This window comes from Jatropha curcas, chromosome 2, assembly GCF_041381405.1.
Source record: "Jatropha curcas cultivar XTBG-Jc1 chromosome 2, XTBG_Jcur_1.0, whole genome shotgun sequence".
Lineage (NCBI taxonomy): Eukaryota > Viridiplantae > Streptophyta > Magnoliopsida > Malpighiales > Euphorbiaceae > Jatropha > Jatropha curcas.
Window position 1 is genome coordinate 21637343 of NC_143152.1, and position 144179 is coordinate 21781521.

Consider the following 144179-nt stretch of genomic DNA (forward strand, 5'->3'; position numbering starts at 1 on the left):
TGGAGCAACACCACCTTTCTTCTCAGCAAGAGAGGCAATATCATTAAAATCACCAAAAAAAAGGAAAAGCCATATCAACAACAATATCATACATACAATTCCAAAAAGCATCCCTCCTACTACGAACCGGACTAGTATAAACTGTCTTAAAAACCAATCCCTCACTACTGAACCCGAAATAGAGCAGTGAATAAACTGAGAATCAAGTTTCAGTATCTAGATGTGACAAGCATCCTTATGCCACAAAATCCAAACACCACTAGCAAAACCCAAAGAATCAGATAATTGAAAGCCCGAAAATCCCAATTTACTAGCCACAGTAATCACAGCATCACCAGAAAGTCGAGGCTTAACAATAATCAATAAATCAGAATTATATATATGTTTCAATTCTTTAACATGAGTGCACAAAGCCCTTTTAGCAGCACCATCACAATTCCACATAATAATTTTCAAATCCATTGAAAAAAAATTAAAAGGAAAAGGGTTAATCAAATCACAGTTGCCGTCTGGGACTTCGACTACGACAATGCACCTCGCTACCTGCAATAAACATCGACAAACTCCTAGCCTCCCCCTCAACCGATTATTGTAGGCCCATATCACCACCACACACAGCCACAAGCAGTAAGTGCTACCACCTGACACCATCCAGACCTACTAAACCAGCACCATTATCAAGATTAGGAGCCATCAAAACAAAAAATACAATCGTCGGAGCACCCGAACTAGACTAACCAACACATCGAAGGGACTTATCGGCGATAACCAAAGTCGACGTTGTCAATTTAGAAGAAATTAAACTTGTTCCCGAAGAAGCCAAAGTTGGGCCAACTAATTCAGACACAGGAACCGGCATCGTCCCACAAGCACTCAACAGGCCAACAATAAGGGCTTGAGTCGTCTGGCCGAGCTTAGCATGGGCCTTAAGAGCAGACTGACCCACAGCAATTGGAGGAGGGAGCCTCATTACCTCTACCCTTTGTAGCAATTTTAGAAGCAACCCGGCCCACGGCCTGAGTAGGTCGAGCCACTCCTTTCCCCTTATCACACTTCTTAGAAGGCCCACCTTCTTTATTACCCCCCAGAACCAACGTCCACCTGCATGTGCATGGAATCAAACACTGACGCCGAATCAACTATTGGGAAAATCGCTATTTTCCCGCCCTTCGAACTGACTTCAAATAGGAACAAATGAAAAAATAAAATAATGACTGAGAAATTAAAGAGAATAAATAACACGATAATTTAACGTGGAAAACTCCCCAAGTGGAGAAAAAACCACGGCCGTTGCCAAACGACAACCAAGAAAAATATTCACTATGCGGCAAATTGTTACAACCACAATTACAAAATATTTTCTAACCGACACCCTCAAAACACCGCAAATATTTTATACTCCAAGGAATTCCAAAAGACTTGCTCTAAATCTCTAATATAAAACACATTCAAGTGTTTTTCGTGTGTTTAGAAACCTAAACCTTGGCTTCTTTTTATAGCCAATCCACCACCCTCACATGCTCTTCTCCCCGATGTGGGATTGAGCAAAACTAAATTTTATATATATATATATATATATATATATATATCAACAAAGGAGGCTAACAATCTCCACATTGAAAATAAAATTAAAAAAAAACACAACATTGTTTGCTACCGACAATCATAATTTCTATCATCAAGAATTATCATACTCCACCATAAAAGAGTATCGCTACTTGGAACCACTTTACCGACTCCAAGAATTTTCCATCGGCCATGTCGAATCCCGCTAATAGTTTATGGTGCAACCCTCCTGTTGACTTTTCCGAGAGTTCATTAGCCGTCGACATATTTTTTCCACCACACACTTTGCATCAACTGTCAACCAATGCCGTGCGCATTTCCGTGGACCAGCTACCAATAATCCGTCCTCTTCCATGGCATCTCAACGGGTAGCAATCATGCCATAAGGACACACATCTCTCAATTACAGAGAGAACACATCATCTCCTTCGCCACAGGAGATCACATTGGCAGCAACAACGTTAGAGCCTCTAGCCGAATCAGCTCCACCATTCGGGCAATCCTTCCTCACGTGTCCAGTTTGACCACAACCCCAGCAGACAACCTTCCTCTTTTCGGAGCTTTTATTCTTTTTCCTGGTACCGACAAATAAAGTTGAATCCTCATATGATTTATTTTTTATTTCATTCAGTCTTCTCTCCTCAGTAATGAGCTTACTAACCACATCCGCATACACCACTTCCTTACTACCATATTTCAGAACAGGTGTCATGTGCTCATATGTCGAAGGAAGTGACAGGATGAGTCGGAGAGCTTTATCTTCATCTTCGGTCTGCACTCCAAGAGTTTCCAATTCAGAGACGATGCTGTTAAGAACACTCAGGTGATCTGACAGCTTTGTACCTTCCGCCATTTTCAACGTATGAAATTGCTCCTTCAAATATAACCTGTTGGATATATTTTTTCCCTGGTACAATTCTTCCAGTTTCTCCCACAACTCCTTTGTCGTGGACAATCCAACCACATTAACAAGAACATTTTTTGCTAGACACATGTGAATTTGACTTGCCGCTTTGATATCCAGCTCCTCCCATTCTTCATCGCTAATCTTGGATTTTTTTTGAGTCTCCACTACCACTGTCTTTTCCTGAATTCTTTCTGCTGACTAGTTTACCCTGCAAAACCTTATTCAGTCCAGACTGAATCAACAAGTCTTTGACTTGCACTTGCCACAGTGCAAAATTCATTCTCTCGTCAAATTTCTAAATCTCACATCTCATAGCCGACATGCTTACTTGTGCTTATAACAGTGAACCCAATAATTAGTGAAGTAAACCGATTCGGCAATACCCAGGAAAGACCACAATGATCTCTTAGACAGTATTACAATTTCACGTAAACTCCCAGTTGGGCGGAGGGGTCACAAATGGTCCCACTTAAAATCCAGCCTTCTAGACAGAAGTTACGTGCACGGTATATTATCAGAACTTTCGTACTAAAATAACTTCAATAATTATCGTCAGGATCTTCACCACCAGTACTCAAGCACACCAAAGCAAAGCTCCACCTGCTTAACAACAGTATTTTTGATGTGGAAGATCAGACTAAGCCGCAACCACAGTGCATACTTATAATTTAAATTACAAGAAATTATTTTAACACTAAAAGCTCCGCCTAACAACTAGGCTCTGATACCACTTGTTGGGAAAATTAATATTTTCCCGCCCTTCGGACATGAACAAATGAGAAAATAAAATAATGATTGAGAAATTAAAGAGAATAAATAACACGATAATTTAACGTGGAAAACTCCCCAAGTGGAGAAAAAACCACGGTCGTTGCCAAACGACAACCAAAAAAAATATTCACTATGCGGCAAATTGTTACAACCACAATTACAAAATATTTTTCTACCCAACACCCTCAAAACACCCCAAATATTTTATACTCCAAGGGATTCCAAAAGACTTGCTCTAAATCCCTAATATAAAACACATTGAAGTGTTTTTAGTGTTTAGAAACCTAAACCTTGGCTTCTTTTTATAGCCAATCCACCACCCTCACATGCTCTTCTCAACGATGTGGGATTGAGCAAAACTAAATTTTATATATATATTTTTTTTTTTGTTTTCAACAAAGGAGGCTAACATCAACCTCCATACCCAACAAAGCAAATCGATTATTACTCCCTTTGCCCAATTTTAATTTACTCAAACCACCTCTAGTATATTTGAATTTTGGATGTTCGTGAGACTTGCGCTGTGCAACCATCTAAGGGCCAAAAATCTCAACATCCTCCACAGAATCCGAGCCTACGACATGCAAATCCACCCGAGAATAAGATTCCATCTAAAAATCAACCACCGCTCTAACAGCCTCCGAGCAAGCCTCCGAGCGATGGCCAACATGACCACAAGCAGAACACAACCCAACAATATCCTCATACTCCACTCGCCGCCATGCTACACAAATAAAAACCTTCAAGACTAACGGTTGTTCAAGATTCAACTCCACACTTACTTAGGCAAACCTCCACATGAAGCCATGGCAGTTTGTAGATCAATTTTGATAGTAGAATAATAGCACTTGTCGCAGCAAAAAGAACTTCGTCATAATAAAACTCCATAGGGAATTCAATTAAACGGACCCATATAATCATGGAGGAAATCCTGGATGCAGATGGCTAAAAACCTGCTTCCACTTCTAAATAGAGAGATGTTGTCCACCAACCATGTAAGGCCCCTCAGAGATTTATGCAACATATCCTCCTTATCTTCAAACTTCGCTAGATAAAAAACATAACCTAGGTCAATCACTTCCAATTCCTTTGAATGCTTCCGAAGCAAGTGTAAACGATTGACCAAAAAGGAGTTGCCAACTGACTTGCCATAGACTTTAATAATCAACGAATCTGACATTAGGCTCACTCAATTCTTGAACAACATCTTTGTTCACCACAACCCGTGGCTTCAAACAACGAACCTTCCTCGCCTAAGCCTCAAACAATGAAAAACTCAAACTTTGGAAAACACTAGGCTGCATTAGTGTTCGAGTAGACTGCGAAAGCAGACAATCACGAAAAGAACATGCAGGAGACGACATCGTGGTTGGACCTCCACCTGGTGGTTGCCCCATCAGCACAGAGACATCAACTGGCTGAACAGAGGAACCTAGTAAAGAGGAAACCTATTTTTTTTAAGGGTGTAGTACTTTAAATAGGAGTAAGATTATATTAATACCCTTAAAGTAATGAGTGTGCTATTACCTTTTTATGCTTAGTTTATGGAGAGAAGAGAATCAATGATGAACTTGAATTTCAAAAACATCATTATATCTCTTACATTGTTTGACTGAAAAATCCAAGGAACTATTAATATTTTTAGCTTATCCAAACACATTCATTGGTTAAAAAACTGAACATGTATGCTACATTTATAAATGTACCTCTGAGCGAAATAAGTTCATCTTTTATGTTGATTGTAGCATACTCATATTCAATGCCATAAAAAAAAATAGAAAATCAAGCCCCATATCAGCCCTAAGTACAAAATAATGATGAACTAACTTTTAAATTACCAGTTGAATTTCCACTTCAATATAGCAGGATAGAAAAGTGTGAACATAATTTGGGTTCATCATGAGCTTGGCTTTTTTGGAGTAAGATTATTTTAATACCCTTAAAGCAATGAGTGTGCTATTACCTTTTTACACTTAGTTTATGGAGATGAGAGAATAAGATGATGAACTCCAATTTTAAAAACATCATTATATCTCTTGCATTGTTTCACTTAAAATTCAAGGAACCATTAATATTTTTAGCTTATCTGGCCACATTCATTGGTCAAAAAACTGAATATGTAAGCTACATTTATAAATGTATCTCTGAGTAAAAAAGTTCATATTTTATGTTGATTATAGCAGACACACATTTAATGCCATAAAAAAATTTAGAAGATTAGCCCATATCAATCCTCAAAAACTACTAATGGTGAACTAACTATCAAATTACCACTTCAATTTCCACTTCAATATGGTAGGATAGGAAAAAATTTGAAACATAATTTTGGTTCATTGTGAGCCGGCTTTTTAGGAGTAAGATTACTTCAATACCCTTAAAGCCATGAGTGTGCTATTTCAAAAGTATCATTATATCTCTTGCATTATTTGACTAAAAATCGAAGGAACCATTAATATTTTTAGCTTATCTAGCCACATTCATTGGTAAAAAAACTGAACATGTAGACTAAATTTATAAATATACCTCTGAGTGAAAAAAGTTCATCTTTCATGTTGATTATAGCAGACTCACATTCGATTCCATTAAAAACTTAGAAATCGGACCCCATATCAACCCTCAAGTACTAAATAACGGGAAAATTATTATTGCATCCCTGAGGTTTTACATAATTATTTAGGTAGTCCTCGACATTTATACATATATTTATAACGTCCCTGAGGTTTGCCACCGTCATATTAATTGGTCCTTCCGTCAAAAAAAATACACTTTTTCTGTTAATTTTGAGAAGAAAAGACGAAATTATCCTTTAGAAAAATAATTATTTCGTCCCTGAGGTTTGCCATAATTATTAAGTAGTCCCCTACATTTATACAAATATTTATAATGTCCCTGGGATTTACTTCCATCATATTAATTGGTCCTTCCATAAAAAAAATACACTTTTTTCTGTTAATTTTGAGTGGAAAAGACGAAATTATCCTTTATAAGTTTTCATTGACATTATTATTAATCCCTTTCCTCTAAAATACCTAAAACTCACATTTTCATCATCTTCTTCAACCCAACGCGGTCTTCATTGCCACCACCGTGTCAATGAAAACTATCATCTCCATAACCAGATCACCACCAAAACTAAAACCCAACATCCAAACTCAATCAAGCCATCATCACCCTTCATCTATTTATCTCTCTCTCCTTGATTAGAGGATTTAGGTTAGTTTGGTCATTCTATTAAAAATTAACAGCAAAAAGTGTGTTTTTTGGACAGAAAGACCAAGTAATATGACGGAAGTAACCTCAGGAACGTTATAAATATTTGTATAAATGGCGGGGACTACTCAAATAATTATGGCAAACCTTAGCGACGAAATAATTATTTTCCCTTTTAGTTTTGTTGGTGATCTGGTTATGGAGATGATACTTGACAGAGACATGGTGGTGGCAATGAAGACCGCGTTGGATTGAGGAAGATGGTGAAAATTTGAGTTTCAGGTATTTTAGAGGAAAGGGATTGACAATAATGTCAATGAAAACTTATAAAGGATAATTTCATCTTTTCCGCTCAAAATTAACGGAAAAAGTGTATTTTTTTTTATGGAAGGACCAATTAATATGACGGAAATAAACCTCAGGGACGTTATAAATATTTGTATAAATGTCGAGGACTACTTAATAATTATGGCAAACCTCAGGGACGAAATAATTATTTTTCCAAAGGATAATTTCGTCTTTTCCTCTCAAAATTAACGGAAAAAATGTATTTTTTTGATGGAAGGACCAATTAATATGACGGTAGCAAACCTCAAGGACGTTATAAATATATTTATAAATGTCGAGGACTACCTAAATAATTATGTAAAATCTCAAGGACGAAATAATAATTTTCCCGCTAAATAATTATGAACTAACTTTTAAATTACCACTTCAATTTCCACTTCAATATGGCAAGATAGAAAAAACTGAAAACATAATTTTGGTCCATCATGAGCCTGGCTTATTAGGAGTAAGATCACTTTAATACCCCTAAAGCAATGAGTGTGCTATTACCTTTTTACACTTAGTTTATGGAGAGAAGAGAATGACATGATGAACTTGAATTTCAAAAACATCATTATATCTCTTGCATTGTTTGACTAAAAATCCAAGGAACCATTAATATTTTTAACTTATCCAAACACATTCATTGATTAAAAAACTGAACATGTGTGCTACATTTATAAATGTACCTCTGAGAGAAACAAGTTCATCTTTTATGTTGATTGTAGCATACTTAAATTCAATGCCATAAAAAAGTTTAGAAAATCAAGCCCCATATCAGCCCTAAGTACAAAATGATGATGAACTAACTTTTAAATTACCACTTGAATTTCCACTTCTATATGGCTGGATAGAAAAAATTGGGAACATGAATTTGGTTCATCAAGCATGGCCTTTTAGGAATAAGATTACTTTAATAAACTTAAAGCAATGAGTGTGCTATTACCTTTTTACATTTAATTTATAGAGAGAAGAGAATGAGATGATGAACTTGAATTTCAAAAACATCATTATATCTCTTGTATTTTTTGACTAAGAATCCAAGGAACCATTAATAGTTTTAGCTTATCTAGCCACATTCATTGGTTAAAAAACTAAACATGTAGGCTATATTTATAAATGTACCTTTGAGTGAAAAAAGTTCATCTTTTATATTGATTATAGCAAACTCACATTTAATGCCATAAAAAAAACTTTGAAAATCGAGCCCCATATCAGCCCTAAATACTAAATAGTGATGAACTCACTTTTAAATTATCACTTCAATTTCCACCTCATTATGGCAGGATAGAAAAAGTTGAGAATATAATTTTGTTCATCATGAGCCTGGCTTTTTAGGAGTAAGATTACTTTAATACCCTTAAACTAATGGATGTGTTATTACGTTTTTACACTTAATTTATGTAGAGAAGAGAATGAGATGATGAACTTAAATTTCAAAAACATCATTATATCCCTTACATTGTTTGACTAAAAATCCAAGGAACCATTAATATTTTTAACTCATCTAGCCACATCCATTGGTCAAAAACTGAACATGTAAGCTAAATTTATAAATGTACCTCTGAGTGAAAAAAGTTCATAGTTTATCACCCAAGTTTGGGCTCCCTTTTAATTAGTGTGGGCCCTATTATCCAATTGGGTAGTAAAATGTTAATTGATGAGTGCTAACTTATCAGAAATTGAGTGAAAGAGAGAATTGTGAATCTAGAATTAGCCCTTCTCTGGAATTAATTTGGGATATATATACTAGAATAAGGATAATTATATTAGGATAAGGATTAGAGGTCATATATTATCTATTAGTTAGAGTTTATTTAGAAATTTAATATCTTTTTATATTATCCTTTTATATATTTTATTATTGTATATTATCAATGAGACAGAACCCATAACATCATTCATATAACTAAGACGCTCTATCAGTAAGCTGCTTTAAACATTTGTTCTTAAAAAGCTATATTTAAAGCTAATCAATTTGTAAATTATAAATAAATGAAATAAAAATATTGTTAGATAGAAATATAAAATTATACTCATAAATAAAAATTATGGTAAATAAGTGTATTGGAGTGAATAATTTAATAATTATTATTTTGAAATAGTTAATTGTCACGACCCATTTCCGTGGGCCGGACCGGCACTAGGACCTGGGTGGGCTTAAGGCCCCCGAAGCCCGTAGTAAGCCTAACTTATTTAAATCTCACATTCTATTCATAATTATGGATTCAGGCCCATTTACTTATTATACATATGCATCTAAAATACAGTTCATATGTTTAATATGGACTTTTATTATTTATTTACAATCCAACTGGAATATAATTGCGGAACTCTACCTTTATATTTACATCGTTATTTCTATCATTAACCGTCTTCTACAATAAGTGTCTCAACTTCATAGGGCTTTCCTTTCTTTCTATTACCTGAAAAAAAATAGTAGGCAGGGGTGAGCGCCAAACTCAATGAGTAGGGTTAGATAACCCTCTCACCCCACACAATCACACAGATGCTAAAATATTTTTATCCGATTACCGTTTAATTATATGATCATGCAATTTGTCACACAAATGGCAATACAACAGCAATCACAAGTATTATCACCTTCATATAATCACATCACGTGGAAATTAGTCAGTGGAGTCACCAAACCCCGATGAGCCGTCCTCCCACATGGCTCATCCTCTCACGTGTGCACCAGGGAGCCAATCCCCCATTCTAGCCGACCGGTTCAATCCTCACACAACCAGTCCTCTCATTATTTTTCCAGTCTTTCTCTCTTTTTTATTTATTTTTATTTATTTATTTTTTTATCAACAGGAGGCAACCCGGTCGTCTCCATCAAATCTAGATCATCAGGCGCTCACAACAGGAGGCCACCCTGCGGGCCACCCTGCGGGCTGCGATCAAATCTAGATTATCAGGTGCGCCCAAATAAAGAAGCCAACCTGTGATTTCAGTATAATCTCTTCTTTTCTCTTCTTTTTTTTTTATACCAACAGGAGGCAACCCGGTCGTCTCCATCAAATCTAGATCTTCAAGCGCTCACAACAGGAGGCCACCCTGCAGGCTGCGATCAGATCTAGATTATCAGGTGCGCCCAAAGAGACCAACCCGTGGTTTTCCATATCATACAGATCAGAACAGTAGGTGCACACGGGGGCGCCGATCTCCCATTTACCCGGCTAACAGAAATCAGAATCAGGATCCATATAACAGAATCAGAATCATAATCAGGATCCATATAACAGAAACAGTCTCACAAACCCATGGTGACCCACTTCATCCCAATTCCACACAACCAAGGCACAGTAATATCACATCACAGCTAATCAAGCAATACAAATAGGGCAGCACGATATGGCAATTCAACAAAATAATGCATGATAACATTTAGCCGTGAATGCATGAATGCAGGTGGATGATACTAGTTATCTAACACTACTCACAGTTCTTTATTGTCCTTTAAAAGGACTGCCTTTTTAGCCACATGCTTCCAGCTTTTGTCCTCGCATTTTGTATTTTATAAACCTTTAAAATAAACAAGAAAATTCTAAATAAGAATTTTAATTCAAAAACTTATATTTCACATTCGTTTATTTATTTTGGCTACTGGTCATTTAATTCACTTGTTATATATGCATATATATCTAGGTTCTCTCATTTATATAAATAATTATTCTAATTTATAACCTTTAGATAAAATCTCTAATTATTCAGTGAGGAATATTGTATAATGATAATTATAATATTGTATAATATTTCTTAATACCTAAAATTTTAGTCGTCACTACTTATTAAGAATATAACTAATTTAATTCTTCATTAAGTGTTCTATAAAAATTTCAGCAACATTTCCTCTATAAACTGGACTATCCAAATTTTTACATAAACCATATGTCAACACACAGCCCATCCATCGGGCAATTCACATTAACTCATCTCGTCCGCCAAAACCATCATTCATTCTTTCATTCAATTCAGAGTCTATTCATCGGGCATATTCTTAATCAAATTAAATTCTCATTATAATTAATTATGCTATAACTATTTACTTACTAATAAAATTTCCAAATTTTACTTACATTATTATTAGCTAGAAATTTATATTTCAACACCGATTTTATAGTTATAATTAATATTCATGGAATATATTTAACAATATCAAATTTAATTTATTTAACTACTTAATTAAATTCATTAATTAATTATCTCGGGATTTATTCAAAAATTACAAATTAAGCTTTAGAGTGTACCGATCGAAAATCGGATTTGATTTCCGTGATCCGCGCAAAGAGGAGAACATTCTGCCTTTGAAGTCCTCGCCGGACCGCCGCCGTGCACGGTGGCCGAAAAAGTCAAATCTTCACCAAAATTAACAAACAATATATCATTTTATTCGTTTCGATGAGAGGATCACTAATATGTATTCAAATCAAGGTGGGTATGAACTATTTGGCCGGAAATTGACCGGAAAGGTTTGGTGAAACCCATTTTGGGTTTTCCGATTCCGGTTATTACAGTCGACGAGGAGGCCATCAAATGAAAGAGGAAGAAGAGAGGAGTCATTTGGTACTCACCTTGCGCTCTAGGCTTGCCTGAAACGCCGTGAATCGCCGGAAAAAAGTGTAACCACGGTGGCCGAAACTTCAAGCTCTTCCCCTTCAAAATAGACGCAATTTCAGTTCAAATCTAAGCTATAATCTTCTTCCTTGCGTTGAGTAGATGTTTTTAGAGTGTTCATTTGCCGAATTTGGTGGCCGGAGGACGGAGATCGAAGGAGAGGGAGGAGGAGGAGGAGGAGGTGACGCAACTGGAGAAGGAGAAGGAATAAACGAAGAGAAAGAGAAAGAAAAAGAAAAAGAAAAGAAAAGAAATGGGCCGGTCCGGTTCGATTCAAACCGGTTCGGTCCAATTCAGTGATTTGGTCTCATTTCGTTTGGTTTTTGAGTTTTCCAATCGATTTTCGGTTCGGTTTATCACAGTATTCGAACTAAAATATTAATATAATTTCCAAGCTGTCGTTTCATTAAATTTAATTGGAAAATTTTTGAAAATAAAAATTCAGGGTATTACATTAATTATGCAATTTTTTACATATAAATAATTTAATTCTTTATCATATAATGTTTATGTAGATAATAATTTTTATATACATTAAGTAGATAGACATTATATTTTGAATTTATATGCAACATATATTATAAAATGATAATTATTTATAAATAATTTAAATAACTATTACAATATTTATAGTTAAATATTTTATAATTATCATACTTAGTATTATAATAAATCATGAATTATAATTAGTGCTAATAAGAATTAAATATAAATAATAAATAATGATAATTAATTTGACCAACATCTGTAGCTCGCTTGTATTTTATTTTTTAAATTAACGACCAATCTAACTGAAAGAAGAAATGGCAAAGAAAACATTTTCATTTACATCAATATACAAATATGAAATTTCAAATAAATCTCATAAAAATTGTTTAGTAACCATTTAAGCAATTTATGATCAACCCTCAAGGACTAAATAATGATGAACTCACTTTTAAATTCTCACTTCAATTTCCATCTCAACATGGCAGGATAAAAAAAATCGAAAAATTAAGTTTGGCTCATCACGAGCCTGGCTCATTAGGAGTAAGATTACTTTAATACCATAGAGCAATAATCATGGTATTATCTTTCTACCTTTATTTTATAGAGGAGAGAGAATGAGACGATGGACTTAGAATTTCAAAAACTTCATTGTATCTATTGCATTGTTTGACTAAAATCCCAAGGAATCATTAATATCTTTAGCTTTTATAGCCACATTGGTCAAAAAAATTGAACATTTATTATTTGATTTTTTCAAGAGGAATGCCATGATTTTCAAACGGTAGAGAATACATTTACAAAAAAACTGAGCCATTTTAAACATTTATTCTTAAAAAGACATAGATAACTAAATCAATTTGTAAATTATAAATAAATGAAATAAAAATATTGTTTGATAGATATAAAACCATACTCATAAATAAAAATTATAATAAACAAATATTTTGGAGAAATATTTCAATAATTATTCTTTTAACATAGTTTTTCCGTAATTTTATATATATATATATATATATATAGATATATATAATTTAATTATTATCATCTAATGTATGCAGAATAATAATTTTTATATACATTAAATAGATGACATTATATTATGAATTTATGTGATATATATATATATATAATTAAAATAACTATTAAAATATCTATAATTAATTATTCTATAATTATAATGCTTAATATTATAATAAAATATAAATCATACTAGTACCATATATCATTATATTATTATTTCTAAAAATGAAACTCTAGCCACCGTCTAATTCCTTTCTTTTCTCCCTAACACCTAAGAGAAAAAGAGATGAAGGAGAGAAGATTGAAGGTAGGCATGGCCGGTTCATTGAACGCCGGTTCCAGTTTACGGAATCGACGATTTCGATTTCGGTACGGTTCCGATGAATTGACGGTTCCGTTCACGGTTTCAGGCAATATATGTTTTTTTTTTAAAATCAGTTTTAATGCTACATCTTTCTTTCGTACATATTAATATGAGTTTAAAAAATATTGATAAATTTTATTTTAAATAAATTTTAGAATACTTATACTCATATAGGAATAAAATTAATTAATTTTACAAAATAATCAAATAAATTATCACTTTATTTTGTTTAAATGTTATTAATTAAATAAATTATAAGAAAAATTTGAAAAATGCTTCAAAAGAATGTAATTTTAAACTGAGCAAACAATTTAAAAGGGTAAAAAAAAAAGTAAAAATAATATAAGTTTAGACTAAATATTTATCTCTTTTTTTACCATTTTACTTTTTAGATTTTTAACTTTTAAAGTAAAGTGTATTTTTAAAAAAAAATTCTTAAGTAAAGTATATCATGTAGTATAATATTATTGAGACTTTTAGAGATGTATAAAATAGGCCGAGTGATTATCATTTTGAAAATAAAAATAGAAAATTTTCGGTTCGAACCGGACCGGAACCGCCGGTTAACCGCCGGTTTCGGGCTAATTTCGATTCATATTTTAACATTCACATGAACCACCGGTTCCAGTTCGTCTACAGTGCGATTCGATTCCGGTTCGAACTGAACCGGTGGCCATGCCTAGTTGAAGAAGGGTGGTACTGCATTATATATATTAGGTCAGAGAAATGTATAATTATTGTGTTTATGTAGAGTTAATTTATATTATTAGACTCTAATTATAATTAGGATTATTATATTTATAAAGTACTATATATTAGAATAGTAACTCTAACATATAATAATTTTATTTATCATAATTTACGAATTGATTTTTTTTTTTTAAGCATTTTACATATTGATTTAGCTAAGCATATATATATATATATATATATATATATAGTGCCTTTCAAAGAATAAATATCAAAATTGATTTCACAGAGTCCACACATTAATTAATAATTATGTTTATTGATCATAACAAACTTAAATTTAAGCCCGTAAAAAAAAAATAGCAAATCAGGCCCAAATTGCAAATATACCAATATGAAATTTCAAATAAATCTCATAAATATTTATTAAAAATTATTTAAGCAACCTTATGATCAACCCTCAAGGACCAACTCACTTTTAAATTTCCACTTCAATTTCCATCCATCTCAATATGGCAGGAAAGGAAATTATTCAGCTGAACTAAATAAGATTCCGAAAATTGAAGAATAGACAACCTTTTCTCTTGCTTTGCTTCAACAAATAAATCTGGTTTCTCATCATAAGAACAGTTCTAATGTTATTAAATGAAAATAACGGGAGGGAAGGTCGATTTCAAATTATGGGGGAGAAAATCAACATATTTTATCATTAATTTCCATATATAGTTCAAAGCACCTTCCCCATCTTCCCTGCCCCAGAAGAATAAAAAAGACTAGCATTAGAATGAAGCTACTCGTACAACATAAGCAGTATGAAATTCAAATTGCATTTTTAAAAATCTGGAATTCAGCTGCCAAAATCTTGGGGTGTAATGAAAATTGCTAAGACAAACAATCAATCCCCTCCCCATTTTCTCAAAACTCTTTCTTTAGCAGAAGCCTGAATATGCACTTCCTTCTTCGACATATCAACCGGACCTTCTGGAGATGTCTTTTTCAAGATTCTTGACGATAAGAAAGTGAGTCCATTTCTCGTTCCTCGCAAAGCATGAAGCCAGGGATTGATGGTGACTGCAAGTATTACTTCACCTTTTGCAATCACAAGATACTACAATGGCAAAGTAAATATTATGGATTAAGAAAGGGTCTAATCTCATAACAATATTCTGTAAATATAAGAATCTCAAGGGAAAAATGCTTACCATGGCCACAATACCTAGGACGGCAAGACCCGTTTGTTGTGCTTCAGGCCAGAAATTGTCACCATTGGACCAGCCAAATCGTCCACCCCATCCAAACCAACCCCCTCCACCGGAACTTCCACCACCACCTGCTTCCTCTCGTTTCTTAATTTCCTTATTCCATTTCTCAAATTCATTTTTCTTTCCTCCAAGCGCACTTTCTAAAGCTTTCCTAGCTTGTTCCTGCAACACAGCTACGAAAAGGATAAATATCTAGAAATGCATCAAGATTAATACATAAATGTCAGGCTACTGTGACCAGAACTAAAACAGACTTGAAAAAGGCATAAAGCTCAATCAAAGAACTGGGAAACTCAAACAAACCTATGAGATTATTATTCTTTAATGGAACTTGGAGAGTTCATCGTTGACAAAACTACCTCAACTAACTAGATTTCAAACAAAGTTTTATTTATGATCTATATTCAAGTGTAACACCCCCCTAATTTTGACAGCACCTGAGGATCATATCACAGGTCATAGCCATAAGCAGATCCCCCCTATGGTATTCTCAATAATACGCACAAGCAGCATTCAATGAGCTTGGGGTTAAATTCATTCATGAGTCATGACTAAATTTATTACCATGTTTTAGAATGGTCAAGGAATTTCATTCATTTTGTTTGAGCAAAAGCACTCCACTCTGATTTTTGTTTCGATACGGTTATTATTGCTTAGATTCTATAAAGATTCAGCCAAATTCACTATCAGCCAAATTATTTATGAGTAACTGTGACAGCCTGTAGCCTCTAGAACTATATTAGAAAAATTTTACTTGACAATCATCTAAAATTATGGGTAACATTCCATGAAAATGTAGCAATAATGCATTTGATAAAGAAAAATCAGTTGATTTAGGCCTAACTAACAGGTCCATCTACCCGATTAAATTTTTGGCTACTCGACCCCAATTTAGAAACTCAATTACAATTATAACCCACCATCAAAAATGAAATAAAATAATAATAATAAATTTTTTAATTGATCTAAATTTGAAGAAAATAATCACTATTTTGGCTCTGATTTCCCAAAACAAAAAGGCTTTCTATTGACAATAGCAGGACAACTACAATCCTCCAATAACAAACAGAAGAGTTGATAAAGCAATCTAAATCCACAATCAAAAGCCATTATTCACTATGATGAAGATCCTAAAAACTCACAACCAAAAAAATCAAGTTGTTTATAGTGCTTTGAGGAGAATCCAAGATGTTCACGGTACTTTGAGGTCTAATCAAGTGGTTTATTCAATTGGGAGATGAGAAAATTGAGATTTAAAGAGATGATGTGAGCTCTTGGATGAAGCAAGGATAGGTAGGAATTAAAAGAGAAGCTCAGAATTGAGAGCCAATACGGTACTTGTCAAGGTAGGTCCAAAATATAGCAAATTCTGCATGTATAATATGTGTGTGTGTGTGTGTGTGTGTGTGTGTGTGTGTACATATTAATTTAGATTCAAGGCTTTCAAGAATACAGAGAAAGAAAGTAAAGGTGAGGGCAACGTGTGGAATGGGTTGGAAAAAGAGGGGTAAAAAGAAAATATTTTTATTAGATTAATAATAAAATGTTATTATTTTATTTCAATTTTGATTTATGGTTATAATTGCAATCAAGTTCCCAAATTGGGAATGTAATTGAAGTTCTAAAACGGGATACAATTTGAAAAACATGCAAAGTTTAGAGTAGATGAACCCATTATGCTTGATTTTATGGAAACAAATTGAATCTTAGTGACTGTCAAAAAAAATCAAAAAAAAAAAAAAAAAGACAATAAGATAAAATGACACAGGTGAAATTAAGGCTGAGCTTTCTGACAGCATCACCATTGCAATTAAGTTAAATATAACAAATAGGTTTAAAGGAAGAAATTTGAAGCAAGAGAAAAACTGGCAAGCTACAACACTGAACTGATGGCGGATAAAAGTTTTCACAATAATAAATGCAAAGTTAATTCTAGTACCTGAAGTTGATAAAAAAAGTTAGTCTCCAAAGTTTCAAAAGGTTAATTAAGTCCACAACTTCTCCATTTATTTTTAACTTTCCCCACCCATTAGTTTCTATCAATGACGAGTAGGAAAACAGAAAAAAGGGGGAGGGGGAGATGGCCCCCAACAGATGGCCTGCATAGATTCACAACTTTTAGTTCCCACCGTAAAAGCAAATTCAAGGAGTGTCTCAAGTGAAAAAATTCAAAAAAAAGATAAAATGGAAGAAAGAATTCTGCAGTCCCATAAATAGAGCATTAAAATAGATTATCACAATTAAAGACATACAACAAATTATACTATCTCGCCTAGATTCCAAAACTTGACCAAAGGCAATAAAATAAGAAACAAAGAGTTTTGCAAAACCAACTATAAAAAGTTAAAAACCTAAAATTTTAGGGATATACATATATATATAAATGAACTTTATGAACCACAAAATGTGTTTAGTTCTACATGCTCAAATATGTCCCATGTCAAAATGTTAAAACATAAAAATAGTATTCCTTTACAACGTAATCACTGATCGCAATACTTAATTGTAAGTTACGGAAATTTTTGACTTGATAATGCTTCCTTCTTTTCTGTATAACAATCATTAAGAAAGAGAGTGGTATAAATTGGGTTTGAATTCCTAAACCCCATGCTGCACTACAAAGCAAGCACACTAGTCTTCTAGCTGAATACAGTTAATTATCCATTTTAAACAAAAGTAGTAAACTAACTTTGAACATGGCCATGCTGTTAGCATGATTTGATTTCATGCATCAGCCCCAGAATAATAAGTTGAAATAAAGGGAAAAAGTATATAAAACAAGCGAGTTGCAAAAATTATGGTTCCAAAAAGATGTTTGACATATTAATTTGGGTGATTAAATCTACAAAAATATATGAATGGGCTTTTTAATGATCAAGGAATATAAAACATTTTTGGATGAGATATTGTGAGAAAAAGAAGAAGTGGTGAATTAGTTGAGTGTTGTGAACATTACCAAGGTATTACAGCACAAAATCATTTGTGGCTAGCACCTAGTGGGAAAAAGTTTAAAACCAAACCGAACATTAGCATATTTATTACCAACAACATTGGAAATAACTAAGTCAAAGAATCAAATACAAAGTATCAAATATTCAATCTCCTGTTGCCATTAATAATTGTTAACAAAATGGATCATACAGTTCAAATAGAAAGAAGAGGAAATTAATATGGGAATGAAAGAATAATCCCACTCCCTTTTTCCTCGAGAAAGAATGGGATTACTTTTCTGGAGTAACCACTCATTCTCCATTTTCCCCAATTAATAATGTCTTCATTCCCACTATAGAAATTCACAAAAACTACATCTCACATGGCAATCAAAATTTTGAAACATATATGAACAAATTCGAAAAAAAGAAAAAAGCAGTGAAATTCTATTATCTGGATTTAGGACAGCATATGAATTGAATGGAACTAAAAAAGAAGAAGAGATTTGATAATCAATGATTGGAGGATTCGTATGTCATCCACCCTAGTTTGATCTATGTACTGTACAAGTTATTCAGCAGTAAGCAAAATGGAAAGAAAAAAAAATTCTACCATAAATTAAATAGAAAATATTACAAAGGATTGTAACAACAACAACTTCTAATAATCAATCCTAACAAAATAGGCCGTGATGATAAAAAATTAGAAGCAGAGGAAGTATTTCACAAATATCAAAAACAAGAAATGCTTGATTAGTGTTTATATTACATTTTTTTATAAAAAATTCTGACCGAAAGGATATACAAATTATCATTCTTTTGAACATTAATATTCTGATAATCAAACCTTCTTTTGAATCAACAAAAATAAAATTATTAGTAGAAACAGTTAATGAAGGTGTCCAAACCTTTCAAAAGGATTTGCAGCATTTTATATAAGCAAAAAAAAAGTTAAAAGTACTTAAGAAAATATATCTAAAACATTTTTCGTCACCATTGTCATCTTACCAGTGCAGAAGACAATTAACTGTTAAAAAAATAAATAAATCACAAAAGATATATAATTAAAGATGAGTGCAAATACAATCAATTAAAATTAAAAAATAAATATAAATGTACAAAAATTTTAATAAAAATTAACTAAATTTGTAAAAAATCATACTGAAATATACAAAAGAATTTCCATCAATGACAGTTCAACATGATTCATGTAACTTTTCTTTTTTAATATACTACAGAAATAAAATGAAAATGTTAAAAATGTAAAAGCAGTTTTGTTATTTTCTTCGCAATTGTACACATTTCATGTAATCTAATCTTACACAAAACAACCGCAAAAGCAATCTGATTTCAATCGCATGTCAATCCATATACATTCAGGAACGGCCATTTCATTTCCTATTTTGCCACTTTCAAAGTTCATTCATATCCAATGGAGAAAATTAGATAACTCGTAAACAAATGACATCAAAATTGCGAAAAGAGATTTCCATATCCATTTCCAAACAAAATAATCAAATTAGAACTTCCAATTGGATCCAGGTAAGTAAAATCCACAGCAAGCAAGAAGTGCAAAGATAGATAGAAACAAGAAGCGAAAGGTTTTAGTACCTCTCTGCCGCTGCTGCCGCCTGAAAAAAGGCAAGTGAACTTGGCCTTGCACTTCAGCTCCTTCTGCAGAGAAATCCAACTTCGTTTCTCGTTAAACCGGAGGCAATCTGATTCGGGTCGGGTCCACGAACTGGAAGGGTTTAGGTTAATATTAAGAACCTGCGCCATAGCTATTCTCATCTTCCTTTCCCTGGACTCTACTTTTCTTTTTTCTCCCCTTCTCTCCCTACAGTCGGACACAATTTCAATTTTCAGTGGTAAATCAACATAACCTTATCAAACCTGCTATGCTAATGTGCACAAATAAATATATTAACTTTTTAATATTATTTAAATTATGTCTCAATTTTTATGGAAAATATTTTTTAATTCTGACTAAAAAAATTTTTAAAAAGCTCCTTTGAGCATTTTCTTTTTCCTTTTTTTAGAAATTCATTACATTTTTTAATAATTTTTGAGCATTGATTTTACATGTATATATATAAAATCTAAAAATTTGAACAATTAAAACTTTAAAACTTTTTGATCGTTGAATTTAAAATTAAAACTTTAAAGCTTTTTCAATCGTTGAATTTAAAATTTTAAAACTTTTAAATTTTTTTCTTATCTACATCTATAAACATATATCTATATATGCCTGTCAATTTTAATGATCTTCTTTACAACGGTTTCTTCTTCTTTGTTTTTTTTTTTTTTTGGATTATTTTACTTTCAATTTTTTAGATTTTGATTGTGCTCTCAAATTTTTATTTTTTTTTCTTTTGATATATTATTATTATTGTTGTTGTTTTTCATATTTTTAATTGCAAAAGAACGATAAAGCAACTTCAAATTTTCTTCTTCAACTGAGGTAATACAATGTCGACGTAATGTCAATTCTTGAGTCTTACTTTTCTTTCTTTCTCTTTTTCAATTCTTTTAACTTTTTCAAAAAGAAATAAAGAATTATATAATATGACAAACTATTTATGATTCTTATTATATTTGATATTATTATAATATGAAATAAATGATACTTGTGCAGGAAAAATGTTGAGATAGAGGCAAAAGAGCAAAGAAAATGAAGAGATAAATAGGATTAATATTAATCGAAACTCATTATTTTCATAAATTATTAGATTTTTTTTAGAAAAATAATTTTTTTATTTTTGACCTATGTAGAATTAATTATATAATATTGAATATTTGTTGTAGTAATTTTTTCAATTTATTGTGTAGTTATTATTATTATTATTTGTCACGACCCGTATCCGTGGGCCGGACCAGCACTAGGGCCCAGGTAAGCTTAAGGCCCCCGAGGCCCGTAGTAAGCCTGAAACACTAAAAATTTACCAGCTCAATATAATATTAAACATTTAGCCCACATAATTATATTGTCTATGTTAATACACGACTAATTGTATACAATTTCTACAACTGCGGAGTCACTAACTAATAGATATACATAGATTTTTATACATCTAGATACATAGCAAAATATTTATTGGTCTAAGAAAATTTTTCTTTCTAACTCTGCGATGAAGGAATATAACTTAATCGAATTAAAGAGAAACTTACTTCCTGAAAAAAAAAGATTAAACAAGATATGTGAGCTTTCTAAGGATTAACTATTATTGCACAACACACACATTCACACAAATGTATAAATATATATATCAATCTAGTCATCCGACTAGTTATATGCTCACGCAGCTAGTCACACAAATGGCATGTCACCAGCACTCACAAACAATATCACCTTCAAATAATCACATCACGTGGAAATTAGTCAGTGGAGTCACCGAACCCCCGATGAGCCGTCCTCCCACATGGCTCATCCTCTCACGTGTGCACCAGGGAGCCGATCCCCCATACTGGCCGACCGGTCTAATCCTCACTTGACCAGCCCTCTCATTGTTTTTCCATTCTCTCTTTTCTTTTCCATACCAACAGGAGGTAACCCGGTCGTCTCCATCAAATCTAGATCATCAGGCGCTCACAACAGGAGGCCACCCTGCGGGCTGCGATCAAATTTAGATTATCAGGTGCGCCCAATAAAGAAACCAACCTGTGGTTTTCCATATCACACAGATCATAGCAGTAGGTGCACACGGGGGCGCCGATCTCCCATTTACCCAGCCAAATTTCATATCATATTCAGGATCCATATCACATATACCATTCTCACAAACCCATGGTGACCCACTTCATCCCAATTCCACACAAGCAAAGCACGACAATATTACAACATAATTAATCAAACATTGCAATTAAATGCAAACATATTGATCAGTTGAACATCATAATGAAAGGCACAATTAAACATTCATGCTCAAATGCAATTAAATAATTAAATAAATAATACTATCAATAAACAATAACGATAAAATAAACACTAATAATAATAATAATAATAATAATAATAAACAATGATAATGAAAATAAATACATAATTACATAATAAGAATAATGATAAAGTAATTATGTGAACCCCTTCCCCAAATGTCATAGGCATGTGATGCATATGATGAATGAGAAGAAATACACGTGATGTGTGTGAGTCGCCACCTTGTTTAATTATTTTAGGGTAAACTAGGAAAAAACCCTAAGTGACTCCATTTTTAATTAACCTAGTTACTAGATTAATTATCCCAATTATTAAGGCACAATCTACGAACCCGAGATGGATCCCGAGACTATGTCATGCCGATAAACTAACCGATGAATGAATGCTTTGCAAGGTAAATGATGGATTAATAAAATGTTTGAGTGATTTTGACTTGCCACCCGGGGTGAAATCCTGAACGTGCCTACGTACTTCCGTTTGAATGGAAGATCAAAGTCAACGTAGTTCGATAGGCCTCTTTTAGAGGGCTTTGAATGATATGCTTAATGCATGGGTGTGTGTATGCTTAGTGCATGATTTTGTGTATGCTTTGTGCATTTTGTGTGTATGCTTTGTGCATTTTGTTTAGGCATTTTGCCAAAGATTGATTGATTTTTAGGCATGTTGCCAAAAATGTTGATTTTAATGGCTTTTAGCCAAAATGATTTGATTTAGGCAATTGTTGCCAAAATGTGCGAATTAGGCGATTGTCGCCAAAATGGTTGATTTTACGGTTTTAGGCCGAAAATGTTGATTTTAAGGCATTTTGCCAAAAGATTGATTTTAAGCGATTTGTTGCTGAAAATGGTTGATTTTAGGGCTTTAGCCAAAAGGTGTTGTTTTAGGCAATTAGTTTGCCAAAATGTGCGATTTAGGCTTTAATGCCACGATTATCGATTAATTGGGCGTTCGAGCTTAATCACAATTTATTGTCGAGACGTGATTGATTAAGGCTTTTAGCCACAATTATTGATTAATTGGACTTAAGCCGGATTTGTTCGAAATAAGGCAATTGAACCGTAGTTATTGATTAACTAGGCTCTTTTAGCCAATATTGTCGGATTTAAACTTTAATACCACGATTATTGATTAACCGGGCATTTAAGCTTAATCAAATTAATTAAGGCAGTTTATTTACCAAAAATAATGACGTGGATGCATTTATGCAATTGTAGAATTATTAAGAGTAGAAGAGAAATATGCATGAAGTGCTAAAATTAAATAGGCAGAGTTTTGTTTACATACCTGATTTAATCGACGACCGCTTCTTAACTCCCGATTAAGCTCATCGCTTAGGAAATATTAATTAATTTTAATTTGTTTAATTTTAATGTCCAAATATCACAATAAAAATGCAATAAAAATTAAATTAAATGCAAAAAGCGGTAAAGAAAACGCAAGGAGCGTGAGAGGGAGAAGGATTCGTCCGTCAACACAGACAGGGGTGCCAAAATTGGACTGAAAATGGCCTATTTATAGGCCATTTTCGGGTCCAGGGCGGCAGGTGCCGCCTGGCTCGGCGGCACCTGCCGCCCATGCTGGGCGGCAGGTGCCGCCTGGGAGGGCGGCAGGTGCCGCCCAGTCGGTGGGGCGGCAGGTGTCGCCCATGCTGGGCGGCTGCTGCCGCCCAGGCGGTGGGGCGGTAGGTGCCGCCCATGCTGGGCGGCAGGAGCCGCCGTGTCCGGCGGCCGGCGCCGCCGTAGCTAGTGGTGGCCACCATGTCTCGCTCCGGGAGCTTTTTTGGGAGTTTCCGACCTCCAAAAATCATTCCGGGACCGGTTCTGCGATCCTCGTGAAATTCCGGACGTTTCAAGTACCATATTGACATATTTCCAGTAAATGTCCAAAATGGCCTCCGGTCCGGCCGGACTGTTTGCACAGTTGCTGCAACAAAGTCAAAGTTACTGTAGAAAAGTCAAATTTACTGTAGCAAAGTCAAACTAATTGGCATGGCACTGTAGCAGCGTGTTTTCCTCCATTTAAAGAGTTTCACATGCCACCAACAACATGAGAAGCCTCAAAATTTGAGTATTCACAAATTAATGCACTATATTTATTTTGCATCATATTATAGAAATTATCTAAATAAACTTATTTATTATGTTATTTATTAAAACTAGTCTAGGTTCTACCGAAATTTCGGCAGCACCTCCCCTAAAAATTGGACTATCTACCTGCTCAAATATCACAATATTATCATATATATATCAATCAATGCACATAGCCCATCCGTCGGGCAATCAGTCAGCTATATTCCCATCCTCCTTTCAAAACAACCATATCAACATTCACCAATTAATTTACAATTTATAATAACCTCCAGACATATTCCAACAATATTATTAACTGTTCTTTAACTAATTATCAAATAAATGTACAGTATCAATAAGTTAAATCCAACCATTAATTTTTACAAGCTTACAGTGATCTTTAGTCATATTCCAAAGATATCATTAATTAGTCTTTGCTTCGCATATACATAATTAGCCTCTCTAGCTTATTTTCACAAAATGAAATATTTTATACATATGCATATAAACAAAGCTCACATCACTAAATGATTTCAATTACTTTCATTTAATAGGTTCTTAGCCTCTAACTACAAATAAGCTCCTTATCAAACCTTTGTCTCATCATCTTTGGTCGAGGTATAAACCCCATATTTACAACTTTATTAAAATTCCATACTTGCTACTAAGAACCAACAGTTAAATTTGAACTTAATGACTAAATCTATTAAGCAAATCAATCCACAACCTAAGCAAGTTTCAACTAAAACTCATAAATTCTTACCCTATTCGAGTACAAAAAAAATAAAGAATAATCCAAAAAAAAATGAACTCAATCATATTTGCCCAAAACTCATGTCTCCCTCCCTCCTCAACAACACAAAACTAAAAGTTCCATAATTTAGCTTATTATTCCTTAAATTACTATCAATATTAAGCAATAATATAATTAATGACCTCACTTTAACTTGTTGAGAATTCAAATACATTCATGACCAATATTAATTAATCCGAAACTCAGTTTACAACATAATAAACTTCTTATCAAGATAACAGCTCATATCAACAATTAAAGTAATTGCTGCCATACCAAAATGTCTTTATCTTTCTTTATTAAGATCCATGATAAATTAAATAATCTATTTGTTTTTTTTTTTTTTTTTTGTATGGTGTTCCAATTATACTTAAATTAATAATTCAATCCAAGGATTCCTTCCAGTTCTTCATAAAAATGGTACCTGATATCTAGCTAGCTGTTGTCATGCAAGAGAAATCCAGGTTTTCTTGTTTAAACTCATACACTATATACCAATTACCTCACTTCCCAATATAAACTAGATTATTCACAAGAAAACTAAAATATCCTAAGATTTTCGATTAATTGCAAAATAAGCAAACAAATGATTTATAAAGGAATTAGAAGGGATAGTCAGCCGACCTCGTTGGTGTCAGTCACCGGAATCGTTCGAGTGGCCGGAGTTGATTATCGCAAGCTCTCTGTCTCCTTTCCTCTTTCTGTCGTGCGAGAAGTAGGTCAAGAGCATGGAATGGGTCGGATAGTTGTAACGGTAGGGACTAGAGGCGAGATTCAGGTGGCGCGGAGGGCGTTCCTTGCCGTTGATCGGTCTGAAAATGCGGGAGGAGGGGCTGAGGGTGCTGCGATCGAAGCTTCCTGCGATAGCCGCACTAGCTACGCTAGCCTGAGACAACAGAGGTGATGGCGATGGAGAGCGGCATGGGAACGGCAGCGGGAGGCGAGAGAAACGACACTGGCTTCAGGTGACCGGAAAGGCAAAAGGGAAAAGGGGGAGGGGGTGGAGGTCGCGCACATGGCGCTGGCGCAAGGAAGGAGAAGGGAAAAGAAAAAAGAAAAAAAAAAAGAAAAGAAAGAAAAATCTTGGCTTCTAGACCATTCCGGTTCGATTCGAACCGGTTTGGTCTAATTTAATGATTTGGCTCAATTTGCTTGGTTTTCGAGTTTTTCGCTTGGTTTTCGAAAAATCGAATTGGTTTACGGGTCCAGTTTAGCAATAATAAAATACTAGCAGGTATAATTTCATTGGTTGAAATAAAAAATTTAGTTTTTAAATGAAAATTCTACGAAATTAAATTTTCGGGTCGTTTCATTATTATTGTTATTATTATTTTCTAATTTATTTTGTTTGCTAGGATAGGAAATTAGAGAAATCTTTTACTAACATTTACACAATTGATTTAATTAAAGGAAAAATGTTAAATTTGATAAATACATTTAAAATAATAAAGAAAATCTATAAGATAACATCTAATGAATTAAAAATAAATTTAGCATTTATATTTAAAATGATATTTGTCATTTAAATTTAAATTTTATATCTAATATGCAGAGGGTTGATCGTACTACTGATGATGCAGAGGGTGATCAAGATGAGGGCCATGAGTAGTAGTCATCCTATAAAACTAGTATAATTTCTGTTTAAACATTTAAAACATAGAACTAAATGCTGATGCCTTTTTTTCCTTCGGCTTTGTAATTTTAATACAGTATCTAATATGTTTATTGAATTAAATACTAGATATTATGAACATATTAGAAGTGTACTATGATATGTGATGTTGAATTGGTATTGTTGATAAATTCAGGTTTTGATGTCATATTAAAGCAGTTAATTATGCAATTCTAGGCAGAGTTTTTATATTTCTCAAGGAATAAGCGACTAAATAGCAATAAATTAGCGACAAAATTAATTTTTTTATTAAAATATATATTAAATTTAACGATAAAACGACAATTTACAAAAAAAATTAATTTCCTTTTTAAAATTTATATTAAATTTAACAAAAAATAACGATAATTTACCGATAAAATAGTGATAAAATAACGACAAAATAGTGATAGAATTAGCGACAAAATAGCAAGAAAATACCGACAAAATTTGTCTAATTGTTTACAATGAAATTATCGACAAATAAAGCTAATTTACAGACAAACTTTTTTTGTCACTAAAAAAATAGCGGCAAGTGTTTCACCAAAAAATGTTTTTGTCGCTAATTCTAAAATAGCGATAAAATTTTTTGTCGCTAATTTTTTTTTTCTTGTAGTGTATAGCTGATGATCTGGCTATGCTTGACAGATTATATATCTCATTTACCTTCCTAAGGAAGGATTTTTTAGCTGGATGCATGAGGGTCAATTTGTTTTCTTAGAGGGGGGGGGGGGGGATAAAGGGTGAATTACTTACAGCTATGGGTAGAGATGGGAACAATCAAATATTCCCAATTTGTTGAGCTGTAATTAATGTGGAAAACACCAATACATGGAACTTGTTCATTGAATTGATGAGAAAAGACTTGGGTATTAATTTTGGAGATGGCTGGACTTTTATCTTAGACCAACAAAAAGTAAGTCATTCAATTCAAATTTTCAATTTGTTATGATATTGACTTTGCAAAATACATTCCCATGCATTATGTTTGAGTTTTATATATTGTATATATATGTTGTGATATAATATGGATTACTCAATGCAATAAGAGAAAAAATGCCTACGTGTGAGCAAAGATGTTGTGCAAGACACTTGTATGCAAACTGGAGTACGAAACATAAGGGTGGGTTCAGAATTACATAGGTTATTTTGGGCATATGTGAAGTCATATAACATGCCTGATTGAGTGTGATATGAAAGATTTGAAAAAGTTATAAAAAGAAGGTTTTAAGGCTATGCTTAACACTCACCCTTCGCATTGGTTTAGGGCATATTTCAACACTCAAGTTAAGTGTGATATAGTGGACAACAACCTCTTTGAAACTTTTAATGGAAAAATTATTGAGCCTGGATGTAAAAATATCATTTCTATGCTAGAGGATATAAGGAAATTTTTCATGACAAGGCTGAAGCAAAATAGAGATTATGCAAGCAAATGGGTTAGTTACTTTGGTACAAGAATTAGAAGGAAGTTGTTTTTCAATACCAAAGAAAGCAGACGATGTCACCTTGTATCAAATGGTGAGGCTGGTTATGAAATATTTTACAAGGGTGATACATATGCTATGGACTTAAAGAGACAGACTTTAATAAGATCCTAGCTAATTAAACAAGTACTCTTGCAATCAACAAGGAGAATTCAGCTGAGAACATGCAATCATAGAAGTACCCTTTAATCCTTAAACCCCCAAGTACTCTTGAAGAGAGAAAGAAAGGAATTTAATTTAACAAAACAGAAACTTACCTTCAAGTACTCTTGAAAACAAATATGAAATTCTTGGTGCAATTAATCTTGTAGAACTGACAATCTTAATTACTAAGGAAAATTGGTTGCATTCATTCAATGAAAAATATGGTTTTCTTTGAAGGAAAAACGTTCATAATAATCTGCCAAAAGAAAGAGCATCATAAAGTATTTACATTCCTAAAACTAAACCTAATTAACCTCTAAAAAGCTAGCATAGGCCGAACCCTATATGGATTAGAAGGTCATGGACTAATTCGGCTATACAAGATCAAAGACTATAAATGTGGGCTTAATTAAATACAAAAGCCCAAACTAACTAAATGAAACAAGCCTACCTTAATATTGACTAACTTAGGGCCGGCCAACCTATGAGATATAAGTTCAACCAGCCTTACATTAAATAACTAAGTCCACTGTAAAACAACCTAAACGAATAGGATTGATGGCCACAGGGCCCTACACGCCCTATACTTAAGGTCACAATGAAAGAACATTCTTCTAAATTTGCCTAAGTATAGAACATGTATAATGCATCAATGGACAGCCTCTTTACACACATCAAGCACCATAATAAGCTTAGATGCTTCTTAAAGTTCAATCCCACATCTTACATAGTTATGATCTTGAAGCTCCAATGTGACTTGTTCTTGAACAAATGCATTCAAGGCTGCTTGTAGCTTAGTTGCACGAGCTCTTGTGATTGGCCCGATAAGTGGAGCCAAAGGATCCTTCACCTTGCTCCTTTGATCCGTATCATTCCCTGCCTCCTCAAAAAGATTTATCCTTAAATCTGAATCATAATCAAATGGAGAATGGTCAGAGACACTAAAGCTAGCAGACATGCGATACTCACCTGGTAGATCAATCTTGTAGGCATTGCATTGATCCTCTCCAAACACTTGAAAAGGCCCATCACCTCAGGCAACAAGCTTTCCCTTCCTTTGGTTTGGGAATTTATCTTGCCTCATGTGTACCTGAACCCAATCTCCAGGTTTAAACACCACACGCCTCCTTCCCTTGTTGGCATGGTCAGCATAGCTTTTGTTCTTCATGTCTAAATGAGCCCTAGCCTTAACATTCATCTCCCTGACTAATTCGGCCTTCTTCTCACCATCTAAGTTGGCAATTTAACTTAAAGGCAAGGGTGAGGAATCAAGCACAGTCAAAGGAGTAAAGCCATACACAAGCTCAAATGGACTATAACCAGTAGAAGAATGTATACATCTGTTATAAGCAAATTCAATAAAAGTTAAACAATCCTCCCAGGTTTTTAGATTCTTACCAACCACCGCTCGAAGCAAAGTACCTAGAATTCTGTTGACTACCTTAATCTGGTCATTTGTCTGGGGATGACAGGTAGTAGAGTATAGCAACTTTGTACCAAGCTTACTCCATAGAACAAGCCAAAAATGAGAAAGGAACTTCGCATCACGGTCTGAGACTATGGTGCGTGGCACCCCATGCAATCTTACAACCTCCTTTAAAAACAACTCAACAACATGGACATCATCATCGCTCTTATGACATGCCATGAAATGTGCCATCTTACTAAACCTATCCACAACAACAAAAATACTATCCCCACCACGCTTTGTCCTAGGCAATCCAAGCACAAAATCCATAAAAACATCAGTCCAAGGTAAAGTAGGTACAGGTAAAGGCATATAAAGACCATGAGGCATAGACTTAGACTTAGCCTACTTACATGCAATACACATAGCACACAATTTCTCTAAAGCTCTACGCATATGTGGCCAAAAGAAATGTTCCAAGCATATCATATGTCTTATGAACCCCAAAATGCCCCATAGATCCCCCACAATGTGATTCTAACACAAGCAAATCATGCATAGAACATTTAGGTATACAAAGTTTGTTTCCCCTAAATAAATACCCCTCATGCGTAAAGAACTTATTAAAAGCCCCATGTTCACATGCACTCCAAATAAGGCCGAAGTCATCATTATCAACATACAAAGATTTTATATGCTCAAATCCTAACAATTTAGCACTAAGAGTAATTAAAGCATACCTCCTAGAAAGTGCATCAACCATAATATTCTATTTCTGTTGCTTGTATTTAATCACAAAAGGAAACTGCTCAATAAATTCAACCCACTTACCATGTCTCTTGTTCAACTTACCTTGTCCCTTGAGGTGCTTGAGAGACTCATGGTCAGTGTGTATGACAAATTCTTTGGGAAGAAGGTATACCTCCAACGCCCTCACCAGAGCATATAGCCCCTTGTCATAGGTTGAACAGTTGAGTTGCGCTCTATTGAGTTTCTCACTGAAATAAGCAATTGGCTTCCTCTCCTGCATCAACACTGCATCAACACTGCGCCAATACCTACACCAGAAGCATCACACTCAATCTCAAATGTCTTATCAAAGTTAGGTAAAATAAAATAGAAGTAGAACAAAGAATATATTTTAAAGTGTCAAATGCCCTTTGTTGTGCCTCCCCCCATTTGAACCCAACTTCCTTCTTCACCACCTCTGTGAGTGGGGCTGGTATAGTAGAGAAGTCCTTCACAAACCTCCTATAGAAACTCACCAAGCCATGAAAACTCCTCACCTCGGAGATAGATTTAAGGGTTGGCCATTCTCAAATTGCTTTGACCTTCTCTTCATCAACTTCAGTCCCCTGTGCACTCACAACAAAACCAAGACAAGCCTATTTTATTCAAAAAGTGTATTTCTGTAGTTTACAATATAACTTTTCAGCTCTCAAAGTTTTCAATACTAACCTAACATGCTTAATATCCTCATCAATAGACTTGCTATAGATTAATACATCATCAAAATAGACTACAAAAAACTTGCCTAAAAAAGCACACAAAACATGGTTCATTAATCTCATGAAAGTGCTAGGTGCTTTACTTAATCCAAATGGCATAACCATCCACTTATATAAACCATATTAGTCTTAAAGGCAGTTTTCCATTCATCACCTAATTTCATCCGAATTTGATGATATCCACTAATTAAATCAATTTTAGAAAAGTATTTACTACCATGCAATTCATCTAAGATATCATCTAGCCTAGGAATTGGATGGCGATACTTAATTGTGATTTTGTTGACAGCTCGGCAGTCAACACACATTGTCCAAGAACTGTCCTTCTTAGGCAGAAGTAGTGCAGGAACTGCACAAGGGCTCATACTCTCCCTCATAAAACCCTTAGACAATAGGTCATCAACTTGGTGCTGCAACTCCTTAGTCTCCATGGGTTTGCTCCTATAGGCTAGTCTATTCGGAATTGTGGCTCTAAGCACGGAGTCTATTTGGTGCTCAATGCCTCTTAGGGGTGGCAATCCACTAGGCATTTCATCAGGAAACACATCAGAGAACTCCTGCAACAAAGAAACAAAACTTCAAATCTGAATCATAATCAAATGGAGAAAGGTCAAAGACATTAAAGGTAGCAGACATGCCATACTCACCTGGTAGATCAATCTTGTATGCGTTGTCACTGATTCTCTCCAACACTTGAAAAGGCCCATCACCTCGGGCAACAAGCTTTCCCTTCATTTGTGTTTGGGAATCTCTCCTGCCTCATGTGTACCCGAACCCAATCTCCAGGTTAAAACACCACAAGCCTCCGTCCTTTGATGGCATGGTCAGCATAGCTTTTGTTCTTCATGTCTATATGAGCCCTAGCCTTAGCATGCATCTCCCTGACTAATTCAACCTTCTGCTCACCATCTAAGTTAGCAATTTCACTCAAAGGCAAAGGTGATAAATCAAGCACAGTCAAAGGATTAAAGCCATACACAAGCTCAAATGGATTATAACCAGTAGAAGAATGTATAGATGTATTATAAGCAAATTCAGTAGAAGGCAAACAATCCTCCCTGGTTTTTAGATTCTTACCGACCATCGCTCTAAGCAAATCACCTAGAGTTCTATTGACTACCTCAGTCTGGCCATCTATCTTGGGATGACAAGTAGTAGAGTACAGCAACTTTGTACCAAGCTTACTCCATAGAACACGCCAAAAATGAGAAAGGAACTTGGCATCACAGTCTGAGACTATGTTGCGTGGCACCCCATGCACTCTCACAACCTCCCTGAAAAATACTCAGCAACATGGATAGCATCATCGCTCTTATGGCATGCAATAAAATGTGCCATCTTACTAAACCTATCCACAACAACAAAAACACTATCCCTACCACGCTTTGTCCTAGGCAATCCAAGCACAAAATCTATAGAAACATTAGTCCAAGGCAAAGTAGGTACAAGTAAAGGCATATAAAAACCATGAGGCATAGACTTAGACTTAGCCTGCTTACATGCAATACACACAGCACACAATTTCTCTAAAGCTCTACACATATGTGGCCAAAAGAAATATTCAGCAAGCATATCATATGTCTTATGAACCCCAAAATGCCCTATAAGTCCGCCACAATGTGATTCTAACATAAGCAAATCATGCATAGAACATTTAGGTATACAAAGTTTGTTTCCCCTAAATAAATACCCCTCATGCCTAAAGAACTTGTTAAAAGCCCCATGTTCATATGGACTCCAAATAAGGTCGAAGTCGTCATCATCAACATATAAAGATTTTATATGCTCAAATCCTAACAATTTAGCACTAAGAGTAGTAATTAAAGCATACCTCCTAGAAAGTGCATCAGCCTCAATATTCTCTTTCCGTTGCTTGTATTTAATCACAAAAGGAAACTGCTCAGTAAATTCAACCCACTTACCATGTCTCTTGTTCAACTTACCTTGTCCCTTGAGGTGCTTGAGAGACTCATGGTCAGTGTGTATGACAAATTCTTTGGGAAGAAGGTAATGCTGTCATACCTCCGACGCCCTCACCTACAGAGCGTACAACTCCTTGTCATAGGTTGAACAGTTGAGTTGTGCTACATTGAGTTTCTCACTAAAATAAGCAATTGGCTTCCTCTCTTGCATCAACACTGTGCCAATACCTACACCAGAAGCATCACACTCAACCTCAAATGTCTTATCAAAGTCATGTAAAACTAAAATAGGAGCAGAGTAAAGAATAGATTTTAAAGTGTCAAACGCCCTGTGTTGTGCCTCCCCCCACTCTTGCAATCAACAAGCAGAATTCGACTGAGAACATGCAATCATGGAAGTACCCTTCAATCCTTAAACCCCCAAGTACTCTTGAAAAGAGAAAGAAAAGAATTTAATTCAATGAAACAGAAACTTACCTTCAAGTACTCTTGAGAATAAATCTGAAATTCTTGGGGCAATTAATCTTATAGAACTCACAATCTTAATTACTAAGGAAAATTGGTTTGCATTCATTCAATGAAGAATATGGTTTTATTTGAAGGAAAAACATTCATAATAATCTGCCAAAAGAAAGAGCATCATAAAGTATTTATATTCCTAAAACTAAACCTAATTAGCCTCTAAAAAGCTAGCCTAGGTCGAACCCTATACGGATTAGAAGGTCAGGACTAATTCGGCCATACAAGCTCAAAGACTATAAATGTGGTCTTAATTAAATACGAAAGCCCAAACTAACTAAATGAAACAAGCCTAGCTTAATATTGACTAACCTAGGGCCGGCCAACCTGTGAGATATAAGTTAAACCAGCCTTACATTAAATAACTAAGTCCACTGTAAAATAACCTAAACAAATAGGATTGATGGGCCACAAGGCCCTACACGCCCCATACTTAAGCTCATAATGCAAGAACATTCTTCTAAATTTGCCTAAGTATAAAACATGTATAATGCATCAATGGGCAACCTCTTTACACGCATCAAGCACCATAATAAGCTTAGAGCTTCTTCAAGTTCAATCCCACATCTTGCATAGTTATGATCTTAAAGCTCTAATGTGACTTGTTCTTGAACAAATGCATTCAAGGTTGCTTGTAGCTTAGTTGCACGAGCTCTTGTGACTGGCCATGATAGGTAGAGCCAAAGGATCCTTCACCTTGCTCCCTTGATCCGTATCAGACTTGTGCATGTAGAGCTTGGGAGGTTTATGGCATTCCATGTCATCATGTTGTTTGTGCAATAATGTATTTTGGGGGGAATCTTAGTGATTATAGTAGTGGTTGGTTCAATAAAGGAAAATATTTATAAGCTTATTCACAGATGATGGAGCCAATGAATGGTGAGAAATTTTTGCAAAGGACTGGAATTGAGGGTCCCCTCCCTCCCAAGAATGAGAGAAAGCCTGGTAGGCTAAAAAAGAAATTGGCAAAAGGAGGAGGGTGCATTTCTAATCAGAGGAAATAAACTGTCTAGGAAGGGTACGATTATGACTTGCTAAGTATGTTTCCAGAAAGGCCATAATAAGAAGTCTTGCAAACAATTGAAAGGAAGTGTGTAAAAGGAGACTAACTCGACTCAACAATAGGAAGAGATTGTGTAAACGCTTAATTTTGCCCAAAAAAAGGTTCAATGATGACACACCATTTTTCCAACATAAGGATTCCCGATCGCCCTGGTTTGTGAACCAACGGTTGTGTCTAAGATTACTGATGTGTTTAACAACTTTTACCTTTTCAGGTTACCAGGTGTTTCGCGACAAAATTAGGCCAGGGAAGTGGGTCGAGCTCGCCCAACACACTTTTTGGCTCACTGCCTCATTTTGCATGCCACCGATCCAATTTTGTAGCAGTGGACCAGATCTCGTTGCGGACCCAACAGTAGTTTTTTGCCACGTTAGCCCTAAAATGGGGCCAGCAGCCCTCATTTGCCTATAAATAGGCATTGAGAGGTGTGTAAAAGGGGACTCTTTCTAAAAAGCAAGGGAAAACTCTTGCATTTTAAAAACTCAACCAAGAAATCTAAAGGTAACTTGTGTTAACCTTGGATTTGTGTTGAGAATTCATTGTTAATCAATCAAAAACCCTTTGTAGACAATCTAGAATCCTAAAAACATAAACTCTAATCTTGAATCTCGAATTTTTTGGATCAAGGATCAAGTATTGGGCTTCCCTTTATCCATTTTTGAGTAAATCACTAAAGAAATTATAAAAGGTAATTTTTGAGAACTTTTAAACGCTTTCTTCATCTTTTTCTTTGCTTTTTCGGTGTTCAAAACACCATTTCTGGGTCTGGTTGTGAGGGAAACCAATGATCAACCAAACAAGGGTTTCTACACCTCTGTGGTGCGAGACCAACAGTAGTGGTGTGTGCAACTTCCTTGTGGCTCACGCTGCAAATGATCAAAAACTCCTGTTCTTACCCAATAAATGTCTCGATTCAGTGATCTGATGGCCAAGCTCTGACCTTAAAAGGTTCGTGATGCGTATTAGGTCATATACGGATCAAATAAACAAATAAAGCATGATTAAGAGCAATGATTGGTGGATTTGTTCATCTGTTTTAGGATAAACATCAAGATCATGAGCTTAAATCATGTTAAATCATTTAAATTTCCATCATTTAATTATTGTCTTTTACTTTACTAGCATTTTATTATTCCTGTACTTTATTATTTTTGTCCTTTAAATTCTTGTCATCTCATTTAATGTTCATTATTATTGTGCTAACCCTTTATTTATTAATCTTGTATCATTTACATTCATCATAATCATTATTGTTGGATGATTGATTGTGTTATGATCTTGTAATTAATATGCAATTCTGGGGTTACTTGTTATCCATTATGATTGTTGCTTGTGGTTTGGAATTTATTTTTTATTTAATCTTCTTATTGCAAAATATAAAATGGTCCTTAATGGGATTCCTATTATTGCTTAATGTTATTATTATTTGGGTTTAGGAAATTTGGAGGGTTTGAGGGTAGATTGTAATGTTGAGGGTGGTTTGTAACTCTTTTCTCCCCACCTCCCCTTCTTTGATTGATTGATTTGATGTTGTTTGGATGAGATTAAATGTATGCTTGACATGTTTTCCAAAAAAGTGCATAGAAGGTTTTACATCTCAATTTTAGTTAATTGTATTATTAAATTATTGTGAATTAATGGACAACTAAGACGCCGGCTTAGCCGTGTGAAATCATGCCTAACACCCTCCCATTTCATACCTAACTCCGGATCCCTATCTCTTGTTTAAAACCAAATTAGTTGATTCCAAAGAATCGGCTGATTCGAGAATTTTCCCTAATAAGGGTGGCGACTCCAAAATAAAACTCTTACCAAAATAGAACTTTTTTTCGAGAATTAAATGGGTTTAATATAAAGAAAACCATTTTATTAAATAAAATAAATCAAGTCCGTTTGATTTGATTCTTTTCAATCTTTTGAGAAAAATCAAGCGTCCTCAGATTGTTAGACCTCAAAAATCGCAGGTGATTTTATTACATTTTGCTTTTTCCTTTATGTATTTATATATTTTCAAGCTATGTGTTAATGTGTATTTATTATGCAGCAAAAGGGTATGAAAGGTATGCAAAGGAGGACCTTAGAAATTGCAAGAAATAACATATAATAGGGGTGTGCATGGGATGGGTTAGAACAGGGATTATAGAACTTCCAGTCCCGTCCGAAAATTTCGTGACTAGAATAATAGAGTCGCAGTCCCGTCCCAATAATCAATTGGTCCCATCCCATTATTTAGGATGGGACGGGACAGGAATTCGGGTTAATGGGATGGTACGAGATAGGTTGGGTCGAAAATTTATCGGGACTTGCCATATATTCAAAGCATTTAATAATTATATAATTACTTTTATAAAATATTTTTCATATTTTATAATACATTTCCCATTGCAAGAATATATTTTGTTTCTTAATAATACTAAGACAGAGTAACAATAATTATATAATAATTAACTTTTTCTATATTTAAAAGCAAACTTACTATTCTAGTAATAATATGACCAAAAAAATTAGCTATCAAAATAATAAATAAATAGTAAAAAATGATAAATAATAATTTTCTAGTATTCACTATCTAGTATCTATCTAAATATTAAAATAAAAAAAATTAATATTTAAATAAAACCTGTAAATAATAATTTTATAGTCCAAAAATCCAAATAATAAACAAATAAAATAAATAATAAATTAACTATGTGACATCCTACCGAGTCGAGTCTTAGCATAGAGTTGAGTAGTCGAGTTGAGTCGAGTTGAACCAAACCCGGTTGGGGTAGAATGGGGTCATAAGTGGACTTACTTGATTGAGAGAAAAGATTAAAGCACATGGGTGAGGATTGATTTGCATTAAAAGAGTGAGCTTGGGTATTAAGTTGTAGCCTGTTTACAATTGAGGTACCATTTAGAACTTTTACACACCAAGTCATGGATCTTTTAGAGCCTACCCGTGCATACCCATTTCACTTTCCCATTTTCATGTTTATCTTCATCTTCTTCCTTTCCTCTTCCACCTTACTTTCAATTTTAATGGTAGTCAAGCTTTAACTTCAACTTCTCTTTTGTCTAAGTAAGTAAACCTTCTTGAAGTTCATAATTGAAACATTTGGTGCTATTATTTTAGAATTCATAAGAATTCTTATTTATAGGTGAAGGGAGTTCTAAGAGTGTAGAGAAAAGAAGCTAAAGAGGAACTCAAGCTTTTGGAGTAAAGGTTTGATATCTCTTGTTATTTTTCATTTTCTTTGCATGAGAATTGTGTGGTGTGTTGCTATTGAGACAATATTGCTTCATGTTGAGTGGGAGGACTGGTAATGGTGAGAAAACAGGGGAAAACAGGGGAAGTATTGAATAAATGAAGTAAATAGTGAGTTTATGTTGAAACAGGGCTTGCTGGAAATTTTACCAGTAACTTCATCTTGGATTTGACCCCATTTACTGATGAAATTAGGAAGTGTCATAGAAGAGTTATTTGTTCCTCTATGTGTTAGCTTTAGACCATCAGAAGAAGGATTGTCCGAAGAGGGCAAAAGTTCCTACACAGTTCATAGCAGGCAGAGGTAGAGGTGAGAGCTCCGGAGGGCAGAGACAGCAGTCAGAGACTGTGGACAGACCTGATACAAGAGGTCCAGCCAGGGTTTATGCTATGCGAGCCAGAGAAGATGAGGAAGCTCCAGATGTAATAGTTGGTGAGTTTTCCTTATGTGATCATACAGTTTATGCTTTAATTGATCCTGGCTCATCTCATTCATACATTAGTGTACCCAAACCTTGGGTTAAAGGGTTAGAAGTTGCATATGTGAGTTAGGGTATGGTAGTTACTAATCCATTAGGAGATGTAGTACAGACTCATACAGTGGTCGAGGGATGTCCAATTGTTATTCATGGAAAAGAGTTTCCAGGAGATCTTATGGAGTTGCCATTTAGAGAATTTGATGTTATTCTGGGTATGGATTGGCTATCCAGACATCAGGCTATAGTTGATTGTGCAAAGAAAAGGGTGACATTATATACAACAGCAGGGGAAGAGATTACAGTAGTCGGGAAGCGGCGAGATTTTCTGGGTAATGTGATATCAGCCATGGCAGCAAAGAGATTAATTCAGAAGGGTTGTGAAGCATACTTGGTATGTGCATTACAAGCAGAGAAAGAACAGTCAGAAGTGCAAGATATACCAACAGTGTGTGATTATCCAGATGTATTTCCAGAAGAGTTACCAGGGTTACCACCAAGGAGGGAAGTAGAGTTTACCATAGATGTCTATCCTGGAGCAGCACCAGTATCAATTGCACCTTACAGAATGGCACCAGCAGAGCTAAAAGAGTTAAAGATTCAGCTACAGGAGTTATTGGATAAAGGCTTTATCAGACCCAGTGTATCACATTGGGGAGCACCGGTATTATTTGTAAAGAAGAAAGATGGATCATTCAGATTGTGCATTGACTACAGACAACTGAACAAAATGACAATCAAGAATAAGTATCCATTGCCTCGAATCGATGATTTGTTTGATCAGCTAAAAGGTGCAGGTATGTTTTCTAAGATCGACCTTAGGTCGGGATACCATCAGTTGCGGATAAAGGAAGAAGATATCGCTAAGACTGCATTCAGGACCCGATATGGTCACTATGAATTTTTAGTCATGCCATTCGGTCTCACAAATGCACCAGCGGTTTTCATGGATCTCATGAACCGCGTGTTTCATTCATATCTGGATCAGTTTGTGGTGGTGTTTATAGATGACATTCTGGTCTACTCCAAAGATAAGGTCGAACATGATAAACATTTGCGGATTGTACTTCAGACACTGAGGGATAAACAGCTGTATGCTAAGCTCAGTAAGTGTGAGTTTTGGCTGGAAGAAGTTTCTTTCTTAGGACATGTGGTGTCATCGGAGGGTATCAGAGTGGACCCTAAGAAGATTGAAGCTATTGTTGATTGGAGACCACCCAGAAACGTCACAGAAGTTCGAAGTTTTCTGGGTTTAGCCGGCTATTACAGACGGTTTGTAAAGGGATTCTCCATCATTGCATCACCTTTAACAAGATTATTGAAAAAAGAGGTTGTATTTCAATGGGATGACAGATGTCAGCAGAGTTTTGACACTTTGAAGAAAAAGTTGACTGAAGCACCAGTGTTGACTCAGCCAGTGTCAGGTAAAGACTTTGAGATTTACAGTGATGCCTCTCATATTGGGTTAGGATGTGTACTTATGCAAGACAGAAAAGTGGTAGCTTATGTCTCCAGACAATTGAAGCCACATGAATTGAATTATCCAACCCATGATTTAGAACTGGCAGCCATTGTTCTAGCATTCAAAGTATGGCGGCATTATCTGTATGGTGAAAAGTGTTATATTTACACAGATCATCAGAGTTTAAAGTATTTACCGACACAAAAAGATTTGAATTCAAGACAACGGAAGTGGATGCAGATTCTGGCTAATTATGATTATGTCATTAATTACCATCCAGGCAAAGCTAACGTGGTAGCTGATGCCCTTAGCCGAAAATCATTATTTGCTTTGAAAGCAATGAGAATTAGCATGGCGTTGCAACAGCAGGGAGTTATTCTAGCACAGATGCAAGTACAGCCATCTTGGGTTCAGGAAGTTGCAGAGGCACAGAAGAAAGATGCACAAACAGCACTATGGGTAAAGCAAGTACAAGAAGATCATAGTGGGAAATTCAGATTGGATAACAGTGGAGTCTTATTCTATGAAGACAGAGTTGTTGTACCTCAGATAGGGGAGCTTAGACAAAAGATTCTGCATGAAGCTCATAACAGTCCATATACAATGCATCCAGGCAGTACCAAGATGTATCAGGATTTGAAGAAAGGCTATTGGTGCCCGGGCATGAAGAAAGATATCGGAAATGTTGTAACAAGATGTTTAACATGTCAACAAGTAAAAGCAGAACATCAACTGCCAGCTGGGTTGCTTCATCCAATAACAGTGCCAACATGGAAGTGGGATCAGATCACGATGGATTTTGTTACTGGATTACCTCAGACGCAGCGAAAGCATGATGCAGTATGGGTGATCGTGGCCAGATTAACTAAGTCCGCACACTTTCTACCAGTTCGGATGGACTATTCTCTGGACAAGTTAGCAGACCTGTATGTTAGCGAAATAGTTCGACTACATGGCGTTCCATCATCCATTATATCGGATCGTGATCCAAGGTTTACATCGAAATTTTGGGGTAAACTGCAGGAAGCATTAGGGACGAAATTGCATTTCAGCACTGCATTTCATCCTCAAACAGATGGCCAATCAGAGAGAGTCATTCAAATTCTAGAAGACATGATGAGATCATGTGTCATAGAATTTGAAGGCAGTTGGGACAGATATGTACCTCTCATGGAGTTTGCCTACAACAACAGCTACCAATCGAGCATTAAGATGGCACCATATGAAGCATTGTATGGTAGACCATGTAGAACACCTGTGTGTTGGACAGAACTGAGTGAGAAGAAGATTTTGGGTCCAGATTTGGTTAGAGAAACAGAAGAGAAAGTGGAAATCATCAGAAAACGGCTGAAAGAAGCAAGTGATCGACAGAAGTCTTATGCTGATTTAAAGAGAAAGGATATTGAGTACTCGGTGGGTGATAAGGTATTTCTGAAAGTTTCACCATGGAAAAAGATCCTAAGGTTTGGACGAAAGGGTAAGCTTAGCCCTAGGTTCATTGGTCCATACGAGATTGTTGAACGTGTAGGACCATTAGCCTATCGCCTAGCGTTACCTTCAACCTTAGATCGAATTCATAATGTCTTTCACGTATCAATGTTAAGGAGGTATCGATCAGACCCAGCACATGTGTTATCAGCAGAAGAGATTGAAATTCAGCCGGATCTCACTTATGAAGAAGAACCAGTTCAGATCTTAGCCAGAGAAACTAAAGAATTGCGGAACAAGAAAATAGCATTGGTAAAAAATCTTTGGAGGAATCATAAGACAGAAGAAGCAACTTGGGAATCTGAAGACACCATGCGACAACAGTATCCGCAGTTGTTTACAACAGGTAAACTTCGGGACGAAGTTTTTATTTAGGAGGGGAGAATTGTGACATCCTACCGAGTCGAGTCTTAGCATAGAGTTGAGTAGTCGAGTTGAGTCGAGTTGAACCAAACCCGGTTGGGGTAGAATGGGGTCATAAGTGGACTTACTTGATTGAGAGAAAAGATTAAAGCACATGGGTGAGGATTGATTTGCATTAAAAGAGTGAGCTTGGGTATTAAGTTGTAGCCTGTTTACAATTGAGGTACCATTTAGAACTTTTACACACCAAGTCATGGATCTTTTAGAGCCTACCCGTGCATACCCATTTCACTTTCCCATTTTCATGTTTATCTTCATCTTCTTCCTTTCCTCTTCCACCTTACTTTCAATTTTAATGGTAGTCAAGCCTTAACTTCAACTTCTCTTTTATCCAAGTAAGTAAACCTTCTTGAAGTTCATAATTGAAACATATGGTGCTATTATTTTAGAATTTATAAGAATTCTTATTTATAGGTGAAGGGAGTTCTAAGAGTGTAGAGAAAAGAAGCTAAAGAGGAACTCAAGCTTTTGGAGTAAAGGTTTGATATCTCTTGTTATTTTTCATTTTCTTTGCATGAGAATTGTGTGGTGTGTTGCTATTGAGACAATATTGCTTCATGTGGAGTGGGAGGACTGGTAATGGTGAGAAAACGGGGGAAAACAGGGGAAGTATTGAATAAATGAAGTAAATAGTGAGTTTATGTTGAAACAGGGCTTGCTGGAAATTTTACCAGTAACTTCATCTTGATTTTGACCCCATTTACTGATGGAATTAGGAAGTGTCATAGAAGAGTTATTTGTTCCTCTATGTGTTAGCTTTACATGGGTTTTTGAATCATTCAAATCGGAGTTGTATATTGAGCGATATGACCAAAATAGTACAGACAGTGCAGGCTGGAAGCGCGCGCGCGAATTGCATGACGAGTTCGCATTGCCTTCTCGCGCTCGCGAATTTGAACTACGCGCTCGCGAATTTCACTTGAAACTCTCTGACTCTCATTTGGCACATCTCGCGCTCGTGACTTTCAAGTGCGCGCTCGCGACTTGTGCCCGCAAACTCTCTGTCTCTCATTTGGCACATCTCGCGCTCGCGACTGTGAAGTGCGCGCTCGCGACCTTCATCGCGCGCTCGCGAATTTAGCCTGAGAACTCACTGTCTCTCATTTGGCACTTCTCGCGCTCGCGACTTTCAAGTACGCGCTCGCGACTTGTGCCCGATAACTCACTGTCTCTCATTTTGCATTCTGCGCGCTCGCGACTTTGAAGTACGCGCTCGCGACTTGTGTTTTCATGCACTTTTGGACTTCTTTTTCAATGCAATTGTATTCCTTTGCTTCACTTATATGCCTCCAATCATTTTAACATCAAATACAACATTAGAACATGTATCAAAACAACATTCAAGCATGCAAATGATGTGAAATCAAATATACATTATGAATTATGAAGTTATGAACTATGAATATGATGTTGTGTTATATTATTAACATATCAACATTATGCTCCATTGAGGTTAGGTAAAAACCATGTAGATAAGGCTATGTCGCGACATAGGATAGTAGATCTGCACCTCATACAGTTTGATACTCCGGCTACAGGCCGTTGAGTGGATGTGATTATATGGGCCATAGCAGCCAAGCATACAGTATTCATCCAGTTTCATACAGTTTTTCTTATCACTTCGGTTTCACTATAAACTTATGGAGCCATACAAATATCTTGACATAACATTTCATGAATTACACAGTATTATAAATAGTACAAAAGATAATCAAGGTATCATGAAAGTCTCATGATGTGTGTGCTTATATGTGCCATATGTGTTTACATGGTTCTTTCTATACATGTATGTGTTTAATTGTTTCTTTATATGTTGAGATATCCACTGAGTTTTATTTGCTCAGCGAGTTACCTATTTAACTCGCAGGTTTTGAGTTTGGACAGTAGAGAGTCGGCTTACAACTGCTGCAGTTCATCTGTAGAAGACTCAGTCTTCAGGGTAGCTACTCATACGGATGTGTATTTTTGTTTACCCTTTTTATGGCATGTACAGGGCACTCAGTTGGGCCCATTTCATTTTGACACTAGTATCATGTTTTGTAAATATAAATTACATTATTATTGTAAACACCATCAACATGCTATTATATTCAATATACATTATGACTTCAGCATGTCAGACCATGCAGTCAACCAGTTTGTAGCGTCTCGACTCGGTTTATTCGGGTTTACGGGTGGACCGGGAAGGGATGTTACAAACTAAATTATAAATATCTCTTCAACTATCCAAGTTTACTCTTTGGAGAAGGATGTGAGAAAGATTTGGATTTTGAATAATTTCTGAAAATCATAAAAAAGACAAATAAAAATAAAATCAGTTGCAAGTTCTAATATTTAAATTAGTTTAATAATAGTTTAAAGAAAATAAATTAACTAAAATTATACATATCTCTTCAACTATCCAAGTTTGCTCATTGGAGAAGGATGTGAGAAAGATTTGGATCTTGAATAATTTCTGAAAATCATAAAAAAGACAAATAAAAATAAAATCAGTTGAAAATTCTAATATTTATTTCAGTTTAATAATAGTTTAAAGAAAATAAAAGTCAATTAACCTTTTTCAAATTTTACAAGCTCTTCAATTTGCTCTTCAATTCTAATAGTAGATGTAGGATTTCTCCACCAATCTTGGCAACAAATGAGGACCTCAGCTATTTTAGGCGTCAAAGAATTCCTAAATAAATCTAAGGTTCTTCCACCAGTGCTAAAAGCAAACTCAGATGCTACGGTGGAGCATTAGATAGCCAAAACATCTCTAGCTACCTTGGCTAGAGTAGATACCGCATTGCATTTCCTTTCCACCATAATAACAAATCGAAAGTTATTGTATACCTCTCAGGGTAGTCCTTCAAGTAGTTATCCAACTTTGACTTAATACTCAAACTATTTTCCTTCTCCAATTCTAAAAAATAATCATCAATCTCCACATCATTTGCATTAAACTCCTTATTCTTACCTTGGCGTTCCATATCAAAATTTTCACAAACATTTTGTTCTTTCTCATACTCAGAGATCAACAATTTTAAATTTTAAGCACCCCTTCAACTAACTTATCTGCTGCACCCTCACCAAAAAATTAATCCATGATACTTCACCTTCAACTACCTCAACTTATGTCAAGGGTCCAATACAGTAGGTATAAATAACAGTATATTCATTTTATCCAATTGACCCCAATATTTCTCAAAATTTTCTTTCATTTGTTTTGCCATATTTATAAGTCCTGCCTCATCACTAGCCAAAGAATTCTAAAATTCTTTTAATATAGTGCAAATTTTAGGGAAAAACATATTTGCAGTAGACTATAATGACCCAGACAATTTCAATGTCACATCATCAAATCTTTTCAAAAATCTAGTCAAGTTTTGAACATTATCCCAATCACTCTCCAAAGGTAAAGAATCATCCAATTCATTTCTATAGGTAGAATATAATAATTCAAGTCTTTCAAACACTTTCCTAAAATGCAGAGAAATCTCTAACATTAAATAAGTTGAGTTCCACCTTGTTTCACAATCCAAAATTACACAACCTTTATACTCTACTTGGACACCTTCTTGACACTTTTTGAAGCTATCTAATCTTTATGGGCTACTCCTCACGTATTTACAGGCAGCTCTTACTTTATTAACTAAAGGCATAACAATTTTCATACCATTTTTAACTACCAGGTGTAAAATATGTGCAACACATCTCATATGAAAAGCCTCACCATCTAACACAAAAGATTTTTTTTATTTAAGGGTTCTTTTCAATTGTGCAACACATGTGCTATTACTAATTGCATTATCTACAATTGCACATAACCTCATTAAACCCTCATTCATTCATGCAAAAGTCTATAACATTACCTAAATTCACACCTTTTATGACTTTTTATTGAACAAAAGTTTTAAATTCTCTTTTGTATTCTCCAATTATTGTCAATAAAGTAACATGTCAAACACAAATAAGTGATATTTTGATAACTAGTTCAAGTATCAGTAGTAAATGATGGCCTTTGACATTCAAAATCTAAAAGTGCAAGTAATTTCTTTTTCTCTTCATACAAAATTTGATAAATATCTCTAGCTACTGTCCATCTAGAAGGTATTTGAAATTCAGGTTGCATTTCTCTGCAGAACTCTTCAAACCCTTCCCTCTCTGCAAACTTAAATGGCAACTCATCTTTTATTATCATTCTAACCATAGCTCTCCTTACAACTACTTGGTCAAACTTCCAATAATTTAATTTGGTTTTCATCCTCCTCACCCTTACTCATTAAGTGCGATTTTGTTTGCCCCTTATCCATATGGTCACGTCTAGTCTTTTCTAACAACTGTTGTTTATATTTAAAATTCTTGCAAGTGCACTCAAGATGCTTCCATAACCCAGTTGTACTATGTTTTGATGAGGCACAATAACTCTTTTCACACCATAAACATATTGCTTTACCCGTTTCAACCCCAAAGTCATCATAAAATTTTTTGAAATGACTCCAAACTCTAAACTTCAACTTATTACCTACACTAGCAGGATGATAAGGAATATCAATTGCACCTTCATCAGGAGATCCAATATCAAGAGATGTTGGTGCAGTTTGTTGGCTTTTTAGTGGTGAGCTCATATTCTCGTGTGGTGTTGTCATATTTCCTGAATTGAAGGAAACTTTTGGAGCTTTAAATGTATTACCAGGAAGAGGAGCATCATTACAGTGCTTTCTTTTTGACATTTTTCAATTTCGATATCAAGATCATAAATACTAGTTTAATATTAAAAAATAAACCATAAAATAAAATTAATTAATTAATAAAACTGAGAATATATAAAGGCATGAGCATTAAATATAAAAATATAAAAAACAATACTATTAATATTATCCTACTTTTTTCAGCCAGCCTAAAAAAACAAATTAATGAAAATTGTTGTTAATTTACAAATAAATTAATAAGCTAAAAGAAGGTAAAAAAAAACCCATAATGAAATATTGTCAATGCAAAAAAGAATTTAATTAATCACATAATATATAGACAATGGACCGGCTTCACTCTTTATACTTAACTGTTAAAATCAATTTTAGTTTTCTCTTCCGAATGAAGTTCACAATTGAAAAAAAAAAAAGACAGAGAATCGCCACAAGCTATTAGAGAAGATAAAAAAGAATGTGTAAGTGTAATTTTCAATTTCACTATGGTTTTTATATTTTTTTCAACTGGAAAAGTTGACTACTATTTTTTACTAGACCAAACAATTTTACCAAAATATTCATAAGCAAAGCAAAAAAATATTTCTACATAATTCATTCTGTATAAAAGATACTAAACGTTATAAACTTTTAATATTTTGGAAATAGTATTTTCATATATACCAAACATGAAAAATTGAGATTTTATCTTATTGAATTCTAAAAATTATATGGTTTTGAGAACATGAGAAATAACTAAATAGAATAAAATTGAATTGAATTCTTGTATTTTTCTTTGAGTTTCCAAATACTTTCTTAAAGATAATGGTGACCATATATATATATATATATATATATATATATATATATATATATATATATATATATATATATATATATATTAATCCAAAAATATAATTGAAAATAAGGATAAAAAAATGAAATAAAGATATATAGTAAAAGTTGCAAAACGAATTTACAGGTGCAGGAGATGGTCAATGAGCTAGTTCACAAGAATCCACTATGAAAGAAAGAACTAAGATAATGAATAAGAAGACCATTGTTTTGTTGTGGATTTTGATCTTTCTTCCATTTTTGCAAGATTTTAGAACTGTGTTACCTCTTTTTAATTGCGTAAGTACATCAATTAATTTATATATGATGATTTGATTGCAATTGAAATGGTCTTGTTAAAAGAACAAGCAAAGAATGCATGAGAGATTTAAGATTTAATAACCAGCAAAGAGTGCAAAGAATTGGTCTTGTTTTAGCTCTTTTTTATGCGGTTAAGATTATAAATGATCAAGATTCCTTTGTAGCTTGGTAATTATTGTTGTACAAACCCAAGTTATAACAAATGATTTGCAGCAGATAAGTAATACATCTATGTTGGTTGTTGAGTACATTGGTGAATTCCCATATGAGCAAATCTTGTCAACTAAGAGATTTTGTAATACTATCATAGTTAGATGGTGAATATCATATGTTGGCTCAAAGGTTAATTTTATCTTGAGATTTTGATGATTATACGAGACAAATAAATTTAATATTCTTGTATATGCTAATATTATTTTATACAAATTTTTTTTAAATATGGAAATTATTGAAGAAATGAAGTTCTTACAACCCAAGATTTTTATTTAAGACCATGAAGTTTAATGAAGATATTTTCTATTGGTTAGTATTATAATAAGTCTTAGGAAATTATTGCAGGATAGAGAGTAAATAATTTTATAAGCAAAAATCTATTTTATCTCTCTCAAAATTGTTTTAAAGTATTTTTGAATAAATTTATTAAAAGCATATAGCCAAAAATCTTTACTCTTCACATTTTCCCATCTAAAATATCTTTGGAGTAAATATCCTTGGTGGCTATTAAATGAAATTCTGCAAAAAGTTGTTTCTGATCTAAAAAGTATTTTTCTGATTTATCACAGCTGTCTGTTTCTAATACAGCTGGCTGTTTCTGCTGTAAAAGTTACACTGTTTTCTAAACTAAACCTTTCACCTCCAAACCTTGCATGTGTGAGTACTAAAATTGGTCTGATAACCCTTTTAATTGTAACCCATGCATTGTCTCTTTTAGTTTAAAAATGTTAGAAATTTCATTGCTCATTAAAGCAAAAAAATCTCAACGTTAACTTCTAAGAGATTATCATCTTTTCATATAAAAAACCTTTTCTCTTTTAAAAAGAAGGGGTTTTGGCAAAGAGTATGAGTCCATTGTTCAAAGTTTAAATCTCTCAAAACTCTCTCTTCAATCCTCCTATTTCTTTTCATCTTTTTGCTTCAAGAAAAATTTTTAAGAGAAAAGAAAATTTTATAACAACATTTTTTGAAGAACAGTTCTGATTTTTAAATCTATTTTCTAAATCCGTTTTCTGTTCTTCCTGTGCTTATATTTGCATTTCTCTCTGTCTATATAGATTCTGTAATCTGTTGTAGACAGGCTCTTTGATTGAAAAACTTTTGTGTAATAGCTTAGGTGAAAAGCTATGGTATAATAGGTTATCAAGCGACCTTCTCCTTGTGTGAGATTCTAATGTCATGATTTGAGTTTCTGTTCTCTACAAAAACAGAAAGGGTTGAGGTTGATTAGAACCTTTAGAAAATTTAATGGGACAAAGGTTACATCTAGGTGTTGATCTATTTCCTTGTATTGTTGGTTTGTCTCTTACCCTTGAAAAGAGATAACATAGTGGAGGATCTTTGGGGAGTGGATGTAGGCGAGTTAGTGCGAACCACTATAAATCTCTGTTTTTATCTTCTTTTATTTTTTGAAGTTCTGCTTGATTATGTTTGATTTACACAACTATTAATCTGTTCTAAAATGCAAAGTTTTTGATGAGTTTCTGATTCTAAACGTGAATAAGCTTCATCTCTATGGAACATTAGAACTCTAGATTTATGTATTGTGAATATACCAAGTTCCAATCTGCCTTTCGATATTCAGTGTAAATCACAATATATGTAATAATTAGTTTTTCTAATCTTGCTACAAGCTTTGTGAACCAGTTCTAAAATGCAATAACTGTTTTTCACAGAATCTTTTTAAAATAGCAATAAGCTTTGTGAAGCTGTTATAATCGCAATAGTTGTTCTTCACAGAGTCTTTATAAACTTGCTTAAGATTTGTGAAGTAGTTCTAAATGCAATAACTATTTTTCACAGAGTTATTCTAAAATTGCTTAAGCTTTGTGAAGCTGTTTTAATCGCAATAGTTGTTCTTCACAGAGTCTTTCTAAACTTGCTTAAGCTTTGTGAAGCAGTTCTAAATGCAATAACTATCCTTCACAGAGTTATTCTTTGTGAAGCAGTTCCAAATGCAATAATTGTTCTTCACAGAGTCTTTCTAATCTTGTAATAAGCTTTGTGAGGAAGTTATAAACTTGATAACTAACTCTCACAAATGCTTTCTAATTCCGCTGTAATAGAATTCTGATTTTTATTTTTGAAAGTTAAATTTTTAGAAAATCCAATTCACCCCCCCCCCTCTTGGGTTGTGCCATACATAATCGGGACCCACATCATATATAGTTAAAGTAAAAGAAATATTCCTACATGTTTCACTCTAGTGTTTGTTTTCTTTTTCAGTTAAATCTCTTAGATTTACACTGCACTTGCATTTAAAATATTTGATTAAATATCTAAATCCAAGTTTACTCTATAAATGTCATGTCTAAAATTCTCTTCATAATTCATATTCTTTTCTTCATATACAAAAACTTCCAAATATCATATCATAAAAAACAAACAAACTAAAATTAATGATGCAAATACCAACAAACTGAATTGTTGGAATTTCAACCGCCCAATTAACCAAAACAAATAAATAAATATAAAATAGAAATAAAGGAAAAAAATGGAACCTTCAATAAATTGTTGCTTCCCTTTTTTTTTTCCTATTTGCTATCTTTTTCCTTTAGTGTCTGTGTTTAGTTTTTACTCTCTGCGATCTATCTTTTCCCTTTTAGCGTCTATTTTAGTTTACTCTCTGCTCCCTATCTTTTTCCTTTTAGCGTCTGTTTTAGTTTTACTCTCTGACTTTCAACTTTGAAAATCTATCAAAAGGATAGGAAGTTGTTTAGATCCAAACAACTTCTTTTTTAAAATAATTTTCTGGATTTATTTTATGTGATATACAAAAAAATCAAACTTTGTAATTTTGATTATAATTTTATAACAACGAATGGGTTGGGAATTCCCGTTTTCAGGATGGAACGGGACGAGACAAAATTTCAGGTCGGTACAAAACAGTTCTAGTCAAAGAACCAGTCCCACCCCAAAATTACATTTGGGACAGGACTATTAAATTTATGTCGAGTTTTTTTCGGGACAGGAAATTCGGGATGATTTTTCAGGGACGGGTTGGGATTCCTGCAGTCCCGTGCACACCCCTAACATACAAAGGGTGGAGTCAACAGATGATAGCTTCTCTTTGAATTCACCTAATGTTTATTATTACAAAAGGAAGACACGAAAAAAACCCCTCTTAAATCACCTACTTGTAAAGGAGTTTGGACTAACTTTGCCACAAGGAGGGTTATACTCAATGTATGCAAACTGAATTCGATTATATAACTCTTGCTAGAATTATTGAGAATTGGTTATAATATGTTTGATTTCATCTATATTGCAGCCTGGTACTACAGTTGAGCATACATTTGATACTGGATCAAGAAAGGGGAGCAAAAGGGTGGGTAATATGCCTGAACCTAGTTTCATCACATATAAGGTTAATGGTTTCACTAAGATCTCAGCTACATGTGGCATTTTATGATTCATTACTTTGAGAACTTCTCTTTGATCATCATTATGCACTAAATTTGTGGGATTGATTCATTTATGGTTCATTACTAGGCTCAAAAAAATAAAAAACAACAAGCATAAAAATGAAATGCAAAGAGTAAAGCAAAGAAAGTAAAAAGTGTAGACATGTTGGAGATAGCACCTTCATAACCAAATAAGACACGTAGGTCAGTCCAATGCAATTAAGCTTCCATGGATGATGCAATGCCAATGCAACAATCTGGAACAACAAAGATTTAAGGAGATGATGCACATGATATTTATTAGAAGTTGAAAGGGTAGAGGTGAACTAGGTGAGAGGTTAGAACCCATGAGGTGAAAATATATGATATGGGCTTACTTAGGCTTGGGCCAACCAATGCTAAAAGATTAGTACTAACCCATTAGTTAGTTAGCTTGCCACCCTTATATGCCCTTTGCGGGTTTGCTATTTAGTCAATGTGGGTTTCTTAACACTCCCCCTCAATTGCAACTAGGAGGTCCGATTGACACTTGACACTTGAATCCTCCCTTTGAAATTGAACTGGGCTTTTTACCCTTTGAAATTGAATGGGACTCGCTGGGGACTGGACATATAGACGGGAGCCCGAATTGAAACGTAGCGACAACACTAGTGAACTGAGGAATAACTGAACTGGGCCAAACCTGCTCTAATACCATATTAGAAGTTGAAAGGTGTGAGCCCCCTTCCAAGTGCCATGGGAAAGATCTGAAGGATGGAGTCAATCAAGACGAGCCCATTGGTCGGTTCGTCAAGGAAACTGGAGGAACTCCTTACGGTTCTTTTTTTGTTTTGTTTAGATTGATTGTGGCTCGGTTTAGCGCTTTGACAAGTGTGTGATGTGATAGAGCTGCCACCTTAGTTTGTTTTTGTTTTTGGGGAAAAGATTAAGAAAAAAACTCTGTGTTGGACTCCATTTTCAGTTTGACTTAAGGATAAAATGCACTAGCCTCGAATCATTAGGTTCGGGGACTAGGTTTTCAGCTTCTTTTGAAATGAATCAACAGTTTGGATCATAATTGAAAAATCAAAATCAGAGTTTTGCATGAATATCAGTATTATCAATGCATGATCATACTAATAATGCATGGCAATATTGGAAATATAGTGCATTAAAAGTAAATAAAAGTGTGTAATTTGGAGGGGAGCCCGACTCTAGCCTCGTTTATCAAGGATTCTAGGTCGTGCAACACATTTCCCTAAGTCCTGACCAGTCAGTTCAGTCGGGGGCCCGCTAGCTAGCCTAAAATTCATAGGTATGCCTTCGTACCTCATTTGTATGAGGATTGGGGCGCACGAAGTTCTACCTTTGTATTAGGATGGTAGGGTCTCAAAGCTGCCACTCAGTGAGTGGGCTTATAAGGTGTCGGACAGACCAAGCTTGATAGTTTATAAGGTGCCAGACGGACCAGTCTTAATTGACAAACTCTAAGTTTAGTGATATACCCTAATGCTAGTAATTCGACTGGATCAGAGCTACGTGATTGTAACGACCAAGGAGGTCGAATCCTTCTCCAAGTAAAGCTTAGATAGGGCACGAGGACCCGATTTATAGTCTTATATTATACTAATATTAATTAATGAATTATTAATTAATTCTTAAATTAATTAATAATATATTAATTAACTAATAGCTTTGGTCTAAGGAAGACCAAAGTGTAAGTGAAAGTCGAAAGGATCGACTTTTGAGTGCCAAGTCGGGCGTTAAACTCAACTAAAGAAGAAGAGTAAGGTCAGATTATATTGCCTTAGAATCGTAAAAGGGAGAATGAGAATCGTTGAAGCGTGAGAAGCGCTCAATTAAACAACAAGAGGTGCTTAAAATGATGCGGGAAGTGCCATATTTATAGGCCGAGGGGTGCTGAGTCAGGGGCACGTTGGTACCGAAGTCCCCTTTTCCAGTATCGAAGGGCACCTTTTAGGTACCGATTAGGGCCTTCCGTGCATGCCATTTCGGTAATGAATTAGGGGTGATTGGCTCTGGTAAGGAGTTTTTTTGGCGCCGATGGAGGCAAATTACCGTCCCCTGCCCTTTTATTTTAGGGTTTTCAAGATTTCAGAGGTCCGTTCGAGGTCCAAACGACGTCCAATCGAGCTGATTCTTCGGCCGTTGGAACCGTAGCAAAATTTCTTAAAGCCTGGTGTTGAAATCACTGTCAAAAAAAGGGTAGAGGTGAACTAGGTGAGAGTTTAAATCCTATGAGGTGAAAATATATGTTGTGGGCTTACTTTGGCTTAGGCCAACCAATGCTAAAATATTAGTACTAACCCATTAGCTAACTAGCTTGCCACCCTTATATGCCCTTCATAGGTTTGCTATTTAGTCGATGTGGGTTTCTTAATAATATTGAACCGATTTTGGTGCTATTTTTGTAATCCAATACACTTTAATTGGGAAGATTTGTCTTAGGCAATATGAATTCTATTTCTGTGTATGTTACTTTGGCCATATGAGTCATAATAGAAATATTCCCAATTGCTAAGTATTAGATTATCCTCTTTTATCATTGTGTTATTTGTCTTATTAGAATGTAGTAGCAAGGAAAAATTGTTTATCCTTTAATTTCAATTTAAATGAATTCTTACATCTTAAGTGCAAATTCATTTCAAGTTATGTGGTATTTCTTAATCTTACTATTTTATGTTCCAATTCCAATCATAAAAATGAACAGCCATATTACACCAACTTACAGAATTAAAGTAACAATCATCATTTAGGACTTTCATTAAGGATGTAGAATGCAATTGGAAAAGACATTATCTATTAAAGTGTAATAAGTCATACATTAGCATACAATACATAAAATCCACAAATCCTACAAACTGCATATTCCGTGGATTCCCTTTCCATCACCCACTTTCCTACGTTATAAAAAAGAAAAACCAATATAATGCATTCAAGACAGAGTCACTAGCTTCCAAACAAGGTTGTTGCAGCCAAATTGCTTCTCATCTTCATATTAACCTAAAAATAATAGCCAAAGATGCCACAAGCCATAACCACAATAACTTCTCCCTTCGCCAACTCCTCTCCAACTCAATCTCAAGATCATTCCCCTTCTTCAAAAGCCTAGGAATGATTCTCTTTGCTCTATTACAAATTAACGGATCGACCCACTCAAAGTAAGAACGTCCTTGGTTACAATTAACCTAAAAAAGCTATCAATTTCACATCTTTAAAAAGCAAAAACCCATTAACATAAAAAATTTCAAACCCATACTCACCAGACATAGCTCACAAGCAATAAATCTTCAACCTGGATTCCACTCAGTCCATGAGGTTCGCTCCCAACATTGGTAGCCACATTTGCAAAATTGAAGTTCCATTATGCTGCTATTCCTTCTCCTATTTACTCATTGTTGTCGATGGTGGTTTTCATATTACAATGAAATTAGCCAAAACGTTTATTGTTTAGTGAGGGAATTGAATAAGGATATTTAAGTCTTTTGCCTTCATTTGCCACATCATCTAGGGTTTTTTCCTAAGTCAGCAATTAGTTGTAAGACATGAAGGATGTTAATCGTACATTTGTGGACCACACTGCTTGTTGAGTAATGATTCTGACTACTAGATCATCACATGCACTTAATTCGCTTTTCTAAAAAGTTCAAACACCTAATTGCAAAGATTTTCTGTTCATACATCATATTGCGAAAAAAATTGAAAGTTCATGTACCAAAAATATCATTTATCCTTTTTTTATTCATATTCATTTTTTTTCAAGTCAAGTATTGTTATTACTTAATTAACATATATAAGTATAGTTAATAAGTTTCTTGTGAAACCTTTTTATATTGAAATTTCATGCACCAAAAATATCATTTATCCTTTTTTTATTCATATTCATTTTTTCAAGTCAAGTATTATTATTACTTAATTAATGAATATAGGTATAGTTATTGATTTTTTCTTTTTCCCTTATGCTTCAAAATGTTATTGTTTGAGAGACAAGTCCAATAATCAAATATCTAGTTTATTGATGTTATAATAACATCTCTATATTATTTCTTTCTTTTTATATATGTTTCATATATATATATATATATATATATATATATATATATATATACACACACACTTTATTTATATTTTATTTGTAGGTCAAATGGCTTCTACGAATAAGGGTGCTGGAAGGATTGTTTAGACTAATGAACAATTTAATTTATTTGTTGATATTTATTCTTAAGGCACTACAATCGGTAAAAGAAATGGTGGTGGATAGGGTGACAAAGGATGGTTATAGGTAGAAAAATAAAATGAAAGATGCTATATTACAATTTACTAAAGAAGAGTTAAAACACAAATGGGATTGGATGAAAGGTTAATGGAAGTTATGGAAAGATTTAAGAGGAAAGGAAACTGGATTAGGTTGGAATTCAAGTAAAGGTACAATTGCAGCTTCTAATGAGTGGTGGAATGAAAAAAAGTAAGTTGCATATACGTGACTATTCTATATATATATAAAATAACATATTTATTCACTTTAACACTCAAGTTATTTATGATTGATTTTTTATTTATTTATGTTTTAGAAAAATCCAAGTTTTGCAAGATTTCGTGAAAAAGACATTGAGAATGAGCTTTATGAAAAATATGAAATCATATTTTTAGAAACTGTGGCTACATGAGAGTTTGCATATACACCTTCTTCTAGAGTATTGCCAATTATAATGAAGATGTAGAACTAAATAATGTTATTAATTTAAAAGAGAATGATGAGAGAGAATCTAATTTTGAAGACCATTTAGACAAAATGATGGATTCGGGATCAATCTTAATTAATACACTTGGAAGTGAAAATACTGGTCTTGAAAATATTGAAATATAAAGAAACAAAAGAGGGTAGACTCATCAGTTGATTGTACATCAAAGAAAAGAAAATGCTCTAAAGGAAAGAAGGCTTCTAATGCTACACAAGTGTCTAATACGGTTAATGAACTAAAAGAAACCATAAAAGAAAGTATGGTGATGTGTGACCTTTTAGGAGATCATCTAGATTGTTCTATTGAAGAGATCATGAAATATATACTTTCTATTAGTAGAGGAATGTGGTGAATTTCATTTTTTCTGCACACTTTTGTTTGACAATAAGTCAAAAAGAGAGATGTATAATATTCTACAAGATGCAGAGACAAAATGAAAATGGCTACAATATCATTATGTTATTTGGACTAACGGTTTATAGAAGCCAAGTACATAATACATTACTTGGCAAACACCTTTGACTTCTTTTCCCGTTTTATCATAAATTTGAACTTTAGAATAGTTTTTATTTATTCATGTTTGAACTTTAAATTTGATGCATTTTAGGTTTTTTTTTTACTTTGAATTTAGATTATATTAAAGGTTGATTGTCAACTTTAAATTACATATATTATAATTAATAATGGAGTTGCATTTTATGTTTTTTTAATATTATTTTTGTCATAGATATGGATATTATACAATACATATTTCTTAATGATGATGGCGATGATGATCAAGTATTGGAAACGCTAATATTTGCTGTTCAAAATGCATGTCAATATTATTTGAGACATATTCATAAAGAACCTTGTGTGGATTCATTTCAAATAGAAATTATTTGGTTGTTTGAAGTAATGAGATGGAATGAAAAATGTTATATTAATGTATTCAGAATGGATAAATATTCATTAATAAATCTTTGTCAAGACCTCGAAAGAAATTACAGACTCAATTCTTCAAGTAGAATGTTTATTTTGGAGAAAGTTGGAATGTTTCTTTATACTCTTGCTTTAGGTGCTTCAAATAGGCAGTTCAAGAATGATTTCAACATTCAAGTGAGACAGTAAGTAGAAATTTTCATGAAGTATTAAAGGCAATATTGCGCTCCTCAATTGATATAATAAAGCCTAAAGACTCAACATTCAATACTATTTCTCCTGAAATACTTGATGACGATAGGTATATGCCTCATTTTAAGGTATTTCAATATCATATTTTTTATTGTAACTTTTACATATGATAATATCTGATGATTTTTTTTGGGTCAAAATAAGATTGTATGGGCGCAATTGACAACACTCATATAAATGAAGCACCGGCTTCTGTTAATAAGGAATCCAAATTAGATTCATTGGTAGGAAAGGCGTGTGTACATAAAATATTATAGCTATTTTTAGTTTTGATATGCAATTTATATTTGTACTAGCTGGATGGGAAAGGTACAACTCATGATGGGCGACTTTTTCAATTTGCAATTCATAAGAGATATTTGAATTTTCTCAAACCACCACTTGGTAAATATTTATTGAATAATATCTTTTAAAGTTCTTTTATAAAATAATTTTTAGATGCAAATTATACGTATGCGCACTAGATATGTCTTTTTATTATATACTTTTAGCATGTGATTATTAAGATATATTTATTATTATATGTAGGGAAAATACTATTTAGTAGATGTTGGATATCAACAAATAGAAGGATATCTTGGACCTTATAAAGGAATAAGGTATCATTTACTTGATTTTCAACGTGGTGGTAACCCAAAGGCTTTCAAGAGACTTTCAACAGTTGGCATTCATCTCTTAGAAGTTGCATTAATGTCTACATACCCATTTCATATACAAAGGGATATTGTAAGTGCATCTATCACAATCTATAATTATATTCGAAGAAAAGCATTGGCAAATCCAGCATTTGTTCAATTGGATCAAAATCCTAATTTTATGCCACCTGATATATTTGGCAATACAGATGACACACATCCAGAAGAAACTCAACCAGAAATCCTAATTCAAACTCAATCCTAAAAGCTAAACGTTAAAGGACTTCTAAAAACCAATTCAAATGCTATTGAAACGACCTGAAAAAAATTTTTTTCAAAAAAATTTTCATTTAAAAATTTAATTGAAAATTTTAACCAATGAAATTTAGCAAAAAAAATATTTTATTATTGCTAAACCAAACCTGTAAGCCGGTTTGAATTTTCCGAAACCAAGTGAAAAACCCGTAAATCAAGCAAGAACCGAACTAAACCATTGAGTTGGACCAAACTGGTTCGAATCGAACTGAAATAGTCTAGAAACCCCCTTTTTTTCCTTTTATCTTCCTCTTTTTCTTCTCGCGCACGCGCCGCTCACCTCTCTCCCTTTCTCTCCTCGTTTTCGGCCACTGCTCAATAGGAGTAAGGTGGCGACCGGCCTCCTTTTAGCACGGGTGGAACCTCCGCCTTCCCTCAATGACATAGTTATGATTTTCGGGCAATACCAGGTGACTCTGGCGACTTGAGGCTTCAAAGCGAGTCTCGATCGACTCAACTCCACCACGCGAACATTTCTCCTCCATAAAGTCCGATGTTTGGCTCAGTCTCATGAAAACGCCATTGAAGGCGGCGGTGCAATGGCTGTTGAGCTTGATTCCGGCCAACTGGCTCGCCAAACTCATAAACAGATGATGGATTTGAGCTCCTTCTAAAATTTCGAGTCAGGTGATGGAATTCTTGTAAATTTCTGGGCAGGATCAACTCTCCAACCACCTTCAACAGCGGTGTCGGCGGAGGTCCGGTGACCGGCCGGCGAGTCTCCAGCGAGGCCCTACGAGGCAGAATCATCTTCTCCTCGTGTTGATCGTGAAATTAGTCCAATTTTCAATTGGTACGTTCTAAGACCTAGTTCCTCATTTTTTTTAGTATAAATTCCAAATTTTAAACTATAAGTTGATTGCGATTAAATAATTAATCGAATACGATTCTTGTTAGGGAACCTCGATAGATAAATAAACTTAATTCATAAAAAAATTTTAGAATACAAGTCATTTAGAATGATTGTTATGAATAAATTATTTAATTTTCGACGCGTCATGTAGCTAGGTAATTAATTTCCAACCAATCTCAGTATATTTTACGAATTCCTTGTTGATTAATGAATTTGTTAAACTGTGGGCTATAAGTTTAAGTTAGAATTTAAGATTTCTAAGAAATGGTAGCTACTACAGGACTGATTCTTATAAATTTGGACTAATAAAGACCAAGTATGAGTGTGTTTTATTTTTCTTTAAGATGATATGAACTAAGTCTATATTGGAGGTGGGAATAGGTTTTTCATAATTTGTTGTTAATATTAAAAGTTCTAATGATTAAGATGGAATAAAGTGAGAATTATTTGTAGTAGCAAAATGTATTTTGTTAATCTCTTGAACTATGGCTTTTAATATTGAGTTTAAGATTTTTGAAAGTGAGTTTGTTGAGTAAGAGTAATAAATGATAATCGTTAATTGTTGGTATTGTCGTGCAAAGGAGGACGGGCATTTGATTTGATTGATTACTCGATGGATGGGCTGTATGGATTGAATGAACATATAGAGAGTATTTGCCACTATCTTGGCAGGCAAAAATTCCTATTTTTAGGGGACGTTCTTCCGAAATTTCGATAAAAGCTATGCTAGTTATATTTAATGATTAAGTTAATAGGCTTATTCTTTAACTCGATATATTTAAAATATTATTCGATTCAATTCTTTCCTCTCCTTTGAATGCCATTTCGTTTGGATCACTCTAGCTTGTTCACTGCTTCAACAGGTTAGGACCCAAAATTAGAGTGTTTTTCCCATTTAGCAATGTAGGTAATGATAAATAGTATTTACCATTTGCATCCTACATAAAATCATTTCTATATAGAGTTTTGTCTTTAATTATTTGTTTATTTATTTATTTATTATTTATATATTTATATATTTATTTTGAATTGGTATATGAGTGTCTATTTGCGCTCTTGCATGACAATGTTTAATTATTTATTATGCTTGCATTTGATTGCATTATTTATTATTTGTGATGTGACATTTATTTGCCTTGTTTGCGTGGAATTGGGATGAAGTGGGTCAACATGAGTTTGTGAGGGTAGTCTTCGATACCGTCCATGTATGGGGATATCGGCGCCCCCGTGTGCATCTGATGATATGGATTATATGGAAAACCACAGGGTGGTCTCCTGTTGGTATGAAAAGAAAAAAGAGTATAAAAAAATGATAGGGTTGGTCACGTGAGGATTAGGCCTGTCGACCATGTATGGGGATTGGCTCATTGGTGCACATGTCGTGAGAGGATGGGCCATGTGTGAGGATGGCTCATCGGGGATTTCGGTGACGCCACTAACCAATTTCGACTTGTTTAATTACCTTAAGGTGTAATTATTTGTGGATGCTGATGTTGTGCCATATGATTGACCAGCTGTGTATTCATTTTAGTACTTTGGGAAGCATTTTATGGGAATGCTTGTGTTATACAATAATTACTATTCATTAATAAACTCACATTTCTTTTGTTTAACTTTTCCAGAAAGTAGATACTTCTTTGTCCTGGCTAAAGCTCTGTTTTCTTCACTGCAGAGCTAGAAAAGAAATTTTCTAATTTCAATAATTATTTTATTATATAGCTATATGTATGAGAATTTAATTATATCTATCTGTTAGTGGACTTAACAGTTGTAGGATTGTATCCAATAAATTTAGATGGATGTTTAGTTATTTATTTATGTGAATGCATGAACTAGTTAGCCCATATTATAAATTGGGCCGGAGCTATACAATGTTTAAGATGCTAGATTTGGTCTAGAGTATAATATAATTATGAGATTTATTATGTACGACAATATGGGTTAATTGTTTGAAATTCATATTTATATGGTTGAATTCTAGTGGTTCAGACTTACTACGGGTCTCGGAGCCTTATGCTTAACTGTGCCCTAATGCCGATCTGGCTCATAGTTTCGAGGTCGTGACAGCTATGTTATCAAAAACTATAAAAAATAGCGTTTAACGTTTTGACTGGTCAAAACACTAAAAGTTATTTAAAAAGTTATTGCCGAACACAACTTAAGGATATTATATGATATATAAAATTTCACTAATGACATTTTTAAAAAGCCATTATTCCTTTCATTTTCACATTTATATATGCTATAAATATATTATAGCTAGATAGATTATGTATGAGAAAATTCTACAAATAACATAATAAAATACTGCAACTGAAAAATATAATTAAGTTGTAAATTAAAATATGAAATAATATGCGAAATAATATTAGGAGAGGAGAAAAACATATTATATATATTAGAAATCCTCTTCTATATTTAAAGTTTTTCAAAATATTATATTTATTATTATGTTATTCTTTTAATATTGTGTTATTTTTTTTATTATTGTGTTATTAGTATTATTAAGACGTCTTTAAAAAAAAAAAAAAAAGAAGAATTATCTGATTCATCACCAATACATGAAGCATGGGTGTATTAATGTAGGCATGGCCGGTTCATTGAATTGCTGGTTCCGGTTTACGAAACTGACAATTCAAAATTTTTAAAATGTTGAACCTGAATCGGCCCTTGAACCATCGATTCCTGGTCCAATTTTGGTTTTGGCTGGTTTCGGTGCAGTTCCGATGAACCAAAGGTTCCGATCACGATTTTCGGTGATATATGTTTTTTTATTTAAAAAATCGGTTCTAATATTACATCTTTCTTTCAAAAATATTAATATGAGTTTTAAAAATATTGGTAAATTTTATTTTAAATAAATTGTAGAATGCTCATACTCATATAAGAATAAAATTTATTAATTTTACAAAATAATCAAATAAATTATCACTTTATTTTGTTTAAATGTTATTAATTAAATAAATTATAAGAAAATTTTGAAAAATGCTTAATGTAATTTTAAACTCAGTAAATAATTTAAACGGGTAAAAAAAAGAGTTAAAAATAATATAAGTTTAGACTAAATATTTCTTTCTTTTTTTACCATTTTATTTTTTAGATGTTTAACTTTTAAAGTGAAGTGCATTTAAAAAAAAAAAAATCTTAAGTAAAGTATATCATGTAGTAAAATATTATTGAAATTTTTAGAGATGTATAAAATAGGCTGAATGATTATCATTTTGAAAATAAAAATAGAAAATTTCTAGTTCGAACCGGACCAGAATCGCTGGTTAACCGCTGGTTCAAGACCGGTTCAGGTTTAAATTTTAATAGTCACATAAATCTTAATCGGCCCTTGAACCGCCAGTTTTAGTTCAAAACTTTGAACCTATGATTCCAATTTGATTTTTATTTTTTACAGTACGGTTTGATTCTGGTTCAAAGTAAATCGGTGGCCATGCCTATATTAATGTGCTTAATATATTATATATTCAAAAATATTTAATATTTTTCTTTTTGAGGAAAAAAAATCTAAATAGCAGCACTCATTTCCCATACAACGGTGTGCCATTTAAGTAACCCTCAAGTTACCCTCTCTTTAGTCCCAAGCGGACAAGGTACTTTAATTTTATTTTGCACTTTCTCTCTTTCCCCATCAATTCAGCACTTCTTTATTCAAGATCTACTCTATTCTTTTATTTATTTATTTATTTAATGTCAATTCTTAAAGATTCATAAATCACCCTCTTCATCTTCTAATTTACATAATTACCTCAACCTGTTTATCTTTATCTCGCGTAAACCCGAGGAGCACCATTGTCATTTAATATTCTTGACATGACAGATACACAGGTAGAAGAAAGAGAAACTTCACTCCATTTCCCAGTTTTGTCCCTTGTACCACCTGATACGTGCCGTTGGTATAGGGGCATTATTGTCTTTCGGATTTGAAATTTGAACCGAATGACAGTAGGGGCATTTAAGTCATTTGACAATTATAAAGAGAGAGATAGAGAGAGACAAGAAAAAAGGGCAGAAAGAGAGAGAAAGAGAGCAGGGGTGTATGTGTGAGAGAGAGAATTGTTTGTGTCCGTTTTTTCTGTTAAATATATGTTAAACAGATAGAGAAGGCGATGGTGTCGGACCAGGAATTAGCGAAAGGGATAGAGACTGTGCTCCGTCAGTCAGACCCGAACGCCGTGACCTCCATAGACGGCGTCGTTCAGCAACTCGAAGCGAAGCTAGGGTTAGACCTGTCTCATAAAGCTGGCTTCATTCGTGACCAGATCAGCCTCTTGCTCCGGTCACATCCGACGACAGTAACAACAACAACAACCACCGCAACCGCCTTACCTGTCACACAACCACTGCACCCACTTCCACATCCACAAATTCAACCACAAACCTTCCACCTTACACCGAAAGACCATTTTGCCCTCCAACATCACCCGCAATTCCAACAATTTCCTCCCCATTTTGCCCTCTATACTCAACACCAGCAGCAACAACACCACCACCAACAGCAGCAGCAGATTTTTCCTCAGGACCTCAACTTCCGTCAGCCACAGGCGCCACATCCTTCGCAGCAGCAGCAACATCCGCAGAGGCAGCAGCCACCGCCTGTCGCTAAACCTGAGGTCTACGCCCAAAATGCTGCCGCTGTCCCTTCTGAATTATCCAAAGAAAGGTAAATATTCCTTTTTTTTTTTAATTTATTGGTTTCAGGGTTTTGTTTGGTACAATTTCAGGGTTAAAGGCTTAATTAGATACTGTGCGTTTAGATTTCAAAGTTCGGGTTTTTCTTACAGTTTTGTTTTCGTAAGGGTTAGTCAATTATTTTCCTTCCCAATTTTTAGGTTTTTATTTAATTTGGAAAAGTCAACATTTTTTTTTTTTTTGGTTTTTTCTAGTCAATTTTTTAAATTGTTTTTACTATTGAATATATGAAATGCTAGTTCACTTGATGCTAACCACTGAATGAACGCACAATTTCATCTCAGAATGTTTATCGGAATATTTTTAAGATCTATTATCTTTGCTTGAAGAAGACAAAGAGAGAAAAGAATCATTATTCATAAAGAGCATCAGCATTTCATTTTTGTGGTTTTTAGACTCAAAATCACTATTTGTTGTTTTAGCTTGATTACTAATTTGATATATGGTACATTTACTTTGGTTAATATTTTTATTGGAGGTTTTGTTATTTATAGGCATTTGCCTTTTGGGTCTGACCCATTTTTAGGTACTTTTAATTGAAATCAGTATGCTAGTTTCTCTCCAGCTTTACTTGTTGACTTTGTTTTTTTTATTGGTTAAATATCACATTGCACTTTTTTTGGGCTTTAAATTTGATGGTGTTTCTGTTAAATTTCTTATTCAGTGCTCCAGTTGGTGCCAAAAGAAGAGGTGGCCCAGGTGGGTTAAATAAGGTTTGTGGCGTTTCACCTGAACTTCAGGCTGTTGTTGGTGAGCCAGCCTTGCCAAGGACTGAGGTATGCTGTGTCTGTGTCACCGAAGTTTATTATATGTGGCTGATTAATTAGTTTATTTATGTAATTCTGTATGTTTAGTAACTCCTTTATTTGATACAGATTGTGAAGCAGTTGTGGGCTTACATAAGGAAGAATAACCTCCAAGATCCGAGCAATAAGAGAAAGATAATTTGTGATGATGCCTTGCGTGTGGTTTTTGAGACAGACTGCACTGATATGTTCAAGATGAATAAGCTGTTAGCTAAACATATTATCCCTCTTGAACCTTCAAGTACGTAATGAGGCATTGTATGCATTATGCTGTTGAACTGCAGTAAGGTTTATCAACTCATTTTTTCTTCTAAATATCTGCAGAGGAGGCTAGTCAGGCTAAACGAGTGAAGGTTGATGTTGAGTCCACAACTGAAAACACTGAACCTGTTGCATCTGCAGTTGTGATATCTGATGCTCTTGCCAAGTTTTTGGGAACTGGCGTAAGGGAGATGACCCAAGTAGAGGCCAGTAGGCGTGTTTGGGAGTATATAAAGGTTAACCAATTGGAGGTGAGTAGTGAATGTCTAACTTTGTACCTTTCCCTGAAAGTTTTGAGTTTTTATTGGATGCCTAATTATCAAATTTACCATTCCAGAATAGCTTGAGACATTTCTTTTTTTGTTCGATTGGTCTTGTTTCTCTTCTATTCTCATCTTGTTGTTACCATCATCTACTGTTACAGTGTCTTTTTGTTTTTTTGTTAAATATCTCGACACTTAAGAATTTATATCTCACATAGACCACAACATCTAAACTTCTATTATCTGTTGAGAAAAATGCATTAGCAGCTAAAGTTTCTGTGGTTTTGCTTGCGTGCCTTCAGGATCCACTGAACTCAATGGTTATATTATGTGATGCAAAGCTCCGAGAGCTTCTTGGATGTGAAAGCATCTCTGCTGTGGGGGTAGAAGAGATGTTAGCACGCCACCATTTGTTCAAGCAGTCGTGATGTTTGGCTGCGCTGACTGGTTAGTATAACAACAGGGCATAGTGTGTATGCATATGTGTGTATACATGCATCTGTGTTACAATCATTGTTATCCTTTTTCTGTCTTCCCTAAAGAAAGTTGAGAATATGCGATTTTAATTTCTAGTTTTTGTACATGACACAAAATCTCTTATTCTTGATGCTCTTTGGTGATAGCCTTCATTCACCAAGGAAAGAATAGAACTTGTTGTATAGTTCATTTGTTTTGAGGTTGGTGAGGGGAAATGATGATCTGAGAAGTGAATTTGAGTTAACTTATGTTATCTTTGTACTAAGAGGATGGAGAATGAGAATAGAGGCAGATAAGGACAAGTACAATTTTCTCTCAAATTGGAGAAGAAAATTCAAGGGAAAATCTGCTCTTGAATTTCAAATTTATCCTCCACTTTGAAATGTTTTGGGCATTACCAAGGCTTTAAGGGGGCCTTGAAAATTTTCATTTTAAAATTTCGGTGCATCCATGAATTGCATTCTCCATGCAAAGCCTGTAAACTTAACAATGATAAGCCTGATCTCAATTCATTCTTTTTCTTTACTTGATGTAATTATCCATAGAGATTAGAAAACTTTTATTGTTGTGACTTTCATCTCATTTAGCAAGTGGTTTCCAGTACTTTTTTTCTTCTCCATTGCTTGTGAGTTATATATATAAGTTGTTTGGTATTACAAGTCTTTTCCTCACAGAAATGTCCCCTATATTCTTCTTGCTTTAGACCTTATGTCTGCTTTCTTTTGTTCGTTTCTTGGATTCAATTATCTATCGAGTTTATGATTCTGCAAGCATTTGCCTGAACACCTATGCTTTATGCTGCACATCTCTTCCTTGTTGATTCATTTGCTTATGGTTCAGTTTGTATGAAATGAATGATGGATCGAGTTTTTACTCTTTCTTGCAGATGTACTCAATGTTTTGTGACCACTGCACTTCTGATGGTAGAACAGATAGTGAAGAACCTTAATTTTTTTCCCTCTTTCTGTTCTTTTATTTTTGTCATTGTGAATTAACCGTGGCTAGATAATATGGAGATTTACTCTAGTTTGTTGTGATTAGGATGAAAATGTGACCATGGGCCAATTGCAGGGAGTACCTTTGTAGTTATGCCTTTGCCCTGGATTTAGGTTGCTTGCTAATTTTATTACCATTTAAACTTTACTCCATGCCTAACCCTCAGTAGGTAACAGCAGTGGAATTGTAAAATCTTACTTTCTTCGGAGGACCCATATCTGTATCTTATTCCAATATCTAGGGCTGTTGCTTTTTTAATCTGCAAGTTTTTTCCCTACTCTTTTGTTATCAATCAATCTGCCTTTGCTGTTTTATTTAATTTCCCTGGAATTTTTTCGACCTAGCACACTCACAACTGTAGATTGCTGTTGCATTTGTCATCGGTTTACCAAGTATGGATTCAAACATGAAAGATTTAAATTAGTTTGATTGTTATAGTTATAATAATTATTCGTACAACATAAGAAGTTCATACATTGTACATAAAATCGCTGATTGAATGCTTGTGCGAACAATGTTCATGAAAACTAAGGCTAAGCTATCTTCCTACGGAGCGAGTTTAACTGGAAAAATTACAGTTGCAAAACACTCTCTGAGGAAGGACCCAAAAGGAGTATAACTTAGATTCTATGACTTAATTCAATCCTGGCATCATAAACAGCAAAATGATGGCCATCAAAAGCACAGCAAGGATTGTGGTTTTCACTTTGTCTTTGGACAGTCTGATGGAGCTCATCTTCTCAGCTATTCTTGTCAGATATCCAGTTATTTTCTGGAAAAATAGAAAATTAGAAAGGTGGAGGATGAACAAAGAGCCATTGACTAGTATTTATTTAAATTTTTAAAAATTGAAGTTTGCTTACCGATCTAAATGGCTGGATGTGAAGGAGGGGTTCCATGAACATCTCCATATTCCTGAAAAGTGAAAAGTAGTGACTGTCATCATTAACTCCTTGGCAAATGATAACGGCTCAGCACGTGTTGAATTTTCTTGTATTCATCATCATTAGTTTCACCCTTTTGTATTCTGATTTGATATCCATTTTATTTTCTAACTTTGGTAGTTATCCAATTACTTTAGAACATTTCTAATGCTAATGTGAATTTGCTCTCTTTTAACAGTCAGTAGAAAAATAATTGCTCTCCTGTAATTGTCGCATCAGAAAAATGTCTATTTAATGTATTAAGTTGAGATATCAAAAAAATAGATAGATATGGTCGACCACACTTATGATGGGGGCATTTATTGCTCTCTGGTTATTGGCTATTAAATTTTATAGTGATTGGCTATTAAATTGTGGATGTAAAAAAGAAAGAGAAAGAAAGAGAAAGCAAGAGGATTTAGTAGGCATTAAGGAGAGATTTTTAAAATTCAATATTTTGCAATTTCATATGATAAATCATATTAGCATTTTAGATTTTCTTAGGAGAGTAAATACGTTTTAATACTTTTTTTAAAGAATTTTATAAATAAATATTATTTTAAAATTAAAATAATTGTTTTATGTTTTTCATTAAATTTTTATCATAAAATATTTTATTAAAATAAGAAGTAAATAAGAGTAATATAACAATTTAATTTATTTATTTATTTTTGTTTTTTAAATCTTTTTGGTTATCATTTTCATACCAAACATTAGATTAGGTAAGACGAGACATTTGTGGTGTTCAGTCCTATTTTATCTTTGTTCATTTACACGTCCATTTAACTAAAGATTGATATTATTATTTGGTATTATTAAGAAGTTTATTCATTGAGTTATTAGCTTAGTACCATTGTTCAGAAAACCACACCCGACTGCCCAATGTAAACCGAAATCGAATTGTCGTCCAGTACAGTTTACATAAGAAAATGAACTTTAAAGAATCAGCACAAACCGGTTATAAACCGATAAATCGACCAGTTAAAAATCAGTTCGATTCAAATTTTGGGTTTTTCTCAAATTGTGAGCCTTCTTAAAATTTGAACTTCTTAAAAATTGAGCCACTAATTTTTTAATTATTGGACTCTTTATTTTTAAATCCAAAATTTTAATATATTAATTAAAACAATTAAGTTGGCCAACTTTAAAGGCAAATATGAAAAATAATATTATATCATTATAATTAATTAATTTTTTTACTATTAAATTTATTCACATTTTATTCTTTTTGTTTAAAATTATTAAGTAATTTCTTTTATTCTTTTTGTCAAAGCCAAACATGAGAATGTTTTTTATTTGACATCAAAATTTTTCTTATCATGCACTTTCAATTTTATTTGAGCTTTCCGGTTCAGTAAACTCCTAACTTCATGGGTTCATTGACTAGTTCGGTTCTTAGAACACTGCTTAATTCTTAATATTATTATTTTAATTTTTAATTATTATTGTCAAATAATAAAATAATATATCTATGAAAAAATTTATAAAAACAAGTAAATAATGTTTTTTTTTCAAAATTATAATATTTGAAGTATTTGAACAACAATAATAATAAATAAAAACAACATGATACTAAACAAGCAAACATTATGTTATCATAAAGTTTTGAGCACCTTATTACCACCTTCCCTTGGTATACTTGTAAAATGTAGAAACTGAATCCTTTTCCTAAAGGCATGTGGGTTTTGCTCCATTCTGCAAATAACAAAACAAAAGAATAACAAAAGCATTTCAACCTCTCTTTAAATATTTATATATATACACGAAGGAAGGAGAGAGTTAGTGTAGTATGTACGTAGTCTCCATGAAACACCAACATTCATCCCATCATGTACCGTTGGTTTCACCACAAATTCAATGTTATCTCCGAAGATTCGTATCACATATTTGAAGAAGTCCAATACTTGCTGCAAAAAAACAGTTAGTCTCAATTAGAAAATTTACTATTAGTTGTCTTATGTTCAAATTTTTAAAAAGATTATATTACTTTGGTACTGATTAGAATGGCAAAGTCAAATATGTCTGTAAACTTATTTATCATGCTATCAATTTCCATTGCAGAGTTAACAGTAATACAGCTCTCCAATTGTATTACCTAATAATCTATACCTGTTTGCCATGGAAGGATTGGAAAAATGAAAAGAAATTGCAAACACAACGGCATTCGTCAGCAATTATATTGGAAACTTGGTGGATATTTTGGTTCTTAATTGCAGAATAAAGCTTGAGAACTGTTTCAAGAGCTTGCTTCTCTTCATCATTCCCAGATACAGACCTTTTAGCATTGGATAATGGGACCAGTGATAAGCATCTGCGCCTTGAAGAAAACCCAAAATTAACAGCAAAGTTTTTTCTACGTAGACTTGTTTCATGAACAAAAGAATTATGGGATTTTCTTGCGTTTTGAATGAATAGTGAAGAATTTGAGACAAGTCTATTGCTATATAAGGGAAAAGAGACCATATTAGCCATTTGAAAGTGATAAGAAATGAGATAAATCATAAAAATATAATAAAAAACGAGCAATATGTAAGAAAAGGATGGATCATTGGAACCTTGCTTCGAACTGCAGCAAGGGATCCCCTCCAAATGAAGATAAACATTGTGCCATTTGCTTTTTTTCCATACTAACTTACAAAGAAATCCCTTTAGTAAATTTTTAAAAAATTCTCTTCTGAGAAAGTGATAAAAAAAAAAAAAATCCACCATTTGGTTTCCTCCCAGAAGGGAAGATGAAGAGAGGAAAGTCTGAAAAGAAAGGCATACTAAATTTTAATGGATTTTTACATTTTTTTCAATTAAGTGAAAATAAGTATTGAACCACGCATTTATATTTTGAATTTTGATGTGCCATAACAATTTGGATTGCTTAAACTTAGCTTGTGAGTTGCAAAACCAAGTAGGTAAGATCAAAGAGCTTAAAGGAGATCCTGAAATGGAGCTTTTGAATCCCAAGTATTCTCTCTAAAAAGTATGGATAAAGCAATAAATAATCAAGAGATGGACGTAAGGGACAGTGCAGACTAGCTTTTTGTTGTTTAAAATGTGACCACATGTGAAATGTAGTTAATTTGGATCAAGGAAGTATAGGCAAACAAGTCAATTCTAAGGAAAATATAGTGGGTGTAAAGTGAAAAAGAGGATTGAGAAATAATAGAGAGAAATAATGTGAGGTACGAGGGAGGATAAAAAATAATAAAAAAAGTTTGTGTATTCAATTTTGCATATGCATTATAACATTGGCACCTTTTTCCAATCACATGGTGTATGAACGTGTCTTATACGATGGTCGATGGATGGTAGCGGATCACTACCTTAAGGTTTGGAAATGACAATCTAACTTCGACCCGGAAGTGGCACAGATTGACAGAGGTATGGTCTGGGTTCATATCCCTAATCATCTAGTAGAATACTATTCTTGCACGTCCCTATGGCGACTTGGCCGTCGTATTGGGACTCCGATCGGTATTGATGAGATGACTTTGGAGGCTTCGCGTGGGAAATATACAAGAATGAGTGCAGAAGTTGACTTATCTCTCGCATTGGTTTCTAAATTTCGATTTCGCAGAAAGGTTAGGCGCATTGAATATGAGGGGGCATGAACGTGAGTTTTAAGATTGTTATCAAAGTCTTGGCAAATCGCATAAAGCTAGTCTTGCCATCGTTAATTTCTCATTTGCAAAGTAGCTTCATTCTGGGGCGCCAACTCCATGATAATGTGGTAGTTTTTCAGGAGATTACTCATTCTATGCAGAAATGTAATGGCGCTACGGCTTGGCTGGTATTTAAAATTGACATCGAGAAAGCCTATGACTTCCTGGGATTTTTTGGAGGAAACGTTGGGTTGGCAGGTTTCTCGGCTCAATGATGTTCTTTACTTTTGAAGTGTCTCCAAGCCTGTTTTTTGCGGGTCATTATTAATGGTTCTATTTCTTCTAGTTTTCGGCCTACGAGAGGTGCCCGGCAAGGTGACCCGATTTCTCCTTATCTCTTTGTTCTTGCCATGGAGAGGTTGGACCATTGTATTAATGGGCTGTCTGTGAGGGGGATTGACACCCCTTTTGTCCTTCTCGTCGAGGACTTGGCATATCGCACCTCTTTTTCATCGATGACTAGCTTCTTTTTACTGAAGCTAGTGTTGATCAGTTTCAGGTTATTAAGGGGTGCTTGGACATGTTTGGTATAGCCTCCGGCCAGAAGGTGAATTATTTCAAATCTTCTATCTGGTTCTCGCCGAATGTTTCAGTGTGGTGGCTAAGGAGAGGGTGGTGAGGAGAGTGTAGCTCAACCCTCCTCTTATTTGTGGTGTTCCCATTTTTACAAGGAGAGTAAACAAGGACGCGTTTGATGGAATGTTGGCTCGGTTAGGTTCCCATAGTCGCTGAACTAGAAAAATAATTAGAGAGGGGGAAAAAAAATTTTAAAATTAAAAAGGATAAATATCGAAAAAAATTACTATTTTATAAACAAAAACATAAAACTTTTTATATTTTATAAAATAAATTAAAAAAAATTTAAAATTAGGACACAGCCGACATCGCATGCCACCCTCTAATTTCCGCTACTGGATTCTCATTTATCTAACTATCTCTCTTTTCCAAGTCGCCTTACCCTTATGAAATCGGTACTGACAGCATTACCCAATCACATCATGCAAATGGTCTTGCTCCCGGCGTTAGGCATTGCCACCGGTTCAGTTCTAATCGGAACTGAACTGTACTGTAGATAAATTGAAATCCGATTAGAACCGGCGGTTCATAATTTTGAATCGAAATCAGCGGTTCAAGAGCCGGTTAAGGTTCATATGGATGTTAAAATATGAATCAGAACCGACGGTTTCGGTCCGGTTCAAACCAGATGCACAAAAAAATTGTAGCTTAAAATTTTTATAAAAAGATTTATATCACTTGATTTGATTTATGGTGAAGAGAAGTTTAATGGTACATAAGTTATAAAAAGTGGTGAAAAAACTACACATGATTTGACTTAATATGTACAAAAAATGGTACATGAATAATTCATTTATTAAAAAAAAAAAACTTTCAAGTGTACAAAAAAAAGAGTGTAACGGATAGTTTTTGACATGATAGGTTTTTTTTATTTATTTTTTGGTAAATAAATTTTATTCATTTTTTAATCATTTATTTATTTATTTACTGTAATTTACTAAATTATCCAAAAATATAACTGTTATTTTTCTGTTATAAGGGACAATTTGGAAAACTAATAAATGAGAAACATGTATAAATATGATGAGTTGGTGATTTTTTATTCATAACCAATTATATCCTAACTCTTCTCTTATTCTCAATCAAAATTCTCTCAAATTTCCATAGTTCATTATTTTTTCTATTGCTTTATTTCCTTAATATTGGAATTATCTATTGTTTATTTTTTATTTTTCTTACATCCAATTCCAATTTCTTTCTCTAATCTCAATTTTTCCATTCATAAATTTACTTCATTTGATTTTTTTAACAATTTTCTTAGTATTTGAAAATAATAATTTCCAACTCATTCCATTAATTTTGTATTCCATTTATAGTTTTCTATATTAATGAATTAGCAAAATTTGTAAATTTAATGTAATAATACTTCTAAGATAGTTAATAGAAGTTTTTCTTTTAAAATTTTATAATAATTTATTTAGTTAATAAAATTTAAACATTTTAAAATTATTATTTATTTATGAATTCAGAATCAAAATTTTATTATTTTTTAAAAAAATTTGCGTAATACCGGAATCGAATAGGAACCGTAATTCGAACCGTCGGTTCGCCAAAATTGTGCCGAACCGTGTTGGAACCGGAAGTTCAAGAGTCGGTTCCGGTTCAAAATTTTAAACATCTCGAACCGGCGGTTCAGTGAATCGGAACCAACGATTCACTGAACCGGCCATGCCTACTCAACGTCAGTCTGTGATGCTTTTTGATAAGAGAGTAAGGCAGTTTTTGTGGGGTGGTGAGTTTATCTTGGATAATCTCTATATTTTATATATAGAAATTTATTTTTAAATATAATTTAAGTTAAATAGATTAAAATTTAAAAATATTATAAATAAATTAAGTGATTGATATACAAGTCAACTCGATACAATTAACTTGTTTATAATATTAAGTGGTATGTGTTATATTCATATCATCTATAAAATTTATATGTCATCTTGATAAATTTGATACGATTATCTATTTGTTTTGACCTTAATTGTATCAGGTATTTGGAATTTGACCCCCCTTATTGACACCCCTTATTGCCCATCCTACTCCATGTTACAAGGTTTTGTTTTTTCCCTTATAATAATTTGATAAAATGCAATTTAGAACTTCTCCCTTCAGTATTATTTAGTGGAAGATAAAAATGAAATAAGAAAGAAATAATACATATATAATTGACCTGTGATTTGTATTGTGTATAGGGAACTCCTGCAGAGAGAATACTGCAGCTATGGCGGAAGATCTGGTGCTAGACACTGCAATAAGAGATTGGGTGTTGATTCCTCTCTCGGTAGTTATGGTTCTCATTGGAGTCCTCCGTTACTTCGTCTCCAAGCTCATGCGTTCTTATCAAGTACCTGATGCCAAGATTGTTAAAGAAGGGTTAATTCTAAACCCTAAAAATTAAACCCCAATCTCTCTCTCTCTCTCTCTCTCTCTCTCTCTCTCTCTCAGAGTCTATCTACGATTCATACGCACACATATATATCTATTGACTAATATATGTATATTTTTTTCATATATGTCAGTCAAGTAATTATCAGGGCTCGGAATTTGCGGTCTGGTGCTAATTTTATACCTCCCAAGTCGTTTCGTGCTCGAAGGGTTTATTTCAGCAATGAGGTTTGCTTGTTTGCCTTCCCCCTCCACTTTTTGGGTTGTTTTGGTGTTTCTAAAATGGTATTCAAAATGGAAAATTTATTTCCAATTGAGGATGTGACCTGAAACATGCTTCAAGTTCAATTTTGATTGAGGAAGTTAATACTTTTGGAAATTTATTTAACTCTACAATTTCACTTAACTAAGTCATTGAATTGATTAGTTTTGGTCACTATTTTACTCAGGGGCTTTCTTTTGAAATGAACATTTTTCTCTGTCTATCTTTATTAATCTTTTCTCCCCCTTTCTTTTTTGGGTTTGTAACATGCCTGTATTGAATTTTGGTAGGAAAATGGATTGTTATTCGTTCCGAAAGGGCAAGCGCAAAATGCACAAGCACAGATGTTTTCTGATCCAAATATGGCCATGGATATGATGAAGAAAAACCTTTCTATGATTATACCTCAGGTATTACTAATTAAGTAGGATATTCTCACCTCTGGCCTGCTTGACATTAGATGATTCCCATTTGTGATACCTATATTTTTCCTGTTGGCCAGACTCTTACTTTTGCCTGGGTCAACTTTTTCTTCTCTGGATTTGTTGCAGGTTTGTTTCTTGGCCATTGTGTTAATTTTCTGATTGCTTTACCCTGTGTTAAACTACCCTACGCACTATCTTAGCTTGTTAATAGTAAAGTCTAATCACATTGGTCCTCACAACTTCGCAGATGATTTTTTGCTACTCTTTGAAACTTTGTTAATGATATTCTCTTGTTTCTCTCAGCCAAGATACCATTTCCTCTGACTCAAAGGTTCAGATCAATGTTGCAAAATGGGATTGATTTAAGTACTGTTGATGTCAGTTATGTCAGTAGTCGCTCATGGTACTTTTCCGCCTTTATGAACAAGAAGCTCCATTTTGTTCAAAGAGTATTTCAAATTTTGGCATTTTCTCAACTAACACTATCTGATTATACGTTACTACTTTCTTTCTCCAGGTATTTTCTTAATTTATTTGGATTAAGGGGCTTATTTAGTCTCATTCTCGGTGAAGAAAATGGTTAGTACCAGTTTATAAAGTACATAGCTAGGTTGTATACTGTAAACATACAGCTTAAATCTGCATGCTGTTTCCTTCATGCAAAATCATTGATTTAAGATTTATTATTAGATATTTGCAAAATATGGAGCTTTATGGATTAATTATTTTTTTTAAAATCAAATTATGATATTCTTAATGCAGCTATGGATGATACACAACGCATGATGCAAATGAGTGGCTTTGGCTTTGATCCAACAAAGGTACAAACTTTGGCTTCTCTATTGAGCATTTTGGCCTTCAAACTTTTAAATTGTTAAGTTATAATTGCTCATTATTTTGGATTCTCTTGACTATTTTCTTGCTATGATTGTGTCTTCTTCAGTGTGTTGTTGATTGAATGGCTACAATTTGATTGTTTTCAAACTTGGTCTACATAAGCGCAGTTCGAATTGTGTTTCCTGTGATGAACTGCTTCTCCCAGTTTGTCCTGTTGATGCAGGAGCAATTCTAGTCCTAATTGGATTCCTAGCACAACTAGGATTTTATTTAATTTACTGTTTTATTTCAGATATGCATTAGTTTTCCGTTTCCTTATTTGATTAGGATTTACTATTTTATCATTGAATAGGAAGTAAAGTTTTAATTCTTTCTTTAATTAGGATTCTTAGTCTAGTTAGGATTTATCACTATAAATAGACAGCACTAGTAGTATTGTAAATCATCTTATTTTTTCTCATAATTTTAATTCAAAGGTTATAAACCTAATTACTGATTGCTGTTCCACCTATGATCAACCCTATTCTAGCTTACTTGTTGAAAACTGACAACCCTACATCTTTCCCTGCGTCAATTGGTATCAGAGCCCAAAAATAGATCCTAGGATTCTTTTTTTGTCTGAATTAAACCATGGTTGGAAGAGGCAGAGGCAATCAGCCCCAAAAAGAAGAAATAGCTGAGATACGGCGAATGATTGAGGATTTGACCCGGGCTGTACAAGCCTCGCAGCATCAGGAACCCGTGGAAGCCCGAATGGAGACTTCGGAAGGCAACCACCAAAACCTTGATTTTCAAGAAGCTCTTGAGAGTAAAGAGGAAGTCGAGGACGTAAACCCCTTTCATGAAGCTGGACATGCAAACCCAGCAGCACGAGGCAGATTGGAAGAGCCTTTACTTCATGCTCTTGACTTAAATAGTGGAGGAGTTAAAATTGAAGTTGCTGATTTTCATGGGAAATCACATGCCGAAGATTATTTAGATTGGGAAACTAGTTTAGAAAATTATTTTGAATGGAAATCAATGGTTGAAGCCCGAAAAGTGCTTTTTGTAAAGCTTAAATTGAAGAGTACTACACTTCAATGGTGGAAGAGAGTTGAGGAGCAGCGCGCACGACAAGGAAAGCTTAAAATCAGCACGTGGGAGCACATGAAAACTAAGCTCAGGAAGCAATTTTTACGAGCTGATTACACAATGGAACTATATGAAAGGTTCCACTGCTTGAAACAAAATAGTATGCCTGTTGAAGAGTACACTATAGAATTTAATAATTTGTCCATTCGAGTTGGAATATCCAAAAACAATGAACAAATTACCTCTCGCTACCTTGCTGGTTTGAATCAGTCCCTTAGAGATGAAATGGGCATAGTCTGATTACACAATCTTGAAGATGCTCGCCAATATGCCTCAGCAGCTGAAAAGCGAGTTTCTCGTTACGGTGCTAGAAGGCCCATAGCAATTGGCAAAACAATTTCGGAGCTGCAAGAGAGATTCAAATAACTGAACGAAGCGGGAAAGAAGCTGCCGCTATTGATAAATACAATGAAGAGACAACCCGTGTTGATGGGAACGATAAAGGGATAGGTATAGTACCTTATGTTGGGCAAAACAATTCTGGTTCGTCTACAAGGAGAGGCAACAATTCTCAAGTTCATTGTTTTACTTGTGGAGAAAAGGGACATACTTCATTCATCTGTCCATAAAGGAGGGTAAATTTAGCCGAGTATGATGAAGACCAAGGCCCTATTTTTGATGAATATGATGAGGAAGTAGAAGAAATTGATGTTTACCCAGCTCAAGGTGAGTCTTTAGATGTTGGAATAGTCATGACAGCCATGAACAAAGAAGGAGAAGAAGATTGGAGGAGGCGTAGCATTTTTCGTACACGTGTTATTTGTGAAGGCAAAGTGTGTAAGTTAGTCATTGATGGAGGAAGTATGGAAAATATAATATCAAAGGAGGCTGTAGATAAATTAAAGCTTCCTACAACAAAACATTCTCATCCATACAAAGTAGGTTGGTTGAAGAAAGGGCATGAGATACCAGTAACATCTCAATGCTTAGTGCAATTCACAATGGGAGATGATTTGGCAGATGAAGCACTATGTGATGTAGTACCAATGGATGTTGGGCATATTCTAGTGGGACGACCTTGGTTGTATGATCATGATATGGACTACAAGACAAGGCCTAATACTTATTCGTTCTACAAGGACAACAAGAAGTACACTTTGCATCCTCTCAAGGAAGAAACAAGGCAAATAGCAAATAAAGGAGCTGCAACTAGTAAATTAAATGGGCTTGTAAGTGTTAAAGAATTTGCAGCAGCGCATAGTGAGGTGGGAGTCACGTATGCCTTAGTAAGCAAACTGATAGGAGTTGACCAGGTTGAAAAATCAGTTGAATATTCCTTTGAAATTCAACGACTATTGCAGGAATTCAAGGAGTTGATTAGTGAAGATGTACCGAAAAGCTTGCCACCGTTAAGAAGCATCCAACATGCTATTGATTTGGTACCAGAAGCAGCTTTACCAAATCTGCCTGCATACCGAATGCCTCCTTTACAGCGGGCTGAAATAGAAAGACAAATTAAAGAATTATTGGAAAAAGGTCTGGTGCGTGAAAGTAAAAGTCCATGTGCCTACCCAGCCTTATTAACTCCAAAGAAAGACAGTTCTTGGAGAATGTGTGTGGATGGTCGTGCTATAAACAAGATAACAATCAAATATCGCTTTCCAATACCAAGATTGGAGGATATGCTTGATCAACTAGCGGGTTCTAAAGTGTTTTCCAAAATTGACTTGAAAAGTGGATATCACCAAATTAGAATGAGACATGGTGATGAATGGAAAACATCTTTTAAGACACCGGATGGGTTATTTGAATGGTTAGTAATGCCATTTGACCTTTCTAATGCACCAAGCACATTCATGAGAGTCATGATAGATGTACTCAAACCTGTCTTGAATTCTTTCGTTGTGGTATATTTGATGACATTTTGATTTATAGCCGCACCAAGGAAGATAATTTAAAACACTTGCAACAAGTGTTAGAAGTACTTTGTCAAGAGCAGCTGCACATAAACCTGAAAAAAAGCAGTTTCCTGCAACCAGAAGTGGTATTCTTGGGATACATTGTGTCTGCTGAAGGATTAAAACCAGATCCAGAAAAGGTCTGTGCAATTACCGAATGGCCAGCACCGCAATCCATCAAAGAAGTTAGAAGCTTTCATGGTTTGGCCTCTTTCTATAGGAAATTTATCCAAAATTTCAGTTCAATTATGAGTCCTATAATTGAATCTATGAAAGAAGAAAAGTTTGAGTGGACAAATTCTGCACAAAAGGCATTTGAAAGAATCATGTTTTTGATGACTAGAGCATTTGTTCTTGCACTTCCAAATTTTGAGAAATTATTTATTGTCGAATGTGGTTCTTCACATGAAGGGATTGGAGCTGTTCTTAGCCAAGAGGGCAAACCTCTTGAATTTTTTAGTGAGAAGTTGTCTAAAGCTAAGAAGCATTACTCAACTTATGATCTAGAGTTCTATGCCTTGGTACGAGCTATTCGACATTGGCAGCATTACTTAGCTTATCGTGAGTTTGTGGTTTTTTCTGATCATCAGGCCTTGAGAAGATCCCTAATTTTGTCAATTTTGAGCACTCAAATTACTAGTTTTGAAGAACTGAAAAACCAGTATGATTCAGATTCATGTTTTGGCAAGATAAAGGCTGATTTGTTGCATTCTTCAGAAGCTGAAAGTCTGCCATACCGATTGCAAGATGGTTATTTATTCAAAGGGAATAAGTTATGCATTCCTGAAGGATCTTTAAGGTTTACTCGTCGGAGCCGAGTCTTTTTCAAACCCGGGGAGAATGATGCAGGAGCAATCGTAGTCCTAATTGGATTCCTAGCACAACTAGGATTTTATTTAATTTACTGTTTTATTTCAGATTTGCATTAGTTTTTCATTTCCTTATTTGATTAGGATTTACTATTTTATCATTGAATAGGAAGTAGAGTTTTAATTCTTTCTTTAATTAGGATTCCTAGTCTAGTTAGGATTTATCACTATAAATAGACAGCACTAATAGTATTGTAAATCATCTTATTTTTTCTCATAATTTTAATTCAAAGGTTATAAACCTAATTACTGATTACTGTTCTACCTACGATCAACCCTATTCTAGCTTACTTGTTGAAAACTGACAGCCCTACATCTTTCCCCTGCGTCACCTGTTTATACCCGATCTTTCTTCAACCGAAGTATAGTAGGCTGCTTTGAGTAATGGTCAAACTAATTACATAGCTTGTCAGACCTATAGGTTCCTATTTGCAGTCTTAGAAGTCTAGGCTGCAAATTTCCTCAGGGCTGATGTATGGTTATGAACATGACGGCAGAGTGTAGAAACTGCATGACATGGTATAAAACACAGAGGATATGCTACTTAGAACATATGTAGAGTTATATATGAGATCAGTTTAACATTTGGAATGCTAAAATGTGGATGCATAAATCTTTTATTTCATCAAGATTATTATACTTTTAGTTATATGAAAGATGCATTCAGGAAAAATCCATCATATAAACAAGTTCATTAATAGCATTGAAATAAAAATACCCATCTGTAGCAGAAATTACAGTTTTCCCCATTATATGTTATAAAATGTTTAATATCAATGTCAAACTATAATCATCCATCAACAAGCAACTTGATTCTTAAAATGTTTAACCTTTTCTATGACTTTGATGTTGCAATTTTTTTTTTTTTTTTTAATTTTCACTAGTAGGTGCAAGAAAAAGAAAGAAAAATTCCAATCAGGTCTCAATTTCCTGTCCAATGAATTTATAAGTTATATCAATCAATTATGTCTGAAATTGTCTTTTCTTTTTCTTGAAAATTTTGTCCTTTCTGTTGTCAAAGGTGTGCATGTCTAAATTGTTTTGTTTGACATGGTTGGTGTGTTTAATGTGTGACAGTTGTCAGGGCTTGTAGTCGTGTCTAGCATTTATTTTGACAACACTGTATACCCTACCTGAAAGGCTTGTTAGTGCTTTGTTTTTTAGCCTCAGAGCTGCAGACAAAGTTTGTGAGAGGGAAAGATATAAGCAGTCAACTAGAGCAAAAATGTTTGTTTGTTCAGCAGTTACTCTTGTAGTTAATTGTATAGCTGTCATCAATGAAACATAAACAAAACAAAAGGTAAGAACAGAAGAAACCTGTTTAATTGATTAACTTAAATATTTATGTGTAGATGACATTGGTATACTGAATAGTAAACATAGAACTTGTGCGTTTGTGGAGGATAATATGGATTACTACAGATAACTTTTGAATGAGCAACAAGTGCCTATATATGAAGTAAATTCCATTGTCGTGCCTAGGAAAGACTGGATTAAGACAAATTCAAATGGTGGCTTGTGCAGGCGTGGCCATCATTTCGGTTCGAATTGAAACCAAACTGTACTGTATATGAATTAGAACTGAATCAAAACCATCGGTTCAAAATTTTGAAAATGGAATTGCAGTTCACGGGCCAGTTAAGGTTCATGTTAATGTTAAAAAATGAACTGAACCGGCCCGGAACTGACGGTTCGGTCTGGTTCAAACCGGAATTCTATTTCTATTTGAAAATTTTATAATCACTTAGTCTTATATTATGCACCTCTACAAGTCTACATAAATCTTTTACCACATGATACACTTGACTTAAAGGTTAAAAGTCTAAAAAGGTAAAAATGACAAAAAAAAAAAAAGAAGAAATATTTGGTCTAAAATTATATTATTTGATACATATGGGAGTTTAACAACGTTTTTTTCCTTCTAAATTGTTTTACTATATTGTAATTTTAGGCTAACATATAGACAAAATAAAATCATAATTTTTTGGATTATTTTGTATTTATTTGTAAAGTTAATAAATTTTATTTCTTATATAATTATGAGTATTCTAAAAGTTGTTTAAAAGGTGCACCTGAACTCCTGGGATGCGGGCAATGTCAATATTTTGTATACCTTTTTGTTAAGGTGTGCGCCTCAGTCAAGGTGCATGGTGTGTGCTTTGGCACACCTTTGCTACTTCTTACTTCAAGTTTAAAAATTAGAAAAAAAAAAAAAAAAAAAGAAAAAAGAAAATACCAAATTATGACAATTAATTTCAGCAAATCATGTCTTCAATCCTACTAAATTTTAGGATCATTACCATGTGAACAAAATTAAATTTACCCTAGTCAAGTAATTGATTTAGGCAAATCATGCTCAAATTTTATGACAATTTCCATATATGTATAGAATTCAATATTCTTTTAGTCAACGAATTGAATGCAGCATCATGCTGCAACTCGTAGTAGTATTACCGTGCATGTATACAATCAATTGATTAGGGTGAATCATATCCCCGATCCTCTCCCAAATCTTTAGGATTATTACCATTTTTGTAATTGTACAATATAAAAAGAACTTTCTAACTATGCTTCCATGGCCAATCAAGAAGCCTCGAAAACACATCCTTCCATTCCAGTTGTTTCTCATCTCAATTCTTTTTTGTCTATTAGTTTTATATATTATTCCAATTTAGTGGAATATAGAATTATAGGTTAAAAATACTTCTGTTTTTGTTTGGATTTCAAAAATTTTTATGCTAGAATTTTAATTATATGTTATCATTTTGATTACTTATCTTCTGTAGACTTAGGTGTATTTTTACAATGTGCGCCTCCTGTTGTGCCTTACACCTTGTGTCAGGCTTCAGAATCTCCTTGTGCTTTGTGCCTTTAATAAGTAAGCCTGGTTCTGTGGCCCAGATCCAGCCTGCTTTATAAATTTTTATGTTTTCTATTTTTATGGATATAAATAAATTTGTATTTGCTTATATTTACATAAAACAATATATTTATACAAGCATGTGTACCAAACAGACTTCACATAGTATGCAATGCTAGTCATATGATTAGGACATGTGAGTTGAATGTTGTTTTCAGGGAGCTAGACTGAAGGGGTGTTGAAGTGTTCAAGGTCAAATTTCCTTAACTTGAGTTGTCATTGTGAAAGCGTTCATGAAAATTCTAACTCCAATACTTGAGCTTAGAATGATTGTCCACATTTAATATAGGGTTTATTAGGGAAATTTTTGCGGACTGACTTGTCTTTTTGGGGCTTTACTAGACACTTGTCTATTGCTTTAAGCCTCTAAAGCAATTTTTATTTTCCAGCTTTGCTGGAAAACTATCTCTGCTTCTTTAGGAGTCATTATTATTTACTTTTAAGTTTAATTTTAGAGTCTTTCCTTCCTTCTAGTATGTTTTAAGAGTCTAGATCCTTAGAGGATTACGGCTAGTTTTGAAGTCCTTTCAAAGTAAAGGTTTAGGATTAATGTATCCAGATTTTGTTGAGGGCTGAACTTTAGTTTCTGGACATGAGGTAAGGTCTACAATTTGTCCATCTTATGTTAAGAAATTAATAAATTTCATCTTTCTCTTAGGTTTTGGTAACTTTTATAAATCAGGAATTTTAAATTCTCAAATGTTTCTAATTATTTACAAAATAAAAGTGTATTAGAGTTAAATTTCTCATGAGTCTTACTTGAAAATAGCAACATTTGATGCAATTCTTTCACATATGTTGAGACAATTTACCTACTAATTTTAATTTAAAAAAATCATACTGCTGATCAGTGGATAAGCTAGTTAGAGAACACAGCAAAAGATTTAATAATGTATGTATCATATTATATTTTTAGAAGTTTTATTATTATTTTTTTTTCTGGGGGTAATGCCTTTGAAAAGCTCCACCTTGGTGAGGAGCATGAGGCTGGTCAGGTTTGTCCAAATCTTGATATGTATTGCATGGTTCATGTCCATTAATTAAAAGCTTGCCATATTCAAGAAGCATGCAACAACAGAATGGAAATGGAAAATTTTTACAGAAACAAAAAGGGGAGAGAAGACACTTAAGTTTGTAGTAGTAAAACGGCATATTCATAATGTCATATTCACCTGTACCCTAATAATTATTTGTTACTGTATTTATTTGGTAATAGCCGTTAAATGAAAAAAAAATGTCCGTTTCTTTATTGGTAAACGTTCTGTTACTTTGTTTGATAATAATTCCCAACATTTTATGTTGGTAATAATGCAATGGATGAAATGAGCCCGCTGCATTTTATGTCATAATGATTCCCAACAGTTCAGTTGTCTTCTCGCTGTATATCTCTTGTTTAATGCCCCTTTTCCTGTCAAACCTTGCTACCACCTCCATTCCAGGCCACCTCTGTGAACCTTTTTCATTCTCTTGTTTCTCATGTGGTAGTCGTCATGATAATACACTCTTATATGTTCATGTGACCATATAGGGCTCCCTCATCATGCATTGTCTTTTTGGTCATGTTGACCCTGTTGCCATAATGAGTTTCCAACTTTTATGAACAAGATGTCCTACTTCCTTCTTAGCTTTAGACAAGCCCATGCATAAGATGTTTGATATAAACTTTTCAGGAATATTTCTGATGTGACTCAAAAAGAAACCTTCTCCCCTTGATTCCAGTTTTCTATAACATATTATTAGATCAGGCAGAGGCTAATTATATATTGAAATTGGAAACAAATAAAAAAAAAGCAATAATTATCAAATATTAGCTTGATGCATAGCTCAAGCATGAAAATTGCGTTCAATGAATTTGTACTTTCTAAGTTGTAACGCATTTAATGTTTCTTATCATAATGGCTATGTGTTTGTCTTCCAATACTTCTACCTCTAATCCTGTTTGTCATTTACAGAGCTTGAGTGCTGAGAAAGACAGTCTTGACATAGTTCAGCACGAATGGGCCCTTCCGCAATTCGAGCACCGTGCCGAAGCAGTATTGAGAAAACTTGTGAATTGAGCATAGCGAAATATGTTGCAAGTGGAAGCTAAATGGTATATGCACAATGCGGTTTCCGGTTCTTTCATGCATTTTTTAGTAGAAGTTCATTGCTGCTTGAAGTCCACTACAATTTAACAATTATAAGAATGGCGAATCTGTCAGTATTGAGATTGACTTCCCAGTTAACTGTAACCATAGAGGAAATTTTTGATTTTGCAAGCTGTAATGTTGTGTTATCTTTTCTGGGATTCAATACTACACATTGGCAATGCATTAATGGTTTTAGGATATTGCCTTAAAGATATTTTTATAATATTCTCTATAAAAGAACAAATAAAATAAAATTTGCATTTTTTATGATGATAATAGTAAGAAATATATTAAAGCAATAATAGAAAAAAGGCCCAAGAAACTTATTTAGTTATTTACCGTGAATTTTGTAATTTCTTACAGTTGCATCCTTTTTGAATTTGTTAATATTATTATATCTCACATTCCAAACCTCCGATTAATTGTCTCTTAAAATAGATTTTAGAAAAAAAAAGAAAAGAAAAAAGTCAGTCCAAATTAATACCCAAGTACCCAACTATTTCAATTGTATCCAACTAAATAAAATTTTGAAATTAGCATCAAATCGGGACAAATGCTTTTATTATTGGGTTAATTGAATTAAACATTTATTTTGAAATTTTTTTTTTTAAAAAAAAATGTATTTTTCATACTTTAAAAGATAAAAAAAAATAAAAATAATTGAAATTTAAGACCAAAAACTATAAAAATGAATTTCCGTAATACATTTATTATTGGGTAAATTAAATTTTTGTTTAAACAAAATTAAAAATTATTTTCATAGCGGGGCAACTCCCTCCTTTGATTAACATTCATTAAATTGGTTTGTGGTGAAGATGACTCGAACTTGAAATTTTTCCCTCTCTACATATGAAGACCAATCAGATAATATATGATTAGTTGGTTAGACTTTTTTTAACATTGTAATGTAATTGAGATTACATGTGTAATCTCCATTACTTAGATGTAATATTCATTATATAAAAAAACACTTGTATTGTCTATCACATCAAATACATATAATACAATTACATCAAGTCAGTCCAATTAAAACTCTATTATTCAAGGCTATTTAACACTATAGCTTCACTACCAAAACCACCATCACCATGTCACCGCCACCACCTCAACCCCTACCACCACCACAACCACTTCATCACTGCCGTCACTCTTCCACCACTGTAATGTAAGGCTATTTAATTCAGAAAATTCAAGAAGTTAATAGTTGATTTGCACTTTATAGTTGGCTACAGATGATTTGAACTCGATAACTAAGCTAGGTTGGTAAGAATTTTTAATTATTAAATATTTTGGAGCTTATTTTTTTTCTAACTGTTGTTGTTTAATTTGTATTTATCATTTTTTTTTTTGAAATCTAGATTAGACGGATGGTTAAACCGTGTACTAATCAGTTTTTCGGTCAATACATGACCTAAATGTATATTACCAAAATGTTAACCACCAAGCCATGTAGGTTGCGTTAAATCTTTAAACAAATTATTTATTTTAGCATTTATAATTATTTTATTTTCTCTCAATTATTTTATCATTTCTTATTCAATATTTATATTAGTAACACATTAAAATCATAATTTATTCAATCATTTTACTTTTATTATGGATTCTTACTATTTTGAAAAACAACTTTGTAGCGGTTGCTATAAGAGCTTTGATGGCAAAAAAAAAAAAAAAAAAGCCGACATAGTAGTGATATTACTACTCCTATTTGGTTTGAGATGGTTCGAGTTTAGCCCTTTAGCTATCCTATCCATCTTTTGTCTATTCATATAGATAAGGTAATTAGGTAATAGTTATCTGAACTTTAAATCAAATGAAGTCTAGATAACTATTACCTAATTGGATAAACCTTATTTATATGGATAGACAAAAGATGGATAGGGCCTAATACATAGGGTCTAATATAGACAAAAGATAGATAAGGCCTAATTCAGATAAATAACTTTACATATTTTACATGGAGAGAAATAACCTGACAAGACAAACAACTTTACTTGGATATATTTCAGTATATATAATATTTACTTGAATTGGATAGACTTCAATCTATCTGATTTATATCATAGTAATCATCTTCATGTGGTGGTGAGTAATTAGATGTAGCTTCATTTTCATCTTCATCTTCTTGAGATACTTGACTATTTATATCTTATAGTGTCTTCTTGAACTCTTCAACTAAACTAGTAGCGGTGAGCACAACTTGCTATTTGCTTTTATTTGTTAAGAATTCTAGATTCTTTGGATTTTTCGTCGAAGGTAGATGTCTTTTTGAACTGAAATATTTTTGAACGGCTTGAACACAGACTTGAGTTTGGTTGTAGTCCTTCCACCATTTATTGCTAAAGATTCTGATAGCACAGGAGGAAAGGGTAGTGGTTGAACTTGTTTAATTTGACAATTCCAAGACAAAATCTATGGAATCCCAAAAGTAGTTGCAAATGGAAGTAGCTTATCTTGACCGAAATTGGTTAATTGTTTATTATAAAGCTCAAAGCCTTGTAGTATCTTTGTAGAAAAAGTTTTAATTGAACATCCGAAATACTTGAACCATTCTTGAAATCAATAAGGAACTTCTGTAATTAAACCTCGTGGTATCATTATAAACCGCGAATGATTATGATTTCTTAAATAGTATTATACCAATCCTTTTTATAATCCTCACAGTTGAAAGAACTTAGTACAAAGTTTTGACTAAATTTTCTCTTAGTGTATGGATTCTGATTCCAATCAGAGAGAGAGAAAACCTTGTTTTTTTGAACTTTTGAATATAAAACATTTCTAACATTTTCTGTATCATGAATATGCTCCAAAATTATAGAATATGTATCAACTAATATAAACTCCTAAAATTTTCTATTTTTGGAAAGGGAGACGGGAATAAAATGGAAGTTAGAAGGAAATACCTTTCGAGCTACTTCCAAAAAATTTGAAAATTTAGTATATTATTTTTCGATGTAGGTAATTGGTAAATCTATATCATCATTAACATAAGGATAATTAGTTGTGGATGATGATGCACCGGTAATTAAGGGCATCATGATAATTGGTTGGTTTATTTGTAACAGAAGTAGTAGAGGCAAAAGCTGATATCGGTAATTGAGTAGTTGAAGGGTCAGGTAATAGAGAAGAAATACTCACACTCTTTTTGCCATAACTTTCTCTTGTAATTTTATTCTTAACGGGAGTGACCATTAAGTTTTGCCTAACAAATTTTTTAGATAAAGGGAAAAACTTATTTGTTTCCATCTTTTCCCTGAAAAAATTCACGGGTAAGAAAATCAGGTAAAGAGTTAGAAGTACTTTTAATGGCTTCAACTTGAAAATCGAAACATGATAAAATAGCTTGTTAGCAAGCAAAAATTTATTTTGAAACAATATTTTTAACATCCTTTTCTAAAACATTTTTGGCTGCTAAGTAGTCAATTCATAAAAGGATATTTTTGTTAATTAAATCATCTTCAAATTTTGTAATACATAATATTGAAAGCAATTCTTTGTTAATAGTTGAATTTTTTTTGTGTATCATTCCATGCTCTAGAATGGTACTTGACACCTGACTAAGGATTTAACAGACTGATATGGTAATTTTTGTTTGCGAATACCTCCATAGCCTATATCTGAGGCATCGGTTTCTATTATAAGAAATGAATTGGGATTTGGTAATAAAAGACAATGAAGGCTTTTAACTTTAGACTTTATACTATTTTAGTATATTTCTCAGTCCAAAGAGAAGAATTTTTTTCTTAACCCATTGAATAATGGTTGACACAAGATTCAAATATCTTATATAAAATCAGCAACATAGTTCAAACATTCCAAAAATCTTTGTAATAGATTTTTATCAGTAATTTTATCTGGAAATTTTTCAGTAAAATTAATTGATCTGTCAATCGGTTTAATAGTGCCTTGAGAAATGTCATATCCTATAAATCTTATTTTAGTCTGAAATAATTTAACTTTTAGAGAAGAAAAACTAAACCATTTTGCTTAACTATATTGTAAAACATTTTCAAATGAGAAAAATGTTGATCAATGTCATTTGAATAAATAAGCACATCATCAATGTAAACTATTGAAAACTCATGATAATTGTTAAAAATGTCATTCATAATATTTTGAAATTCAAAAAAGGCATTTTTTAAACCAAATGACATAACATTCCACTCATAGTGACAAAAGGGAACATTAAAATCAGTTTTTTATCTACCAGACTCGTGTATTTGTATTGCCAAAATCCTAATTTCATATCAAATTTAAAAAATATATTTGCACTATATAATCTTTTTAACAAATCTTTTTTATTTGGTATACGATACCTAATCCATTGTAATACTTTATTTAAAGATTTATAATTAATAAGTAATCTGTGTGCTCCTCTTTCTATTTCTGCCGCATTTTGGAAATAGAAAACTAAATAGCTCCAAGGGGACTTAAATTTTCTAATTAGTCATTTATCTAATAAATCATTTATCTCCTTATAACAATATTTTTGTAATTTTTTATTCATCTGTATAGTTCTAGACCTTGTTGGAATATTTTTCTCATTAAAATCTTTTATATAAAGTAAATGAACTATATGTTGCTTTCTAGACCAAAAGACATTCAGAACATTTGAACATACTTCTTTATTTAAAAGTTCTTCAAAATCTTTAATTTTTTGTTTTTGGTGTAATTGATTTTCAATCCTAATATTATTAATTTCTTGTTTCAAATAGCTAATGTGCTTATGTTTCTTTTTTTTCAATAAGATTTATTTCTTTATATACAAAAATATCTTGTATAGCACTTAAATCCTTTTGTATAATTGGTTGCATAAATTTAAAACATTTTTGATTATTTAAGAAATTTGTTTTCAATCCTTCATTATCTACTCTAAAGGGATAAATAGTAGCTAAAAATGATATTCCTAGTGAAACGACCCGAAAATTCAATTTCGTAGGATTTTCATTTAAAAACTAAATTTTTATTCCAACCAATGACATTCAGCAGAAAATATTTTATTATTGCTAAACCAAACCTGTAAACCAGTTTGAATTTTTCAAAAACCAAGTGAAAAATCCAAAAAACCAAGCAAACCTAATCAAATTACTGAATTGGACCAAACCGGTTTGAATTGAACCGAAATAGTCTAGAAACCAACTTTTTCTTTTTTCCTTTCTCTTCTTCTTCTTCCTTCTTCGGCAGCGCCTCATTCCCCTCCCCCCTCATTTTCCAACCACCGCTCGACGAGAGCAAGTGGCGGTTGGGTTCTTTCATGCTGCTAGTCATATTTCTGACCTTCCTTCACACCGAACGATCCTGCTGGGGCGCGAAACCAAGCTGCCTCCTTTGACAATTTCTAGCGACCCACGCCATTTCCAGCGGTTTTAATGGGAGAGACAAGCGTTGATCGACTCCCTATCGCCTCCCGATGCTGAAGCCTCTCTCAGTTCCAGAAACGGGTCTTGGCTGATGAGAATACCGTAGATGGCGGCAGTGTAGTGAATATGAAGCTCAATTCTTACCAATCGGCTCGCCAAACGCACAAACGGAGCATGGATTTGAGCTCCTTGTGAATTTTCGAGTCTGGAAATGTGGAAATCTCTCAAATCCGAAGAAGATTGATTTTTCGGCTCCGGCGAGACCCCAAGAGGCAAAATCATTTTCCCCTTGCGCGAATCATGGAATTGTCGTCCGATTTTTGATTGGTACGCTTTAAAACTTAGTTCCTAATTTTTGATATAAATTTCTAATTTAGACTTATTAGTTGATTAAGTTGATTCTGAATAAATAGTTAATTGAATACAATTCCTGTTAGGAAACCTCAATAGATAAACACACTTAATTCTGAAAAATTAAGAATACTAGTCATTTAGAATATTTTAGTATTTATGTTAGATTAGTTGATTATCGAAGTGGATATAACTAAATAACGAGAAATTAGATCATTTGAATAGCTATGTATATAAATAGAATACTTTTAGTCTTTTATAAATAAATTAATTTTGATTAGTTTATGGTGTTTATGGTAGCCGATTGTGATTAGTTAATTGGTTTAGAATGTTAGAATTATTAAGTGCATATATGTGTGTTCTAGATATTTATCCTTCGAATAGGAGTCAAGGATTTAATAGTTATTAATTAATGAGGTAAGTTATTAGCTAGATAAAACTTAATGATTGACATGGGAATATGAATTATTTGGCATGCAGAGTATATATGATTATGTGGCTATAGTTGTGAGTATGAAATAAAATAGTGCTTCATCTCGATGGAATACGACTTAAATAGCTTTTTATCTTTAAGTTTGATTTAGAAGATAAATAGTTACATTATTTGTTGGTTCTTAAAAGTTGGTATACTTGATGAGTTTAATAGGTAAACTATTGATTACTTGTTACATATGAAAAGGTAGATAAATTATACTTGTATGCAACATCATTAATGAAATTTGAATTGGAGTGAAATTTTAGTGAATGACGAAATGTAAATAGTGGATGTTGAGTTATGAAGATGGCAGATGGGGTATGATTGATGAATAATGGTTATGGCGGATGGGATTAGTTGTTGTGAATTGCCCGATGGATGGGCTTTGAGAATTTATTGTTGAATTGTAGTTTTATGCAGGTGATTTAATCCAATTTGTAGGGGAGGTTCTGCAAAAATTTCGACAGAATCTAAACTAGTCTTATTTGTAAATAGATTGTAGGACTTATTTAGGATAGTCCTTTATTATTTATTAATTTATTGATTTTATTTATATTTATTTATTTATTTATTTATTCATATTTATTTATTTGTTTATTTATTCATTTATTTTTCGAGTACCACCTATTATATTATAATATTATTTAACACTCTTATATTTATTTGAGTTGATATATAAATGTTTATTTGCACTCTTGCATGATAGTGTATAATTATTTAATATGCTTGCATTTAATTGCATTGCTTGATTACTTGCGTTGTGACATTTATTTGCCTTGTTTGCGTGGAATTGGGATGAAGTGGATCACAATTGGGTTTGTGAGGGTGGTCTTTGATACCATTGGCCATGTATGGGGAGATCGGTGCCCCTGTGTGCATCTGATGATATGGATTATATGGAAAACCACAGGGTGGCCTCCTGTTGGTATGGAAAGAAAAGAGAGTATAAAAAAAAAAATGAGAGGGCTGGTCAAGTGAGGATTAGACCGGTCGGCCATGTATGGGGATCGGCTCCCTGGTGCACACGACATGATAGGATTGCCATGTGTGAGGACAACTCATCATGGATTTCGGTGATGCCACTTACCAATTTCCACTTGTTTGACTACCTGAAGGTGTGATTACTTATGAATGCTGATGTTATGCCATATGCTTGGCCGACTCTATGTTCATTTTAGTACTTTTTTTTTAGGAAATAGGTCTTTTTGTCCCCGTTAAAGCTCTGTCTCATTCCCCTCAGAGCTAGATAACTTTTAGAGTTAGCAGTTATTTGAATTATGTAGCTATATGTACTAAAACTTATTTATATTTATCTGTTAGTGAACTCGGCGGTTGTAGCACCTATATGCCTCTAATCATGTAATAATAAGGATATATATTACGTTATGAACATTTTAATTATGTATTTTAATGCAAGTATGGACCAGTAGCCCATTTTATAAGTAAGGAGTATTATAAATAGGCTCGAACTATGAAATGTTTAAGATGTTATATTTGGGCCAAAGTATAATATAATTATAAGATTCATATTGATATGGTTGGATTTTTGTGGTTCAGGCTTACTATGGGCCTCAGGGGCCTTACGCTTACCTAGGCCCTAGTGCCGATCCGGCCCATGGAAACGGGTCGTGACAAAGTTGGTATCAGAGCTTAGGTTAGAATTCTAGGACACAACTGCGGAGTATAAGGGTTCTGTCTTGTCGTTCTCAGTTTTCTTTGCCTCTTACTTCAGCGTTTCCTCCGTAGTCATGATTAGAATAAATCTTAATCATATAGAGAGTGTGTTATTTCTTGAATTTAGAATATAAGACGGTGAGTTTTAATAATAGTTGTTAGACATGATCATGTTGGGTAGGATGAAGGTTATAGTGATCATTTTAGGATAGGTATGGACCAGGAATTTCTTTATATTGGGATTGGCCGTAACCAACATAAGGAATGAAACCTGGGGATTTCTTTCTTAGGGATGGTGGACGCACTAAACCCTGTGAAGGAAAATCTCGTACCTATTGTGTAAATCAATAAACTATAGAAGTAGTGGATAACAGGATAAACCTATCACAATACCTATAGGTGTTAAAGCAGGTATCAGCCCTTAGATTTGGGAATAGAGTAATACCTGGATGGCAGTGGATTGGCTTGATTACCCAATGCACTACTTTTCATGTGGAATTTATTCCTATCAGTGTGTAGGATAATGCTAAGATATGGATACCCATAGCAGTAGTATCGATAATAGATTACCCAGCTGTTACATTTGAACTAATACCAAACTAATATAGTTATATAATTTGATTCTGAGTGTATTGGAGTTGCAGGAATGGGTGAATGGTATGAAATAACCTTGAGTTTTTCTGTCGCATGTCTAAGACTATAATTGGAGAGAGTAAATAACTTTAAGGTAATTAGGAATCTGTGTTCAGGTATGTAGCTCAGTTACTGAATTCCTTTAGAGTGTATTTAAAATATAAACTTTTTATCATTTTATTTACTTGTTATTTGAATTTAAAACCCCATCTTGATTTTGAATTTAAATTGTATTATGATAAATAATTTAAAATTTGACCATATATAATAATAATAATAATAATAATAATAATAATAATAATAATAATAATAATAACAAAATATTTTGCAGTTATATAAAGAGTAGTTATTTTAGGAAGTTGTCTATATATATCATTGGGCCGATTGAATGCTTAAATGAAAAAGATAACATTAGGAATGGATTTTGATGGTTTAAGGGTATAAGGAATAATATATAACAAGTTGTAACATATATATATTAGGAGCACGTGGTGGATAAATTTAGAGGAATTTATAAATACCTTGCTAGACTTGAATAAGGAAAGGATTGATTGACTAAAGACAGATGGGATAGGTAAGTTGATATATGATTGAATTCCTATTGCAAATATAATTGATAAATGTATAGAAATAGGTAGATTAATGCTTCTATTGCAATTTTTAGTTTCAGCAACTATTTTAACCGTTAGCTTGAGTTCTTGATATAATGTGAAGGAGATTGATACTATACTTTAAAACTTTGATGGAAAATGAAACAAATAGCTTATGTATTATAGATGCTAATTAGGAACCTTGCTATTGTTTCTTAATTGAGGTGTAAACTGAAATTCCATATAGAAACGAATAAATTATTTAGTTTAATGCAGAATTTGATAAAGGAAATTGAGTTATTGATGTCTATTTATTTGATGCGATATTTGGATAGTAAGGCAGCATTAGGTTAGGATTTAAGAAATTTTATTGAGGACCTTCATGTTGATGGGTATTAGGTAAAAAGTGAATATTTAGGACAAGTAATAAATGTTAGGTTGAAATATTGGTGATTAGATGAATCATGATTAACGATGATTAATAGTACTAAAGAAATCAAGTAGATGAAATAGTTAATAAGAATACCCTAATATCCTTAGGATGGACTAATAAGCAACATAAGTGGAATGGAAGGTTATTAAAGAGAAAAGAGTTAAGAGAGCTGAAAGGCGAAATAGCGAAAGATGTTATTATGAAGGTCAATTTTAATGACAAAGTTGGGGTAACTTGAGAGATTACGTATTAGAGAGAGATTGATGGTTTAGTAGAAAGCATTAAAATCTCTATAAAGGTAAGGTAGCTATTGAGTGCAGTGAGGTCCTTTAGTCCAAGAGCCATTTAATAGTTGAACTGGTATATGGTAAGAATATTATAGGGAGAATAGGACTAGTATAGATAGGGACCAAGAGAGTGAGCTCTAATCGCCCTGTGATACTATAGACAACGAAAGTTACAAAGAAGATTTTTCTTGAAATTTTGAACTAAAGTAATAGTTTTCAAATTTTTGGTTGAGAACAGTTTTAAGTAATAACATATGTGAGTTAAATGAGTTAACTCTTATCGCAAATAAATCAAGTTTCAATCGTTTTTACTTTTCGTAAACTATATGTTTGGTCTTCATAAATATGTATTTTGCTTTCATAAAATATGCGTTTGGATAGATTATGGAAAAAGCCTTTTGATATTAACACTGTTTACTTTTAACTCTATTTGAACATTATCTTCATGGAGGAATGCCTAATGAAATTTAAAATTTTCAAATGGAACTAAATAATCTTGAGAAAAATATATGTATATATTATGCATTTTACTGCTAAACTTGGTTTTATTATAGGTTCCAAAGAAAGATTTTTAAAGATTTAAGTAGCTGATTGATGATAGAAATTAGAGGTTAAGGTAATAGGCTTAAGTTTCTTATGAGTTTTAATCAAGTGACAACTGAAGCAATAGATGGTTGAACGAAATTCATTCTGAATATGATGGAATCTTATTTGCCAGTTTTAGGGTTTGAGTTATCATGAAACCTCTCCTCCATTTATTTCTCGATGTCAATCAAAATGATGATCTTTCTGTTAATATCCTTTATGCTCTATGATAGGTGTTAGTTTTATAGTATTTTTAGTGTAGTTTTTAATTAGAATTTTAGTAAATTTTATTACTTTGATTTATTTTTAATTCACTTTAAGTATAATTTTGTTCAAAGCTTCCTTGAATCATAATCCACTTGATATGAAAGAAATTTGCAGGGTTTTGGCACAGAAAAGAGCATTACAAAGCAAAATACTCAGTCTTAAGCACGCCCAGCCCATGCACTTTAGCACGCCCGTGCTAAAGCTAAAGAAAATCAAGTGGAGAGCCAAGGGATAGCACGGCTATCCCGTGCTAAAAGGCACGCCCGTGCCCAAAAGAACCTCAGGGCGTGTTTGCCTAGCACGCCCATGATAAAGTCCATCTTGGAAGGACAGAGCCTAGCACGCCTTAGCCGTGCTAGGGCGCACGCCCGTGCCACAAAGATTCTTCTAAACGTGTTGCATAGCACGGCCCGTGCTCAGCCATTCATAGTTCCAGACTATAGCACGCCCAAGCCATGCTAGATAGCACGCCCGTGCTTCTAAAGACAGACCTGACGTGAACTAAAAACGCAAATCAATCCTTTTCTCACATGGGCCCACCTCAAATAGTTTCCTAGACGTACTAAACAAGATCTAGACCTATTTAGGAAGAGAAAAGAGTCCTAACTAAGAAGAATTCGAAGGCCTAAATAGTCATGATCTCCTAAAGAAGATTTTGTACTTAATAAGGATTCTATTTCCTAAACGGAGTCAGATTTTCCTCCAGGAGATCTATATAAAGAGGGGAGCTTTTCATTGTTGGGATATCTCGAAATTGAGTAGTTTTCTACATAGTTCTCTCTCTCTCAAAGGTCTCAAGCATCCAAGATTTGTGCCAAGATTCAAGGAAGCCATCCACATAGCTGTTACCTAGTTTTTATCTCTAAACTCTTAATCTTGTTCTTCTTTTCATTGTTCATCACTGATTATGAAGAATTATTCAAGTATTATTGAGTTTTATTTACTTACTATGTCTAGCTAAATTCTTATACTAGGGATTTGATGTAACTTAATTCGATTCCAATTTATAATATTAGATTTGCTTTTCATTGTTCTTGTTATAATTTATTATTGAGCTTAAAGCTTCCAGGCAGAGTTTCTCCCCTGGATTGAATTATTTCATTAATCACTATTGGGAGAAGGGTTTTTGATATGAAAAAGGTAATAAATCACTTGAGAATAATAACTTGATGCGGAAGCTATATGGTTTGACTCAAGGGGGGTTTTCATAAGTTAATGATCTTAGGTTATGAATTCACAAAACAACCATAAGACTTAATAATTTAATTTATGTTTGATTGCGCTATTGGAAGATAGGTAATTAGATTAGATTAGAATAGCTAATAATAATACATTGAGAGAGCTTGTTAGTGATTTTAGGGTTGTTTCCCCTACTTGAACAATTAAAATTGATTAAGAAACTAATAAAATAAATTGGATAGAATTAAGTGAAATCAAATTCCCTAGTAGTTTAAATCCTTGATTTCTTTTCACCTAAATTTTGTTGCTCGATCTCTTTCTGTTTTTATTTTCAAATTTACTTTCCTTATAACAAATCTCTCTTATTGTCGTTTAAATAATAATAGGTTAACATAATTTTGGTACTTGATATACAATCCCTGTGGATACGATACTGTTGACGCGTGATTTTATGCCTCCACCTGACCCAATGATGATATGAGGACAAGGGACAAGGTATCACGATAAACCAGAAGTGTTTGAACCAAAAATTGAATCAAACCGCCCAAAGGAGCTTGACCCGTGTTAGGCCTGCGTCACACAGCTAGTACCTGTGTGACGGCACTCTTAGATGCGTCACGCAGCTCTAACAGGACTGACACCTCTGGCGCGCGCCCGTGCAATGGCCTGCACTGTTTGTATGGATACGCGGCAACTGTACGAAAAGTAAGTCGAGTCACGCAGGTTTATGGGTGCGTCACGCAGCTTCTACCCGCGTGACGCAACTGCCCTGTTGCCCTAGCCATATAAATACAACATTTCACAGCAAAAACGGGACTTTTGACATTTTCTCTGATTCTTGGCTCTAAAAAAATTGAAAAGCTTTAACGTAAGTTTACAAAAACGACTAGGGTTTTCTTCCCCAAGAACTCAAGTGAGTAAACTTGAGGAAGATCAAACCATTAGACATTTTTGGTTTTGGAAATCAAAAGAAAAACAAAAAAAAAAAAAAAATAAAGAGAGCAAAAGAGAGAAAAGATAAAAGAAAAACATTTGCTTGATAACCACGCTTCTGGAATCGTGATACAACATCTCTGAACTAACTTCAGTGCATGCAATCCTCAAATTTGAGGGCTAGGTAACGATTCTAACTTCTCTTTTTCATTTCTAATATTCTATCTCTTAAAAATCTCATTTTCCTAGTATTTGGTTAATTTGGTATTGGTTAAACGCCATTTTGCCCATTTCTAAGTATTTCTGAGCTGTGTTAAACCACTGTTAACAAAAAAGAAACATAAAAAAGGTAGTTTGAAAGGTAGTTGCGGACCAGAGCAGTCGCGTCACGCAGCTACTACCTGCGTGACGCGGCTGTTCATGTCCAAAAGTCTTTGATTCGGACTGGACCACCTGCGTGATGCAGCTATTTGTATACCCAATATACTTTTATCCTCATATTTGTATTTAATATGATATCTTGAATAAATAATCAATAAAGTTGAGGATTTGGAATAAGTCACAAACAGTTCCGTCACGTAGGTAGGAGTTCCGTCACGCGACTGTTCTCCATAGAACACTCGCGTGACGCGACTGTTCCAAGTTCCAGTAATATGATAGAGTTCTGTCACGCGACTGTTCTTCATAGAACAGCTGCGTGACGCAACTTTTATGGGTTCCAGAATAAAGGACAAGAGTTGCGCCATGCGACTGTTCTTCCATAGAACACCCGCGTGACGCGACTGTTTCCTAGTTTCAATTTATTTTTGTTATTTTGTTTTAATTTCATTTCATTAAGTAGATTTTAATCCTAACTCGGAAAATGATCAATTATGGGCAAATTGAGTCTTAATCAAACTAAATCAATTAATTATTGATGATTATGAGATTTTTAGGATTTATTTCTTATTGTTTATCATTAATTATATTATTAAATTCGGTTTGTGGCCCGCCTTTAACCATAAGGCAAGAGCGGGTCTTTTTATCTTTATTTGATATGTATTATGGGTGGATGATGGATATGATGATTTATTTATGAATGGATGCAATGGATGAATTTATTTGGGACGATTAAATAATTTTCCACATAGGAACTCGGTTCGATTTGTTCGGGTTGGGTTTAAATAATTGGCTTTTCTAAAATAAAATCAATTAGAAATTGCAGGTTAAAAGAGGCCGGTCTTCCGGGCGTCGGCTTCCAACGGGCCGACGTACCTAATTCCCTTACCTAGAATCGTACTTGGTACGCCTGACCAGTTTCTTTAAATAATTCGGCCTTAAATAAAATTGGGTTTAAAATGGAGTCATTTAATAAAATTAAAATAAAAACGGTCCCATTGCTGAAAAAATGGGCGGCGACTAAAAATCATTTTTAAGACCGATTTATCGGCATCGTTTATCCAAAAAGAGGTTTTTTTATCACCACTTTTCCAAAATAAACATTTAAAATACATATCAAAACAAATAAAAACTTTTGATTTTCTCCGGGGGGAAAAACAGTTTGGCGACTTCATTGGGGATTTTGCACCCACTAATCCCCGGTTGTTTTTAATAAACAATGTAGTGGTTGCAATTAGGAATTGACTCTAAGCCTACTTTTCTAAATAAAATTGGTTAGAAAAGCCGATGGAAAATTATTAATCGTCCGTATGTGTTTAATTACTTTCTTTTTCCTTCATAGGATTTTTGCATTCATTCGCATTTCTCTCTTCTCACCTCATTCTACCCGTACTACCCTTCGGTACTGGTGTTAAGTTTGACGGTGGATCTAGCCTAAACCTCGCGTTTTAGGTGCATCCATCCGAGAATTAACATTACTACCAACCGTAAGCCTAGTACCTCAAAGGTGCGTCAAAAGGAGTAGGCCCAACAAAGCCCGAATCCTGTTTGCGGAACCCAGACTTTGTTAACCCAATAAGACCAAAGCCAATGCACATAGATAAAAGCCTTAGTTACTTCCCCTAAGGTGCACCCGATTCTGTTTGCTGTTGTTATACCGCATTCATTTCTGAGAGTTAATATCGTCAATCTCAAAACCCCCTGTTGGTTGTCGAGATTAGACCAATTCCTAGGAAACAGATGTCGGAATTTATACCAACGGAATTCGTGTGTGGAAGAAATAAGGTTGGAAGGCATGCATTTCCCAAACTCCCGTTCCCCTGTTTGATATAAACTGTACATATGTTGTGGCATTCATGCACATGTAACTTTTTTCTTTTTCAGCCTAATGTTCGGTATGGACATTTGACCTTGATTTTAAGACTGGATTTCAAATTCTTTTTGAATAATATTATGCAATCGCTTATAGTGAATCGATACCCGAAAGAAAAGGGAGATATAAGGGGGTTGTGATTCCTTTGTATTTTTACATTTCTCGCATTATCTGAAAATAAGTGAGAGATTAGAAAATTTGTAACAGAATAAAATGAAAATCCTGCTTGGGGCCATATGTTCCAAGGTAAAAAGTAAGGATACATAAAATACGCAATAACAAAATAATAAAATCCCGCTCGAAAATTCTTTCATTCCGAGGCAAAAGTTAGGGATTTGAGAGAAAATGGTCGATCGAAAATCCAAAAGGAACGGTCGACGACAGATAATGTTCGAAATGCTTAAATACAAAATAAGTTATTGTTATATTATTCATACCGAATTTTTGGTCCAGTCGCTGAACTCGAGATCTTATTTCCATGCTGGCTTTAGCACATTAGAAATGCATTTTTCATCCTATGTGCTTTCATTTTCGCATGCATACATGCAGGACCCCCCTTTAACCCAGAATTTTTTTTATCAGAATTGATCCTTCCTAGGAAACTGCTTCGAGAGTTTGGCACCGACGTCCTGGTCAGCGTCTACTCAGAACATCCCCAATCCCCGAGTTCATCTCGATCAGTTCAGTAAACTATCCAAGTTCATCAGATTCAGAGCCCGACTCAGATTCAGTAGAAATGGCAGATGATATAGGGGGTGAGCCCGGGTTTTCACAAGCTCAGATGAGGACCATCGCTCAGATTGTGGCCGCTGCTCTCGCTCAAGACAGGGCTCAAAACCAAAATACTCCCCCTTCTAGCAGCTAGCCTGTGGTTGAAGAGAGGCAAGTGCCCGACCCTATGTCAGATAATCAGACTTCTGTGGGAAACGCCACACCTGTTGAGAATGATGTTCTCAAGCAACTGGTTGAGCTGAAGGAAAGATTTGACAAAATGACTACAATGAAGGAAAAAGAGCCAGTCACTAATTTTCACATCACTGAGTATGTTTTGCACCCGACCAGCTCGGCCTCATTTAAAACATTCAAGCATTCTATATTTGAAGGAGACAATGATCCTCGTTCTCACCTATCCGAATTCCTCTGAGTCTCTCAGATGAACCGATACAACGAGGAAGATGTTTTGCGTGCATTTTCGCAAACACTACACAAAGACTACCAGAGATGGTATGATGGTCTAGATGAAGAGGTGCAGAAGAATTGGATCAAGTTGCAGACCGCTTTCCTTAAACACTTCAAGACTGACGAGAGTGACGAGTTTGGCTTGCGCGACTTGGAAAGCTTAAGACAGGGGAAGGATGAAAGCTTTTCTGATTACTATAGGAGGTGGAGAACGAAGCTGTATAGAGTTCAGACAAGATCGAAGGATAAAGAATTGATCCGTATCTTCAGTAGGAGCCTGTTGCCCTTCTTCAAGGAAAGGATGTTAACCCAACCTCTCACCGATTTTGCTCTAGTTCAAAGCGCTGGCCTGAACATAGAAGAGTTGTATAAGGAAGAAAAGAAAAAGAACAGAGGGTTTGGCAACTACCGAACTTCTTATGGTGAAAGAGGTGCCGGGGGCAGTAATCAGAACCAGTCGGGGAACAGTAATGCCATAGTGGGGGCAGTTAATGAGAGAGCCAGAAGAGAATTCACAGATTTAGGCAGACCTTTGAGCATAGTGCTAAGGTCATGCATCAAGAACGGAGTGTTGTCAAAGCTGCCAGTCGATCCAACTAAGCCTGTGCGAGGGAGGTACATGGACAGAAATTGTGATTATCATCAGTGCAAAGGGCATTCAACTGATGAATGTTTCAAATTGAGGCATGATATTCAAGATTTGATTGACAGTGGGAAGATTACCAAGCCTTCAGACAAGAATAAGCCAAGCACCAAGAACAACCCGCTTCCCCAATATCAGTATAATTATCCCTCCTGTAAGACTCAGTCAGGTGGATCGGTCAATGCAATCGGGAGTGGATTACCAGAAGAGGTAGTATTGGCTGAAGCAGAATGGGAAGAGCGGATGTGTGCCATGTTGAACATATGAGATGACTGTAGTAGTGATGAGGAAGAGAAGATGCCAGTGAAGATCAAGATCGAGAAAAGCATCACGGTGAAAGTGGGTGATGTACCTGAAGATGAAGATGAGCAACTACAGCTTGCCATTCAAAAGAGCTTAGCTGATCAAGAAGAACAGTGGTACTATAGCAGTGAGGAGGAAGTGAACAAGGTAGGTGTTCAGAGTTTGACCCGGAGTGGGCGAGTATACAATCCCGAGAGTAGCATGTAGGCTAAGGGGAAAGAGGTTGCTGTTGGCGGAATGAAGAAGAGAACGACAGAGAAAGGCGAAGAAGAGCCAAAAGAAAAGAAGAAAGAGGAAGAGGTAGTAAAAGGACAGAAGAAGGCTATTGAGGTTGGAGAAAGCAGTCAGAGTAAGGCGCTTAGTGGGGTGACTGCCGGCTCAGTGCTGAGTCAGTTGCAAAGAACAAGAGCTGATATTTCTATATGGGATTTGCTGATCGCATCTAAGGAACATAGGGAAGCTTTACTTGAAGCTATGACTTTTGTCAGAGTGCCAGCGCGAATTCAAAGTGTTGATATGATCAATGTGCTACAACGGAGGATAGGCGAGATCACTTTCTTTGACTCAGACCTTCCACTAGAAGGAAGAAACCACTGTAAGCCGTTGTACATTCAGATCGCCGTCAATGGACGAGATACCCGGAATGTGATGGTGGATAATGGATCGGCACTGTGTGTATGTCCGCAAAAGATGCTATCCAAATTTAAAATTGAAGAGTCTGAACTCGAACCATCAAATATGGTGGTCAAAGCTTATGATAATACTATGCGGAATGCAAAAGGGACTTTTAAAGCAAAGATATCCACGGGAGCTGTGGAAAGTTGGGTAGATGTAGTTGTGCTTGACATCTTAGCCAATTATGCTCTTTTGCTAGGAAGACCATGGCTACACCCTTTAGGCGCAGTTCCGTCCACTCTGCACAGAAAAGTAAAAATTCCGTGGGGTACGGATGTGGTGACAGTCAACGCGCAAGAGGATCTGAGTGTGGCAACAATGGAAGGTTTAGAGCTGGCAATACCGTTAACAGGTTCTCAGGTGGCAGTAATCGATGTGCCCCCCACCAAGAACAAAAGCGCAGTGAATAGAATGAGTCCTTTCTCTAGGAAAATGATGAAGAAGATGAATTGGCAATACGACAAGGGTCTAGGCCGGGAGTTGCAAGGAAGGTTTGAGCCTCTCTCATTGGCATTGGGACAACAAGACAAGCGCGGATTGGGCTATTCTGAAAATAGAAGGAAAGAAAAATATGAGGTTCAGTCTCCAATCAGAGCGTCGAATGTGAATCAGATCTTCTTTGTTCCACAAGCTGAAGGGGAATTTCAGAGTAGGGGAAAGACCTACCCCGGTTTGGAGATATTTATGACTGATTATGAGGAGAAGCTAATCAAGTCGCCCGAACCTTCCTTAGAACAGCTGGTGGATGGGACTGAGTTTATGGTGGGTATGACACAAGCAAGCACTGAATCTGATTGGTTGAAGAAGATATTCGAGTTTGAAGACTTTCTGGGGATTGGGGATGAAACTTCCAAGTTGGCGCAAGAGCAAAAGGCCAAGGCGCGCATCCTATAGTCAGTTCTAGCTGCCGAAGACGCCGAAGAGGCGGAGAGGAAGGCATTGGAGGCGAAGCTAGCTGAAGAGAAGATAGAAGCTACCCCAGAGGAAGAAGAAGAGGTTGCGAATGCCGATGAAGTGGTCCAGGCAATAAAAGACACTTGTAATGAATGTATTGAACAGGCAATTAATCCTGTATTTTGCTTTTCTGATGCTTGTTTTGAGAACAATATGGATGGTTTTCCTCTTTTATTTCAATCAATGGAAGTGAACTTTGACTATTTGTTTTCTTGTTTTCCTAATTGTCACATTCATGGCATTGATTATACCACGCGCATATTTGACATAAATGCATTGCATCATTTTGCATTTAACTTAAGCACCACTGAAGATCCTAAAATAATCGAAATCGGATCAGACTTTAAACCTGAACTCAGACAGGATCTTCAAGAATGTATCAAAAGAAATTCAGAGGTGTTTGCCTGGAGCTATGCGGACATGCCAGGGATCGACAGATCAATTGCAGAGCACTTCATTCCTACTGATCCGAGAGTTAAGCCGGTAAAACAGAAAAGTAGAAGGGTCAGACCAGAATGGCAAGACAAGATCAAAGCGGAAGTCCAGAAGTAGTTGGATGCAGGATTCTTAGAAGTAGTACACTATCCGGAATGGTTGGCTAATATAGTCCCGGTGCTCAAAAAAGATGGGAGGATAAGGGTCTGTGTCGACTACAGGGATTTGAATAAAGCCTCACCTAAAGATGACTTTCCACTTCCGCACATAGATGTTTTGATAGACAGCGCTGCCGGAATGGGATGTTATTCTATCATGGACGGATTCTCCGGATATAACCAGATACTGATGGCTTTAGTGGACAAGCATAAGACTGCCTTCACCACAGACTTTGGAACATTTTGCTATAGAGTGATGCCATTTGGATTGAAGAACGCCGGGGCAACATACCAGAGAATGGCTACGACTTTGTTTCATGATATGATCCATAAAGGGTTAGAAGTATATGAGGACGACATGGTGATCATGACAAAGACACAGGAAGAACACGCAGAGATGTTGGAAAAGTTCTTCGCACGGGTCAAGCAGTACAACTTGAGACTCAATCCCAAGAAATGCGTATTTGGAGTAACAAAGGGGAAGTTGTTAGGTTTCGTTGTAGGACCTAATGGGATTGAGGTTGACCCCGACAAAATAAAAGCCATTCAGGACATGGAACCGTCGAGAACAGAACGGCAGGTGAGAAGCTTCCCGGGTAAAATTCAGTACATCAGCAGGTTCATTTCGAGGTTATCCATCACCTGTGCTCCAATTTTCAAGCTACTGAAGAAGAATCAGCCAGTCAAGTGGAACGAGGACTGCCAGAAGGCCTTTGACCACATAAAGAAATACTTGATGAATCCACCAGTGCTTAGTTCACCAAGACCAGGAGAACCTCTAATCTTTTATCTATCTGTAGAAGATGTAGGAGTTGGAGCAATATTGGTACAGCCGGACGCCGTTGGAGTAGAAAAGGCCATCTATTACATTAGCAAGAAACTATTGCCTATAGAGGAGAAGTATAACTTGGTGGAGAAAACATGCATGGCAGTAGTATGGTCGATAAAGAAGTTGAGGCCTTACTTTGATTCCTTCAAGGTCACTTTTGTCTCCAAGATTGATCCTCTGAAGTATTTGCAGAAAACGCCTACTCTAGAGGGACGGTTGTCTAAGTGGTTAATTCAGATGTCTAGCGTGGATGCAGAGTTTATAACGAAGAAAACGGTCAAGGGTTGGGCTGTAGCAGAATTCTTGGCAGAAAATCCAATTGCAAGTGATGAACCTTGGGAATTGGAGTTTCCGGATGAGTACCTACTATGCATCGAAACAGGAGCTTGGACATTGTACTTTGATGGATCAGCCAACAGAAATGGAGTCGGAGCTGGTATCGTAATCGAAGCACCTAATGGCGAGGTTACCACGATGTGCAAGAGGCTGTTGTTCCCGGTCACTAATAACATGGCGGAGTATGAAGCATGCATCATGGGGATGGAAGCTCTCCTTGCATCCGGTGCTAAGAAGGTCGGAGTAATAGGAGATTCGTTATTGGTTATTGAACATGCTAACGAGAGATGGAAGATAGAAGAAGAAAGATTAAAGCCCTATGTCGAGTACTTGTTAAAAAAGGCAGCACTATTCGACGAGATCACTTTCACTCACATAGGAAGAACCTGTAACAGAATTCCAGACGCCTTGGTAAACTTAGCGTCGGCTTGGCAGGATTTGAGTAAAGTTCCGAAAAAGCCATTTATCATTACCGCAGCCAATATCCCGTGTTATAAAGAACATTTTGTGAATCAGGTAGAATCGGAGGAAGAACCATGGTTCACGGATATCCTGAGGTACATGAAAGACGGTACTTTTTCTGATAATGCTACGAAGGAAGACCGTGCAGTTCTCAGAAAAATGGCTCTGAATTATGTTCTGGCCGATGGTGAACTCTACAGAAGAGCTTGGGATGGAATGTTGCTGAGATGTGTGAGCAAGAGAGAGGGAGAAGACATAATGAGGAAGGTGCATGAAGGAGTCTGCGGTACTCATTTAAGCGACATGAGCTTAGCAAGAAAAATCATGAGGCTGGGTTATTTTTGGGTGAAGATGGAAGGTGATTGTGTTTGGTATGTGCGGCATTGCAAAGTTTGCCAATACCATGACAATAAAAGCCACTTACCTGCTGTTGAACTCCACCCGACAACTCCTTCCTGGCCCTTTTCTGCATGGGGTATAGACGTCATTGGCAAAATCTCACCAGCAGCATCCAATGGCCATCAGTATATATTGGTTGCAGTTGACTACTTCTCTAGATGGATTGAGGCTCAATCTTACAAAACCTTAACCGCCAAACATGTGGCTAGATTCATTGAACAGAACATTTTCTGTCGCTATGGTGTTCCCCATCACATAGTTACAAATAATGGCTCTCACTTTCAGGCAGACGTTGGCCAATTGCTTTATAGATACAAGGTTGAGCATCATCATTCTTCTCCTTATCGCCCTCAGGCTAATGGTGCAGTAGAAGCTGCGAATAAGGAGATCAAAAGAATCCTGTTAAAGATGTGTGAAAGGTACAGAAGCTGGGCTGAGAAACTTCCTTTCGCGCTCTGGGGGCATCGCACTACATTCAAATCAGTAAACGAAGCTTCTCCTTTCGAACTTGTATACGGAATGGAGGCAGTGTTACCGATAGAGCTCGAAAAGAAGTCTCTCAGGGTTTTGGTAGAAGCTGGTCTGACCGAAGAGGAATGGGTTAAGAAGAGATATGAAGATCTGGCGCTCTTAGACGGGAAAAGACTGAATGCTCGATTCCAGGATCAAATGAGAAAAAGAGGAATTGCTCGTTTCTACAATAAACGAGTACATCCAAGGGCCTTAAAGAACGGAGATTTGGTATTGATCAGATTATTGGATCATGAAGCCCAACATCATCCTGGTGGGAAAATTTAAACCCAACTGGCATGGACCGTTCAGAATTCATAAACTATTAGCAAAAGGCGCCGCTGAATTGGTCACTATGGAAGGAGAATCTATCAATCGAATCGTCAATCAAGACCAAATGAAGAAATTCTATATCTGAAATGATGATTTCGATTAAAAAAAAAAATGCTAAGTTGAGAACCCGAAAGGGCGGCTTAGGTAAAAATTAAGCTCGCTAGGTTGAAAACCCGAAAGGGCGGCCTAGGCAAAAATTAGAGCATAATAAAATAAAATTTTCAGGATCAACGCGTGGTGCTTAGTTTAAATGCAAAATTCATGCCATGCGTTCGTGATAAATGTGTGATTGGTTGCTCAACACCATCAACTTGACTCGAAGGAGAATAGAAAATCGAGTAGTTAGAGCAAATGACCATTGTATTAAAATAAATTCTTTTTACTTCTGTATAATGTTGAAAAGAAGTGAGATCAATAAAGGATTTGAATTTCAAAATTTTCTCACTGTTCCGGGGTTATGGTAAAAGGATGCAAAACCTTCCTCTCCGCTTACTTAATCCAAGATCGACTCATTTGATCTAAGATGTCACGACTGTTGGCCCTGCTTAAACAATGAACTCTTTTAAGACATTGATCAGAGGGACGAGCACCATTTTCTCAGTGATTTCCCTGGAAAGATCAATATAAAACCACGAATAAAGCTTAGCACTTGCATAGGTTCATGCATACATAAAGGAGTTACATTTGTTATTTTTGTTTGATTTGTGCAAGTAATAAAACAGTCGCTCCATTCTTTGTTGTTTCCAAACACAAGCTTTTATCTTTACAGAACAACCTTTATTTTATGAGTTGTCATTTATTGACCCAAGGGTAGGAGGCCCAAATAACTAACACGACAAATGATTCCAAAGGAAAAAGTTTGTTGTATGTTGTTGATTCATGTGTGCAGGAAGCAGAAATTAATAAAGGCAGAGCCATCAAGGTCATTAATTGAAAGAAAAGCAGATACATTTAAATAAAAGCTCATGGCCCGGGTACAAAAAGGAAAAGAAAAGACAACAATTTATTCTAGTAGGGCCTATCAGTAAGGGCCAGTCCTCACAGGGCACGACATCATTGTGGGGTAAAGAACCAGTTGACATATGCGGGTGTCAAGGCATCCTGCATCGCTCCTTCATCTAAATACATAGTGTTTCAATTTCGCCAACGGTCAGCCAAACTGGTCAACAGATGTGATGTTATTAGACCGCTTTCGAAGTTATGGATTCGGGGAACATGCTGTATCACCCCATACTGACGGCTGATCCTGTCAGGAAAATAGGCCATGGAACGGTCTAGACTGGCATACAACACATAGTTGAGATTCATACTTCCAGTCGTGACCAATCTAATTCTCCACCAGGGACAAATCCATAGAATTGTGGGGTTATCCCCCAAAGTCGAAGTGTCCTCGAGTCCGAGACCGAAAGTTGGCAGGACCATAGGTTGGAATCAAATGAGCAGGGACCGGAAGAAGCAGACTTAACTTGTCTAAAGCCTAGGCCTGCAGCAATATTGGACGACCACGATGATGAATATTGAAATTGGTGATATGAAGGGCAATATCCCTCACCCAGCACATCGTTTCTCCCATGATCATCATGAAGACAGTACGACGATACAACTACATGTCACGAACTACTGTCAGAAGTCGGAAATCTCCAATTCCGGGTTGACGGTTCTTTAGGACATATACATTCAGCAACAAGAAGCAACAAGCTCGAATCCAAGAAGGATCCACATTCATGGACAGAACCTTGTTGAGAAAGGGCTCTAAAGGTAGACCCTGGTCCGTGTCTATGCCATCAGGGAAATAAACAGGACATAAGGCCATAATCTCAGCTATATTATACCTAGGACCTGGGGGCAAAGCCGGAGTCTCGTCTTGATCAGGGTGATGATCCATCACGGCACAAATTTCCTCGTAGGTTGGAGTCACTTCAGAGTCTTCAAACCGGAAGACCATCGTGTTCGGATTAAAATGAGTAATGAGCCAAGACAAGAAGCCATGATTAGGTTTTAGGTCTTTTAAATACGTTAACCAGGCAAGTTGATCCATAGGGGGAATCTGCCACAAGTCATCAGAGATGGATTGGACAAAGGATGAGACTTGGCTTCTGAAGGCCATGAAAAAGGGATTATCTAAGAAATTGATCTGCTTTGAATGATTGGATGCGAAGGAAGAGTGAAATGAAATGCCCATTTATAGCAGGGTAAAAGGACCGGTGAGTGAAGTATTGTTATCACTTGACTTAATGCCCACTGTCAAGAGTAGTTGAAAGGACATTCATGTATGGACTACTTGGGTTGGTGAGCATTTAAATCCGCACTAACCAATAAGAAGGACGATTTGTACAACAAGGAGGTTGAATCTTTATTACCGCGTTAATCGCCCTGCCAGGTAAGTGATACGATCCACTGTTGTTTGGTGATTGATTTTTGTAGTATTTCATTTTAAGTCCCTTATGTTATTCTTTCTTTATTTCAATTTATTTCATTCATGTTATTTATAATAACAAATCGGTCCATGGACCACTAACAAGGTGCACCGTTTTTGCAAACAAAAGGGACACCGTCCTCTTTTTGTATTTTTGTATTTGTGTTTTATTTTTGCAGGAACAAGACTTCGCAGTTGTAAAATATAAACACACACAACAATAAAAAATGTGTATAAATAAAAAGAAAATAAAAATAAATAACTGTACAACCATCCAAAAAATAATGAAAAACTAATAAATGTTCAAAATGCTAAAAATGTCCAAAAATGGAGGAGACGTGGAGTAGGACTACCGCCGCCTGCAGCTCGGACCAACAACAGTCGGATGAGGTGGAGACGGTGGTGCACCATCGGAAGAAGAGCCATCCTCATCCTCATCAGAAGAATCGAGCGGGATGCCCTCAACCTCTAGTCTCGTTCGAAGCCGCTCCACCTCTGCCTGAAGCCGGCTCACGGCACTGGACTGACGAGACTGATGCCTCTGCAGCCTACCGTTCTCCAGCTCCTGTAAAAGCAGACATATGTAAGAAAGTTTACCAGATAATAAGAAGCAAAAAAGGGGTAGACATGTGTAAAGTTCATACCAACTCGTGCCGCTCGGAGTAGAGCCGACCAATGTAAGATCGGGCAAACCCGAACCGCTGGCAGATCTCCTGGTATCTCTGGGCCGGCACCTGCAAACAAGGAATATCTAGTAAAAGACTACTCAGGTAAAATGCTTCTAACTTTGTAAATTCGGTTTATGACTTACGTGTGTAGCGTGCTCAGGGTCCAGCTGCACCGGTGGAGGAGCCTGTCGAAGATCAGCAGGGATGATGATGCCAGATCTAAGGCCTAGACCAGGATCTAGCACTACCTCCATACCAGGTGGGAACGGCACGTCACCCAGCACTACACCGGTCGGTCCAGCCGGAGTCGCCGCGCCACCGGCCTCAGCCGCTGCCTTAGCTCGTGAAAATAGCGATAACAGTAAATAAGGCAGAAGATCAGATGAGTTACCTGGGTGTACTCGAGGACCTCAGGAAGCCGCGCCTGCATCCGAGAGGCAAAGTAAGAGGGGAAGTCGCCGGCGGACAGGAAATTGTTCGCCGAGAAGCCTCTGTACTCTACCTCCAAGTCCTCCCGGGTCAAGCCCTCCAGCAGACACATATGCCGAGGGGGAGCATGAGGCACCCTCTGCTGTGATGGAACTACCGGAGTGTTGAAAACTCTCTCTCCAAGGAAGTAGTGGTCGGCCCAATATCCCCGCATCAGCAGCCTCGACCGGGTGTGCAACTCAGCCACCTCCCGGCCCGGATAGGTCCTCCAGGCCTCGTAATCCCATGGAGTCAGGGACAGCTACAAAAGAAGGAGAAATCAGTATTTGTTGTGTATAAAAAAAAAAGAAAGAAAGAAAAATAAGCTAAAGATTCAGAGGTTCTTTCTGTACTCACATCGGACAACTCCCGGTCATTAAGGAAGCTCCGCCAGTACTCGGGATCCTCGCCACTGGTGTAAGTGTGATGGCAGTGGGCCAGATAGCGAGGAATCCTCCTGGTCTCGATGGGAGAGTCACCGCTCGAACCGCCCAGATAGATGCAGTACTCATAGGACCATACCTGCAGTAGAAAAAGTGACGACATCAGTAAGTTAAACAGTTCAGAATGAGAAATAAAAGGCGAAGAGTGAAAGAATGTTACCTCCAAAGGCCGGATGAACAGCCAGTTCGACTCACCGCTACCATGGGTCCAGACATCTAGACCGTGATAGAGATGAGCCAAACCGAGTGTGGCCCAGTCGAAGGACCCGACCTGGCTCAGATCTCGAAGACATTCCAGCACCGCCGGGTCTCCCTTATTCTGGGAGGTGCATAACAGCTGGGACGAGATAATGTAGAATAAGAAGGACCGAGCGGCCTGGTCCCTCTCCTCTCGAGTATACGCAGGAGCAGCAGGTCGGGCCTCCTCCGGCAACTCCCTCCAAGCCTCCAAGCGGGTCCTGATCCTCTTGGCCTAGAACCGGAAGACCGTCTCGTAAGACATGCACCCCTGTACGGTGTACCGGGTCTGCGTAGTAACACCGAGCAAGGAACGGACTAGCTGGGCCCCGAGGGTGGCCGTCTGATACCGACCATCCAGTGGGGGAACCGGGCCAGTGAAGCGCAGGCCAGTAATAGCAGCATAGTCCACGGGCGTGAGAGTCATCTCGCCGAACCCGAATACGAAAGTATGTGTGCAATCGTTCCACCGCTCCATCAATGCATATCGCATAGCGGGCAGGAAACGAGGCTGCGTGCGGTGCAAACCTGCGGCGTAATCTCTGAAGCCTGCAGCGACGACCCGAGCTCACATAGGCGGGTCCAGCAGATCCCAGAAAGTAGAAGCATCAGTAGCCGATCCGCCCGAGCGGGCCTTGCCCAGATTAACCTGTAAGAAAAATTTCGATTTCAATAAATATAAAACTAACAATTGTTCATTTTCTTTTATGGCAGGAAAAATAAAAAAACAAAGTTCGGTTTGAACTGTAGCTGCGTCACGCAACTACAAAGTCGCGTCACGCGCCTACGTAGTCGCGCCACGTAGCTTTGCCCAAGTTGCATACTCAGAAGCACACTTGCGTAGCGCACCTCATCACTCGCGCTACGCCACTCCATAGCTGCGCCACGCAACTGTTTGAAATGTGTGGCCCTAAGAACAGATGCGTCACGCAACCACGAAGTCGCGCCACGCATCTCGCTAGCTGCGTCACGCAAATGTTCAAGACTCTTACACATTGACGAACAGTCGCGTCACGCAACTATTCTTCCAAAGAACAGCTGCGTGATGCCACTGTCGAAGGTACGCAGTAGTTCAATTTCAACCTAATTCCACTATGTTTGTATTGTTTTCATGCCATCTTCAGGGCAAAATCAAGTCGCCTAGGGCTATCAACAATCAAATGTCAACAAACCAAGTTCTAACGCAGTCTAAAGGGATGATTTTAAAGTTCAAAGGCAAGCTAGGGTTTCTGGCGCCTCGAACAGTTGCGTCACGCAACTATTCACACAAGAACAGCTGCGTCACGCAACTGTTCATGGAAGAACAGCCGCGCCACGCAACTCCTACCTGCGTGACGCGACTGTTGACGCAGGCCTAAATACAAAATTACAGTCTTATTTACTACAGCTACGGATCAAAAGCAGTAAAAAACAAAAAGGAGAAAGGAATTTTCTACTTACCTCGGACTGAAAGCCGCGCATCCGGCTCGTCTCGTACCGGACCGGGAACTCCGTACCCGACAATGGCAGAAGCTGCAACAGTCGTGTCCCAGGGGTCAGCGGATTCCGGCTCACCGGCACCGGCTCGCCGTCAAAGGTTGGGATAACGGGTAGGGCCCCGAGGGTCTCCATCTCTCGAGTGTAAGCAGAAGCAGGGATTTCTGAAATCTGAGACATCGTTTTCAGTTGAACAGTTCAGAGAATTTTCAATCGCTTAGGGTTTGTGAATGAGTGAAACTGAATTGGTTATGAAAGAAGTTACTTATAGTAAACAAGCTGGGCCCAAGCCCACTCTTCCAGGCCCAAAAAGAACATCGGGCCCATTATCTCTTTTCAAGCCCAACAGGCCCACACGGCCCATTTCAAAAGCCCACAACGACCCATTCCGGCAACTTGACGTCGATGTGCGCCTCGTACACGTCAGCAATTTTTGTCTACTCATCGCACAGGGGGCAGGACATCAAATTGCGCAGATTAACCTCAGGTGAGTTTTCTTTCGACTACTATATCATAAAAGATATATCTGAAAATGCAGATAACAAATTGTCTGTTAAATCGTTTACGCCAAAATTTTTGCAAAATTTTTCATAAGTAATGCATGGGAACATGTGATGTTCCAATATTTTTCTAACAGAAAGCAAAGTCTGTTCGTACACGGACATTGCTCTCTTTCTTCTGGTGAACAATTTTTCAGGCCAACCGGTGATGGTTTTTCGAAGCTGATAGGTCCTTCTGATTAGTGATGGTGCATTGCGAAGCTAATCAGAACAATTTCAATTTTCGATCAGTGATGTTGTATTGCGAAGCTGTTCGGGACTTCTTCCCCAGTCAATGATGTTGAGTTGCGAAGTTGACCAGGGTAAAATTAACGTCTCTCGAGCCGATCAAACAGAGCCTCAAAGATGCTCTTTCAAAACCGACTAGAGCCGACAAAGCCGATCAAACCGAGCTGAGTAGGTGGCCAGATCAAAGCTCTTCAAGCCGATTAAACCGAGCTTCGAAGACTTTGTTACCAAATCAACATTTTTCGAGCCGATCAAACCGAGCTTCGAGGATGTCTCTTCAGATTCCGTGGAAATCGACGAAGCCGATCAAACCGAGCTGAGAAGGTGACCAAATCTTCAAAACCCTTCAAGCCGATCAAACCGAGCCCCGAAGGTGTCTTCCAAGCCGATTAAACCGAGCTTTGAAGTCATTCACATGTTGGATGGAAACCGACGAAGCCGATCAAACCGAGCTTCGAGAGGATTGCCTGATAGAAGGCGCGTCAATAGACCACTTTAACATTAATCGTTTATACAATTAATGATAAAGTGGGGGGGCAAACTGTTGACGCGTGATTTTATGCCTCCACCTGACCCAATGATGATATGAGGACAAGGGACAAGGTATCACGATAAACCAGAAGTGTTTGAACCAAAAATTGAATCAAATCGCCCAAAGGAGCCTGACCCGTGTTAGGGCTGCGTCACGCAGCTAGTACCTGCATGACGGTACTCTTAGATGCGTCACGCAGCTCTAACAGGATTGACACCTCTGGCGCGCCCGTGCAACGGCCTGCACTGTTTGTATGGATACGCGGCAACTGTACGAAAAGTAAGTCACGTCACGCAGGTTTACGGGTGCGTCACGCAGCTTCTACCCGCGTGACGCGACTGCCTTGTTGCCCTAGCCATATAAATACAACATTTCACAGCAAAAACGAGACTTTTGACATTTTCTCTGATTCTTGGCTCTAAAAAAATTGAAAAGCTTTAACCTAAGTTTACAAAAATGACTAGGGTTTTCTTCCCCAAGAACTCAAGTGAGTAAACTTGAGGAAGATCAAACCATTAGACATTTTTGGTTTTGGAAATCAAAAGAAAAAAAAAAAAAATAAAGAGAGCAAAAGAGAGAAAAGATACAAGAAAAACATTTGCTTGATAACCACGCTTCTGGAATCGTGATACAACATCTCTGAACTAACTTCAGTGCATGCAATCCTCAAATCTGAGGGCTAGGTAATGATTCTAACTTCTCTTTTTCATTTCTAATATTCTATCTCTTAAAAATCTCATTTTCCTAGTATTTGGTTAATTTGGTATTGGTTAAACGCCATTTTGCCCATTTCTGAGTATTTCTGAGCTGTGTTAAACCACTGTTAACAAAAAAGAAACGTAAAAAAGGTAGTTTGAAAGGTAGTTGCGGACCAGAGCAGTTGCGTCACGTAGCTACTACCTGCGTGACGCGGCTGTTCATGTCCAAAAGTCTTTGATTCGGACTGGACCACCTGCGTGATGCAGCTATTTGTATACCCAGTATACTTTTATCCTCATATTTGTATTTAATATGATATCTTGAATAAATAATCAATAAAGTTGAGGATTTGGAATAAGTCACAAACAGTTCCGTCACGTAGGTAGGAGTTCCGTCACGCAGGTAGGAGTTCCGTCACGCGACTGTTCTCCATAGAACACTCGCGTGACGCGACTGTTCCAAGTTTCAGTAATATGATAGAGTTCCGTCACGCGACTGTTCTTCATAGAACAGCTGCGTGACGCAACTTTTATGGGTTCCAGAATAAAGGACAAGAGTTGCGCCACGCGACTGTTCTTCCATAGAACACCCGCGTGACGCGACTGTTTCCTAGTTTCAATTTATTTTTGTTATTTTGTTTTAATTTCATTTCATTAAGTAGATTTTAATCCTAACCCGGAAAATGATCAATTATGGGCAAATTGAGTCTTAATCAAACTAAATTAATTAATTATTGATGATTATGAGATTTTTAGGATTTATTTCTTATTGTTTATCATTAATTATATTATTAAACTCGGTTTGTGGCCCGCCTTTAACCATAAGGCAAGAGCGGGTCTTTTTATCTTTATTTGATATGTATTATAGGTGGATGATGGATATGATGATTTATTTATGAATGGATGCAATGGATGAATTTATTTGGGACGATTAAATAATTTTCCACATAGGAACTCGGTTCGATTTGTTCGGGTTGGGTTTAAATAATTGGCTTTTCTAAAATAAAATCAATTAGAAATCGCAGGTTAAAAGAGGTCGGTCTTCCGGGCGTCGGCTTCCAACGGGCCGACGTACCTAATTCCCTTACCTAGAATCGTACTTGGTACGCCTGACCAGTTTCTTTAAATAATTCAGCCTTAAATAAAATTGGGTTTAAAATGGAGTCATTTAATAAAATTAAAATAAAAACGGTCCCATTGCCGAAAAAATGGGTGGCGACTAAAAATCATTTTTAAGACCGATTTATCGGCATCGTTTATCCAAAAAGAGGTTTTTTTATCACCACTTTTCCAAAATAAACATTTAAAATACATATCAAAACAAATAAAAACTTTTGATTTTCTCCGGGGGAAAAACAGATACTCTTTCACTCTATATTACTTGTTGCGATTTCATACACTAGCGAAAATCACTGTCAAGTTTTTGGCGCCGTTGCCGGGGATTAGCGTTATCAATATCAATACGAATTACCCTATTGTTAATTTAGACATTCTTTTGTTTTATTTAACTTTTCTTTAAGAATTATTTCAGGTGTTTATGCAAATAAGATCAAGTAGGACTGAACCTCTAGTCTTTGATCCGGAAATTGAAAGAACTTATCGTAAGCACAACGCTGCAAGAAGAGCACGTGAAATAAAACCCGAACAACAAGCAGATATGGTCAACGAGAACGAGAACGAAAATGTAAACGAACCTCCACTTCAACATCCAGTCCGCACCTTGCGAGACTACACAACACCTAATCTTAATGGGAAAACCTCGAGTATTACAAGACCTCGGGTGGAAGCTAATAATTTTGAAATCAAACCCGCAATTATCCAAATGCTTTCCACCTCAATCCAATATGAGGGTTTGCCTAGTGAAGATCCTAACGCTCATATCACAAATTTTTTAGAAATTTACGATACCTTTAAACAGAATGGTGTTTCCGAAGATGCAATTAAATTGAGACTTTTTCCTTTCACTCTTAGGTATAAAGCACGATCCTGGTTACAATCATGCCCCACTGGAAGTTTCACAACATGGGAAGAATTAGCCCAAAAGTTCTTAGTAAAATTCTTTCCATCTTCAAAAACCACAAAACTGCGCAATGAGATAATGACATTTGCTCACCATGATCAAGAAAGCTTGTATGAAGCTTGGGAAAGATTTAAGGATTTGTTAAGAAAGTGCCCACATCACAGCTTGCCTAAATGGTTACAGGTACAAATTTTCTATAATGCATTATCTCCTAGTACTAAAATCACTTTAGATGCAGCTGCAGGTGGATCTTTTGAGAAGGGAATTGATGAGGCATATGAATTGATAGAGGAGATGGCAAGCAACAGCCATTACCAAAACAATTCTGAGAGGAAGAGGACTGCAGGAGTCTATGAAATAGACGCCATTACAGCACTTAATGCAAAGGTAGATAACATGGTAAGAAAACTGGACATGTTAACTACTAATCCTGTGAATTCTATTATGCAAGTTTGTGATAGGTGCAATGGACAACATGGGATTGGATAATGCATGATAAATTCTTTGAGTCCGCAAACCTTGGAGCAAGTAAATTATGTGATGAATCAAGGACGGAAAAATTACCCTTACTCCAACTCATATGACAATAGATTGAGGAACCATCCTAATCTGTCCTATGGGAATCCTAACAATGCCTTGAACGGACCACCAGGTTTCCTTCCTCAAGAGAAGAAAACTCATGATGACCTTCTCACTGCCCTTTCTAAATCACACATAGATTTCATGAACGAAACCAGAGAAAACCATAAAATCCAGCAGGCTGCGATAAGAAATTTGGAGATTCAGCTAGGACAATTTGCAAACATGATGGCATCACGACCTCAAGGTACGTTACCTAGCAACACTTATTGACGCATGTTTTTATGCCCCCGCCTAACCCGATGAGGATATAAGGATACGGAATAGAGAATCAGGGTTAACCAGAAGCGTTTTTAAACCAAAAAATTGATTTAAACCAGTTCAAGGAGTCTAACCTGGGCTAGGGTTGCGTCACACAGCTACTACCTGCGTGACGGCACTAGTAGTTGCGTCACGCAACTCTAACCAGGGTGACATCATTTGGACAGGCCCGTGTAACGGTCTGCACTATTTGTATGGATATGCGGCAACTGTACGAAAAGTAAGCTGTGTCATGCAGTTGTTAGTTGCGTGACGCAGCTCTGTTCTGTTGCCCTACCCATATAAATACAACTTTTTGTGTTTTAAACGAGACTTTTTTCTCTAGACTTTAGCATTTTGGACTTAAGAAATTTTGAGAATTTAGTGCGGCTAGGGTTTTCTTCAAGAACTCCAGTGAGTTACCTTGAAGAAGATCAAGCCATTAGAGATCATAGATTGAAAACACAAAACCAAAAGTCATAAAAAAGGGAAAAAGAGAGAAAAGGAAGGAAAAGAAAGTTTTTATTGTTAAAACTTTGTAACAAACGCTTCTGGGATCGTGAAGCTCCATTCTTAAATCATTTAAACCGCATGCAATCCTCGAATCTGAGGGTTAGGTAACTATCTAAACCCTCCTCTTTATTCTTAGTTATTTATTTGCTAAATATCTTGTTTTATTAGTGTTTGGTTAGTTTGGTGTTGATTAAGTAACATTCTGCCTGTTATTGAGTATTTCTGAGTTATATTAAACATCTGTTAATAAAAAGAACACGTAAAAAGAGTAGTTTGAAAGGTAGTTACGAACCAGAGCAGCTGCATCACGCAGGTACTACCTGCGTGACGCAACTGTTCATGTCCAAAAGGGGTTGACTTTGCTTGGACCACCTGCGTGACGGAACTGTTCGTGGGCGCAATTTTTATTTCGTTTTTATGTTTTTATTTAGTGTTATGTTTTAAATAAGCAATGGATGAATCTGGAAATTTTGATAAGGTCACGATCAGATGCGTCACGCAACTAGGAGTTCCGTCACGCAACTGTTCTTCATAGAACAGCTGCGTGACGCAACTGTTCTAAGGTTCCAGAATATTTTTTTAATTTTATGTCATTAAATAAATGTTTAATTTTAATTCAAGAAATGACCAATAATGGGCAGATTGTGTTCTAATCAAATCAAACAAGTTAATTTACTATGATTTTGAGATTTTAGGATTTATTGAATTTATAATTGTTTAAGTTGTATTTTAAATCCGGTTTGTGGCCCGCCTTTAACCATAAGGCAAGAGCGGGTCTTTTAATTATTTTTGCTATGGGTGGATGATGGATATGATTGTGAGTGGCTATGAATGTAATGAATGAACCTATTTGGGGACGATTAATTAATTTTCCACATAGGAACTCGGTTCGATTTATTCGGATTGGGTTTAATTAAATAAATTGGCTTTTCTAAAAATAAAATAAAGTAGAAATTGTAGGTAAAAAGAGGCCGATTTTTCGGGCGTCGGCTTCCAACGGGCCGACGTACCCAATTCCCTTACCTAGAACCGCACACGGTGCGCCTGACCAGTTTTCCAAATAATTGGCCTTAAATAAAAATTGGGTTAAATGAAGTCACTTTTATAAAATAAAATTGGAAACGGTCCTATTGCCGAAATAATGGGTGGCGACTCAAATATTTTATAAGACCGATTTATCGGCATCGCACTCCCAAAAGGTTTTATCACCACTTTTTCAATAAAAATCACCAATTCAAATAATTTTCAAAAGAAGTTTTCCGAGGTCTCTTCCGGGGTTTTTGGGGGATCTCAATTGGGGCGAAAACAGATTAGCGACTTCACTGGGGATTCTACATCCACTAATCCTCAGTTATTTTTAATAATTAACTGGTTGCAATTAGGAATTGACTCTAAAAGCCTACTTTTTCTAAATAAAATTGATTAGAAAAGCCGTTGGAAAATTCTTTAATCGTCCGTATGTGCTTAATTGCTTTATTTTCTCTTTTAGGATTTTTTGCATTCATACCGCATTTCTCACTTCTCACCACTTTCTACCCATATTACCCTTTGGTACTGTTGTTAACTTTGATGGATCTAGCCTAAACCTCGCGTTTTAGGTGGATCCATCCGAGAATTAATGATACTACCAACCGCAAGCCTAGTACCTTAAAGGTGCGTCAAAAGGAGTAGGCCCAACAAAGCCCGAATCCTGTTTGCGGAACCCAGACTTTGTAAGCTTAATAAGACTAAAGCCAATGCATATAGTCAAAAACCGTAGTCACTTCCCTTAAGAAACACTCGATTATGTTTGCTGTTGTTAATGCCGCATTCATTTCTGAGAGTTGATATCGTCAATCTCAAAACCCCCTGTTGGTTGTCGAGATTAGATCAATTCCTAGGAAACAGATGTCGGAATTTATACCAATGGAATCTGTGTGTGGGAGAAATAAGGTTGGAAGGCATGCATTTCCCAACTCCCGTTCCCCTGTATGTTATAAACTGTACATATGTTGTGACATTCATGCACCATGTAACGTTTTTCTTTTTCAGCCATGCATTAATAAGAGCTAATTTTCGGTATGGACATTTGACCTTGGTCTTAAGACTGGACCTCAAATTCATTTTGAATAATATAACGCAATCACTTATAGCGAATTTATACCCAAAAGAAAAGGGAGATATAAGGGGGTTGCAGTTCCTCTGTATTTTTACATTTCTCGCATTATCTGAAAATAAGTGAGAGATTACAAAATTTGTAACAAAATAAAATGAGATCCTGCCTGGTGTGAATACCCAAATTTTGAGGCTCAGAAAGCCTGTTTTCCCGGACTGCAAACAGTCCGGCCGGAGCGGAGGCTATTTCGGAAGTTCACCGAAAATATGTCAATATGGTACTTAAAACGTCCGGAATGTCGCGAGGATCGCGGAACAGGTCCCAGAATATTTTTCGGAGGTTCAAAACTCCCAAAAAGGCTCCCGGAACGAGGCACGGTGTCCACACCGGTCACGGCGGCGCCTGCCGCCGGTCACGGCGTAGCCGGCCGCCGGCCACGGCGACTCCGGCCGCCGGGCACAGCGGCAGCAGCCGCCCAGCCTGGGCGGCACCTGCTGCCCCACGCCTGGGCGGCAACGGGGCCTGCCGCCCCACTTCCTGGGCGAGGCCTGCCGCCCAGCGCGGGCGAGGCTTGCCGCCCAGCGCGGGCGAGGCCTGCAACCCAGCGCGCGCGAGGCCTGTCGCCCCGCGCGGGCGAGTCCTGCCGCCCAGCGCGCGCGGGGCCACAGGGCGAGGCGTGTCGCCCAGCGCACGCGGGGCCTGTCGCCCCGCGCGGGCGGGGCCTGGCCCCCCACCCCCTGGGCGGCACCTGCCGCCCAGCTTGGGCGACACCTGCCACCCAGACCGGGCGGGGCCTGCCGCCCCACCAACTAGGCGGCAGCTGCCGCGCTCCCAGGCGGCGCTGGGCGGGGCCTGCCGCCCCACCGACAGGGCGGCAGCTGCCGCCCTCCCGGGCGGCACCTGCCGCCGAGCCAGGCGGCACCTGCCGCCCCGAGACCCGAAAATTGCCTATAAATAGGCCATTTTCAGCCTATTTCTGGGGCCCTGTCTGTTTTGATAGACGAAACCTTCTCTCTCTCTCACGCTCTTTGCGTCCTTCTTTACCGCTTTTTTGCATTTTGATTTAATTTTTATTGCATTTCTATTGTGATATTTGACCACTAAAATTAAATAAAATTAAAAATTAATTAATATACCTAAACGAGGAGCTTAATCTGGAGTTAAGAAGTGGCCGACGATTAAATCAGGTACGTAAATGAAATTCTGCCTATTTAATTTTAGCACTTCATGCATGCTTCTCTTCTACTCTTAATAATTCTGTAACTGCATAAAATGCATTGACGTCATAAACTACTTTAACTAAAATTTTGCTTAAATATCCGACTAATCAACAATCGAACCATTTTGGCGAAATGCCTTAAAATCAATCTTTTTCGACTAAAAGTCGTAAAATCGAACCATTTTGGCGAAACGCCTTAAAATCAATCGCTTTCGACTAAAAGTCGTAGAATTGAACCATTTTGGCAAAACGCCTCAAAATCAACCATTTTCGGCTCAAAGCCGTAAAACCGGACAATTTTGGCCAAAGGCCTCAAAATCAGCCATTTTGGCGACAATCGCCTAAATCACATCTTTTGGCAAATAAATTGCCTAACTCAACACATTTTGGCTCAAAGCCTTAAAATCAAACAATTTTGGCTAAAAGCCTTAAAACACTCATTTTGGCGACAATCGCCTAAAACACGTTTTTAGCAAACAAATTGCTTAAACCACATCAACACATTTTTTTTTTTTAGCAAACTGATTGTCTAAATCAACTCGTTTCAGCTAAAAAGCTTTAAAAACGACATTGTTGGCAGTAATAAGCCCAACCAATCACATCGGCGATAATAAGCCCGAACATCAATTTTGGCAATAATAAGCCCAAATATCAATTTTGGCGACAAATCGCCCAACAACCATTTTTGGCACAAATGCCTTAAAACCAACATTTTTGGCGACGAACGCCTAATCGAATCAATTGATCTTTTTGGCAAAATGCCTAAACACTCATGCACAAAGCATACACACTCATGCACAAAGCATACACACTCATGCATTAAGCATACACCTTCAAAGCCCTTCAAAGAAGGCCTATCGAACTACGTTGACTTTGATCTTCCATTCAAACGGAAGTACGTAGGCACGTTCGGGATTTCACCCCGGGCGGCAAGTCGAAATCACTTAAAACATTTCATTTTGTCGAATTACATCATTCACCCTTGCAAAACACTCATTCATCGGTTAGTTTATCAGCATGACATAGTCTCGGGATCCACCTCGGTTTCGTAGATTGTGCCTTAAACATTGGGATAATTAATCTAGTAACTAGGTTAATTAAAATTGGAGTCACTCAGGGTTTTTTCCTAGTTTACCCTAAAATAATTAAAAAAGGTGGCGACTCACACACTCACGTGCATTTCTGTCCTTTAGTCATATTCATCATATGCCTAGCATCCGGGGTCAGGGGTTCACAGTTTGGCGACTCTGCTGGGGAATTCATGTAATCATTTTGCATAAGAGTGGACTACAATTGTTGTGAAAACTAACCGGCCTTTCTTTAAGATATTATTTTATTATGCTTTGTTTTGCAGGGTACCCTAATACGAATCAAGTGTTCTTTCCTTAAGAATACTTGATAAATCCGGACTTAATTGAAAAATGTGATTAAGACATTAAAACTTGTTGATTTATTTGCACGATTGAGAATCCTTTTCTCCATTGCATAAAAAATGAACTTCAAATGAATTTCTTCTCTTTCTATTCAAACTTCTGAGTCTGGATAGCAAGTAGCGCTGATCGGCAGGTCTCTTTGATTATGTTGACGGACAGCCAAAGCGTCCTCCCTGTTACCGCAAACCATCCCTAATCCTTTTGGGGGTGGCACATGGGTATGCGTACCGTTGGACCCACGCGAAACTCCTTGTTTCACATGTGGTTAGGTATATCCATACTCAAGGTTCAAGGGTCCCTTAATAAGCCGATTCTCTATTTGTGTCATAGCCTATAGAACCTATCCTTTAGGACTGAATGCACCCCGTGATATAAAGCATCTCATTAAAATGGATTATGATGTGTTGTTATGCGCATTCACGACATATCATAAACATTGGGTAAACACATGGAGAACACAAAAAATATTTCCTTTAGTCATGCACAGTTGGACAAAGAGTCATTCTCTCTCATATCAGCTACCCTGATACCACTATACCCTAATACAACTACTCTTATACTTACAGGTACCCCCTGTTCAAGTACCAACATTAGTGCCAACCACACCTACTGTGCTATCACCGACCTCACCAATTTCAACTGCACCAATGGCATCACTTTCTGACATCAAAAACCTTATAGAACAAATGGAAGCAAGAATGGAAGCTAAAATGAATGAGGCATTGGCTGCCCAAAGAATTGCTCTATTAGCTGAACTAGGCGGTAGTAATGGAAATGGGGCTCCAGTTGGGGGAAATGATAATGCTGCCTCCAATCAAGGACCTGGTGCTGCATCTGCATCCTCAAACCCTATCCCTAACTTGGAGGACACGCCCTCCAAAACCGCTTCTGAGTTAGAAGCTCAGAAAATGAGAGAAAACTTGAATTGTTGGAAAGGTCTGTTACTGCCCTTAAAACACACAAAGAAGTGGTGGACATGGACTCCTTGTCTCTGTTCCCCGAAGCAAGACTACCAACCAAGTTCAAAATGCCAAACATGGACAAATTTGATGGAACTACTTGTCCTAAAACCCATTTGAAAATGTATGTGGGTGCCCTTAACCCATTTGGATTGAGCAGCGAGCTCCTTGCTCAGTTATTCCAACAATCTCTCACTGGTGCTGCATTAAGATGGTTTGTCAGTCTAGACCGGTCTAAGATGAAGACTTGGGAGGACATCTGTAATGCATTCAACTCACAGTATCACTACAATATGGAAGTGGATGTAACCCGAAGGGAGCTAGAAACTACTAAACAAAGGAACAATGAACCTTTCTCCTCGTTCCTTACGAGGTGGAGAGCCAAGGCCGCCCAAATGATTAACCGACCTTCTGAGCAAGAACAGGTGGACATAATAATAAAGAACCTACAGCCTGTCTACCAACACCAACTACAAACTCAATACCTACCATCGTTCCAGTCGCTCATTGCCACTGCTACGAAGGTAGAAGATTTACTTCAAATGGGACAATTGAAAGAAGACCCAGGAACCTCGAAGTACAAGAAACCTAGCCAAACTGGCAAAGTCCACGAAGTGGCAAGCATTACCCCCACGAATCCTTTACGTGTGGGAAATATGCGAAATAGCGGTCAATCGTCAAGAAGAACCTACACTGATCTCGGGATGCCAATCCTTTTGGTATTCCGAGAAGCTGTCAAAGCAAACTACATCAAACCTTTGGAGGCAAGACCACCACCCAACCCCTTACCAAGGAATTTCAAAGCCAATGAATACTGTGAATACCACCAAGCACATGGGCATAAGACTGAAGCATGTTGGACGCTTAAGAACCGCATCCAAGACTTGGTAGATAACGGTTCAATTATTCCGAGAAGCAAACCCAACATTAGCACTAATCCATTGCCAAACCATGGGGTAAATGCTATTGTTTCTGACCAGGAATTGATCGATCCTTTCGACCTATTCCTAGGGATGAATGAAATCTGTGTCCTAGACCTGAATGACCTGACTGAAGAACTCGATAACATAACCAGGAGCGGGAGACAATATGAACCATTAGTCTTGGACAAAGTCCCAACTAACCCTTACCAAAGGACAGATGAACCGAAGGAAGACCCGGTGCTCTCACAGCTAAAAAAGACACAAGCTAGGGTTTCGATTTGGGAACTTCTAGCATCATCCTTTCCTCATCGCCAAGCTCTTTGCAAGGCTTTGAGTCAACTTCAAACATCGGTGGAAGTCAGCCCTGAAGTGTTGGTATCCACCCTCACCCAATCATCAAAGGTGCAAAGCATCGGATTTTCTGAGGATGACTTACCTAAGGAGGGAGACAGTCACAACGATGCCCTTTACATCACGGTTCAGACCAGAGATAAAACTGTACCCATGGTTCTCATTGATAATGGGTCGGTACTGAACGTCTGCCCACTAAAAGTGGCCAGCTGTCTGGGTTTGGAAGAAACAGATTTCATTCCGTCCGATCAGATAGTGAAAGCATATGACAGCACCCGGAGAGAAGTGTTGGGGGTTGTTACACTAAAATTAGTGATTGGGCCAGCCATAATGGAGGTACCGTTCCAAGTCATTGATGTACCCACCAGTTTCAACCTGCTTTTAGGGCGGCCATGGATACACCACACCAAGGCAGTACCTTCCTCTTTGCACCAAAAGGTCAAATTCCCCTACGAAGGTAAGATTATAACGATTCAAGGAGATGATTACAGTCAGCTCAAGAAACCCAAAGGCCAGCCTCTCTTTGAGGTCAACCCCGAAAATGCCAATTTTCCCCTCTCGGGATTTGAATATGACACTGTGCAGTTCATAGAAGGAAAGGCTGCGAACTCCCAAATCCTCTTTGATTTCGAGACGGTGCAAATAAACTGCATAGTTCCTTTGATGCTAAAGATGTCCTATCTGCCGGGAATGAATATGGCAAAGTCCGGGAAGAAATACCCCACGCTGCAAGCATGGGAGTGTCCAGTGAATGAAGGGACTTTTGGGCTGGGTTATCAGCCTACTGATGAAGACCGTGCTGAGAAGACCAGAAAAGGAAAGAAGAAAAGCATCCAGATGCCATCACATTTTTTGACTTTGAATAGTCACTTTTGCAAGTCGGGAGAGACGATTCCTTATCGTAGCTTCCCAGAACCGTTTTACTGCCCGGCTGCTAAGAAGATGCTACCTGGGTTAGAAATATTCTCTGATGTCTGGGGTAACGAGCCCGAAACAGTGACTGAACTGGAAGTGGAAGACTTCATGCAGCCTAGTCTCTTTGATGAGATTGCAGTCATCACAGGAAATGATGGGGACCAAGATTTGCTGAGCCTGATCAAGCCAAATGAAGGACCTCTCACCAATTGGTACGCCGAGGAGGAGCGCACTGCTGATACACCCCCTTCCGAGTCCAACCTAGAGTCAAAATATGTGATCAAGTCCTGTATTGAGTCCGAGTCTAACCCCGAGTATGGAACCGAGTCAGAGTCTAGTTCCAGTCTTGAGTCGTCTGTGTCGGATTTTGAAAATCCAGATTTCAAATTTGATGTACTTTTTGAAGACGATTTCGTCATTATCAATAAAGGCTTGCAAATTATTGACTACCCCGCATGTCTATCTTTCCAAGCATTTCCAAGCAAAAATAATGAAAAAGAAATAAATGAAATGAAAAATGATAAAGAAAAAATAATAATTGGCAAAGAAGAAAATGAACATACATACATTGCATCTGACTGTGTGAACAGGGAACAGGTCAGTGAATGCTTAAAGAAGTTTGCCGATTGCTTCATGTGGAAGGCAAGTGACATCACGGGAATTGACCCAGCAATAGTGGTGCATAAGATTCCAGTATACCCTGAGGCTAAGCCAGTGAAACAGAAGCTAAGAAGGCTTAAAACAGAATGGTCCTTGAAAATCAAGGAAGAGGTAGCCAAGCAACTGGAGAATAAGTTCATAGAACCCATTGCCTACCCGACATGGTTAGCAAATATTGTGCCAGTGCCGAATGACCCAGCAATAGTGGTGCATAAGATTCCAGTATACCCTGAGGCTAAGCCAGTGAAACAGAAGCTAAGAAGGCTTAAAACAGAATGGTCCTTGAAAATCAAGGAAGAGGTAGCCAAGCAACTGGAGAATAAGTTCATAGAACCCATTGCCTACCCGACATGGTTAGCAAATATTGTGCCAGTGCCGAAGAAAGATGGCAAAGTCAGAATGTGTGTGGACTATTGGGATTTGAATAAAGCATGTCCGAAAGACGACTTCCCCCTGCCGCATATTGACTTGTTGGTAGACCGAATGGCGGGACACGAGATGGTCTCCTTGACCGATCTTGCTGTCGGGTACAACCAGATAATGATGCATGTGCCAGACAAAGAGAAAACGGCATTCATCACGGAGTGGGGAACCTACTGCTATAGGGTCATGCCTTTTGGGCTCAAAAATGCCGGGGCAACCTATCAAAGAATGGCGACGACCATCTTCCATGACATGATTCACGAAGAAGTAGAAGTGTACGTGGACGACATGGTTGTTAAATAAAAATAGCTGAAGAACATGCAACAGCGCTTGAGAAGTTCTTCCTTAGACTTCGAAAGTACAATTTAAAACTCAACCCGGCAAAATGTCTGTTTGGAGCTACATCCGGAGTATTTCTGGGGCATATGGTCAGTCGGAAGGGCATAGAAATTGATCCTTCAAAAGCAAAAGCCGTTATGGAAATACCAGCACCGAGGACGGAAAAGGAAGTTCGGGGTTTCCTAGGAAGGCTACAGTACATCAGCCGGTTCATCAATCAATTGGCTGATACTTGTGGTCCGATCTTTAAATTACTCAGGAAAGGAGTAGCCGTAAAATGGAATGAGGATTGTCAGAAAGCTTTCGACCAAGTCAAGCAATATCTGTTATCCCCGCCAGTTTTACAGCCACCAAGGCTAGGAAAGCCTTTGTTGTTGTACCTATCAGTGACAGAAGAAGCGATGGGTGCAATGCTAGCTCAACAAGCAGAAGACACGAGGGTAGAAAATGCCGTGTATTACCTTAGCAAGAGGATGCTAGAATATGAGCTAAAATACAATAAGATAGAGAAGTTGTGTTTGGCTCTAGTATGGGCTTGTACAAAGCTGTAGCACTACCTCTCGTCCTATACCACCTACGTCATTTCTGAATCGAACCCCTTGAAATTCCTTATGGAGAGGCCGGTTCTTGACTGTAAAATGGCTAAGTGGGTGTCGGTGCTCGCAGCTTATGATTTAAAATTTGTACAACGAAAGGCGGTGAAAGGCGGAGCCTTGGCTGATCAACTAGCAGAATTACCGGTCGAAGACCAAATGCCGGAGGTAGAATTTCCTGATGAAGACTTGGTGAACTTGGAAAGTGAAGTCTGGGAAATGTACTTTGATGGAGCTTCGAACTACCATGGAAATGGGGTTGGAGTCGTATTTAAAACTCCTTGTGGAGAATACATTCCAATCGCTGTCAAATTAGATTTCGACTGCACCAACAATGAAGCCGAGTATGAAGCTTGCATAAAGGGGTTAGAAGCAGCCCTAGAAAAAGAGATAAAAGTCCTCAAGGTTTTTGGAGATTCCAACTTAATAGTCTCCCAAGCTTTAAGGAAATGGAAAATTAAAGAAGAGCGTTTGGTTCCTTACCTACAACGTTTGGACGAATTGGCTCAGCAATTCGAGGATTTATCTTTCCACTACTTACCACGAGCCAAAAATCAGTTCGCAGATGCTTTAGCTACTTTAGCCTCCATGGTCAATGTAGAAGGAGACCGAGTCGTTCGACCTCTGACAGTGCGGCTACAGAAACAGCCAGCACATATCATGAATTTGGTCGATGACAAGCCCTGGTATTGGGATATACAGAATTATCTTCAGGATGAAGCCTACCCGGAGGGATCTACCAAAACTGATCAACGGACATTAAGACAGTTAGCATCCGGATATTTCCTCACTGAGGGAGTTCTGTATAAGAGAAGTTGGAACGGCCTGCATCTAAGATGCGTTGATGAGGGAGAAGCTCAAACCATCATGGATTCCCTACATAATGGGGAATCTGGTCCACACATGCACGGGATAGCCTTGGCTCGGAAAATCATGAACCTGGGTTATTACTGGTCAACCATGAATGCAAATTGCGTGAGGCACGCGCAGAAGTGTCACGAATGTCAAATTTTTGCTAAGCTGCAAAGACAGCCTCCGGTCAATTTGAATCCTATTGCTTCACCATGGCCTTTCGCAACTTGGGGCATAGACGTGATCGGAAAAATCCACCCGAAGGCCTCTAACGGCCATCAATTCATCCTGGTTGCTGTAGATTATTTCACTAAGTGGATCGAGGCAGCCTCTTATTCAGTTTTAAATGCCAAGAAGACAGCACAGTTTGTCCGTACTAACATCCTTTGTCGGTACGGAACACCATTCGAGATCATCACGGATAATGGGTCTCACTTTCAGAGTGAATTTTCTAATTTGTTGAAAGAAACGAGAATTCAACATCATAAGTCCTCACCCTATCGTCCACAAACAAACGGGGCTGTAGAGGCTGCAAATAAGGCTATAAAAGTCATTTTGCAGAAGACTGTTAAAAAGCACAAAGCTTGGCCCGAACAGTTACCGAATGCCCTATGGGGATATAGGACTTCAATTAGAACGCCCACCGGAGCAACTCCCTATTCTTTGGTATATGGTATGGAAGCAGTGTTGCCAATTGAGCTGGAAGTTCAGTCGGCAAGGATTATCCGAGAAAGCCAGATTAGCGAGGCAGAATGGGCTAAGAATTATCACTTGCAACTCTTGGGTATGGATGAAAAGCGACTGCAAGCAATCCACCAAACTCAAGTCTACCAGAGAAGAATGGCATGGCATTTTAATAAGAAGGTCAAAGACCGGAAGCTGGAAGAAGGTTGTTTGGTCCTGAAGGAGATTAGACAGCCAATCATGGACCCACGTGGGAAGTTCCGTCCTCATTGGGCTGGACCCTATGTGTTGAAGAAAGTATTGTCCGGCGGAGCCGTCATCTTGACTGATTTAGATGGTTTGGAATTCACGAATCCATGTAATTTAGATCAGTTAAAAAGATATTTTGTGTAATGAGCATTGCATAATGTAAAATGAACTACATTAGACCTGATTCTCTTGAAAAAAAAAAAGAAATTATGTATCGGAGATATGTAGGCAACCCTCATTGGGTACGGTCTAAACATTAATGAAAATCATTTCATAATTCTTTCTTCCTTGCCAATAATAAAAAAAAAAAAGAGGATAAAAATAAAATATAAAAATAAAATAAAAAAAAAGAAGAAGAGAAAAACCCGCTAAGTCGAAAACCCGAAAAGGGCGGCTTAGGCAAAAAAATTGGGGCCCGCTAAGTTGAAAACCCGAAAAGGGCGGCTTAGGCAAAAATTAGAGCCCAAATAAAGTTGGATAAACGCTTGGAAAGCTTAAAAGACAAGTGGCATGCCCAATAAAAACAATAAAGGCAAACAGTCTAAAATCAAGCAGAAAACTAAAGAAAGTAGAGTCCAAGTCCAAATAAAACATACATCCAAAGTCCAAAGCCAAAATACCGAAAAGAGTCAAAAACAAAAAAAAAAAAAAAACCACAAAACAAAAAAAAAAAAAAACCAAAAAGCCCATAAAAGTCTAAGTGCCCCGTCGCCTCCGTGGGGCAACGTCTTCCGAGTCATCTTTAACTCCCGAACTCTCTCCGACATTTCCTGTCTGGGGAGCCAACAGAATCTCCTCATCAGTCCCAGCCTCATTACCAGCATCAGCCTGAGTCCAACCTTCAAGTACACTCAGCAGTGCGTTCCTCCTCAGCTTCTCAACTGGCCAGACAATGGTCATAAACCAAGACCGGTACTCAGGAGAAGTCTGAATACCAGCAGGATTAGGCGAAGGTCTAACCATATGATGGTCCCTAACCCAGGCCCTAAGGACGGCTCGAGTAACTCCCGGAGTGATGGCTGAATCAGCTAGGGAATCATCCATGGTCGGAACAGTCTGATCTATCCCCATCTGTCTCAGAACGCGCGAAGCACAGTACCAGGTGCAATGTGTAAGGCCCAATAGGTAAACCTGAGTATGGCGGAAGCTAACCTGAATAAACCAGTTGATATCATACCAAGGTACGAACCACAACACCTCGTCTGGACCTAATTCAATTAACCATGAAGTCCACGCATCAACGGACGGGTATGTAATCAAAATCTTCCGCATACGATACTGGACAGGGTTATAGGGCAATAAAGTTGGAGCAGCAACCACTTGGAGGTGGTCCTTCAACCAAACCTGAGTAATGGATCCTTTCTATTACAAAGGAATGAATCAAAACAAAAAATAGGGAAAAGAAGAGAGGAGAAGTACCTGGAGAATAATCGGGGAAACCGTCCAGTCCTCGAAGCCTAAAGCAGCTCTGTCAAGGCTCCTGATAGTTTCTACTAGCACAATGCCACCAATGCAATCCATGTCCTCCATTTGTCGAATCATAGGACAAAATCGCAGATCCCCGAAGCCTGGATCCTTGTTAAACAAGAAACTAGATAATAAGCAAAATACAAAGGCCCGCATCCTAAGCCTCATCCGGTCTGGGTCATCCAAACGGACGTCTGAAAATTCATCAATCAGGGGCATCAGAATCACCTTCTGGTCGTCAACAATCATGGCCTTAGCTTGTGGCCGGCTGAATTGAAATAAATTTTCAAATGACCGAACATACCCAACTTTAACCTCATGCCTGACTAAAGGGGCATTAGGGTCACACCCTATGATAGCACAAAACTCCTCGAAAAGAGGACACATCTCCTCCATCATGGCCCCGAACCGAAAAACGTGGGCCTCAGGGTCCCAGAGTCTAATACAGGCCCATAAAAAGTTCCAGTCGATCACTACCCCCCTAAGGGTAATGATAGGAGAGAGGCCATACCTCTTCAAGTTGATCTTTTCAACTTTGGAGAGACTCCTAGCCCAGCTGTGCATGCTATGATTGAAAGAAGGATTCATTCTTTGGAAAAGATAAACACAGAGAGAAAAGAAGAAGAGAGAAGATAAGGAATGAGTGAAGAGCCGAAACGAAGAACAAGCTTTTATAGGAGAAAATGCACCGAATGAGGGCGGCAGCAGCCGCCGAATGATGGCGGCAGCAGCCGCCGAATTGCCACCGAATGACGGCGGCAGCGGCCGCCAAATTGCCACTGAATGATGGCGGCAGCGGCCGCCACGCATAATAAAAAAAAAAAAAGAGAGTGTATTTTGTCCATAAGCCAAAATGATGAAGTCCTCCCATTTTGTTTCAAATACAATAAACATGCATACATATATTTCAATACTAACCAAGTGCAGGTACAAAATAAAACTCAGTACAACGATACAGTACAGAAGCACGATCAAAGTTTAGTACAGAAGTCAGACAAGAAAGAAAGAAAGAGGAACAGAAAAATCCGGCAATCATGGCTTCAGCGACGGGGCCTCTGCCTTCTCTGATCGTTGTAAGCCTCACGAATCCAGGACGAAGACAGTTCCTGTTGCATCCCGAGCATCAATTCCATCATCTGATTGATCAATCCAACAGGAACCTATAAAAAAAAAAATGCAAATCAACGTCAAATCTCTTATGAATCGTTTTTGTGAGAGATTTAGCAGTTTTTACTTACCTCAGTAATGTCCTCAGAAGGCAGAGCCAAGCGATCCACATTTTCCAGCGAGACCTCTCGAAAGGCTAAAGGAGCGTCAGGAGTATGGTAGGAAATGCTGTACGGAAGACGTAAATTGGCCAAGTCTGAATGAAGTGACCCGGTAGCCTCTGTCACAGCCCGGGGAGCCCTTGAATGGCCGGCCGAGTGGCTAGGGCCGGCTTGAGATGAACCTTCAGCCCGAGTAGAAGAAGAAGGATCAGTCGTAGGCCTCCTCTTTGAAGTCCTACTCGGAGAACCCGCGGCCCGAGAAGAGCGGGTGGTGGGCGGATGGAAAGGAGCTGATCTCTGAAAATTGTCAAGCCGCGATCCAATAGGCTGCATCAGAAAGAGTCTGCAGAACTCAGCATAATCTCCCTCTAAGATGAACTCTCCATACGGAATACCCTCAGTATGCGCATCGGTGAGAGTCATCTGCCTGCCCGCTCGCATGTCCCCGGGAGGAGGATAAGGGATGGAACGACAGCCTCTTATTTGAAAGTCTACTCTCTCGCCCAAGTAATATCGTCTCAAGACGGGATGCGACAGGATCACCCTCCGCCGAGACAAGTCATCCGACCGCTGGAAATGAGGATCAACCTGGATCCAGCTCTGTAGGCGAATGGCCATCGCCCCCACCTCAACCTAAAAAAGATGCAAATATGTTGATAAATCTTTTTTATTCAACGTATTCAAGAATTACTGAACACATACCTGCGCCGGGCTACACGTATCAAAAAAGGTTCTCAGGTCTTTTAGCGAGTGCTTATGCCGACTGGTATGAAGGTTTGTTCGGTACCATCTCCAAGCCAAAGGTACCAGCCCTAATCCGAGATCTGCATGAATCTGCTCCGGGCGAGTGTAAGGAAAATACTCAAATGCCCAAATCTGCAACAAAGAAGAAACGAGAGTCAAAAGAGGGCTAATAAAATAGAAAAATATACAGAATGTTCTTCGCATTACCTCCCAGAAGTATTAGGTCCCGCTAAGTTTACAGTGGCTCCGACTCAGATCACACATGTCATCATACATACGGCTCAGAATAGCGCCGGCCCAGTCGTACTCCGTGAGATGGGCTAGGTTTTCTAAACTCTTCAAGATAGAAGGATTAAACCTTTCTTTCCTGTTGGACCAAAAGGTCGAAGCAAACATTAGCAACAAAGTGAATCTGGCCACCTGAGTAGCCGTCAGCTCTCCCCGCCTATGTCTAGCATAAATGCCGGGGGCTTGGAGATATAGCCAGCGCCTGGAAACACTCAAAGCTGGAGTAGCAGAGCCTGGCCCGACAATCCGAGGCAGGTGTATACCAATCAATTCCGCCATCCGATCAGGGGAAATCTCTGTCCTCCAGTCATCATATAATTCAATCGTCCGAATACCAAAAGGGATTCCGGTAATCACAGAAAAATCCACAAGGGTCATTGTCATCTCGCCCCAAGAAAAATGAAAAGTGTTAGTAGTGTCCCACCATCTCTCGGCCAAAGCACCCAGCAACTCCTTGTGGCTATTTCGGCCAGCATCAAAATGCCTCAAGTAACCCAAACGGGACGGACTGATGATTGCCCCGACCGGATGGCTCGGATCTAATATCTCGATCGGGATTTCGGACATAGAGGTCTCAGCCACATCCAATTTAATGTAAGGATCCTAAAAGGTAAAGTAATATAAGAATTGTTCCTTGGTTCTTTACTAAGAGTAATATCTTAGCATGCATACTAATAAAACAGCAAATACAGAAAAATAAAAATTCACAGTTCGGCCACAGAGGCCCGAGAATCACAATGCGGCCGCAGAGGCCCAAAATTCACAAATTCGGCCTAAGGCCCGAAAATCACACTCTGGCCATAGAGGCCCGACAATTCACAATTCGGCCTAAGGCCCGAAAAGCACATTCAGGCCACGAAGGCCCAAAGTTCTCTTTCTGGCCACAGGAGGCCCGAAAAATCACAATCCCCATTTTGTCAGCCCCTAAAAAAAAAAAAAAAAACAAAAAAAAACAAAAAAAAAAAAGAAGAGAAAGGAGGCGTACCTGGGCGAAGATGCCTGTTACGGAGGCGTGAGTGTTAGCATCCGCCGTAAGGTTGACCTCGTCAAGCGAGATCCCCAGAGAGTCCAGGTACTCCTCACCGCTCAAATCAGAGGAAGCCATGAACAAAAAAATTTTGGAGCTTTAGAAGTTGAGAGAATTTGAGAGAGTTCCTTAGGTTAGAAAGTTTAGAATGAATGAAAATGAGTTTTTTCAAGCTATTTATAAGCAAATAGTCAAGAGGCGGGTCTTTTGGACGCGTCCAATTTTCGCCTACAAAATTTGCATTTCAAACAACCACCGACTCCCATAAATCATTTTTATGGTCGATGGTGGGGGGCAACTGTGAATAACCAAATTTTGAGGCTCAGAAAGCCTGTTTTCCCGGACTGCAAACAGTCTGGCCGGACCGAAGGCTATTTCGGAAGTTCACCGAAAATATGTCAATATGGTACTTAAAACGTCCGGAATGTCGCGAGGATCGCGGAACAGGTCCCGGAATATTTTTGGGAGGTCTGAAACTCCCAAAAAGGCTCCCGGAACGAGGCACGGTGTCCACACTGGCCACGGCGGCGCCTGCCGCCGGTCACGGCGGAGCCGGCCGCCGGCCACGGCGGCTCCGGCCGCCGGGCACGGCGGCAGCAGCCGCCCAGCCTGGGCGGCACCTGCTGCCCCACGCCTGGGCGGTAGCGGGGCCTGCCGCCCCACTTCCTGGGCGAGGCCTGCCGCCCAGCGCGGGCGAGGGCTGCCGCCCCGTGCGGGCGAGGCCTGCCGCCCAGCGCGGGCGAGGCCTGCAACCCACTGCGCGCAGGGCCTGTCGCCCCGCGCGGGCGAGGCCTGCCGCCCAGCGCGCGCGGGGCCTGTCGCCCCGCGCGGGCGGGGCCTGGCCCCCCACCCCCCTGGGCGGCACCTGCCGCCCAGCTTGGGCGACACCTGCCGCCCAGACCGGGCGGGGCCTGCCGCCCCACCGACTGGGCGGCAGCTGCCGCCCTCCCAGGCGGCACCCCCCGCCCAGCGTGGGCGGGGCCTGCCGCCCCACCGACAGGGCGGCAGCTGCCGCCGAGCCAGGCGGCACCTGCCGCCCCGGGACCCGAAAATTGCCTATAAATAGGCCATTTTCAGCCTATTTCTGGGGCCCTGTCTGTTTTGATAGACGAAACCTTCTCTCTCTCTCACGCTCTTTGCGTCCTTCTTTACCGCTTTTTTGCATTTTGATTTAATTTTTATTGCATTTTTATTGTGATATTTGACCACTAAAATTAAATAAAATTAAAAATTAATTAATATACCTAAACGAGGAGCTTAATCTGGAGTTAAGAAGTGGCCGACGATTAAATCAGGTACGTAAATGAAATTCTGCCTATTTAATTTTAGCACTTCATGCATGCTTCTCTTCTACTCTTAATAATTCTGTAACTGCATAAAATGCATTCACGTCATAAACTACTTTAACTAAAATTTTGCTTAAATATCCGACTAATCAACAATCGAACCATTTTGGCGAAACGCCTTAAAATCAATCTTTTTCGACTAAAAGTCGTAAAATCGAACCATTTTGGCGAAACGCCTTAAAATCAATCGCTTTCGACTAAAAGTCGTAGAATTGAACCATTTTGGCAAAACGCCTCAAAATCAACCATTTTCGGCTCAAAGCCGTAAAACCGGACAATTTTGGCCAAAGGCCTCAAAATCAGCCATTTTGGCGACAATCGCCTAAATCACACCTTTTGGCAAATAAATTGCCTAACTCAACACATTTTGGCTCAAAGCCTTAAAATCAAACAATTTGGCTAAAAGCCTTAAAACACTCATTTTGGCGACAATCGCCTAAAACACGTTTTTAGCAAACAAATTGCTTAAACCACATCAACACATTTTTTTTTTTTTTAGCAAACTGATTGTCTAAATCAACTCGTTTCAGCTAAAAAGCTTTAAAAACGACATTGTTGGCAGTAATAAGCCCAACCAATCACATTGGCGATAATAAGCCCGAACATCAATTTTGGCAATAATAAGCCCAAATATCAATTTTGGCGACAAATCGCCCAACAACCATTTTTGGCACAAATGCCTTAAAACCAACATTTTTGGCGACGAACGCCTAATCGAATCAATTGATCTTTTTGGCAAAATGCCTAAACACTCATGCACAAAGCATACACACTCATGCACAAAGCATACACACTCATGCATTAAGCATACACCTTCAAAGCCCTTCAAAGAAGGCCTATCGAACTACGTTGACTTTGATCTTCCATTCAAACGGAAGTACGTAGGCACGTTCGGGATTTCACCCCGGGCAGCAAGTCGAAATCACTTAAAACATTTCATTTTGTCGAATTACATCATTCACCCTTGCAAAACACTCATTCATCGGTTAGTTTATCAGCATGACATAGTCTCGGGATCCACCTCGGTTTCGTAGATTGTGCCTTAAACATTGGGATAATTAATCTAGTAACTAGGTTAATTAAAATTGGAGTCACTCAGGGTTTTTTCCTAGTTTACCCTAAAATAATTAAACAAGGTGGCGACTCACACACTCACGTGCATTTCTGTCCTTTAGTCATATTCATCATATGCCTAGCATCCGGGGTCAGGGGTTCACAGTTTGGCGACTCTGCTGGGGAATTCATGTAATCATTTTGCATAAGAGTGGACTACAATTGTTGTGAAAACTAACTGGCCTTTCTTTAAGATATTATTTTATTATGCTTTGTTTTGCAGGGTACCCTAATACGAATCAAGTGTTCTTTCCTTAAGAATACTTGATAAATCCGGACTTAATTGAAAAATGTGATTAAGACATTAAAACTTGTTGATTTATTTGCACGATTGAGAATCCTTTTCTCCATTGCATAAAAAATGAACTTCAAATGAATTTCTTCTCTTTCTGTTCAAACTTCTGAGTCTGGATAGCAAGTAGCGCTGATCGGCAGGTCTCTTTGATTATGTTGACGGACAGCCAAAGCGTCCTCCCTGTTACCGCAAACCATCCCTAATCCTTTTGGGGGTGGCACATGGGTATGCGTACCGTTGGACCCACGCGAAACTCCTTGTTTCACATGTGGTTAGGTATATCCATACTCAAGGTTCAAGGGTCCCTTAATAAGCCGATTCTCTATTTGTGTCATAGCCTATAGAACCTATCCTTTAGGACTGAATGCACCCCGTGATATAAAGCATCTCATTAAAATGGATTATGATGTGTTGTTATGCGCATTCACGACATATCATAAACATTGGGTAAACACATGGAGAACACAAAAAATATTTCCTTTAGTCATGCACAGTTGGACAAAGAGTCATTCTCTCTCATATCAGCTACCCTGATACCACTATACCCTAATACAACTACTCTTATACTTACAGGTACCCCCTGTTCAAGTACCAACATTAGTGCCAACCACACCTACTGTGCTATCACCGACCTCACCAATTTCAACTGCACCAATGGCATCACTTTCTGACATCAAAAACCTTATAGAACAAATGGAAGCAAGAATGGAAGCTAAAATGAATGAGGCATTGGCTGCCCAAAGAATTGCTCTATTAGCTGAACTAGGCGGTAGTAATGGAAATGGGGCTCCAGTTGGGGGAAATGATAATGCTGCCTCCAATCAAGGACCTGGTGCTGCATCTGCATCCTCAAACCCTATCCCTAACTTGGAGGACACGCCCTCCAAAACCGCTTCTGAGTTAGAAGCTCAGAAAATGAGAGAAAACTTGAATTGTTGGAAAGGTCTGTTACTGCCCTTAAAACACACAAAGAAGTGGTGGACATGGACTCCTTGTCTCTGTTCCCCGAAGCAAGACTACCAACCAAGTTCAAAATGCCAAACATGGACAAATTTGATGGAACTACTTGTCCTAAAACCCATTTGAAAATGTATGTGGGTGCCCTTAACCCATTTGGATTGAGCAGCGAGCTCCTTGCTCAGTTATTCCAACAATCTCTCACTGGTGCTGCATTAAGATGGTTTGTCAGTCTAGACCGGTCTAAGATGAAGACTTGGGAGGACATCTGTAATGCATTCAACTCACAGTATCACTACAATATGGAAGTGGATGTAACCCGAAGGGAGCTAGAAACTACTAAACAAAGGAACAATGAACCTTTCTCCTCGTTCCTTACGAGGTGGAGAGCCAAGGCCGCCCAAATGATTAACCGACCTTCTGAGCAAGAACAGGTGGACATAATAATAAAGAACCTACAGCCTGTCTACCAACACCAACTACAAACTCAATACCTACCATCGTTCCAGTCGCTCATTGCCACTGCTACGAAGGTAGAAGATTTACTTCAAATGGGACAATTGAAAGAAGACCCAGGAACCTCGAAGTACAAGAAACCTAGCCAAACTGGCAAAGTCCACGAAGTGGCAAGCATTACCCCCACGAATCCTTTACGTGTGGGAAATATGCGAAATAGCGGTCAATCGTCAAGAAGAACCTACACTGATCTCGGGATGCCAATCCTTTTGGTATTCCGAGAAGCTGTCAAAGCAAACTACATCAAACCTTTGGAGGCAAGACCACCACCCAACCCCTTACCAAGGAATTTCAAAGCCAATGAATACTGTGAATACCACCAAGCACATGGGCATAAGACTGAAGCATGTTGGACGCTTAAGAACCGCATCCAAGACTTGGTAGATGACGGTTCAATTATTTCGAGAAGCAAACCCAACATTAGCACTAATCCATTGCCAAACCATGGGGTAAATGCTATTGTTTCTGACCAGGAATTGATCGATCCTTTCGACCTATTCCTAGGGATGAATGAAATCTGTGTCCTAGACCTGAATGACCTGACTGAAGAACTCGATGCCATAACCAGGAGCGGGAGACAATATGAACCATTAGTCTTGGACAAAGTCCCAACTAACCCTTACCAAAGGACAGATGAACCGAAGGAAGACCCGGTGCTCTCACAGCTAAAAAAGACACAAGCTAGGGTTTCGATTTGGGAACTTCTAGCATCATCCTTTCCTCATCGCCAAGCTCTTTGCAAGGCTTTGAGTCAACTTCAAACATCGGTGGAAGTCAGCCCTGAAGTGTTGGTATCCACCCTCACCCAATCATCAAAGGTGCAAAGCATCGGATTTTCTGAGGATGACTTACCTAAGGAGGGAGACAGTCACAACGATGCCCTTTACATCACGGTTCAGACCAGAGATAAAACTGTACCCATGGTTCTCATTGATAATGGGTCGGCACTGAACGTCTGCCCACTAAAAGTGGCCAGCTGTCTGGGTTTGGAAGAAACATATTTCATTCCGTCCGACCAGATAGTGAAAGCATATGACAGCACCCGGAGAGAAGTGTTGGGGGTTGTTACACTAAAATTAGTGATTGGGCCAGCCATAATGGAGGTACCGTTCCAAGTCATTGATGTACCCACCAGTTTCAACCTGCTTTTAGGGCGGCCATGGATACACCACACCAAGGCAGTACCTTCCTCTTTGCACCAAAAGGTCAAATTCCCCTACGAAGGTAAGATTATAACGATTCAAGGAGATGATTACAGTCAGCTCAAGAAACCCAAAGGCCAGCCTCTCTTTGAGGTCAACCCCGAAAATGCCAATTTTCCCCTCTCGGGATTTGAATATGACACTGTGCAGTTCATAGAAGGAAAGGCTGCGAACTCCCAAATCCTCTTTGATTTCGGGACGGTGCAAATAAACTGCATAGTTCCTTTGATGCTAAAGATGTCCTATCTGCCGGGAATGAATATGGCAAAGTCCGGGAAGAAATACCCCACGCTGCAAGCATGGGAGTGTCCGGTGAATGAAGGGACTTTTGGGCTGGGTTATAGCCTACTGATGAAGACCGTGCTGAGAAGACCAGAAAAGGAAAGAAGAAAAGCATCCAGATGCCATCACATTTTTTGACTTTGAATAGTCACTTTTGCAAGTCGGGAGAGACGATTCCTTATCGTAGCTTCCCAGAACCGTTTTACTGCCCGGCTGCTAAGAAGATGCTACCTGGGTTAGAAATATTCTCTGATGTCTGGGGTAACGAGCCCGAAACAGTGACTGAACTGGAAGTGGAAGACTTCATGCAGCCTAGTCTCTTTGATGAGATTGCAGTCATCACAGGAAATGATGGGGACCAAGATTTGCTGAGCCTGATCAAGCCAAATGAAGGACCTCTCACCAATTGGTACGCCGAGGAGGAGCGCACTGCTGATACACCCCCTTCCGAGTCCAACCTAGAGTCAAAATATGTGATCAAGTCCTGTATTGAGTCCGAGTCTAACCCCGAGTATGGAACCGAGTCAGAGTCTAGTTCCAGTCTTGAGTCGTCTGTGTCGGATTTTGAAAATCCAGATTTCAAATTTGATGTACTTTTTGAAGACGATTTCGTCATTATCAATAAAGGCTTGCAAATTATTGACTACCCCGCATGTCTATCTTTCCAAGCATTTCCAAGCAAAAATAATGAAAAAGAAATAAATGAAATGAAAAATGATAAAGAAAAAATAATAATTGGCAAAGAAGAAAATGAACATACATACATTGCATCTGACTGTGTGAACAGGGAACAGGTCAGTGAATGCTTAAAGAAGTTTGCCGATTGCTTCATGTGGAAGGCAAGTGACATCACGGGAATTGACCCAGCAATAGTGGTGCATAAGATTCCAGTATACCCTGAGGCTAAGCCAGTGAAACAGAAGCTAAGAAGGCTTAAAACAGAATGGTCCTTGAAAATCAAGGAAGAGGTAGCCAAGCAACTGGAGAATAAGTTCATAGAACCCATTGCCTACCCGACATGGTTAGCAAATATTGTGCCAGTGCCGAATGACCCAGCAATAGTGGTGCATAAGATTCCAGTATACCCTAAGGCTAAGCCAGTGAAACAGAAGCTAAGAAGGCTTAAAACAGAATGGTCCTTGAAAATCAAGGAAGAGGTAGCCAAGCAACTGGAGAATAAGTTCATAGAACCCATTGCCTACCCGACATGGTTAGCAAATATTGTGCCAGTGCCGAAGAAAGATGGCAAAGTCAGAATGTGTGTGGACTATTGGGATTTGAATAAAGCATGTCCGAAAGACGACTTCCCCCTGCCGCATATTGACTTGTTGGTAGACCGAATGGCGGGACACGAGATGGTCTCCTTGACCGATCTTGCTGTCGGGTACAACCAGATAATGATGCATGTGCCAGACAAAGAGAAAACGGCATTCATCACGGAGTGGGGAACCTACTGCTATAGGGTCATGCCTTTTGGGCTCAAAAATGTCGGGGCAACCTATCAAAGAATGGCGACGACCATCTTCCATGACATGATTCACGAAGAAGTAGAAGTGTACGTGGACGACATGGTTGTTAAATCAAAAACAGCTGAAGAACATGCAACAGCGCTTGAGAAGTTCTTCCTTAGACTTCGAAAGTATAATTTAAAACTCAACCCGGCAAAATGTCTGTTTGGAGCTACATCCGGAGTATTTCTGGGGCATATGGTCAGTCGGAAGGGCATAGAAATTGATCCTTCAAAAGCAAAAGCCGTTATGGAAATACCAGCACCGAGGACGGAAAAGGAAGTTCGGGGTTTCCTAGGAAGGCTACAGTACATCAGCCGGTTCATCAATCAATTGGCTGATACTTGTGGTCCGATCTTTAAATTACTCAGGAAAGGAGTAGCCGTAAAATGGAATGAGGATTGTCAGAAAGCTTTCGACCAAGTCAAGCAATATCTGTTATCCCCGCCAGTTTTACAGCCACCAAGGCTAGGAAAGCCTTTGTTGTTGTACCTATCAGTGACAGAAGAAGCGATGGGTGCAATGCTAGCTCAACAAGCAGAAGACACGAGGGTAGAAAATGCCGTGTATTACCTTAGCAAGAGGATGCTAGAATATGAGCTAAAATACAATAAGATAGAGAAGTTGTGTTTGGCTCTAGTATGGGCTTGTACAAAGCTGTAGCACTACCTCTCGTCCTATACCACCTACGTCATTTCTGAATCGAACCCCTTGAAATTCCTTATGGAGAGGCCGGTTCTTGACTGTAAAATGGCTAAGTGGGTGTCGGTGCTCGCAGCTTAGGATTTAAAATTTGTACAACGAAAGGCGGTGAAAGGCGGAGCCTTGGCTGATCAACTAGCAGAATTACCGGTCGAAGACCAAATGCCGGAGGTAGAATTTCCTGATGAAGACTTGGTGAACTTGGAAAGTGAAGTCTGGGAAATGTACTTTGATGGAGCTTCGAACTACCATGGAAATGGGGTTGGAGTCGTATTTAAAACTCCTTGTGGAGAATACATTCCAATCGCTGTCAAATTAGATTTCGACTGCACCAACAATGAAGCCGAGTATGAAGCTTGCATAAAGGGGTTAGAAGCAGCCCTAGAAAAAGAGATAAAAGTCCTCAAGGTTTTTGGAGATTCCAACTTAATAGTCTCCCAAGCTTTAAGGAAATGGAAAATTAAAGAAGAGCGTTTGGTTCCTTACCTACAACGTTTGGACGAATTGGCTCAGCAATTTGAGGATTTATCTTTCCACTACTTACCACGAGACAAAAATCAGTTCGCAGATGCTTTAGCTACTTTAGCCTCCATGGTCAATGTAGAAGGAGACCGAGTCGTTCGACCTCTGACAGTGCGGCTACAGAAACAGCCAGCACATATCATGAATTTGGTCGATGACAAGCCCTGGTATTGGGATATACAGAATTATCTTCAGGATGAAGCCTACCCGGAGGGATCTACCAAAACTGATCAACGGACATTAAGACAGTTAGCATCCGGATATTTCCTCACTGAGGGAGTTCTGTATAAGAGAAGTTGGAACGGCCTGCATCTAAGATGCGTTGATGAGGGAGAAGCTCAAACCATCATGGATTCCCTACATAATGGGGAATCTGGTCCACACATGCACGGGATAGCCTTGGCTCGGAAAATCATGAACCTGGGTTATTACTGGTCAACCATGAATGCAAATTGCGTGAGGCACGCGCAGAAGTGTCACGAATGTCAAATTTTTGCTAAGCTGCAAAGACAGCCTCCGGTCAATTTGAATCCTATTGCTTCACCATGGCCTTTCGCAACTTGGGGCATAGACGTGATCGGAAAAATCCACCCGAAGGCCTCTAACGGCCATCAATTCATCCTGGTTGCTGTAGATTATTTCACTAAGTGGATCGAGGCAGCCTCTTATTCAGTTTTAAATGCCAAGAAGACAGCACAGTTTGTCCGTACTAACATCCTTTGTCGGTACGGAACACCATTCGAGATCATCACGGATAATGGGTCTCACTTTCAGAGTGAATTTTCTAATTTGTTGAAAGAAACGAGAATTCAACATCATAAGTCCTCACCCTATCGTCCACAAACAAACGGGGCTGTAGAGGCTGCAAATAAGGCTATAAAAGTCATTTTGCAGAAGACTGTTAAAAAGCACAAAGCTTGGCCCGAACAGTTACCGAATGCCCTATGGGGATATAGGACTTCAATTAGAACACCCACCGGAGTAACTCCCTATTCTTTGGTATATGGTATGGAAGCAGTGTTGCTAATTGAGCTGGAAGTTCAGTCGGCAAGGATTATCCGAGAAAGCCAGATTAGCGAGGCAGAATGGGCTAAGAATTATCACTTGCAACTCTTGGGTATGGATGAAAAGCGACTGCAAGCAATCCACCAAACTCAAGTCTACCAGAGAAGAATGGCATGGCATTTTAATAAGAAGGTCAAAGACCGGAAGCTGGAAGAAGGTTGTTTGGTCCTGAAGGAGATTAGACAGCCAATCATGGACCCACGTGGGAAGTTCCGTCCTCATTGGGCTGGACCCTATGTGTTGAAGAAAGTATTGTCCGGCGGAGCCGTCATCTTGACTGATTTAGATGGTTTGGAATTCACGAATCCATGTAATTTAGATCAGTTAAAAAGATATTTTGTGTAATGAGCATTGCATAATGTAAAATGAACTACATTAGACCTGATTCTCTTGAAAAAAA

General features: G+C 37.0%; 4 protein-coding genes, 1 long non-coding RNA gene, 1 other non-coding gene and 2 pseudogenes across 8 annotated transcripts; 4 read left to right on the forward strand and 4 right to left on the reverse strand.

Moving 5' to 3' along the window:
• Positions 1-8973: 8973 nt before the first annotated feature.
• LOC119369525 (uncharacterized) lies at positions 8974-11586 on the reverse strand. Of its 3 annotated transcripts, XR_016319473.1 has the most exons (4): positions 11362-11586; positions 11038-11145; positions 10231-10312; positions 8974-9207 (listed from the first exon to the last, which is right to left on the reverse strand). It is a non-coding gene; the product is annotated as an uncharacterized LOC119369525 (long non-coding RNA). The 3 variants fall into 3 exon arrangements; XR_016319471.1 differs by lacking the exon at positions 10231-10312; XR_016319472.1 differs by lacking the exon at positions 8974-9207 and having other exon boundaries at positions 10229-10312.
• A 3038-nt stretch (positions 11587-14624) lies between these two features.
• On the reverse strand, positions 14625-20048 carry LOC105644323 (sulfate adenylyltransferase subunit). Its single transcript, XM_012229630.4, has 3 exons — positions 19771-20048; positions 15170-15391; positions 14625-15075 (listed from the first exon to the last, which is right to left on the reverse strand). Exons 1-3 carry the CDS (start codon positions 19948-19950, stop codon positions 14863-14865), a joined length of 615 nt encoding a protein of 204 aa, XP_012085020.1. The 5' UTR covers positions 19951-20048; the 3' UTR covers positions 14625-14862.
• A 31897-nt stretch (positions 20049-51945) lies between these two features.
• On the forward strand, positions 51946-58007 carry LOC149498386 (uncharacterized; annotated as a pseudogene).
• On the forward strand, positions 53236-56059 carry LOC149498387 (L10-interacting MYB domain-containing protein-like; annotated as a pseudogene).
• A 4898-nt stretch (positions 58008-62905) lies between the features above and the next one.
• Positions 62906-66669, forward strand: LOC105644324 (SWIB complex BAF60b domain-containing protein). Its single transcript, XM_012229632.4, has 6 exons — positions 62906-63579; positions 64273-64384; positions 64484-64655; positions 64739-64926; positions 65241-65385; positions 66302-66669. Exons 1-5 carry the CDS (start codon positions 63026-63028, stop codon positions 65364-65366), a joined length of 1152 nt encoding a protein of 383 aa, XP_012085022.1. The 5' UTR covers positions 62906-63025; the 3' UTR covers positions 65367-65385; positions 66302-66669.
• Positions 66670-66894: 225 nt separating this feature from the next.
• Positions 66895-71612, reverse strand: LOC105644330 (uncharacterized). The gene is made up of 5 exons (XM_012229636.4): positions 69444-71612; positions 69130-69241; positions 68948-69029; positions 67275-67326; positions 66895-67183 (listed from the first exon to the last, which is right to left on the reverse strand). The coding sequence occupies exons 1-5, from the start codon at positions 70041-70043 to the stop codon at positions 67046-67048; spliced, it is 984 nt and encodes a 327-aa protein (XP_012085026.3). The 5' UTR covers positions 70044-71612; the 3' UTR covers positions 66895-67045.
• Positions 71613-73591: 1979 nt separating this feature from the next.
• LOC105644325 (uncharacterized) lies at positions 73592-84680 on the forward strand. The gene is made up of 9 exons (XM_012229633.4): positions 73592-73610; positions 73750-73930; positions 74077-74170; positions 74495-74614; positions 74707-74755; positions 74933-75032; positions 75147-75208; positions 75392-75450; positions 84237-84680. The coding sequence occupies exons 1-9, from the start codon at positions 73601-73603 to the stop codon at positions 84339-84341; spliced, it is 780 nt and encodes a 259-aa protein (XP_012085023.1). The 5' UTR covers positions 73592-73600; the 3' UTR covers positions 84342-84680.
• A 31770-nt stretch (positions 84681-116450) lies between these two features.
• LOC149498388 (small nucleolar RNA R71) lies at positions 116451-116557 on the reverse strand. The gene has a single exon (XR_016319867.1). It is a non-coding gene; the product is annotated as a small nucleolar RNA R71 (small nucleolar RNA).
• Positions 116558-144179: the final 27622 nt, after the last annotated feature.

Excerpts from the sequence above, each read along its gene's own strand:
- LOC105644323 (XM_012229630.4), bottom strand. The coding sequence starts at position 19,950 with ATGAGAATAGCTATGGCGCAGGTTCTTAATATTAACCTAAACCCTTCC. Across the intron at positions 15,392-19,770 it reads GCGGCAGCAGCGGCAGAGAG|GAACAAGCTAGGAAAGCTTT; the intron begins GTACTAAAACCT and ends GCTGTGTTGCAG. Across the intron at positions 15,076-15,169 it reads TCCTAGGTATTGTGGCCATG|TATCTTGTGATTGCAAAAGG; the intron begins GTAAGCATTTTT and ends TTGCCATTGTAG.
- LOC105644324 (XM_012229632.4), top strand. The coding sequence starts at position 63,026 with ATGGTGTCGGACCAGGAATTAGCGAAAGGGATAGAGACTGTGCTCCGT. Across the intron at positions 63,580-64,272 it reads TCTGAATTATCCAAAGAAAG|TGCTCCAGTTGGTGCCAAAA; the intron begins GTAAATATTCCT and ends TTTCTTATTCAG. Across the intron at positions 64,385-64,483 it reads CAGCCTTGCCAAGGACTGAG|ATTGTGAAGCAGTTGTGGGC; the intron begins GTATGCTGTGTC and ends TATTTGATACAG.
- LOC105644330 (XM_012229636.4), bottom strand. The coding sequence starts at position 70,043 with ATGGTGGATTTTTTTTTTTTTTATCACTTTCTCAGAAGAGAATTTTTT. Across the intron at positions 69,242-69,443 it reads AATCCTTCCATGGCAAACAG|CAAGTATTGGACTTCTTCAA; the intron begins GTATAGATTATT and ends GTTTTTTTGCAG. Across the intron at positions 69,030-69,129 it reads TGGTGTTTCATGGAGACTAC|AATGGAGCAAAACCCACATG; the intron begins GTACATACTACA and ends TGTTATTTGCAG.
- LOC105644325 (XM_012229633.4), top strand. Across the intron at positions 73,931-74,076 it reads GCCAAGATTGTTAAAGAAGG|TCAAGTAATTATCAGGGCTC; the intron begins GTTAATTCTAAA and ends CATATATGTCAG. Across the intron at positions 75,033-75,146 it reads TATGTCAGTAGTCGCTCATG|GTATTTTCTTAATTTATTTG; the intron begins GTACTTTTCCGC and ends TTCTTTCTCCAG.